Source organism: Calypte anna, chromosome 3, assembly GCF_003957555.1.
Source record: "Calypte anna isolate BGI_N300 chromosome 3, bCalAnn1_v1.p, whole genome shotgun sequence".
NCBI lineage: Eukaryota > Metazoa > Chordata > Aves > Apodiformes > Trochilidae > Calypte > Calypte anna.
Window position 1 is genome coordinate 70750037 of NC_044246.1, and position 144179 is coordinate 70894215.

The 144179-nt window shown below is 40.5% G+C and overlaps 3 protein-coding genes across 4 annotated transcripts; 1 reads left to right on the forward strand and 2 right to left on the reverse strand.

The window, feature by feature from the left end:
* Nucleotides 1-252: 252 nt before the first annotated feature.
* On the reverse strand, nucleotides 253-68937 carry AFG1L (AFG1 like ATPase). 2 transcript variants are annotated; one of them, XM_030448777.1, is made up of 13 exons: nucleotides 68810-68937; nucleotides 59796-60019; nucleotides 50794-50845; nucleotides 50179-50280; nucleotides 48732-48862; nucleotides 43213-43312; nucleotides 40274-40332; nucleotides 26157-26239; nucleotides 22893-22963; nucleotides 22536-22636; nucleotides 4980-5120; nucleotides 2016-2129; nucleotides 253-1292 (listed from the first exon to the last, which is right to left on the reverse strand). In XM_030448777.1, exons 1-13 carry the CDS (start codon nucleotides 68913-68915, stop codon nucleotides 1158-1160), a joined length of 1419 nt encoding a protein of 472 aa, XP_030304637.1. In that variant the 5' UTR covers nucleotides 68916-68937; the 3' UTR covers nucleotides 253-1157. The 2 variants fall into 2 exon arrangements, with proteins under 2 accessions (XP_030304637.1, XP_030304638.1); XM_030448778.1 differs by lacking the exons at nucleotides 22536-22636; nucleotides 22893-22963; nucleotides 26157-26239.
* Nucleotides 68938-75384: 6447 nt separating this feature from the next.
* SNX3 (sorting nexin 3) lies at nucleotides 75385-98250 on the forward strand. Its single transcript, XM_030448779.1, is given in 5 exon segments — nucleotides 75385-75687; nucleotides 93007-93102; nucleotides 93471-93595; nucleotides 97567-97638; nucleotides 97640-98250. Coding segments are annotated over 5 exon segments (477 nt in total). The 5' UTR covers nucleotides 75385-75525; the 3' UTR covers nucleotides 97662-98250.
* A 2789-nt stretch (nucleotides 98251-101039) lies between these two features.
* NR2E1 (nuclear receptor subfamily 2 group E member 1) lies at nucleotides 101040-117148 on the reverse strand. Its single transcript, XM_030448780.1, has 9 exons — nucleotides 117116-117148; nucleotides 111015-111160; nucleotides 110181-110268; nucleotides 109659-109894; nucleotides 108247-108393; nucleotides 104119-104215; nucleotides 103587-103736; nucleotides 103229-103334; nucleotides 101040-102441 (listed from the first exon to the last, which is right to left on the reverse strand). The coding sequence occupies exons 1-9, from the start codon at nucleotides 117138-117140 to the stop codon at nucleotides 102279-102281; spliced, it is 1158 nt and encodes a 385-aa protein (XP_030304640.1). The 5' UTR covers nucleotides 117141-117148; the 3' UTR covers nucleotides 101040-102278.
* Between the last annotated feature and the right edge of the window lie 27031 nt (nucleotides 117149-144179).

The following is a 144179-nucleotide window of genomic DNA, read 5'->3' on the forward strand; positions in this document are numbered from 1 at the left end:
GAAAAAGGACATGCAGGCTAAATATATAAACAGGTTTTTTAAATAATGCAAATAAACACCCAGATGCAAAATGCTTTTAGGATATCTACCAGCACCTCCCATTTCCCCATAACACATTCTGGTTAAGACAAGGCAGGAGGCACCTGAATGCTACCAGAAAAACAGTCAAGGCTGAAGCTCCAGTACAGTTATGAGCACTGGCCCAGGCTGATGAGTACAGACTGCCACATATAAATATAGAACCACACACCCTTAAATTATATATATTAGTTTTATCTGTATTTATATACACATATAAATTAAGTATACGTGTCTGTTTATAGAGACACACATGCATGATTCTCAGTAGTCCATCTGTTGAGAAAATTTATAAAAATCTCTGAAAATACACATCAATTATTTGGATATTCTTAAGTGTAAGCAATGTATTCTGATTGGGTTTTTCATAAATATGCAGCAAAATTTATGAAGAGTATTAACTTGCACTTACATGTTACAGTGTACCCTGTTCTATCATAGTTTCTTTTCCCAACCATGGTTACTTAGATCTTTACAAGCTCCTCCTCAAGATTCTCAGTTCAAACCACAAGTTTTCAATGAACCAGACTGAGCAACAATCTGAGTACAATAAAATCTTAGAGCCTGAAAATCAGCAGATGGCTGCACACAGAAAAAAAAAAAAGAAAAAAGAAAAAAGAAAAAAAAAAAGGCCAGAGTACACAACAAAAGAGTTTCAGGATTCTAGCAAGAACCTTTACAACATCAGGAGTTTCACAGAGCAAGCATTTTGATTTTCCTGTTGTGCAAACTGCCTGGTATGTGAAGGAAGCAGTGCATGAACCACAAAGTGCCCTCCTCATGTGACACTATAAATCTGCTGCTGAACTCTGCATGGGCCATTAACTTCGTCTCTAGACCAATTCTCCAGAAAAGTTCTAATCCTGTTAAACTTCCTTAGCATCAAAGTTAGGCTTTACAGAATATACAGAAAAATAACCGAGTCCTCATGTCTTAAGCACAAAAAACAACCAATGAAAGAAAGCATATGAAAAGAAAACATATATCCATCTGATAAAGTGCAATTGCTTCAGCTGTGCTAAAAACTTTCCAATTCATTGTTTTATTTCTTGGCTATTTTATTCAAGTTTTAACTACTTTTAATCAGTTTTTTTGCTTCTATCCCCATCTTGCCAGTACTGTTCAGTTTGCATTTCTGTGAGCCGTGAGACAGTACGCTGAAAGGCAAAGATTTCCTCTTCTCCTGTAAACATGGAGAGTCCTTCGGCAGAATCCTACATTAACACACAAAAACAGCACCACAAAAGTGTGAGAGACATAACTGAACTGAAGCAACATCCTATCTAACACCCAAGCCTGGAAGCTTGACAGGCTTGGACAATACAAGACAGCAGCATGGCAAGGAAAAATAGAATTAACCTCCAGAGATGAAAGAAAAGCCTATTTCATCTAGGTAATCCTCTGAAGGAACACAGCAAAGTAATAATTTGGATTTTAAACAACATGGTGACACATTACCTACTTCCACTTCTCTGTTGACTACTGTATGCTGATTTAGACAAATAATTTAAAAATTCATTAGCAACAGCTAAGTCAGAGGGAAAAGGAAAAACAGAATAAGCAACATGCAAAATAATACTGACTGTGAGGATTTGAGACAGCCCTGTATAGTCTACAAGAGATAGAGCAGACCATCTTTTAATTCTGTATTTTAAAGGTAGGAGCTTAAATAAGTATTTTTATATGTGACTGAGCAGATATAATGATTAACAATCAAAATGACCCTAAAGCTTACTCAAAATATATTTTGACATTTTCTTTGGCTATGAATAAACAGCATAACATGCAATTACAAGAGTGACAGATATACTGCAGAAAAAAAAAGCAGCAAATCACTAGTTAAATGTTTACTTGATTCCTCTTCTTCAAATGCTGCTGTAATTGTGAGACTAAAACCAATTTTGTTACAAAAGGGAGATGATGTTAATATCATGTACCTGGCTCAAGTCCAGATCATCCATCAACACCCTGTTGTCCTGTAGCTCACCACTGTCACGTTCCACCAGGAACAAGCTTTGGAGGGGACTGGCTGCAGAACAAATGATGCGCACCTGAGAGAAGGAAAACATCCAACAGTATCAGCACTTGGGCTTTACAGAAAAGGGATAAAATACAGGTTTTATGAAAATCAAACTTCAAATTACAACTTTGTTTTTTTTCCAGGTATTTTCCCTTTCCCTTATTAGCACTGCTGTTACAGATTTACCTGACTCAGTCATTTGGAATATTGCCTTACAGGATTTTTTTCTCAATAACTCCTGTAACTTTTACTCAGAGAACAGCATAACAGCTCTGTTAAATACTCAGAATATCTGCTCTACAGCCAATAAGTTCACAAACAAGTTTACTTTCTAAAAGAACAGCTACAAATCATAGAATCATAGAATTGGCTGGGTTGGAAGGAACCTCTGAGATCATCAAGTCCAACCCTTGATCCACTACTGCTGCAGTTACCAGACCATGGCACTGAGTGTCACATCCAGTCTCTTTTTAAATATCTCCAGGGATGGAGAATCCACTACTTCCCTGGGCAGCCCATTCCAATGTCTGATCACTCCATAAAGAAATTCTTTCTAATATCCAACCTAAGCTTCCTCTGGCACAACTTAAGACCGTGCCCTCTTGTCTTGTTGAAAGTCGTCTGGCAAAAGAGACCAACCCTCACCTGGCTACACCCTCCTTTCAGGTAGTTGTAGAGAGTGATGAGGTCTCCCCTGAGCCTCCTCTTCTCCAGCCTGAACACCCCCAGCTCCCTCAGCCTCTCCTCACAGGATCTGTGCTCGAGTCCCTTCACCAGCCTGGTTGCCCTCCTTTGGACCTGCTCCAGCACCTCAGTCTCCTTCCTGAACTGAGGGGCCCAGAACTGGACACAGGACTTGAGGTGTGGCCTCACCAGCACTGAGTACAGGGGCAGAATCCCTTCCTTGGACCTGCTGGCCACGCTGTTCCTGATACAGGCCAGGATGCCATTGGCCTTCTTGGCCACCTGGGCACACTGCTGGCTCATGTTCAGCTTCCTGTCAATCCAGACTCCCAGATCCCTCTCTGTCTGGCTGCTCTCAGCCACTCTGTGCCCATCCTGGAGCTCCCCATGGGGTTGTTGTGGCCAAAGTGCAGGACCCGGCACTTGGCCATGTTGAACCTCATCCCATTGGAATCAGCCCAACTCTCCAGTCTGTCCAGGTCCCTCTGCAGAGCCCTCCTGCCTTCCAGCTGATCCACACTCCCCCCCATCTTAGCGTCATCTGCGAATTTGCTGATGATGGACTCAATCCCCTCATCTAAATCATCAATAAAGATATTGAACAGAACTGGGCCCGACACTGATCCCTGGGGGACACCACTAGTGACCGGCTGCCAACTGGATGCAGCCCCGTTCAGCACCACTCTCTGGGCCCGGCCCTCCAGCCAGTTCCTAACCCAGCATAGGGTGCTCCATTTCTTTATTAGTTAGCAACGCTTTCTTTCCTCGCATGGATAGATTCCTCTCAGTAGGCAGGTGTACTGCACATGTATCTCCACCTAAGGACTCTTTAAATTCCAAATTTCCCAAAAGGCTGAGTTGAGCACTCTCGCTTTCACTTGTGCTACTCAAGTGCACATCATTTGCTAGTAACAATGATTATGCTGTTTTCATGTCTGCTGGGAGGAGACAGAATGTACAGGGAGACTTCAGGACATGGTATAGTTGGTATGGTGGTGTTTGGCCGATGGTTGGACTTGATCTTAGAGGGTTTTTTCCCAACCTTAATGATTCTATGAGATACAGAATTTCTGGGGGTCTGTGATGAAGTCAGAAATATTATCATAGGAGGAGATGCCTGTTCAGAGCTCACAAGCAAAATGTTTCCACTGTGGGCAAGTCTCCACCAATATGCTCTCTCAGGTAGTTTTTCCAAACAGCTACTTGTCTTGCTACATGTAGCACTTGTGTTTTTCCTATGGGAAAAGTAATAGAAAGTGGCTTTTTGTTTGTAATTCTTAATGACAGCACATAGAGCAGGTCACTTCCACCCCCCATTTCTAACACACTGTTATTAGTTTATAAATATTAGCATATTCTCTTATACTGTCCCATTCCAAAGCACAAAAATATGTCTGACTTAAATAAGACAACACATATGCTTAGTTCAATACCTTACTGAATCAGAGCTTTTCTGATCATCCAGGACATTCTTTAAAAAAACCTCAATTGATATTTCCTGATTGCATAAATCTAAGTGTATGCATACACCATTACATATAGGAAAGGGTTTTGTATCTTGTACTGCTTTTAAAAAATAATCTTTAAGATGAACTTTTGTTTTAGCAGTGTTTTTAGCAGTGTTTAGCATTTTGCTTCCATGATTGAAACCTCCATGAATCCAGCATTTATCATTACTATTCCATTAGCCATTCTGCAACCTAATGCAAAGCCTACAATGACTTCTTTCTTTCAACTTCATACTGTGACTATACTATAACTTCTCAGTACTCTGTTCAGGAATGCACCAATTCCCAACTGACTGCCCATACAGATTTAAAATTTACAAAATTTCAATTTACTCCAGCATAGCTGGCAATGCAATCTTTCATTATTAAAATGACAGCATGGGTTCTGTGGGTTTCCTTGGTTAGGAATAGAGTAATATCTCTATTCAAGACAGCCAGATAAGCTCAGGCTTAGATTTATGGCTATGTTTCAGAAATTAAAAACAAAATAAAAATATCTGCTTATTTTCCTTTAGTGCAATGGGGCCTTTTTTGCAAAGCTTGAATGCTGTTTCCTTACAGTGCTAGTTCATTCTGCTTATTATTCCAAGTTATTAATACAGAAAGCTTTACTTTAAACCAATTGTAAGAGTCAGGTTTTAGGGCTCCCAATATTATTCCTGTACATAAAGGAAAGGCTTGGTTCTCACCTTATGCTCATAAAAGGTGTCAATAAGAGTAATGAAACGACGAGCTTGTGTCCTTTTTGCCATTGTAAGAAGTGGTATGTCACGAACAAAGACTGTATCAAAATGCTTTGATACTTCCAAGTAGTCACTGGCCCCAAGAGGCTGAAACAAAACAATTAAAAAACCATGACAGAATGATAAATAAACACTGTATCTTGAAATACTACAATTACAGAAGTGAGCATGTGATGTTCTGATCATATTCTTATTTTTCTTGCTTCGTATCTTATTACATGAATGCTAATTTGCCCTTATTCACATAGATACATATGTGCTCATATGAGCACAGCAGTGCTCATTAACACTGCTGGCTTTACCTGCACAGTGTTAGTTAAATAAATAGTTAAAAATGTGGCTCTTCTGCATCCTGACAATGTTATGACCTCTCTGAAAACCACAAACAAAATTATCACTATAAACCAGAATCCATAGGAGAAAAGAAAAAACATGGTTAAGCTATGAAGTCAACATAGAGCAAAAATAATTCGAACAGCTACCAGGATGCTTTCCAGCAGCAAGATTTTCAAATGCAAATGCATAGGTTAGTTACTAAATCATAAGTAGACCTGCATTTAATTCACCCAGGACTAACCCTATAAACAAAAATCTGAATCAAAATCTTCCGTTCTAAATACTGAAAGCAACAGGAAACAGACAAAAATACAATTCTGTAACATTTCCTTTGTTCATGGTTTCACCTGCAATGATGAAATTAAAATCTGTATAAAGAACTTATTTGTTGCTATTTGTCTATCTAAACCATCAATAGAAGATATGCACAAATTGTAGTAGCTCATTCATAGAATCATAGAATTGGCTGGGTTGGAAGGGACCTCAGAGATCATCAAGTCCAACCCTTGATCCACTACTGCTGCAGTTACCAGACCATGGCACTGAGTGCCACATCCAGTCTCTTTTTAAATATCTCCAGAGATGGAGAATCCACCACTTCCCTGGGCAGCCCATTCCAATGCCTGATCACTCTCTCCGTAAAGAAATTCTTTCTAATGTCCAACCTAAACCTCCCCTGGCACAACTTAAGACCATGTCCTCTTGTCTTGTTGAAAGTCGTCTGGCAAAAGAGCCCAACATCCCCCTGGCTACACCCTCCTTTCAGGGAGTTGTAGAGAGTGATGAGGTCTCCCCTGAGCCGCCTCTTCTCCAGCCTGAACACCCCCAGCTCCCTTAGCCCTTCCTCACAGGACTTGTGCTGGATCCCTTCACAGCCTCCTTGCTCTTCTCTGGACCCGCTCCAGCACCTCAATCTCCTTCCTAAACTGGGGGGCCCAGAACTGGACACAGGACTCGAGGTGTGGCCTCACCAGAGCTGAGTACAGGGGCAGAATCCCTTCCCTGGACCTGTTGGCCACGCTGTTCCTGATCCAGGCCAGGATGCCATTGGCCTTCTTGGCTACCTGGGCACACTGCTGGCTCATGTTCAGCTTCCTGGCAATTCAAGTAGTCATTCAAATATAGTAATTTAAAATTACTTTTTCATCACATGGAAGGTCATTTTTTCTGCAGATCTACCCAATCAGTACCGGAGGCAGTACTTTATCTTGAGCTGTTAAGTCATCATATCTAGGAGAAAAACCTCATACCCCTGAAACTTGTCCCATCAGCTCTACTTATATGAGTACTTCAGCATCTTGGATGCAAGCACTTCACAGAGCAAGTTCAGCAGCATTTTGCATAATGTCAACTCCCTTCCCAGCTAATGAAATGTGCTGCACCAACAGTATAGCATGGTCATAAAGCACTGCAATATTGCTAAAATCTTAAAAACAGGAAATAAAAAATATTTTCTCTAACTGAAATAGCTGGACAAATTTGCTGTACTCTAAGTGTAACTGCTTAACCAGAACCCTTCTGCAAGAAATTGTTTTGAGCAATTATTAATGGCTTTTCATGACCACGACTTTCAGTTTTATGTAGATGCAAGAATGAAAAACCCATAGAAATAGTCTATACAAGAATACAGATGATATGCCCTGATGGTATTCCAAAAGCTCTTCTGAAAATTACTGGAAATAAGCTAGAGCTTTTTACCAGCTAAACCTCCAGGCAGGTATTTAAGTCTCTGACTCTAAGCCAGTTCCTCCATTTGCAGTCTGATGAATCGTCCTGCTTTCCCTTTCACAACCACACAACTTCTCTGTGGCAGTTATGGAAAAGAATTACTACACAAAACTTTCAAGTGTTTTTAGCAGTGTTTAAGAGCAGTATATCCTCTCCTCAAAGTCATATATATTGTTTATTTTCTCCCTCCTTTACAGCCACTATTACAGACTTCAGAAACCAAGAAACTAATCATCGTGATGGCCACCAGCAACAGCTTTATGCATCCTCTCTGAAAAACAATCTCATCTGGACAAAGAGTAGCTGAACTTGAAATGTTTTGATGTAATAAAAGATGAAAAGATTAAAGAAAGTGAAAGGAACTCTGCATGCCTCACCATCAGACACAAGTAACAGCCAGCTGGACAAGTCTTATCAAGTGCAAAAGAAAACAATGGAAGCACTAAAGGCAACACATACTACGACGCTGCTGGATATTTCTTCAGCAAGCTTTAGGTAATGGTAATTACCATGGCCACTGTTCATCACATTGGAAAAGTCATGGCAGTCTGGTGAAGTTCCTGATGACTGGAAAAGGGGAAACATAACCCCCAGTTTAAAAAAAGAAAAAAAAAGACAACCCAGAGAACCATAGGCCAGTGTGTGTCACCTCTGTGTCTGGCAAGATCATGGAGCATATCATCCTGAAGGCTCTGCTAAGACAAGCAGATAGCAAAGGGGTGATTGGTGACAGCCAACATGGCTTCACTAAGGGCAAGTCCTGCCTGGCTGATTTGGTGGCCTTTTATGATGGGGTCATGTAATGCCTCAGTGGACAAAGGCAGAGCATCAGATGTCATCTGCATGGACCTGTGCAAAGCATTCCACACTGTCCTGTGTGACATCCTGAGCTCTAAACAGGAATGATATGGATCTGATGGATGTACCCCTCACTGGATAAGGAACTGCCTGGATGGTTGCACCCAGAGAGTTGTGATCAGTGGCTCAGTGTCCAAATGGAGATGTGTGACAAGTGGTAATCCTCAAGGGTCAGTACTCACACCAGTGCTGTTTAACATCTTTGTCAGTGACACAGACAGTAGAATCAAATGCACCTTCAGCAAGTTTGCTGATGACACCAAACTGTGTGGGGAAGTCAACACACTGGAGGGAAGGGATTCCATCCAGAGGAACCTTGACAGGCTTGAGAAGTGGGCTTGTGCAAATTCCATGAAGTTCAGTAAGGCCAAGCGTAAGGTTCTGCACTTAGGTTGAGGTAATCCCATGCACAAACACAGGCTGGGAGGAGAACAGATTGAGGACAGGCCTGAGGAAAAATACTTGGGGGTGATGGTGGGCCAGAAGCTTAACATGAACTGTCAATGTGCACCTGCAGCCCAGAAAGTCAACTGTGTCCTGGGGTGCATCCAAAGAAGCACAGACAGCTGGTTGAGGGAAGTGATTCATCCCTCTACTCTGCTCTTGTGAGACCCCTCAAGGGAGTACCGTGTCCAACTTCGGAATCCCCAACATAAGAAGGACATAGAGCTCCTTGGGTGTGTCCAGAGGAGAGACACTAAAATGATCAGAGGGATGGAGCACCTCCCCTGTGAGGACAGGCTGAGAAAGTTGGGATTGTTCAGCCTGGAGAAGAGAAGGCTCTGAGGTGACCTTAGAGCAACCTCCCAATATCTGAAGGGGACTACAAGAAAGCTGGGGTAGGGATTTTTGCAGTGGTGTGTAGTGAGAGGACAAGGGGAAATTGTTTAAAACTTATAGAGTAGAGATTTAGGTTAGACATTAGGATAAAATTCTTTCCTGTGAGGGTGGTAGACACTGGCACAGGTTGCCCAGAGTTGCTGGCGCTGCCCCCTCCCTGGAAGTGTTCAAGGCCAGGCTGGATGGGGCTTTGAGCAGCCTGATCTAGTGGGAAGTGCCACTGCCCATGGCAGGAGGGTTGGAACTGGATGATCTTAAAGGTCTCTTCCCATCCAAACCATTCTATGACTCTGAGACTCTAATATTTATTCCATACTTAGAACTGAAATACTGTTAAGTACAGAGAAGATTAAGTACACCTCTGTGTTGAGTACCTGAAACGGACAACAGCAGTGATATCATTGCACATGAGAAAGGTAATGATTTATCATGTGTCTCTTTAGGCAAGAAACTAAAAGACATCACTACTGTTCAGGTTCATTCTTTTATCATACAAAGAGCCCAAGCACTCTTCTGCCAGAGCCCAAACCCTAACGAAATACCCTGTCTTGCCCCCATATGATACACTTTCTCATCCAAAACATATATATACACATTTTAAACACAAAGTGTCAAGTACTAAAAGCTGGTTCCTAAAATAAATAAATAGAATTCAAACTTCTGCAAAATCTGCAACTGAAGCATGCAACTGCTCAACTATACATCTCAGAACTTCCAGACATGAAAATGAAAACTCCAAGGAGCCAGAGGGAGGACAAAAATTAGGCTAATGATGAAATACTTCTTTTGCTTTTTTATATAGACATAAAACCCCACTTCATAGAGGCTTACGATATGCGTCTCCATCACAGCCAAACAAGAATTCAAACTACTTCAGCGATGCAAAGAGCAGGTGATTGAAAAATTTCTCTAATTAAGGATGTAGAAAGGCAGATCATTTTGATCTGTTTAACAAGAATTTCTTAAACACCTATCCCAGCACTAAGTGATAATATTCTATAAATGCTGGCAGAAACATACCTTTGGAGACACCAAAATCTTATGACCAGAAAAGATCTGAGCGTAGCAGCAATCAATATTTTAACAGAGTAAATTTGTAACTCCCTGCCAAGACTCCAGTCTGGTGAAACACAACTGAAAGTCCAAGTGAGCCAGCGTGCTGTTATATATGGCTCAGCTGGTTTTAACATGGAAAAGTTCTCAACTCCTCTTGTTTTACAGTTCAGAAAGATACAACACTGGAGATGAAAATCCTTGTTCTCAACATGACTTAGTCTCATGTTGGACAAATCCTTTAATTTCCTTCTGCCTTTCTCTACTTACTGTAAAAAGAAGGAACAACCAGCAAATTTGTAAATGCTCTGGAGACAGTTTAAAGCCCTGTTCGTATTCCTCTACCTTTAGGTACTGGCCCAATTTCCATGCTGCCTGCAAGTGTCTCAAAGCTTTTCCAACACCCCAGCTACATTCAAAATGCTCCTAATGCCAGAGAGCCTGATGCAGGGGCACCCTGGCTTCTCACATCACATTGGCACTGCTCTGTTGCCCTTGCAAGACTGGCACGAGACTGGCTCAAGCACCCACCCACCAACTCTGTGCCACACACAAAAGAAAGCAAGAGAAAATGGGCTCAAACCCAGATTACACCACTGCTAGAGATCCTATCTATACAGTCTGTATACAGAAACTCTACTGAGGAGCCACCACCACCACCACCTCCCTCACCCTGGTAGTACTGCCTACAAGCCCTTTTCTATCACTCTGCAGCAAGTACTGGCTTAGTCCTGCCTGCCAACAATATAGGCTTGGGACAAGATGACAAGTTTAGTGGCAAATGATCTTAGATACTCACTACTGTACCCTATGTAATCCTCCAGGGCTGAAAATCATTTTAGGAACTTCAACTAGTCACAGAAAGTATTCGTTTTGGTCAGCAGCACACATGAAGGTATTACTTCCTCTGTCGTTGCTAATGAAGCTCCAAATCCTCCTAATATTGACACATATATATGTAATCCTCTTATTAAAAGTTTAGCCTGATTAATCTGCTACTCTGAACAACTATTCTAAAAATAACAACTTGATTTAGTGTCTGTTTCTGGTACTCTCTGATCTTTTTCTGTCTCATCAATTACCAAAACTCAACTTCCACATAATAACACCTCTGTGAAACAATCGTCATTTACCATTTGTTACCAGCTCTATCACATGCTGCAATATATATATGTGTGTGTGTGTACATATATATAGCAAAAAGCATTAACAGATCAGAATCTTTCTTCCAATATTACTGTTCTCATGTGGGTATACAAGATGAAACTGCTGTAGGTTTTTGTCATTAACTCTGATGCCAGGAGTCAGTGTTTTATAGGCATCGTCCTAATGTAAAACGCATTAGCACTGACATGGGCCACACCACTGACAAAGTGTTTACTCCACTTTAGCCTGCTTGACTGAGTTCTCACCTTCATTTGTTTTTGTTTCTCTGTCTACTTAATGCATTTTCAGCTATCATCATCTCAGTTCAAGTAGGGTGTTTATTATCTGGAGCACTCTGTGGACTGTTTCAAGACTTAGTCATCTCCTGTTTCTATTATATATTCCATTTAATTAAAGTATAAAGCAGCCTTCTTCTTTGTTGACTCATCAATGACAAAGTAGCTCATCTGTTGGAGATTGTCTGAAGAATACAGAACGCTTTACATATCTTAGAAAAAGACATTTCATTTATATTTTGTTGATACTGAATGATATTCCAGGGCCAGTTCCAATAATATCCTGAAGAACTGTGATTCACAAAAACTACAATTTAGTGCAGACACAGCGCTCCAAAATTTCCTAAAATCAAAATACAGTTTAAGAGTAGATAATATTTACAGCTCAGACAGTAAGCAATAACAAAAAATTATAAAGCTCTTTCTGTTGTTTCCAAAGGAATCACACTCTAGCTAAGAGAGAGCACTGAGGTAATATTTCCAGATCATAATTCAAGAAAGGAACAGAAAAACCTGAGGCATGGTCTGTGATGCAGCTGCATGCTGAAGTTTAAATAAAAACATAAGATATTTAGGGCACAGATAACTTGAGTTAAAAAGTTAAAGAAATTGAGGGCAGTGCAAATCTACTGGAAAGCTTTTTAAGGCAAAGATGAGAAGTTCATTCGAAGCATTACTAAACGGAGAATTTAATTAAGAAGGCAATTTCTTATCAATTTTTACTGAAGGTTTCTGGTGACAGAAAAAAAAGTGGCATGTCACTGTGTAATTGAAGATCACATCAGGGGGCATATTGATTAAAGATTAAAATAATATGCAGTTGTGTTTTAGAGTTTCCTAACTAAAGTACTACGAGTTGGCCTGCAACTTTAAAACCATTATTTTAACTTGTTTGAACAACCTGTTTGTTAAAATATTCACTAATTAGTTATTTTTTCTTTTAAAATAGTCTTTATTTAAGTTACTAAGAGGGAAGACACCAAAAATAAACATCCCAGTGATGTTTCCTGCAGTAGTCACAGCAATGAAAGCTCCATTTCAAAAAAATTATTAAAGCTGAAAAGTCAGACACAGTTAAGACAGCAGCTGTCTGTGCATCCCCCGGGTCTTGGACATATACTACAGTCTTGACTTCAGTAACTGATGCTTCTGGGTCTCCCAGGACCCTTGACTTCCCAGAACAGTGATTCCCAAACAATGCACACTCAGCAATAAGTGTTTTGTCCTCACGTCTGGTATGTCACAAGATTTCAATTTTTCATTGGATTTTCAAATGCTTGTTTGGAAGAAGAATTAAACATTTCCTCTTTGACTTCTCTTACCACAACAGCTAGGTACTTCACCTGCAGTAATGAATTTATCTCCAAAACTACAGCTGTGACACAAGAAAATTACACTCTCCATTTATAAACGCCAGAGTGAGAAATTAAAGTTGAAAGCATATGAGAGCTCGATGCCATGTTAAGGACCTCAAAGTTGATTACAGTTGCCAACAGTGATAAGGCAAGCTTTTTTGTTGTTTGTGGGTGGTTTTCTTGGGTTTTTTTTGTTTTCTAAAAAAGAGTAGTGTCGCACATTAACTCTGGTGCAGACCATGACAGAAGTCAATTATACAAGGAATCATTCAGCTGCAGGTGATCAGGTAATTACAGTATCAAAGAGCAATGGTTATTTGTAGTGAAATGAGGCAACCAGGTGCCACTAATTGCCAGGGAGTGAGCATGAGCTTGTGTCAAGCCCACCTGTGCTTACCTTTTATTGGCCCCCTGCTCCTGCTCATGCGCAGTTGGGGCCCACCCTAATCAGGCACAGGTGGGCTTAACACAAGCTCATGCCCACTGCCTGGTAATTAGTGGCACTTGGCTGCCTCATTTCACTACAGTTATTAATGTAGAGTCTACCTGGAAGGGGGGAGGGAGGGCACAATCTCAGATAACACAATCAACAGTTATTCTGGAATTAACCTAACTGCATTTTGGTGTTGATAGCACCTTATCTTATACCTCCTGCACATCCTTTGTGTAAATTGTTTTCCAGCTTTGACACCCACATGATCGATCAGTATAGCAGGAATCTGAGGTCTATAAACCCTGGGGTAGAAGATATATTCTGGATCAAGTACAGCCCTGTGCTACCTCAGATTACCTCAACTCAGAATCTTGGAAAGAATGATTAAGAAGATGCTTGGAACTTCCAGGGCTTTTTATTTTACTCATAAACAATTTTATATTTGTGTACAACACTGCTATCTACAAATCAAAGCAGTGCTTATCCATTCTTGGTCTTCATTTGGGGTGACTGATGTAAATGAGTTTCATCTCTTTTTTTATTTTTTGTTTTATTTAGTTTGTGTTGACACCCGTGTCATTCTAGCCTAGTCTCTCCCAAACTCTCTCCAGTCTCTCTTTTCTGCACTTGCTCTGCTTGGGTTAATTTGCCCATTTCGTCCCGAGATAAAATGTTGGTCTCACTACAGCACGCTCCTGTGTTTATTATTCATCATTCAGCACAATCACTCCTGCCTCAGAAGAGCTTGTCTACTACATAGCAGCAGAAATCCATTCTGAAACTATAAGAAGTGAGATGTCTCAAAGACTTATCAGCCTTTCAAAGCTGCCTTAGAGTGGAGGAACAACACAAGGCATCCATCTGCTCCCAAAGCACTCACTGCCCAATTGCCAGTTCCAGCTCTAAAGTACAGCATTTGTCAACAAAAAGTTCTCCAAAAATAGTTCAGCCTTAAAAAAAAGAAAAAAAGAAAAAAAAAAAAAGAAAAAAAGGAAAAAGAGAAAAAAGATAAAAAAGAGAAAAAAAGAAAACAAGAAAGAAAGAAAAAGAAAAAAGGAAAAAAGGAAAAAAAGAAAAAGAAAAAAGTGAAAAAAGAGAAAACAAGAAAAAAGAAAGAAGAAAGAAAAAAGGGAAAAAGAAAAAGAAAAAGGGAAAAAGAAAAAGAAAAAAAGGGAAAAGAAAAAGAAAAAAAGAAAAAGAAAACAAGAAAACAAGGAAAAAAAAAGAAAAAAGAAAAAAAAGATAAAGAAAAAGAAAAAAAAGGAGAAAAGAAAAAGAAGAAAAAAGAAAAAGAAAAAAGAAAAAAGAAAAGCAAAGAAAAAAAAAAGAAAAAAGAAAAAGAAGAAAGAAAAGAAAAAGAAAAAAAAGAAGAAAAAAGAAAAAAAGAAAAAAGAAAAGTATTCTTTTGCTTTGTACAAGAAGCAAATAAGCCTACAATAATAAGCCTACAATTTCAACAGGCATAAGCAGTAAAACACAAGAGCACAAAGGGCCGTAAGAAAGGTAAGAAAGAAGGGTATACACAAAATTACATGTAAAATCTCCTTACATAAGCTACTAGATGACAATTTAAGTGATCTTTCGATTTTTATTTTTTTTTAAGTTTTCAAAAGAACCTAGAAAACATGGGAATTAGGTTTACAGGTTACTCTTTATAGGTCTATTTTAATATTAGCACTTACTATTAAGATTTCAAAATCACAGTCCAACAAAGTTATTTGAAAAAAGTATATTCAGGCATTTAAAAAACAAAAAATTGAATTAAAAAGGCAAACCCTTAGAACTATAATCAGCTTTAAAAAAATCTTGTCTTTGTGTATTCACTGGTGTAAAATGTATAGGATCTAAAGCCTCAAGGTTTATGCAGCTTTCAGGCAGGTGGCTGTTGAATATATATACAAAACAGTGTAAGACAGAAAGGCAGTTTGGTTTCCAATATTGCTGCATTACAATATTTCCACCTTCATTAAGTTTCTTAAGAGTATTTTATAAAATACATTAATGAGTTAGGTAAGGCAACTTTTCTGGGAGGTGTAGAAACTGATTAAATTCTTAAAGCAAATGTAGCTAATGAAAGACAGACTCTCAGTCCCAAGCTTAAATTGCAAAAACTAATCTGCTACTGGGAATAAAACTAAGATCAAAATAAACCTAAGGAAAACTATGATTTTAAAAGTTACTGAAAATAGTGCTGTATTATGAACCTCTCTCCATGGTATGTTTATTTACAACTACCCCTAAAAATGCTACAATCCTGAAGATAATATCAAGTTACACAGAAGATACATTTAGCAGTTTTTAATTAAGGTGATTCCCTCAAAATGATTCAGAATCATTCAATGGCAAATGCAGCTGAGCTGTGTCATCATGTAGGGGAGACATTCAATTGCATTCCTATTGTATTCCTAAACCATTTGTTGCCTTTGAAAATGATGATTTTTAAAATTTTCCTTAAAAAAAAAAAACAAACAAAAAAACACCAGGGAAAAAAGGAAAAAAAATTAATTACATCTCTTTGATGTATAAGCTATTCAAGTTAGGAAACACATCTTTCCCCTGGTCTGTAGAATTTACCTATTGCAACAGAACAATAACCTAATGGAACCTGTTTGCCACTTCTTTGTTGTGTTAATACACACAAATACTGTATTTTGACTATTACAGAAATGCTAAACAACCCCTAGAAGATAAATATCACAGTAAGATAACCTTTTACAACAGCTACTAAATTTATTTTCTTAACTTTTTTTTGCTGTAGTATGCTTGCTAATGCTTAGTAACCCAAATTCCCTTGCTGTTTTCCCAGCTCAAACTGGTACCATGAACTTATTTTAAATTACTTTAATAATAAATGCCACAGATTCATCTAGCCTCATATCCTCTAATAATGGCCAGAAGCAGTTGTCAGGGGTGAATATGAACATAGTACATGTATATGGTAATGCTTTGCTGATATACTTTCTCAGTGATTTGCTGTTCATAGACTTCTATTTCTGTTTCATATATATATATATATATATATATTGCATTTAACATGAACGTTTATTCTTCACCCATCCACAAAATCAGTGTTATAGATAAACATTCTTATCTTGTTAGGACACTATGATCATTGGTACTTGGCAATCGGATCAAAGGATATAGTTAATTAGCTAATGAAAATACTACAGGATCCAGGAAAGAAAAGTTATCCAGCCTTTGTAAGGAAAAGGCTAAAAATGTGTGAGTTTATCACAGTGTCAGCATTCCCAGCAGAGGGCAGCAGTTGCTGTGCACAAGTGAGAGGAAGACCTTAAAAAGGCAACACTGAGATGAAGAGTGCATCTCCTCACTCCCTTAGGACTTCAGAAGATAACATGCAAGATACACTGCCACTTATATTATTTATACCACGTCCAGATTCAAGCCAAACTGTCAAAACTACCAGTTTTTAAACAAAAATTTAAAAGAAGGACTAACAGAGGGTAAGTTTTCTAAGGCACAATGAAAACTTCCCTTTATGTGTAAATACAAAGAAATGAAACCACTCTGATGAAGTACTAAGACTTACATTTGCCTGACTGCTAGTGTAGGATATTGAGGTTTTTTAATCAAGTTCACATGTACATTTTATTTTTTAAAGTATTTTCAGCTGAACTTGGGATACACATACAACTGCTGAGAAGAGGAATAAGGGGGAAAAAGTTTTTAATAAATAAATGGAGTTCATACCATCCAAAACCCTTAGAATTTGTCAAGGACAAGTATAAACTGCATTTGCTTGTCAAGAACCAGCTCCTCAGAACCCACCATCGTGGCAATTTTTCATTCACACATTAAGTCAAAGAAAAAAAATTAACCAATTATGTTTTGCAACAGCCTAGCTCCACTGGTAAATGTATCCCTCCTGTGGATGGAGAAAGTGACAAGAAGAAATTAAAGGCCACAACAAATGGGGGAAGATAACATTAGTATTAAAATTCAGTAACCACATGTGGGTATGCTGCTTGATTCTTCTCCCAGCCTTCTCTGGTTACATCTGTTCATTTTATATCAGGCCTGACAAAGATGGTATCAAAACAATGTTTTGAGGAAAACCAATAATAGCTCCTCTGTCTAACTCCACTGGAGAAGCACATTTACAGAACTCCATCCTAGAGGGCAGGGAACTACTTTCAAGCCACAACAAACACCAGGTAAACCAGATGTTCCAAATGATAAAAAGTCACCAAGTGCCAACTGTTTTCATCTGTACTGCACTGGCTGCCATTTCTTGAAATCATGTGATACCAAAGTCTAAAATGTCTTATTGCTTCCCTTTAAAACAGAATTTTTATTTTATGTCAAAGGAAACGTCACTGAATTAGAAAGCTTTTCAGACTCTTCAGATAAATATCATATTACAGAAGTTACTGCCGAAGTAAGTAACCGTCTGAGAAGTTTCAAACACATCTCCTTAGTCCTACACTAACAAATGTAAATAAAGTTTTTAGGTCTAGATGTTTATCCCTCTGGACTGCACTGTAACAGTTATCTGAGACTGGACCAGAAGATACTGAGTCACAAGGATGCGAAAGCAGAGTCATCTGGGTCATAACCTATTTCTTCAATGTAATAAAAGCATCCATCGTTTCACACACTGGCTTTTGAAAAACTAAATTCTTTTTTTTGGAACCATTAAGGGTTATTGATAGCCAGAGGAATCAATTCATCAAGTTTTGAGCACAATGTTGTCTGCTCATGATGCAATTATTATCAAGATCTGCATGAGCACTGCTACACGGAAGTTTTAGAAAACTCAAAAAAACCTTCTAAGATAATATTGCAACAATTCAGTATAATAAAAAAATAACTTCCCAAACAAATGATTCCCTTCATTACACTCATCCCTCTACCTTAAATTAAATAATGTCTTTAGAATTAAGGACCAAATTTAACAGAGAAAATAAGTTTAACCAAAATGATTGCATTAACTAAATCAAATTATGTGATATTTTGAGTTGTTCTGTCAGAAGATATTAACAATGTCAACTTTTTCTCACAGCACAAAATTGTTACTCTCTTGTATTTACTGGCTGGGAAGGATGTATACAGAAGTTTAGACAGAGTTGATTTCCCCCTTCCATTATGCCCCTGTTTAAGGCTTAGAAGACACTTAATTGAAAAGTAAGATTACTAAAAAGAAAATTGCATCTGTTGTACCTCAAACCAAAACACATTATGAAACTGGTTTTCATCTTAAAACTTTCTGGCTCTGAATGGCTGCTTCACACTGACTTCACACGAAGAGGCACCTGTGTGTGTGAATGAATTAATATTTATTTGTCAATGTTTCAGTCAATTACTGTCTTTCTGAGAGTGAGGCTATTTACAGACCTTGCTCCTCAAGTCAGACATTTCTTTAGCACTGTCCCAGTAAGAAGTTGGAGTGCTTCCATGCTGTGGACCTGGAATGTTAAATTTGGAAGGTTGCTTGTTATGAGGGAAATCCCTTTCTTATATACATCATGTGAAACCCTGCTCAAATCCAATGAAGTTACATGCCTGGAAAACCTCGCTGGGCAACCTGTTCCAGTGTCTCACCACCCTCACAGTCTTAAGACAAAAAGAGATCATGAGACGCTCCAATTTCCTAAGACAGCTTAAGAACTACTACTTAGCTCAAACTAAAACACCTCTTCTTAAATTACTGATATCCAGATTTTACCCAAAACACAGTACCAGGAGGCTTTGCCATTTCCTTCCCCATTTCAGTTTTTTTTTCTTAATATGAATCTCTCTGTAGTCTCTGTCCTTCATTATGCCTTATTCTCCTAGCTTTAGGAGACCATTAATACTTTCTTTCCCTGGTAAAATAGCATGGCTGTACATTATAAAATAATCTTCCAGTCCTCTTTTTGATAAGCTGAACAAATTGAACTGCAAGGCTGTCATCTGAGGGCACAAAGTCTCCAGTTCACATTATCTGTGGCTTTTTCAACAGCCTCTTCAGGCTTTTCAATGTCTTTTCTAAGATTCTGGTGTCAAAACTACACCATCAGAGATGTCTTAAAAATTAATCTCTCTGTCCCCCTGTTTATTTCCACCGTAGCCATCCCAGAAGAAATTAGGTCTAAATGTTCAAGCACTGAACCAGAAACTCCTTTTGAGCTGCTTGTCCAAACACTTAAATCTATTTCCAAGTCACTATATCTAGGAAAGAGTCTCCTCCTCCTTTAGGTATGTATGACTTGTATTCCTGATTTCTAGAGGTAAAATGTTGTGTTTGCTTAAAAAAGCCAAAACAAAACATACCCTTCTGCCTTCTTCCCTAAAATTTCAGTTCTGCTGAGAAATAAATTGCATACAACACCCTTGCTTTCACTGCTCCCCCATACACAAGTAGTGCACTCTGGTTACAGCAAATCTGTGTTAGGATCTACACTACATTCAGAACTGTTAGGGAAAAACACTGTTGTACTGGGCTTAGTATAAAACTGTGCTCATTAGAAATCCTATACTCAACAGCAATCCTTCAGTAATAATTCTCTTTCTATGCTAGGCAACTATCTTAATGCATTTAGCAAATACTTCCTTGACACTGCACAACGCCTATTTCATAGTACAAATAGCATCTACAAAACTCAGCCTTTCCCACAAAATCAGAGAGACTGGAGCTCATTTCATTTCCATTCTTCAGCTATGCAGCTGTGTGAATCCAGAACCAGCTTCTCAATCACCCTTTCTGGACTAAACCTGACTGAGAGCCTGCAGTTTCACCAATCATTATGCTTGGGTGGATTTTGCTTGTTTATTTTTTAATATGGGCACATAGTAGCATTCTTCTAGTGCTTTAGAATTTCTCTTGCACTCCAAAACTTATCAAAAAATTAAGCTGTTCAGAGATCTCAACCTTGTTTTCCAAATAATTCAAAATGCATTTGCAGGCTATTTTTAAACATATGCCAACTACAATCAGTATGAAAGCTATTTTACTGTTCTTTAAATAATTTTCACTCTATTTCAAATAGAACAAATATTTTTTGCAAAACCTTTTCCTTTTTCCCACATCATTATTAAAAATTCAGCCATCACCATCTAAGAATAAGCCAATAACTTTCAGAGAATATAAACCATACTGAAACCCCCATTTTACTCAACAAGTCTTAGAGCTAGCTGAGCAGACATATTTGCCTATGATCTCTAGTATCTCTAATTTTTCCACACTTAATAACTAATTGCCATTCATTCTGTTTTATACTTATTTGATTTTGTCTTGACATTGACACAGGATGTATTTCTATATTTTTTGTCAGAAAGTCCTTCTCGTTCTTTTTTGTTGTTGATTACACTCACTCCATCCAGTTAACTTGTAAGCACTGATTTCACAACCTTATTTTATGAATTGTCCCACAAGGTTTCAACCTACCTTCCCATGGGACTTGGTCCCCATGTTCTGCACATAGAAACCTGCAGATCCACTCTTGCCAAATGCAACACATTCTCCTCCACTATTTTCTTCTATAGAGCTTTCTTGTCATCACATCCTTCTCAGCCTCCTAATTTCCTTTTTCTTAATAGTTGCACTTCTGATGCCTGTCAACTTATCTGTCATCTGGTACCACAAGCAGTACCAAATACCTTGCAGCTATGTCTTCTACAGTGTTCTGCTTTAGCCCTCCATGTACAGTGCCCCCTACTAACCACCATACTTGAATATATATGAATACTACTTCCTGTCCCCCTTACTTTAGGGGGAGGGAACTTGGCTACAAGCCATGAGTGCACTCTTCTACTTATTTTTCCTTTTCTTCTGTGGCATCAGTGGGAATGACTTCTCATTTTGACTTAAAAAAGGATACTGCATGTGTAAATTTTTCCATCATAGAGTTAAAAGATATCATGAAAAACAGTAACTTGGTTTCATGGTTTGAACTCTGAATTTTTGTTTTGCCTTTTAGCAATTTGAATTTATTGCTATTGCTATGAAGCCCTATGAGAGTTTACATTCATGAGAAAAATTATATTAGAGGCAACTCCAGCCATTCATCCCAATTCAGTGGACAATTCTGAAGTCTGTGACTATACTTCTCTACTTACGAAGTGAATAGAGTGGATACCACCTTACCAATACATTAATGTCATATGTATGAAGGTATGTCTGTGATCTGAAGAGAAAAATCTTGGCAAAAAAAAAATTGTATGTAACAATTATAGGTGAAATTAATGGAGGTAAACGCAAAGAAAATAAGTGATGACCAAAGAAGCTGTCAAAGAAAAACATTTGTTTCATTTCAAAACATTTCATTTTAAGTGTAAGATTATTCCATTAGAGGCTACCAAAACACAACTGGTATCTGAATTGATCCAGCATGACTTCCCAATTTCTGGGTGATCAATGATACTGTTAAAATGATGGTTTATGTCTGATAAGGATTCTCTTTACCTTGTTCTGAACAGAAAACAGGAACCTAAGCTCCACTGCAGCAAGATGGTCTGAACCCCACATAATTACTTAATATGATCAGAACCTGCAGACCCAAAGTAGTGGCCACTGCCACGTAAGCTACCAGAACACTTCTCATCAGAAGCAATTTATTATCCCTTTTAAGTAGATAAAGCATTTACTGGACTAAAGAATTTTACAAGGTTTTGCTGACAGCATACATTAAGAGGCACAGTGAAGACAAAGCCTCAAAAGTTTTACTGAAAATCAAGTTAATTTACCCATGACACAGCTCCATCCCCACAAATGGCTCACTGGTTTTGTCTGAAACATAACCAGAGAAATTCCTGTCCAAATAGTTATCAACCTGGTAGCTGCAAGGAAGTGAAAGCACAATGTTATAACTAAAGGACTGGTCAGCATCCTGAATTAAAGGTGCTATCAGCCCAGTTTAGAGTTGTGGCCATTTAACAGTAAGTTCAGGTGTCAGCAGAGAAACCACAGAAGTACAACACAACTTCTGGGGGGATGTCTTCCAACTCACTGGAGGTCATATACAAGGACAGCTTTTCAGGAATGACACCCCACATGTTTAGCAGAGAATCTGGAAGTATCTATCAAAATCTGGCAAATTTTGATAAGGCTTGGTATTAAATAGCCCTTGTACTACCAAGACACAAATATGGCATGCAACAACATCCTTACTCTAGTAGTACCAGGATTATTATTCCTTTGCATACACATCAAACTAAACCCCAGATTTAACCCAATGATATTAGCCCAGGCACAATATTGTATTAGGATTTTTGAAGACATGGGATACACTTAAGAGTTAATTGACTGCATCATTTAAATAAAAGTCATTATTGTTCTCTTGGGGAGTCTTTTTTTTTCATGCTAAATTAAAAATCTTGCCGTCCAGTTAACAGAAGGCCCTTTCAATTTAGTATGACTTGGGAAAAGAGTAAGTTTTTACATGTGGGTTTTTGGTTTTTTTTTCTTTAAACTGAAAAGTCTGAGCATCAACTGATCTAGATTTGACTGGGTACTCACTCTGTCGCACAGCTCTTCAAACGTGAAGTCTGCAATGGTTCCACAGGCTTTATTCAGCTTCAGCTCTCTGCCTTGCACTTTTAGAATCCTTGGTCTAGTTACTATGGGAACATGAACAAAGACTCAATCTTCTCTGGATAATTACTATAAAATTCATCTCTTACAGATAGGAAATGCATAGCTTGATGAATAATAGCACATGATTCAACACATAAATTAGACAAAATGCTGATACAATGACTGCCACTTGAGTGTGGCATCAACCCATATACAGCAATGGAACTTATTAATTGGTCAGTGGAGATTGGGCATTGTGTTCTAAATGTATTCTCTTTCAAGAGAAATTAACTTACGTACAATCATTTTGTTTCTGAGCCAGCTCATCAAACAACTTATCCATGACAGCCTCCACATCAGCTTCACTTGTGCTACAGTGAAAAGAATAATAGAATATGAAATTAATAACACTTGAAGCCAACATCAAACAGCTGCCTGAGCCTGCTTAGCTTTTTGCCCATAAAAAAGAGAACAGGATGTTTTGCTCTAAATACAAACATTAGATTTAGAATGCACTTAAAAGTAGAGAATATTAACTCTCAGGTAGATGATTCTGCTTGATTTGCATACACTGAAAGACTTCTGTGTTTTGAGCTGTTTCCAGTAATGAGGCAATACAGGCAGAGCAGATCCATTAACACTATGTATACACAATGAGAAAAAAGGCTTCTGGCTCTCTCTTGCATGCAAAATAAGAGCAAATAGACAAGGCAAGGCAGTCAAGCACCTAAAGAAGCATCCTTTGAAATTTCTGAGAGGGGACTTTGTGAAATAAAACACTGGAGCAGCTTTTGGGGGAGGGGGGAGGGAAATCAAGTCAACTGATTGTATTGATGAGACAATTTGCTAAATTAAACTATGAAATTCAAAATAATTTTATCTGTTTCTCCCCTTTGTCCCCAGTACTACAGCTACGGACTGTGAAAATAAAGTATCTGTGCTGAGAGTTCAAGGAAAGTTTGTATTAATCTTCTGGATGCCACAAGGATTACAGATTAGTCTGAACACTGAATATTTGTGTCACTGAGTGGGTTAGATGGGCAACTCCACTGTGTTCCATTCTTAAAGAAGACAGAAAATATTTCTAGTGGTTTGTTTTTTCTCAACTAGTTTGAAAACCAAGAATAGCAAATTAATGATATGGTAGACAATAAACTAGAACTAGCATATAGAATACCTCAGTAAAGTTCGTATAATCTCATTTGGTGTGAAAAGTCTACTTGTAAATACAAAGAATTTGGAAAAAAAACCCCACACAAAGTTCTGTAAGAGTAATTTCAAACACTTTAAAAAGCCTTTTCTGAATAGGAGGCTACAAAAAATTGTAACTTCAAAAAAAAAGGGAAGTTTTTCTCAACCTTGCTATTTATGTGCTGCTTGCCTCTTACAAAATGACAAATGAAAAGGAGCAGATGAAACCAGAAAAAAAAAAAACAGAAAAGAGGAGAAAGAAAGAGTGCATATATACCAGATTATGCAAATGTGCGTGATTGTTACTATGAAAAAGTTTGATATAAAGTCTACAAAATAGATATTTGCACTTAACTGCCAAGAATGTTTGTATTCAGAACAAACACCTGAGACTGAGATCAAGGAAGCTGCTTTTATCACAACTTGTGTAGTTCTGTTATATTGATTGCTTTCACATGAGTATGAACCAGCTTTAAGCAACCCATAGTTGCATATTTTAAATGAAGAAGACTACTGAAATTATGAAGCATCAAAAAGAGGATTTAAAAAAAAAAAAAGTTATGATGATACTATAGCCATTAATAGGGGAATATAAACATATTGGACAAGAATATTTTGGTTTTGGGGCAAGACTGCTGAATAAATTTCAAAAATCTGTAGCAAACTACTGGGCCAGTGCCTAGTTTTAAAAAAAAGCCAAACAAAAAAAAATCCCCACATATTATGCTAGTTCTGCAGGTTGAAAACTCCAATGAACAAGTTAAACACAAGACTGAATGAGATTCCCTCAGGAAAAAAAAAACAGGATGATGAAATAAGTACCTTAGAATCATAGAATTGGCTGGGTTGGAAGGGACCTCAGAGATCGAGTCCAACCCTTATTCCCATTGGCATCTACAGCTTCCCTTACAGCTTCCTAACAATTTACATGGTAAATTCCAGAGGAAACCAAAACCTTTCCCATGATAGAGACTTAGCACAACCCCTGCCACTTATGTGATCCCAAGCTTTACAGCAGAATACCATGAAAAACTTTGGGTGCTACTCCTGGGGCTTGTTAGTATTTTTTTTCTGGGAGCTGATGCCATGGGCACCCTGTTCAGCCCATTACCAATACGTGCTCATCGTTTCCTCAGTGTATGGACAGCCAGAAAAGAACATGCTGGGTGCTCTCCACAATTCTCAGACACAAAGCCAGTGCAACAGGCAGAATAAGAAGAGCTCATTGTAAGACAGCTGTATGAGACAGCTACACAGACACAGGAAAGGAGCCACAATCAGCAATGCTGAGGTAACAGGGGGGACTAAAAAAGTATTTCCAAGCAGACACTGCGAAGCTTAAAGAAAGTGGAGTCCGGCAAGAATACAGAACAAGAGTTTCTTTGCTTGAGATCACGAAGTCACATTTTGTTTGAAGATACAGAACCTGCATTTGACCTGGTTTTGTATGTAAAATTCTGTCATTTCCCTCCAGAAGCAAAAAAACAAAGTTACTTCTAACAATTCTACTAAGTGATACTTCTCCTGGACAGAAAACTACCATTTCTAACTTTATAATAAAATGATCCAGATATTTTGTTCCAGTTACCTGCCACACCAATGAAAATACTGCACAACGCTTAATGGAAACATGATTTTTAAATCTACATGGTATGTTGGCTTGAAAGATACAACGGCTATACATTGTATTTTAAGTTATTGTTCAGGTTTTAAGTTACTTAATAACACTATAAGAGCAAATACGGTATAAAAAAATGTCTACAATGCAAAGGTTTCAAAGAATTTTAAAAAGGGAGGATGTTTCTATTAGGCAGATACATGCTGCAACAACAAGCACAACTGTGAACATAATTTAAAATATATTGATTTGCAAATAGAGAATAAAGTGCTGAAGAAATGTCATGATAAACAGAAACAATCTGTCAAATAGGGGGTGTCATGGGTTTTTTTTTCATTCCAAAGTACTGGAAACACCCAACATTAAATGAATTCTTGTCATTGGATTTCTATAAATACTTAATTACTTAAATACAATAAGGATGTTCTTCTATTATAAGAGAATTGTGCAATCTTTTACAAGAGGATATTCATTACTTTCTAACCATCTGTCACTTCAGTTCTCCAAATACCACACCTCCCCAAAAATCTAATTAGTTTTTATTCAGTCACACATTATAAATGATGCTAGTGTGGATACTGAATATGTAGTTTAATGAAGTTAATACCAAGGCATAATGGAAGGCGGTTTGCTGAACAAAACGGACCAGAAGGCAAAGAAAGGAAAAGTCACACTCTGCTAATTCTACCAAACATTTTTCATTTCCCACTGACTAGGAAATTATTAGCTAATAAGAAGGCAAATTATAAACTCACAGGTAGTAAAGTTTTCCAGCAGCAGGAAGCACTTGTTTCCTGTAGTCTATTCCAGAATCAAGTTGGACTGTGCTGCAGTATTTCTACAGAAACAAACAAACAGAAGCTTTATTCAAGGCAAAGCTGTATTTGCTATTATCTCTGCTAGAGAGAAGACACTTTTGCAATAAAACATCAGCATGAGTAAGATCTGTGAAACTGAAAGTCAAGATCACAAAATTGATCACAAAAGGTCTCCTTTACAATTAACAAAACAAAGGAATAATCTGGAAATCATTCACATACTCAAAACAAATAAGTAACCATTTAAAAAAATCTATCAACTAGAAAATTAAAACAGATTGGAAGCATGAGGAGTGAAACGAGGATGGGTATTATTCAATCCCTCTGGGTACTGCTTTGTTGGCTGTGAAAAAATAATTATTTTCACATTAAGAAATTCAGAACTAGAAAATTAGGAGCAATAGAAGTTTAACAGACCCCAAGTTCTAGCAACAAAGACAAATGAAATTACTTCTACTTTATAAGCTAAAACCGAGTTTATCTTTTCCTGCTTCTAGGAAGATTAAAATTTTTATGAGTCAAACATCAAATGTATTAACAATATAAAGTCTTGCTGCAAAATGGACCAAAGCATAAAGGGGAATAAGCAAAGCTCTGTATCAATAAGATTTTGTTTCATTTTTGTAATATCTGAAATGACTTGGAAAAGGATCTTTTTTTTTTTCCCCTCTTTAAACAACCTTCAAGATTTCAAGTGTGATATAGATGTCCTTGAGTAGTCCAAACTCAAAACCAGCTGTACTAAAGAGTGGGGTTTTTTGATTCAAAGCCTGAGGCTGCGAGCAAAATTCTCAATAACTTCAGTGGGATCCAGATTTTACATCCTCTGGCAAATGCAATACCTGTGCTTATCTGCTATTACTACTGGCAACATGCACAGCTTCTGGTTGTTATACAGCTAGAAGCAAAAGAAGCTATAAAAAAGTTTTACTATTTTAGAAAATGTACTTCTATCAATAATTTAATTAAAGCAATAAAGCTTTCTTTGTAGGTAATTCAACACCATTAAAATTCTTTGGATTGCTAGAATCCACTAAATTATGCTGCTTCTTCACTGCACTATGAACTAGGAGTTTATCCTTAGTACTCTCATTAAGCATTTCATATTCTGTGTGTCAAATTTTCCAAAGCCTCCTTGAGGCCATTCTAATATCAGAATTGGAAATGTCAAATCTCATTTATAGCAACGACATTGCAGAGGGAAAAAAACCTGAAATTTTAGAACTATCATCAGTGATTTAAGGAGCAATGGCCTTTTGAACAAATGCCTTGCATAGGACATAGTTTAGAAATATCTGCAGGAGTGCCTGTGATGACTCACTGCACTATTTTTTTTTGCCCATAGCTATTACTGAAGGCTCTAAACATATTTTAAACTTCCAATCTCTCTGCAAAGATATAAAACTGAAGAAAAAAGGGGAGGGGGGAGGAAAAAAGTCATTCTGAAAACACAAAATCCCAGAAAAGTCCATGTGTCTTTAATTCTGCTAAGTGAAAAAGCCATGCTAATCAAATCATTATCTTGGACTAAGGCTACTGAAAACACAATAGCATTGGTGCTACAATATTATTATAATCTATTCCCTTTCTTTTCATGAAAGCTTACAAAGAAAGAGAACAACAGAGCCGAAGAAAAAAGTTCCAGAGACATGTAATAATATGCACAAGGGAGGGAGGATGTTTAAGCTTTTCTTCAGCATTAGTGTGGCAGTCAAAGCTAAAAAGAAGATTCCTGAAATTTCAGAGCAAAGCTGGCATACTTAGCTCTTCTCTGGCATGCACTGATGTTCAGCATCTTTCTGCCTAATGTTTTATTTTTCAAAAGTATTAGATTAGCTCAAGTATTGTTTTCTTCATGTTATAGTAGGGGGAAAAAAAATCACATTACTACAGTTATGCAGACTATGAGATTATTTAGATTAACTCTAGATACTCAAGATATTTAGCAACATGGCTTATTGTTTTGAGTTTGTTTCCTGGAAAAAAACAAAGATAGGAAATTTCACATTAGTTCAGCCTCATCTTTTTGGCCTTTGAGATGGGTTTATGAACTCTACCTCTCAGGGTGTTGTGTTCTTCCTTGAAGAAAGAACATAGAACTACATACACTTAAGTGTGTGGTATGGTCGTGGTAGTTAAGAGTTTGTGTGCTCCAAAGTTTATTTACAGTTTTGGGGCCTTCTTAAACTACAGCTGCCAAAATGAAAAATACTTCTTTTCCCTATAAACCTTGTCTTGTATGCCTACAGTAACATATTACTATTGATTTTAATATAACATTGCACTGGTTATTTCAAAAATATCTGTTAGGTCTTCTGGGCTACAGGACCCTTCAGCCAGAAAGGCAAGAGCAGTATCCTGTTCAGAGATACATAAAATACAGCTATTACAGTTCTACTGAGTTTTTGCTTCCTTATGATGTGAAAGTCAACTGCAAACACAAGCAAAATAGAAAAAGAGAATTCTGAGACATCAGTTTTCTGTAACACCTGATATAAGCATAGAAGTAGGGACCAGTTAACAGGAACAGAGATACTTAGTCCTTTGGAAAAACACTTGGCATTTTACTATCCTGCTCCTCAAACACTCCTAATTAATTTCTGAGTTTGGTTTTGTTTGCTTGCTTGGGCTTTTTGCCTTAATTCTGTACTATCTTTCCAATATAGCTTTGTTTCCTATTTTTCAAATCAGCATTCTCAGTCAAATTCTGGTTTATATGGAATCTCTAGCATATTTTGCATCCATTGCTGTCTCCAGAACCACTGGATTGGACCTTGAAGCCAGTTTCTTTCCTTCTTTTTTTATTCCTCTCCAGACTCTCTTCTTCAGCAAGGTAATCCAGCCATTTAGAGCCTGTGTTCTAAATAAAAATCAAACAGCCACAAGAATTTCCTAACCCTTCTATTCATGCAAATGAATACCTACCACTGCTTGCCATTAATTATTTTTACTGAAACACTTCAAAGCTGACTCACACCTGTTAGGCTCTGTATAAATATACATAAAATGGATGGGCCCCTAGCATTAAAACAAAACATTATCATCTCTGTAGCAACAGGCTCCCGGAAAACATTCTGTCAAAACATGACTGCTGTTGTTAAGCCTATAAGCTTTGTAAGGCATGAACAACTTCTCCTTATGTGAATATACAACATCTGAGTATAGATAGATCTATAGGCATACTGGAATATAACAACAAACAAACAAAAAAAATCAAAACATAACTGTGTGTAAAGAAACATATAATAAATTATAATGTGGAAGAAATTAATGCCAACAAAACAGCACACAAACATGCACTGGTGTGGGCAATGGTATTTACACAAACTGAACTCAACGCTGGAGAGAAGAGAAAGGGTGTGAGAGCAGCACCAGAGAACTGAAGGGCAGTGATGGAAGGAACACTTGTGCTGCCAGGCAGTAACAACAGTGCATCTCCTCCAAGTTAAGTACTTACAGATGGAGATTGTTCTAAAGGGGGATTCAGCACATGGACACCTTTACTCAAAGCCAGAGTCAGAAAGTCAGGCTCAGGTCACAGAAAAGCTATGTGCTGAGCAGACACCCAAAGTTTTTCCCTTTGGGGTTTACTTTATAAACAAGAGTACCCACCGTGGTTATTTGTTTCTGTACATGTTCACTTAGCTGCTTCACAGGAATGCAGGGGGCAAAATGTTAATATTTGTAAATAATTTTTCCAAGAGATATGCCTTAAATGGTAAAAAGACATTGTAGAATCAGAACATATAATAAAAGTAAAATTATGCACACTAAAATATTGTACACATCCAAACTAAACACTTAAAACACCAGTCTTACAAAAATGAAAACCAGACATACAGTTGCACGGTATGGAAAAAAAATACTGCTCACAACTCTAAGAGTGAAATACTGAACCTCAGAGAGAGTGCTTATGTGAGTACCACCACACATCTTCTCTTCCCTTCACAGGTGTCAATGACACCTGTGCATGATGGATTCAGAAAATCATACTGTGATTTACAAGCCATGAAAATCCTACCTCTTTTTGCAGCATGGGGAAAAACCCTACTAAGATGACACATAAAAGTTCTAGTTCCTCTCTCTGTCTCTGGACTAACTTCTCCAGCAGGGACTGATTAAACCCTACAGATATGATTGCATCCTCACTCACTAATAACCACCACAGAATTTTAATCAACAGACAGAGAACTTACTGGAGAGATCAGATTGTTCATACCTAATTGTCAAAGAAACAAGTTAACTATTGGTTTACCACCTTTTAAGATGGAGATTTAAACTTCCAAATTTCAACTACTTGCACTAAACTTCTACTTTTCTTTTGAAATACATACTTAAAATAGAAGCTATAGTCTGATCTTGTAGAACCATCTACAGTTTCAAGCAGATTTTCTATTCTATTGAGATATTTCAAGTCTGACTTACCCTATTCAATTCAAATGCATGAAATTAATTAGTCATGCAATTTATTTTGAAGTCATTTACGTATTTATGTATAGAAAGAACAAATACAATTAGAGAACTGAAAACACAATTAGTAAGTTAAAAATACAGCATGATCGTGCACTCATTTCCACTGAAGTGGCAGAAAAACTTCATTCCAGAGGGAAAAAAGACAAAACCTCAAGGCTCAACTGGAGACAGAACACCTAAAATGAGAATCTTCAGAATAGATAAAATTAGACTTTCAGTATAGTTACTGTAGAAAGTTATTAAATGCAGACTAACAGAAATGCATTTTTCTTCCTGTATGCACCTATAATATTCCTTTGTTGGTGCAATCAAGAATGGCAGTTATTAAAATGTATAGCTGATAAAAAAATTGAAGTATAATGTGATTGATTAAGTAGAAGAACAAAGGTTTAAAAAAATTCCAAAAGGCAGTCCAAGTTAAGTGGATTACCTGCAAGGTCTCAAGATGTGTGTGTCCTATGTATCATGAAACCCACTGAAATGCTACAAGGTGGCCTTGTGGTCCACAATAAAACACATACTAAATACCACGTCCCCCTATGAGCTCAAATATTGCCATCAGCTCATGACCCTTGATAATGCAGGTGAGCAGATATTTCTTAACCTTATTGCAGACCACCATAAGTCAACACAATGGTCATTCTCTGCTCTAAATTCTAATGGCATTACCAAAAAAAAAAAAACCCCAAACAAAACCAAACACACAAAACCCATAGAAAATTATACAAAACACCCTGTCAGCCAACAGGATCAGACAAACCCTATCTGAGGACTTGCAGAGAAGGTGTAAGGGGAGATGCAAGAGTTCTTCAGCTCTGGATCATCATTACCATAATTCCCACACCTGCTAAGTTTCCTCAGCTTTTCACACCCCGGTGAAACCAGACACCTGGAAATGCAACAGAAGTACTGCATCTGCTGTATCAAACACACTTCCCATATGAACAACAAAGATACCTATTCCTAGGTAACCAAAGCTGCACAATTAATACTCTTGGTTCCTGGTGTAGTTCAAAACAAACATATAAGAATACCTAATATTAATAACCTAGTCATGCCATAACTGGAAACTGCAACTTCTAACCACTCTCTCTGAGCAAAAGGTATCATACCTTCCACATAGGTATCATTTTCCCTTTTCAAATGCATCCTCAGTATCTAACCATTTCTTACGTTATTACCTTAGATCAAAAAAACCCTACCCCACTAAAAAACTCACCACACCCATCCTGTTGATTTGGTATCCATTAACAATACAGAGCATCACTAATACTCCTTCCCTCCAGAAAACAATGAGCTCCTTCATTGGGAAACATTCTTCTCATACATTTACAAGCAGCCTAAGAGAGAAAAACTCCTGCACCACACAACAGAGGGACACAATGAAAACATTCAGCCAGCAACAGAGGAAGGTTCCTCAGATAAATAGAGCTCACTAGACTTAACCATTTTTATTTTTCATTATTTGGCTTCATGTAATGTTAGATTATGACACAGAATATTGCTTCTTCTTTTTTTAAAATTTTTTCTTAAGTGGTTTCAAGAAGAGGCTTCTTCATCCAAAGGACACCATTACAATAGGCATTTTTCCAAATGAGCCATAACTGTTAGAACAAGAATCCTCTTCTCCAAAAATGGTGTTTCATGAAAAAGTTATTTCTGACCTACAAAGCAAACCTACAGGCTTTAACTTTGAGTTACTCTCACAGTCATCAGCAAGTGACAATCACAAGTTTGTTTCAGAGTGTGAAACTGTCCCGTCAGGGACTCATGAGCCAGGTCTGTCCATACTGCTGAGAGAAGCGTACAAAACTAAGTCATGAAAGATGAACCATACCCTTAGTCACGAGCAAGCATGCTACAGGTGCAGGACCTTCAAAAGGTGCTTTTCTCCAAAAAAAAAAAAAAACAAAAAACAAAACAAAACACCAAAACCCCACCAAAACAAAAAAAAAAACCCCAAACCAAACCAAAAAAAAAACAACCCAAGAGAGTGAACCTAGTTTGTAACACTCCTAACTTTCTGCTACACTGATCCATGGGAATGAGTTGCACTCACGGGGAGGCAGGAGAGGGAATCATCAGGTATTTGGTGGTGGATAAAAACTTGGTCCAAGCTTTGCTGGATGTGCACACAGTTTTCGTCTCCCTGTTCAGATATTGTTGAAACAGTAGACTTCAAAGAAAATGTCAATGAATCCTCATAAGCACTATACATGACCTCTGGGGTAATTAGCAATCATTCAAAAGCAACAAGACTAAAATGTTCTATTCTTTATTACTGTCAGCTCTTGTCTTGATCAGCATTTTAATAAAGATGGTTCATCGCTAAGACAGTTTCATGAATCAGTCATAATTACATTCTGACATGCAGTGAATAGTAAAGCAAAACTAAATATCACTTCATCAACCTTTCTAACCTTTATGCAAGTATTAACTGTAAATAATTTTTACACAATCTTACAACAGAATATCTGCATATTTCTTAGCTTTGTACATACTCCAACCTAACTGAATTTCCTGTGACCTATACCTGAAAAAAAACCCTTAAAATCAGGCATAATTACTTAGTTTTGCATGATATTCAGGTGTTGCCTTTCACAGATCAAATCAACTTCAAGTACAAAAGGCTATTTGTTCTACAAAATAGTGCTGTGCTTTAATGGGTTAACTAATTTATTTTAGTCTGTCTTTTCCCCCACATTCTTTGCTACTTGCAGCAACAAAATTGATAAAATAGCCTGAGATACTTCATGCTTGTTCTGATTTAAACCTACAGAAAAAAAACACAAACAGAAATAAACTTGCAAAATGTCATCCAAGTATACAGTACCATATCAGTGAAACTAATCATGCTCAGGTTGATTTTGGATGACAGACATTTTCTTTGTAAATTATTTTTAAAAGGAGCAGAGAAATCTGGGAAGTTAAGTACTGCCAAATATAATTTTCAAAATGGATCTGCCTCTTACACATGTGACAAGGACACTTTAAACTTTAAAATGAAGAGTCTGGCAAAGATAAATGCAGAGGTAAAATTAATTCAATGGAAGTTGTATAAGTTTACATTATAGTCTTCAAGCTTTAACAACTAAGAAACCCCACTATTCTTGCTGCCACAAGGACCACACGATCTATTGTACAACTTTTCAATAACTTATTTTAATGTCTAGCTACAAATCAGCCACCCCCTAAGAAGAGGAAAAATAGACAATTAACTTGTAAAATAATGGTGCATGAATAAAGACAGAGACTTCTAAAATGTACTGTTCTGTGAATAGTATTTCAGATATTCAGACAAAGGTGAAAGAATTCAGGAGGTACAGATGTGGCTGTGCTGGGTAACAGACAAGTAGCCTCGACTTTTCCCAGTCAGGGAGCAGAAGAATGGCAGGGTAAGCTTCTATGCAGTAAGAATTACACTGAATGGGTCTCACAGTTTTACATCATTTAAGCAAAAATCTTCCTTGTAGACTAAGGATAAATCCCTTAATAGAATAGGAATAAATAATTAAAAAAAACCAAACCAAAATCAACTAAACAGAAAACAAACACAAAACCCTACACCCAAAACAAATCTACAAACCACTGTGTAACATGCAGTTTTACTAAAGAACTGATAGTGACTGCAGCTTGTAATCTCCTAATAAACAGTGTTCTGTGAAAAACAAATGCCAAGAGTTCACTCCAAATTTATAACATGATGTTCCATAAGCTAAGGGTCAAATTCACCCCTAATACATGTATTTCATTGGAATTACACCCTAGACTAAGTTATTTGTCTAGATTGCTTTTTTGCTGTTGTTTTTCTTTTTAACATTTGATTTGTATTTCTTTTCCGAGTACTAGCCTTTGCTCCTGCCAGAACTGTTGGCAGGCAGGAGAAAAGGGAAAAAAAAACAAAAAAAAAAGTAGTATTGATTTACAAAACTGGATTTCCCAGAATAAAAAAAAAAAAAGCGATTAAGATCTAAACAAAGGCTAAAGATGGCTTACGCTTAGCTCTGATGAGGTCCACTACCTCATTACCAACAACTGAAAACTTCTGATGCATTTTTTTTTTCAAGGGAATCCAAAAGTCCTTGCTGTAAAGCAGGCTGGGGGGTGCAGGGTCCATTCACTCCTTCTGTATCACAACCATTATGTAAGAAGTATAAAACACTGCCTTTATGCTGACAAACCACAATGACTCTTCTTACATCAAAGCGTTTTCACCACTAGGGTTTTTTTTTCTCCAAAATTTATTCAAGCCAAGGGCAGGGAGACAACAATTCATACACGCTAATTACACCTAATTATCTATTCCCTTTTTTTTTTTTTTCTGCCAGTTTCGGCCAGTGTTATTTGCTATCTGGGTTTCTCACAACCTCCCCTTGCCCTGTCCATCCAGCTCAACAGTAAACTCTTTGAAGAAAACAGTTGTGGTTTCTTAGAATTTTAACAATATAAGTTCAACTCAAATGAAATTATTCTATTATTTTTTACACATTTATGTGTGAAATATGAAGGCCTCTTTGTTAATTTGGCAAATTCCTCACATCTCTTCATGGCTAGAATTGCTGGTAACACCCTCTCTTGTAGGAGCTTCTCCTCATGCTTTCTTTTCATGATCTAAATGAAATGTTTATTGGATTAAAGTTCTTCTCTGCAGACCTCCACGGTGGCCTGTGACAAAGAGCTTAAAAGCTTTATTAATTGGCTCGGGCTTTTTGGAGGGAGGCAGGACCTCATTTCACATTACATCACAAGCAAATAAAACTGCCACGTGTAATTAGACTAATTTACCCTGATACACCAGGAATTAACTATTCCATATCTATGATATGCTTTGATTTACTCATTTTGATCACAGAGTAAACAAACCAAGGAAGAACTCAGGAAATCCTAACAATTAAAGAAAGAAGGTAGGGAACCAAAGAGGGAGCTACAGTAGCAATTGTTTTATCCCTAGGTAAAGTTTTGATCTGCATCAAAACAAACTAAGTGCAAGTATGTGTGTAAGGCAGAAACTAAACAAACTGAACAGCTTGATATCTAGAAGACACACAAAAACAACAGTTATATTATAAAACATTAAAACAGTTAAGTGCTCTGAATTCAAATAATGCTTCTACTTGAATTTCACACACACAAAGGCTTAGAAAGCTAAACACTTTGGAAGTGTTTAGGAAAGGCTGTAACTTCTAATCTGACACTTTGCTGCCTAAATACAACATTTTATTAGTTACCGGTTCTCACAAGTCTGCCAAACTAAAATTACTCAGAAATGCTACTGTTGCTCAGCACATAAATACTTGCAACCAGGTTGTATTTTCTATTTTTAATTTTTTTTCTGTGTATAATTAGGTATGCTTCACAAAAGATGAGTACTTCTATTACTTGCAGAGAGAGAGAACAAGAACAAATGCTCCTTCTACTTAGGAGTTTGCTTGGTTACATGCTAAGAAGGGAAACAAAAGGCCCAACATCTTCAGTAATGAAAAAGTCAATTGATAGGCGAAGCCATCACAATATCAAAGGCCTAATCCCTGCAATTCTGACTCAGGTGACAGTTCACAGGGGTCAGAGTGGCTGACACTGACCTCAGAAGCAAGTTTTAACTATTCAACATACTGAAAGCTGCTGGGCTATCACACCATTAGACTGGAACAAACTGACAAATCAATTTCATCAAGGAGATGACTTCTGGGGGGGAGAGGAGGGGGAAGTGGCAGATCCGCCAATCAAGAAATCCCTGCATTTCTCACACAGGTGGTTGGACAAAAGCTGAGTGCACCATCAAAGACATTTTACATCTACCAAATGCCTTTGTACAAAACTAACTCCCACAATTTCCTCAGGGACAACTCAAAATGTTTTAAACAAATAGTTTTCACATATTCAAACGAAGATATTGAAAACTGAAAATACTTTTAAATTCCTCCATTTTTTATTTTGAACTAAAGGGCAAATTCTATTTTAAACAAATGAGAGTAGGCAACAATGTCAATAAATAATCATTAACCAATTCCAAGAAGGACAGTGAACATTACAGTGTATAAAAATACATTGTTTTTTATCTGATGAGTGTACAATGCTTACTATTGAGTAATTTGAACCAAAGAGTTTTAAAATAAGTAATTATTTTATCCCTAATACCAAGGGAAAAAAGTTAACTATATGAAGCTTACAGTAATTTCATGTCCTACGGTTAACAGGTTTCAGGTTGATTCTCTTTAGCTGAAGCAGAATGCAGGTAGTAAAAACCAAATATTTTCTTTTAAAACTGTATCTTTAAAAGGTATATTCAGGCTATGAACCTAAAGCCTCTTGAATTTCAGTTAGAATTTAGTGCAGTGCAGGTTGACCACATGATAAAAACTTGAGAAAAGTGCAGAAGTTACATACTTGGCGTTTTCATTTGGCTTTACTTTTTACAACTTCACAGTTCTAGGAAACCTTTGAAAACTCAAGAACTACTTATTTAAGTTATACATAATAAATTATTTGAGGACTTTCCCTTCCTGTTTGTCTGAAGCATTAAATTAGTAATTGGATCAGAAGTAGGATTCCAGTATAGTTAAGGGTTCATGTATGTGTCTTCACTAAATGTCTGCTAAAACTAAAATGTTTCTAAAATTATTGCAAAAGAACTAAAATAAAGCATACTTTCTTTCTTGTTTTTTTTTAAGAGCCTTACCTCACATCTTACATCAAGTTGTTAAAGATGCACAGCTTTATCTGTAAACCAGTTTTAAAATGTTTAGAAATTTTTATATTTCTTACAGGTTTAGGACAACAATTTTTGAAATATTTCCAATCTAAGCATTTGAATTTGAAAGTAACTGTGAGCAATGTTTTTCTTTTCAAGAAATGGCTTTGCAAAAAAGGAAAAAAATAAATCACAAGTTCATGCACTTTAAAATGCTCAGTAAAAGATGCTGCAAGATTAAAAGCTCAGTCACAAGGGTCTGAATCTAATTGCAATTACAGAATTAAAAGATTTTTCTTCCTAATACTTCTTATCTCTGTAAAGCTCTTTGTAAAATTTCATGCACTGAAGAAGCACTCAAGTCTGTTGCAGAAACTAAGCCTTCCATAAAGAATATTGTGTCACAAAGAATTCTAGCCACAGCCACAAACCAATCAATTGAGAGTTGTTCCCTGCTTATGAAAACTACTACTTTAAGTTACAAGGTTAGAGAATCCCTGAAAATTTAAATCTCAAACTATATAAGGTTTCAGAAGACCAAAATACAGGGACAGGTTCAGAATTGGGCAGGGGACACAGGGCAGGAAGAGCTCCTGACAGCCCAACTGGGCTGGGCCAGCTGCACAGACCTGGAAGCTTTTATGTGGCCCCAAGAAGTGGAATCCATCAATTGCACCTCCCATTACAGGTGTTCAGTATCCACTTGTTTCCAGTAATCTATCAACTAGAAAGGCACCAAACTTTAGATAACTGCATCTTCCCTAGAGCATTGTTTCACCTTTTTGCTTATTCCACAGGAATTGGTTTGTAGTTGTCTTTGTAAGAAATAGGAACCTAAATACAGATACTGGAATCATATCACCTGTAGAAAATAAAACCAGCAATGAAATCAAGGGTGAACATGAGTAATTCCAGACCCAAGAAAGAAACCATTTCTTTTGATCATCTGAAGACAGATTTTTGATTTATGGTTACCAGGGTATTGAAGAATTGTGTGTTCCATTCATGAGGAACAGAACAGCCTGAAATCTATTTCAAGTGAAGCATCTCTTCACTCAACAGAAATGTACTGTCAATACTTTCCATTCATCTCATCTTCCCAAGGATATTTAAAAGAATTTGAAGCTCCTGTGTTGAACTTGAACTGCTTTTAGTGTTAAAGCCTTATTTTTATAATTTATCATCATAAAAGTTAATTTCTGAAACAAACAGAAAAAAACAACACACCCAATCACTCCCTCTAAACCCCAAACAAAAGCCATGCAGGAGGCTCTGAGCCCAGAGAAAACAAAGACAGGAGCTGGTCCAAGTTGTCAAAGCCACCTTAAGGAAACAAGTTACATGACACTGATGCTACACAGAGACTCATGGCTTGGAGTGAGGTAAAGGTAGAGAAGACAGTAAATCAAACATCTGCAAGCATCAAATGTACTATTTTTCCTTTATATTTCCACACAGAACCCTGGAAGATATAATCCATTTCTTAAAGTCACACATGGAATTATAAACAGGTGAAGCAAAAGCTACTCCATCTGTTAAGACCATTGCCATGATTTATAAGCACATTTGGGAAGCCTAAATCTCCATTTCTCAAACAAACACAGACAGAATATCGATTTAGTTCTATACATTACTTTGTATTGTACTATTTTGTAATGTGTCATTTGCTAAAAGTCTTACTTTAAAATACATTGTAATGTGGCTTATTTAATGTCTGCTTCTCATGTATCAAACACAAAATGTAAATTTTAGTCTGATTACTCTGATCAGCAGTGACATCAAAGAGCCTCACATTTTTTAAACCAGGTTATCGCTCAAATATCAGCACAAGATGGGATTTTTCAAAGGTGCTTAAGCAATTAAACATTCTAACAGTTCCAAAATGCCCCACTGAAAACCCAAGGCACCATCAACTGCTTTACTGCTGACAACCTGAACAGAAACATCCAACCAATGCACCTATTCAGCATTTCCAAATTTCTTCTCATTAAGCCAAACCTACCTTAAACTCATACCTTCCTTTTATCTTAGATACTGATATAGTTAACAGTATTTACATATTTATGCTGGCAATACTGTTGTGAGGCAGGGAAGTGCTATTTCTGTTTTATATGCCATAATACAGGTGGAGCAGGGCAGAGGAGCTGTATGCGAAGCCTCAACAATGTAAGAATACAATCATAGCTTGTAAATTAAAAACACCTATGACTTGCTCAGAACTCAGAAATGTGAATTCAGCATATGTTCTTATTAATAGTAAAGTAAGTACTGATTGTATTATTCACACTGAGAAAGGATGCTCCATTTTTTTATCTAAATGAATTACTTGAAGGTTACAGCCTGCCACACCACTAAGTGCAGACTCTGGGAAGCTCATTCCAGAACTGCTGCATGTTGGATGTTATGAGAAGCCTCACAAATACTCATTTATACACAACAAAGACAACCCAGAAACAATGCAGCTGAGGGATATATCCCAAACACTACTTCCTTTACACCAAAGGAACACCAAGGTTTTGGCTCATAATAAATGTGAGATGTCTACAAATGCAACACAGAACAGTTAGAGGACTACTATATATACTACTATATATATATACTACTATACTACTATAGATAGCATTAAGAAAGTCCTATCCAAACAAACAAATTCTGCTACCTTATTCAAAAGTTAATTTTTTGTCATAATAAAAAAGTCCAACTTTCAAGACATGTTAATACTGGACAGGAAGATTTCTTTCTTGCCTTATCTTCAAGTACTTTTGCCCCAAACAGTTAAAGTATATACATCTTATCTGAAGACTGGTATCAAAGCAATCCTGTACAAATCTCCAATTTATTAATACATCAGACGAAAACTGAAAAGCATTGAACAAGTGACTCTCCTTACCTTCAGCACAGCAATGAATGGCACAAAATTAGCTCTCTGAAGACCATTTTTATAAAGATCTGAAAGAAAGGAAATCAGTATCATTTTGCTACTTAGTCTTAATAACAATATCAGCTTGTCTTTTAGTCTGGCAAATAAAACTTGTTGCAGAAAAAGGCAGAAAAGAAGAGATGAAATTTATTTCTCCTCTTTTGCTGTATGAAAACTGTATACATTCTTAAGGAAGAAAGGAACATCATGGAAAAGTGTGAAAAAGGCAGTGAGTGAAAGATGACTTAAATCTCCAATGGCATAGAACCAATTTTAGCAGAAGAAGTAAGACCAGCTTCTGTTTTAAGCTAAGGCTATAAAAAAGGATTTGTAATTCTGCATATGCATTGGTGTAATTATAAGACCAAAACTATGCAGCCAAGTCCCAAGTATTTGTCAGAAGAGAAAATAACATAATTCAATATAAACAAAAAAATACTCTATTTGGGTTTAGAAGGTTAGTATGATTCTTAGGCAGTGTACTATGGTACACTATTTTCTAGCAATTCTAACAGGTAAACCCCCCTTTCCAAAGCTAAAAAAAAAAAAAAAAAAAAGTAATCCCTAAGGAAAAAAAAATAAAATGCAAATTTGCAAAAAATAAAAAAATGCAAATCTGCACTCAAATAAAATACTAATTTAAAAGCAAATTGCATTTTGTATCTTATTTTGTATTTTATATAGCATACAGTTCTCTACAGAATATAGAGTTTTGGATGGAAACTATCCATCTCCCCAACATGTACATAACAGAATGACTTTTTCATTGAAAATGTTATCACTTAAACTGAAAGAGGGGCTGTTCTTCTTCATTAATATTAAGAAGACTTATCAAAAGGCAGTGGAGCATCTATGACTACCAGAAAGAATAAACAATAGACACCTGGTGAAGATGTCACCAAAATTCCCAACAAAGACTATGCCAGTTTATTAATATAATCTATATTCTCCATAATGCCATAATACCATGTTAAAGCTTTTATGGTCTGCCAGCACCTCATGGTGAAGACACAGCATGCATAAAAAACCAGCTGGTTTTCACAGAATTTGACATGCCCACAGAAACATGCAGGAAAATTATCAGTGAAGATGATTCCATACTCTAATTACCAACAAAGATATATGAAGCCATATATAGTTTTCATTCATAACTGCAAATCCTGGTAACTATACACTTACTAAAACATCAACCAATTGCATATTTACTTGTTAAAATTACTGAATGTGTAGCACTACTGTAAGATACTTCTGTTAGTCCTTCTAGTTAACAAGGCCGTGAGTTTTGTACTATGCCTCTGTTTTGTGAGAATAAGAAAAATAAACAGTAATTTTGGTTGAGAAATGAAGCCAGGATTCCTTGAACACTGCATCTGAATATTCCACCTTCACATTTCCCCAAGGCAGAAGTTTACCATGGTTAAGAGTAACACTAATGGTCAGCAGCTGGGTACAACTGCTCTCTAATGAAGAAGCCACTTTTCTCCTTTGTGTCCACAAGAAACTAATCTCTCAATTCAGTTTTTAACCTTGATGCAGCATGCTATGCTAACCCAACTCTTCCGTGTGGGAGGAATGCAGACACACACCATAAATACACGAGAGTAGTGAGTAGGAAAATAAAAATAGGCATTGATCAATGTCTGGACTCAACATAGTTCAGCTCTGGAGATGCCATTCTTGGCATTCTCATTGGGGTAGCTGGCACAAATGGATATCTTTCCAGTTGACACAGTGACTTAATATGTATATATATTAAAAAAAAAACCAACAAAAAAAAGACAACAAAAAAAACCCCAACCAACCAAAAAAACAACAACAAAAAAACCCCAGGGAAATAATGGTCCCAAACTGACAGCTCAGTTTAAATAGGATACAATCCTCAAGTTCCGATAAAAATCTCTCCTGAACTTTAAAGAATGGTGCTCCAAAAAAACAGAAGGATACTTCCTGAATAAAGCACTAGCTCCCAGTTTATCTGTTGTTAGCCCAACTACAGGAATTATGATTTCACCTTGTTTGCTCAAACAAGGAAAATAAACCAATGGGAAATTATTTCCTCTTCTAATTAAAACAAAGCACACTGTAAATCTTTAGTGATTCTCCCTTAGTCAGTTTGGGTAGAAAAATCACCTGGTCATTACAGTGAATACTGAATTCTTCGGGTTTTTTTGCAAACATTTGAAATTAATTAATCTACAAGTGTCATACAAGTTGCAGAGAAACCATGCATTATGTTAACTGCTAACAGCATATTATAGCAAACATTCTTTTCCTCTACAAAAAATTACAATTGCTGCTTGGTTAAAACCCATACCAATTTAAGGACTTCAGCAAGTCATGCTCTGCCTAAAAATATTGTTAGAAATTGAAATCTTCCACCTAAGTAAGTCCCAACCAGTGACCTCACACCAGGCTGTGAGAATGGTATCTTTATAAGGAGTTCTCCTTGGAGCTGGTGAATCAAGCTTGCAATTTTACATGTTAGAAACCAAGAAGGAATGTACTCTTTTTATTTCCCCACTTCTGCAGAATATAATCTTTCCTATACTGAAATACATCCAAAACACAGACAATATTTCACCCCTCCTCAACTTCCCTGTCTCCAAATACCCTTCCACTGAAGGTTTGGAGAGAGTAGAGGAGATGAGAAAACAAGGGGAGAGGTAGGGAGTGGTGGTAGTGGTAGTGGTGGTGGTGGGAGGAACACCTTGAGCTTGAGAGGAGTAAGACAGTGAAAAACCTTTCTTCCTTATGCACATGAGAAAAGAGGGGATAAATTGGAGTATCTTTTATTCTCCAAGACTACAGGGCTTATTAGTATTAAACACTATGTGATTTTAATACAATTCTTTTGTAAGATACTGAGATTAACTGTATTTGGGTAATACTGATAGCATGTTTGTTTTTACCTTCTGGCGGCCTGTTAGATGTTGCCACAACGACAACCCCATTTTGGAACAGATTTTCAAAAAGCTGCTTCAGAATCATGGCATCAGCAATGTCAGTGACCTAAAGAAGACAACACATTTGTTTTATGTTGCTTTCAGCTTCTGCTGCAATAGATTTGCAAGTGGCTTTATAGCTTGGAAAAATGCTTGTTAGTGAAAGCCATGGAGAAAGATTCTAATTATTGCTTGGTGAGGAAAAAAATAAAAGGGATAATTAATAAGCAGTGAATGTACCACAGTCTTTCAAAACTTGCCTACTCTTTATTGACGAACTACAGCATTTCTTTACCAATTGCTAAATGATTCCATGTTAACTTCTATTATAAAACTACAGGTGGGAGACAGAAAACAAACCCCAACATTTAAGAGGCCTAATTAATTAGAAACAATGTGAAAAAAAACAGAAGACAGAAAAAAAATATACACCAGCTGTTTTACATTTCTATTACCTTTGAGGCAAAGGTTTGCAGAGGTGAATTTAAATGGTCATGAGACTGCAGAAATAAAGACAAGTAGCCAACTATACATAATCAGCTGCTGTTGAAAATAGAATGATATGACATAGATACTATTGTGTGATTGTTGCAAAAAACAATTCAACAGATGGCCCATCACAAAAATAAGCAATTTCATTGTTCTTTTTAAGTGCCTTCTATTACTGTCCATGAATAATCAAAAGGCACGGCAGTCACTTCCAGCACAGTCAGCCTCTTCTAACCTTCAGGCACAAAACACTAACAAAAAATAAAAGTGGGTGGGATTAGTGATAATGGGGAAAAAAAAAAAGAAAAGAAAAAAAAAAAAAAGAAAAAAAAAAGACTAAAAATATAATATAACCCATGAAGTAAAATTTCTTTAAATATCTAACTTCAGATTAACTCACTAGCTTTACAGTACCAAGAAATAAAAGGAAATAAAAAAGAGAAGCAACTCTGCAGAAAAGAAAAAGATGTAATAATTTGTTCCAAACAAAAAGCCCCCATTGTTACAATAGCAATTTGTATTTCACAGCTCACCAGCCAAGATCAGCAACCCTAACAGTATACCAAATTTATTACCATTACATTTGTTTTTCCTGCATTCCCTTTGATTACTATATCACTTGTTGCATTCTGACTTACTGAAACAGTCCCCCATTCTGAAGAAATAAAAAAATGATGGCATGCTGAGTTACACACACTCATTACACAGGAGACTGACAGATTGCTACGCTTCACCATTTGAGATGTGTATGCTTTGACAGTAATACATCTACAGAAAGACTTTAACCAGTGTGATTTATTTTTCTCCCCTACTCCACCACCACCACATCCCTCCATTATTCTCCTCTTTCTAAATTACCTTTTTGGGCATTAAAAAACATTAATTCTACAGCAGAGACAGTAAAACACTTAGGTTACATTTCTGACAGCTACTTTGGAAGCAAAAATGTTCATAAAGAACCATATTAAAGACACCACTTTCCTTTCTCCAAAGAGTACTTCTAATTAGTTTTATGGAATGCATTAAAACAGAATTTTCTTCTGTTTTCAAAAACAAACTTTTACATAATTAGTAACACACTCCTTATATTTGCCCATTTCTGATCATGAAGGTCCAACATTTCAAAAACCATGTAGTAATTCACTATAGTACTGGATGTCTAAAACATCTGCTTATGCACCCACCTACCCATAATTTATTTCTTCTGAGCTTTTGCTGTTCCTAAAAGACAATACACACAAGGAATTGGTATTTTAGAAGTTACTGAATTTCTTGTATCACAAAGCAAACCTAACAGTCAAGTTTTAAAAAACATATATGCATATACACATTTTGATACAAGCTTGTTTGTTTAGAAATACTGCAAGGCAGGGGGGGAAAGAATGCTCACATAAAAAAAATACTAACATCCTCTTACTAACGAGAACAGTTATTTCATGCAGAATTCTGATGTTTTCAACTCCATCACAAAAAAAAAAAGTCTCAAAAGTTCTGCAAGAAAGAAACAGCCATTTTGAGAGCTGGGATGCAAATATAAACTCCTTATCTAGTGATATCCTTAGCTTGTGAAAGACAGAACAGTTCTACAAGGTAAAACAGGTAGAAGACAGTAACTAAAGCAATGTCATTTCTCATGTGTTTTTACTGTATCCACCATTCACTGCAAGAGGAAACAAAAGCGTAGGCTACAAATTACCAACAAGGAGAGCCTGCTGATGGAGAAAATGGATAAATTTCATTAGCATTTAAGAGAAAAGATTTTTATGACCTAGTGCTGCTTTCCATTATGACTCAAAAAAAAGAAAAAAAAAAAAAAAGTAAGATTAAAAAAAAGAAAACACTACACTAACAGTTAATTTACATGTGTAAGTGCCTGAGACTCAGTCATCCACTGATTGGTAGAGTTCTGTGTAATGAACAGCAAACACAAGCATGTATTACCAGTAATTAGTATTAGCACAAAAATGAGAGCCTAATTTTTATTAGAGGCTTTTAACAGCATGCAGGTTAGTAAAAACTCCCTAAACAGTAGTTGGCTTTAAGTCCAAGTGGTACCAATGGTATACATGAAAACTAACACTGTATCAACATCCAGTTTACCCAGAATTAGGGATTCTGTTTTCATTAACAACACTAACAGAGGTTTACCACTGCATGCCAAAATTAGAGTTTCTAATTACCTGTATGTATGTATTTGATCACTAAGCAACAACTATAATCTTTATTGACCAACCTCTGTGTTCTGAAACATCAGAATTCCAGTTATGAATCCCTTAATTCAAGGGTTTTTCTTCCAAATGAGGATGTTTTTTGAAAGGCTTATAATTTTTGCAATATAAAAAAAAAAACTAACTTTAACATTTATAGTAAACTGTGTAACAAAGATCAGCAAGATGTAGCAACTGTTTAATAACCTGAAAACCTGTGGTTCAGGGAAGTGCTGACCAAAAACTTGCTTCAGAATGGACAAACTCAGACACTAACACCATTGCTAGGGTCCTGGCTACCAGAAGGCATTTGCAATAAGAAACATTTTAGATAATTTGTGGTTTTTGTTTTAATACAACAATATTTTTGATCACACAAAACTACTTCTTCTAGTACTAAAATATTTTTTCTACATCAATTAGTCAACTCTTCACTTGTTCAACAATTCTTTGGGCTTTACATCAAGACTCACTTCAGGGTACTTCTGGTTTGCTTTAGCCCACTAACAGAGAGGAATGTGCAACCTCAGCAATGCTTTTGTCTTTGGAAGTTTTGCATTTGGTTTCCTCTGACATATGAGCATTAACAATATGTCTTGCCATCCCTGTTACAAGATCACTCATCTTCATGTCTGATCTTAATATAAATAAGTAGATAAATAAAATAAAATTAATAAGTAAAGCCAGCTTGTTCCTCCCCTTTTTTTCCCAACAGGTACTTGATGGCAAGCCAAAGTGTTTAAAGCAAATCTCAATAGTTTTCCAATGTTTCCTCCACACACAAGTATTTTGCCAAAGTAGTGTAGAGCCAACTTGACTTTGCATCTGTCAAAACAGACAGCAGCTTTGTCTGCAAGTCAGAGCAGTAATTGTTCCGAGCCTCCAGTTCTTTCCAGTTTCATTTTAATCCAGCAATTCTTTAAATAGGAGTGAATCAGACTGCAGTGAAATCTAGCCATTATCTCCACTGGGGAAATGGGCTGCAAACATCCTGAATTAGATATGGCTTCTTATTATCAATGTTAATTGTGTCACCATATAAGCACTTCTTCCAGTTGCTCCATTACTTTATTACTATTTAAGCAGAAGGTTTCTTATCCCAAATTCAGTGCCTTCTGCTAAATATAAGAAAGCTGCAACTCCTCTTCAATAGGCAAAGCTGCCACAGCAGTCCATGCTACAGAAAATCAGTCAAGAAATCCAGCTGTCCAGAGGTCTGTGAATTTAGAACATTAGTATAGCTAGAAAAAGTAGATTTTTAAAATTCACTTAAGAATGCAAAGTCTTAGACTCATTTTAAAGTATAGATCTTGTATGACTTTCCCAACTGTGACCCACCAACAAAACCAGGTGGTTTTTACAACTGAAGTGATTGATGCAGCTCAAACAGGTCAGCAGGGGGAGCAGGCAATCAATTTGAAACAAAAAATACCAGCTCTCCCCTTCAAATGTGGAAAGTCTGGAAACACAGTATCGCCAGGATTTTAAAGCAGCGGGCACGTATATAGAAAAGCAGCTGTTTTCACTAACACATGGAACAGCAGAGATGCCTCCTTCTGCCATTTCAGCACTTGATGTCGTGACAGTAAACACTCCTCCTTCCACTCTCCAAACCTTCCCATTTCTTCATGGTGTAAATGGCAGTGTATCTGTATTTAGTTTTTTATACTGTAAGTTTTGGAAGCCCAGCATTCAGATTCATTAGATAAAACAAAACTTAAATGAGTAAACAGCACCAGCTGAAATGACTCCGCACATTCTGAAACCAGAGACCAAAGAACTACCCCTTGCTGAAAAATGCAAGAGTAACTTTAAACAAGAACACCTACAAATTTATAGCTACAAAAACCCTCTTCATGGGAGCTGTTCATAAACCAGTTATTTTCTCAGGTGTGGGGGCTTGTAAAATAATAACTTGGAGATGTGAATTGCTGTCCATTCCAGTAATGTATTAATTTAAGACCATAACACAATTTACAATTTTTTTTCTACCGGTGATTTGAGAACTAATATCTGTTCTTATCTTGCTCTGCATTTTCCCTCTGAATTAAAAAAAAAAAAAAATCTCAGTTGATTAGAGCTGCCAAATACCTCTAGTCTTCTTCTAAAATTTTTTATAAAGCAATTATACACTTAGATTTGTGACTTGCCCTTAGAACAAAATTCACAAGGTGTGTAAAACAAATTAAACAACCCAGTTAGCTTGTCCAAAGATCATTTTATGAGGTTATTTTTAATTTTCACATATAATGCAATGTCAGATTTCTTAAAATGTTAATTATGTTGGTATAATATGGCGTTCCTATGCCAAAGGCTCCAATAACTCTAGGGAAGAATTTAGATTGAATTTGACATGTTATTTCCATGTCCTTACTTAACTTAAACAAACATTTTGTTGGATTGCATTAACTACAGCAAAGCCCAGGCATGCCAAGCAAATATCTGGCAGGGACTCTCATGGACACTGCGCAGACTCAGTACAAGATGCTGGTCCCTGCCCTGACGTACTCATGGACCTCTCACAAAACTCCAGCAGTCCCTTGTACAACCAGTAACCAACTGGTAAATGAAAGCACTATAAGGAGATGCACACCTTTTACTTGCATCTTATTTCCTGAGGGGAATAAAAACACAACAACAAAAAACAAACAAACAAACCCACCATCTCCATACTGGTGAAATCACTTCTGGTCTTCAGCTTCTACAGTTCACTGTAGAAGTGAACTGTAAGATCAAAAGTAATTTTATGAAGTTTCCTTTCAAGTGAAGGAGTAGTCTCTGTTTTCTTACCTGAAATTCATCAAAACATAAGAGAGCAGCCTCTTCACTTATTTCCTCTGCTACTGGTGCAATTGGATCATATGATTTAGACATAAATCCTGCCTTCCTTTTTGGCAAGTTCTGCTTAAGGCGATGTATTCCTGAGTTGAAAAAACAGAAAAGAACAAATATTTCAGATTTCTTTCTTGAAGACAGGAAGAATAGAATTATTTAACTACCAAATAAAAAGTAACCCACTCCACTAAAAATAAGAAAGCTTCAAATTTAGACCAACTTCAAGAGGGTAAAATAGTTTTCAACCACATCCAGGCAATTATTAAAAGCTAAAAGACTCTGTGATTCATGTTTTCTTGTTTAAAAACATCTTAAAAAAAAAAAAAACACAACAACAACCAAAACCTTGGATGCTATGAACCTAAAATTCATCTTTATTATAAACTTATTAAAATTACAGTTATATCTTGCTCACATTCATGAACTTAGTTTCAGTTTCACTTTTTAATTCGGTATATTCTGTCTCACCCTTGAGTATGAAAAACCCTTAGAGTGTTCACAAGTCACTGGCACACCTCTGTGCCTTGCATGCTCTGGAGGTACACTTAAAATGCATGCAGTTAAAAGAAGCCATACATAGTTAACACAGTTCTGTTTTAAAATGTAAAGATGATGATAGTGGCACAAAGTATGATTACTACATCCATACTTCACTGTCTCATGGACTGTATTCCACCTGACTATAAACAAACATTTGTAAAACAAAGATCCTGCAATAAGAAGATACCTTTGCTAAGATTAAGCACAACTGACAAGCAATGGAAACAGCAAATCTCAACAGTGACTCAATGATGACAAGAAGGACAGCACTAAGAGTGGCAGAAGTTGTTTCCAAGAAAAATGCAGCTGCCACAATACTTGTAAATTACAGCACTATTTAACAGTTTCACAGTATTTTAAGATCACAATTTTCTGAAATTAAGAATGAACTTCCTTCTATTATTTTTTCCTCTAAATTGCTAATAGTATGACTAAGGTTGACAGCCAGAACAGTTCTCATTCCTCTTGGTGATGATACCTAATTTAGTTACTGCTTGTTCAAAATGCAGATTGAATTTAACCTTTACTATTTCAGTTTTTGCAATTTTCTCCAGATTTAATGTAAGCTAGCTGGTAACTGGAAATAATTTAGTTAAGGATTTAATCCTAAATACACACCCAAGTTTTCTATACACTCAGGTATAGAGAATCTTTTGAGAAGAGATACTTGCAATATAATATGTAATTAATATCTACTCTGGTATGAAAGGCAATGCTCAAGTCTTTAAACTTCTAATATTTTACTTTGTCGGTTTTTTTCTTAATTAGTTATGCCAATTAGTATGAATATGAGAATGAGACAGACTTTTTATAGATACCATATTTCACAAAAATTATTGTAAATACCTGTGTCTGCACTTACTCTGGTGTACATCTAGCATGAAGCCATGAAAATGGACTCTCTTTTTCCTTTCTACTTGTAAGTGAGAAAAGAACATGTCCATCACCATTGTCTTTCCTGTGCCTTAAAATAAAAGAAAATAAAATTTAAAAACCAAAAAAACCACCAAATAGGTTATCAATTTAAAACAGTATGTACTGATTACAATAATGATTGTTCATTATAAACTAATGAAACCATACTCTTCCACAGCATAAGACTAACACAATTAGCTCCATATGCATCCAGAAAACACCCATAGTATCTCCTCTTAGAAAGCAGGTATGTTTTCATGAGGCATTATTGCAATTAAGAAATATGAATTCTCTCTGTGGAGCTCTCAATTACTTCCCAGGTTCTTAAATTGCATTCTTAAATATCAGCAAGTCAGTAATGTTGAAAAAAAAAATGCATACATGGTAATGTAGATCAATCCAACAGCTTCCAGAATTCACAGTGTTAAATAACATCATAATATGCTAGAAAATTCATTAGAACAATGATGGAACAGAAACATAAAACTTTTAGACACTCCAGAATTTAAATAACCATGCATTTAGAGGAAATGCCATTGAAACTGGTGCAACTGAAACTTACCAACATCTCCGTATACATAAAGACCTTTTGGGGGTTTGTTTTTGGCAAAGAGCTGCAAATAAAGTGAAAAAGAATAAATAAGAATATGAGGCAAAGCAAAAGCAAACACATTGCTGTGGTAAAGGAAGAAAATAGCTACCAAAGTAGGACGATCTAGCCAAGTGCAACCCTGAATAAACTGTTAGTCTAGAATTGGTAAGCAATCCATATTATATTTGTGTGAACTCTATAAAAGAGGCCAAACACACGTGCAGTGTTTGCTTGATTTCTTTTTTTTAGATTTCTGTGAAAATATCCCCAGCCTTAGCACACAGAACACATATAAAATAATCAAACATTTCTCAACCCATCATCATAAAAAGAAATCCTTTTCCTCATTAAATCATTTGAACAGTCCTAGGGAAAAGGATACAAAGTTAAGCAGTATTGTGGTCTTTCTACATATATGCATTATATACCTATTACAGCAGCTCTAGTTAAGATATAAGCCATTAGGATTTGGAAAAGAAGTACTGCAAAGCCACTGAGCATTGTATGTCCCATTTCACTTTCAATCTTAAATGCAGAATCATCTCTGGTTTAAACAGGATTAAAATCAATGCAGTCACAATAAAAATATGTGCCTATACAAATGTGATTATAGAAAGGTTCTTTTCAAAGTATACCTTTTTGTTAACTATTTTCTCAAGTGAGTCATGTTTATCTTGAATGAATACTACTTAAGAATTTTTAATTTCTTAGTATTATTACTCAGTAAATATGTTATTACACCTGACAGTTCATTCTGTTTCACTGAAATATATTAATTTATGGAAATCCTGCAATAACATCAAGACTTTCAATTTGAAACAGTCCCCTACCCAACCAGTATTGTGTAAAGCCACTTCCAATTGTAACTCTAAAAAGAAACAGGGTTTAGAAAACTGGAAATCTTACTAAAATTCTCATCAAATCCATGAAACTGAACACTTAGAAGAGTATTAGGTTATTTAAAATTGCCCCACTTTCAGAATTCTATGAGCTGAGCCAGAATAAAAGAAAATCAACATTGCAAGCCCGTGGTCTCATTTTGATCCGGGTAACTGATAAACAGCTTGTATCTAAAGCCCTTTTCAGTGCCATGTTAAAGAAATGGAGGAGTCAGTAGCAAAATACTAATTAAATATGAAAGAAAATATATGACCAAAAGGTAGAAAGATAATGTCTCAGGGCTATAGAGTTTACTCAAAAAACATGCAAGCATACCTCTTATATAAAAGACCCACTTATAGATTTAATTTAGAGTTATATTAACAGGATAATAAAAATCTGTGGCTGAGCAGGGTTTCAGATGTTCAGAAACCATTCCATTAGCAGACAAGGCTGCAACTATTTGCTGGGGCTTTGAGAGCATTGCAAGAGAATTTAATTGACAAACATTTTTCAGTGTTCACTTTTTAAGAGCTTGCACTCATTAAAACTACTGATGCTCAGAGTTACACAGCAAAGAAAGGGGAAACAAAAAAATCCAAATGAGAGACACTCGCAAGAATTTCTTCCTTTTTAACTTAACAAGTCATTTAAGCAAGATAGAAGACTATGACATTAAGTTTATTCTATAAAAAGGCTACATTAATGTGATTTGCAGTTTCACAAGGAATGATGCAAAGCTAGAAAAACAAAACAATGTTTACACTGCTGCTTTACCTGTATTCATAAAGCCTATACACACAAAAAAAGTAGTAATGTTCACATTTCTATACATTTTCTTTTCATTGTGAAGTGGTTATTAATTACATTTAACCATCTTGAAGTTTGTCTTAGGCATATTTTATACTCACTTCAGTACTTGCCATTTCTAGCAAACTTGTTAGAGAAAAAAGGTTTTTTGTTTGGGTTTTTTTTCCCTAGGGGAAAAAAAATGGTTTCTATGGTTTGGGCTCCACAGAAATCTAAATCAACTTCTGGTTGATTTAAAAAATAGAATTTAGGGGTTTTTTTGTGAAGACAGCAATTTTTGAGTGATACCTAATTACTAAAAAATTAATGGATGGATAATGTGGCCGATGAAACACATTCATGGAAGCTGATCATCCCTAAAAGCAAACTGGCTGACAGAAAAACTCTTCTTTAAGCAATTAAAGAATTTTGTTCCAAATATTTTATGTATACTTCCGCCAGAGGTGACACTACTGAAACTTTTAGTATACTCACTACCTAAATCCTGTCTAAAGGATGAAGAACTTACTTTTATATTCTTGGGCTGTTTCTGTAAACATGTATTCCATCTTTAAAAGGTAAACTCTACCAATAGACTTTTAGTAATGAAACTCAGACATCTTTTCAGTCCCAAACTATTCTGCATGATGATAAAATGGATTTCTTGTTGTGTTTTTTTTTTAATTATTCTCATGCAGAATGAAGCCTGAACGTTGTGTATGAAGAAGGGCAACTTCCACAAGGATTTCTGACAAAATCCAATTAATGCTGTTAGTTCAACTTAAAGCACAGAAAGCAGTCAAGAAAGTCAGTGGTATGGGAGGGCAAAGAAAGTAGACGACTGATGTTGGTTCTATTGAAACACAATCTCTAAAACAAGGAGGGAGGAAATCTCATACAGTGGATACTCCAGTTACCCTAAAATATGGGTAGTCTTGTTTATTTCAGGGAGGAAAAGGAGAAAAATGGGACATGGAGGAGATCAAATTAAACAAACAAGCTTCTCCTTGCTCCTCACTTCTGTATTATCCTGATGTATATTTGGGGTCCCAATATAATATTACTCAACTGGTTGACAATGAATTTGCTGTTGTAACAGTGGTAAGACTGTAGGATGTTAAAGCTGTTATTTACAATGTACAAAATCAAAGATATTAAGGATGCACAAAATTTGAGTCTGAAGGGGAGAATTTTGAAACCCTTAGACATATGTTTTAAGTGCTCACCATATCCTTTCAAACAAGGGCATGACCACAAATTTGTCAATCCCTTGAATTCTCCAAGTTTCTTAATTTCCGAAACGTTCTTAACAATAGCTTAAGAAAGCACAACTTCAGTGCTTCACCAAGTTTCATTATCATGATGACACAGTACAGAAGGAAACTTTTTTTCCTTTTACAGATCAGTTTAATTATAGACCTTTTGCTGAAAATCATTCACATGGTAAAATACTCACAATTCCACAAGATAACACACACATTAATGACCGCAGATTTACAGAATTCTCCATTATCATAATGTTTCACACATTTGTTTCAAATGCATGGCTTTCTGTGATTCCATTACACCTGATTTTTCACTTTTTTTAAGCTTCACTTTAATCCCTCATTTAAGAAATAATATTGTTCACAACATCTCCTTCATTATTACAACTTCCTATTCTTTCTTAAATATCTTTAGTAAGGTGCTATGTCTACTAACTTTCTCCCTACCTCAGACATAAGAAGCAAGCAGCTCATTTCCTGGGAATATTTACACACTGATCTGAAAAACGTGTAAGTGAAAATGTATGTCAGTACTAAGATGGTTAATTAAAATATGCAAAAATCAAGAGACAGGCCTCCAAACCACAGATTCCTTTTTTAAACACTAACAAAAGTGCTTCTTTCTCCCACTCTTTCAACTCTCCTTTTTTTTGTTGCTGTTGTAGCTGAAGACATTTTCAAGGTTTTGAATGGTGTTTACTATTGTTCATACCTCTTTTCAAAACATGACCTCACCTATAATTGAGCTTATTTCAAGTCATTAGTACAGCAACTCAACAACTCTTAAGATGTCCCAATTGGTATTATTTTGGAAAGCTACAGATCTGAAACATCTATGCAAACTCTTACAGCCTTGAACTTCAATTCAGAGGATCTCAAAATATCTCAACATACAAGGCCATGCTGAGTTGAAGATCAAAGCCATTGTTCAGATCTGAGTAATCATTCTGAAAAACAGCAAGACTAACTCTTTTTACCCCTCAAATCCATTCTAAGATGATTCTAGAAAAAAAACCCTACATCACTGTAGAGTCCCAAAAATAATATTTGTCTCAAAAGACCCACCCTGACAAAATGGACATTGTGCTGAGGTGGAGTCTTCATTCATAAGCCGCCTGGACTCCCTTCTCTCAAGGAGAGACCCTCATTTGGGGAACCACCCTGATAAATGGGGTCCTTTTCTCACAAGAGCAGCCCCTCCTTTAGTGGCCATCCCAATCAGCTCAACACTGTCCTTGCAAGTGGAGCTCTGTTTGATGAACACCCTGACAGGCAGGACACTGTCCTTATTCCATAAGGCACAGGCAAGCTGTACCCCGCAGAGGCAGTGACATCTTTTGTGTGCCCCCTGTGAAGTCACTGGAGAGGGCACATGCACAGAAATAGGGGTTATTGCTGTGTCACCCCATCTGGAGGGGCCCAAGTGAACACCTGGCTTTGCAAGATATGCCAAAGCCCCCCCAAAAAAGTTGGGGTCAGGAGGCATAAAAGAGGCACACTCAAAATGCTGAATGTGTGGCCACCATCCAAGGATCACAATTTCCTACCAGGATCATCACTGGATCTAAGGGGGGTGGTATCTTTCCTATATCTCCTTTATCTCTCTCTGTCTATGTTTCTAACCTTATCGTGGCACATAATGGTGACATAGTTTCTAACTTTGTTAAGTTTTACAACCTGTTGCTTTGTTAATTTTTGTTAGTTGTAGCCTGTTGTTTTGACAACTCCCTTAAGTTTTGCTAAATTGTAACCCATTGCTTTGAAACTACAATAATTTCTCATTCTGCTGGTTGTAATCTGACGTGCTTTATAATCTTAAAAATGAGTAAATAAAGTTGTGTTTTTATACAAACCTCCAGGATAATAATCTTACTCCTAGAGTACCTCACAGAGAATTCCCTTAATCTCACTGAATGGGTTGTTAAAAAAGATTAATTAAAGGAGGAGGAGGATTTGGCCCAGCCACACCTGGACTCCTCTAAACTCTGAAGGAGTTTAGAAAGTAAGGAGGTCCAATTTGAATCTCCCTGGGTTGACCCCCTCTCTGGGGAACTCTACCCATGCCCACTGTGTGGGACATAACACTGTACCTGCCCTGTGGGATGTGGTATTTGGTTTGGCCCCCACATCTGGGGAGTCCTTCTTACCTTGTGGGGCGTGACAATTATAAAAAAACCCAACCAACCAAGTTCTATCAACATAAAAAAAATGGTTTGTGCTATGCAGTCTTCCCCTGGACTACAGATTTCAGAAAGGTTGGGCCTGTGCGGTAACACAAGTCTCTTGGATAAACACTGAAATGTTTCCATTACATTTAATTTTTTCTTTTCCCTCTAGTCCTACTTTTAACATATTTTTAGTGGATAAAACTTCAGATAAAAAGTGACAAATTAAGGACAGAACTAAAAATGAAGCAGACCACTCCTGTAATGGTTCAAAAGTCCAAGAATTTTTTATTTCTGGAATAACCTAGTTTAGAAGAGGCATCTGCAATTCTATCACCAAAGACAGTAAGAAATATAAGACAACAGAAAAGGCTGACAGCGAGAGGCCTCTCTCTCTCTTCCCCCTTCTCTTCACTGCAGTCTCTCAATCACATTCTCTTCAACGACAGAGCCAAGAAAAACAGGCATGCTTGAAATGCTGAGGACTACTATTTTTTTGCTTCTAAAAGCTGCCAGTAGATTATTATCACACACAAGATTTCATACTAATAGTAGGTTAGTAAAGCTTCTAGAAACCTCCTGAAAAAGCAGAAAGTCAATTTACAAACTACCATGTGTAACTGACAAAGGCATTTGACCTACTTCCAAAACATCCTTAAGGAATTTGAAACACATCAGTGTTTCATTTATATCAATTAGAACCTATCAAAGTACAAAACATTGAGCAAAATCAATGCCAATTGTTTTATCATTAAAATAGCTGAACATCTATAGTGTAAGATTTATCTTTTACTTCTTAGTGTATTCAAAGTTACAAAGTACCAGACCTCCAGGGGAGGAGAGTGCCAATGAGCTATGCAGCAATACGGGCTGTATCATTAGTACTTCCTGGAGACATCATCCACCAGTTATGTGACCTATTCCCACTCATACACCTACACAAATCCTATTAAACCAAGGCCAATCCCAGAGAGCAGTACTCACCACCTCATCTTGGCACAAAAAGCCTTAGTTCTACTATCAAAAACTGAAGCAAGTTCACAACAGCATCCCTACCCTGAAAGTCCATCAAAGAAAACCATACATTTTGCTTACTTAGACAACTCCTTGACAGATGCAGACATAAGACATATGATGCCAGTTTCTACAGCTGGTACAGTGCTCAGCAGCCCTGATTTTACCAACTACCTATTTGCAGATGTGACTTATTTGGGGGAAAACCTTCATTAAGGATGTTGACTGCAACTTTGCTGAAGCAACACCTGACCTGCACTGGAATTTACACTGTACTTTATGTAACTTCAATTTGACCTTAAAAGGAGCTCTGAACTGGCAAATAACTTCCTGAAAGAGCAGAGGAGAAAGTTGTTGTGACTTCTTCCTCTCCATCATGAATAATTATTTGATTACACAAACTAGCAGGCTTTAATAATCTACACAAAACATTGCTCTCCTCTTCTTTGGGAGTTTTGATGTATGGCACAGCACTACAGTGCTCAGCCTGGTTATCAGACTTCTTAAGAATTCCACAGATATCAGGCCCTAGAAGAAAAACCTCAAACTACAACACCACTTACCCCAACAGCTCATTCTGTAGCTCTACAGCTGGATTGCACTGACTGTAGCATTACTTCAAAGGTTATCAGCAAGCCTTGCAACAATTTTTAAACTGTTTTAAACTAAGCATGAAATTGAAGCAATGTTAAAGGGATGAGTGCTTAAAAAGGAACTAGTGAAAATCACACTCTCAACCTAGAAAATGGCCCCTTTTTAAAGCTGGCTCATGGAGTATCTTGAGTTGGTAGGGGAAGGGACCCATAAGGATGATTAGCTGCTTCCAAAACATAACTTCCAAAAACACACTTCTTGATCTTTAGGAGAAGCCTTGCCTTAGCACTTCACTTACTGTACACTTACTGTATTTCACCACTTTCCTTTTTCTTACAGAGTACCTGCCTTCTGCTCCATGGAATTATTTCCCATTCAGCCTTCTTTTCTCTATATCTCAATTAAAAGAGCTCCTTTCTAGGTATTTAGTCTGCTTCCTTTCATCGAGAGGCAGGAAGACATTCATAGCATTTCCAGTCAGGCATACAATTAGCAAATACATGATCTCCAGCTACATATTTAAGCTGAAAGCATTCCAAGGATGTTGGAGGTAGTTTGATGGGCAAGCACATGTCCCTGCTGTACACTTCTATTTGGAACAGGCACACCTACAGGTAAAATAGAGGCCATTTACAGGTATAATACTTGTTCTCCTACCAGTGTTCCCTTCTCTTATTTTTTTCATGCCTTGAAGCTAATATACATCTCAAGAGTCTTAGAGTGGTAACTAGTCATTTGGTGCCTAAAAGGCAGAGGACAGCATGTCATTAGAGATACTTGAGCCTTGTACACTTTGGCTCCCCTGATTTCATGGTACATCATTTAGACTTGCCATGTAAAAAAAAATATATAGTAGTTTGTGCCAGGTAATAGGAGAATTTGGGGTTGTAATGGGAAGTATATGGTTAGGTAGTAAGTGCAACAGAGCTATTTTTAGATTTATGCCCATGAGATGAGGTGTGCTGTGTAACAGATACTGAAAAAGGATGACGAGGCAATTTACTAGCCTCGTCATTGACTGTAAGTGTGGAAGTTACTTTTGATGAAAAATAAAACTAAAAATGGTGCAAAAGAAAGAGAGAAAGAAACCTTCTCAGTGGCTGGCTGGGAAAAGCACTGGCAGCTTCCAGACATCCTCTGCTTAGTTGTAGGGAGGTATCTCTCCAGTGCAGGCAGGAAAAGTGATCACAATGAACATCTTGTCATGCTTTCTTCCCAGCAATATAATTTTATGATGAGACTCATTGAAATGCCCCAATCTTATTGTTTCCCCCCACCTGTTTATGACAATTTGTGTTGACTGGAGTATGTTAATAAGGTGTAAATGAAGGATATTCACTCATTCAGCTTCTGTGCATATCTTTGATTGCCTAATATTTACCAAGTAATTAAATGTCTTATCTACTTTGCTGGGGCTATATTTTGTTTTCTGAGATACAAACACAAATCTATACAACAACAGATAAGGAAGCTGAGTTCTAGTTACTTCCCGTAAGAACCTGCCACAGCAATGCAATCAAGATCTGCAGGTGCAAGGCCACAAAAGCAACAATCTGAGAATAACAGCATGAGAACAAGATATGAAAAATACTGCCACAGAGGCTCTAGAAAACACTGTATTGACAGCTTCAAGCAAAAGTTACAGAGCTGCAGCAGCAGCCTATTAGCATTACAAATGCTAAAGGGGTATGGTTGCTAAGGCACTGTGCAAGAGGGATATGGTTGAATTTTTGTTAATACGTTGGTAAGAAGCTGTGATGCCTCCCAAAATGCAACTGGGATGCAGATCACATCTCTGCCTTCTTTTCTTACCTCACCTGGAGAGTAACAATGCTGGAAAGAATGGGTATTTTTTAAACTCGTGTCTGATCTATACTATCGTGTCTTGTGAAGATAAACTATTTAGACTCTGATCACTCATTTCACTTACATTTATGAAGATCTGTTAGAACACAAAACATCAGTGTTCAAAATGCGTGACCCAAATACACATTACACCAGTGCCTGAATATTAAAACCTAGTCTAGGACCCTCTCTGCTGCAGCCAAATGACATTTTTGGGAAAGCAGACAGTAGACATAATTAAAATTATATCGGAATTTCTTAAAGAATGATTGCAATATTGGTTACTCCTGAAGAGCCACAATGATCTATTTGTAAAGATGCAAAAATAAAAGTCACTTTAATGACAGAAATTTGTGTTTTAAGCACATTCTTATAAGCAAATAAAAATTTTAAAAAATATTTTTATCATAATAAGCCTCACCTTTGAGAAAAGATTTTTTGAACCAATGCTGTAGCCTTTAAGGCTCTCATGTAACTTCTGCAGGTGCTGCACAACTCTTCTTTGTTGCTCATCATTCTTCAACTCTTCTTGCTTGATCAGAAAGTTATAGTGTTCTAAAGGTCCATTGCACACCAGTAAGGCCCTGGCATGGGCATCTGTAGAGGTACCAGGCACTGTCTTCTCATCTGCCTGAGCTGTGTATGCTGTTAAAATGAAAACCAGATTATTAATAGAGAATTTGTGTAAAGCCTCCTCTTATAAACAACATACATTCTGAATAGTTTACACAAAGACATCAGTACATTACTTACCTGTACAACCCCTAGAGTATGCTACCCCTTCGTTTTTCATTGAATCAACTTCTAACTTCAGTAGTAAACACCTCTAGTAGTGTGGTATAACATTTATTTTAATTATTGACAAGCACACATAGTAAAAAGTTCATTTGGAGAGTTGGTAAGATTTGGATGAGCTGTTACAAGGGAAGTTTTTTTGGTTGGTTTTGTTTTGTTTTCTCCTCCTGGGCAAATAGGGGCAAAACCAGTTAAAAATTCCAATGTACATTTGTACATTTCTCTGAACAGATTCATCCTTTACAGAATGGTGGACAATAGAAATTCTGTAATCAAGCTTAAAGAAAGACCACTCCAAGCAGCAACTGTGAAGCCCTGCACTGCCATAACCTGCTCTGCTGGCATATACGACTAGTACAGAGGAAAGAACATACACAATTACAAGGTTTGCTAAGTCAGCAAGATCAGAAATTTAAGAATGGAATACACTGAAAAGGTGGTTAATATCTTCTTTGCTTTGAAATAGACTGGAATAGGAAAATCTCTATCAAAGACTACATAGTTATCTTGAGCACTGCAGATCTGAAGGAATTAATCCCTAAATGCTTTAGATGAGTTTCCTAAGCAACACAATGGCCTCTACCAGCTTTCTTTTAAGCCTCACTGAAAGCAGGTGAGGTACCAAAACACTAGGGAAATTAAACATTTTTCTCTTCAAAAATGAGAGAAAGGCAAATCTAGAAATTCACAGATCAATCAAAACAACTTCAAAACAGAAATATCCAAACATGTAAAAGCAGATTTTTATCTTTTTTTTTTAATAAAGTACTTAACAAGAGTACAACATAAATAAAAACCAATGCTAGCTCTGAAGGAACAGTGCAAAATCAAAAAGCTCTCTCTGATCAGGTAGCATGCTTAGTGGGTAGAGAAAAAACAACTGTAGTAACACATCTGTCATTGGGTCACATAATGCTCTCACATATAAATTTGGAAAGAGAACCTTTCCAATAGTTTGAGAAAGGGCTCAGAATCTCTGCTTGGTGCAACCCAGAGTCTCCATTCATGACTGGTATCTGGCAAAACAAAGTACACAGACCAGGAACAGAGATCAGGAGGGAGCTACAAACACCCTGGAAGACAAGAAACTGGACTTGAGAAGGCAATTGACAAATTGGACAAAGACTTTAACACATAGGATGCAATTAAGCAGGGAAGAAGTATGGTGCCCAGGGAAAATAAATTGAAAAGACGGGAATGACGAGCTAAATAGCAGCTCTTCAGAATCATAGGAAGTTAGGGGTTAGAAGGGACCTCAAAAGATCATTGAGTCCAACCCCCCTGCCAGAGCAAGGTCATCTACAGGAGGTCACAGGAACACGTCCAGGTGGGCTTTGAATGTCTCCAGGGAAGGAGACTCCACACCCTCCCTGGGCAGCCTGTGCCAGTGCTCTGTCACCCTCACAGTGAAAAATTTCTTCCTAATATTTATCTGAAACTGCCTATGCTCCTGTTTATAATTGTTGCCCCTTGCCCTGTTGTTAGTGACCCGAGAAAAGCTTCACTCTGTCCTCCTGGCACTCACCCCTTACATATTTATAAACATTGATGAGGTCACCCCTCAGACTCCTCTTCTCCAAGCTGAAGAGACCCAGCTCCCTCAGCCTTTCCTCATAAGGGAGATGCTCCACTCCCTTCATCATCTTAGTCTCTCTGCACTGGACTCTTTCAAGCAGTTCCCTGTCCTTCTGGAACTGAGAGGCCCAGAACTGGGCACAATATTCCAGATGTGGCCTCACCAGGGCAGAACAGGGAGAACCTCTCTCAACCTACTAACCACCCCCCTTCTAATGCACCCCAGGATGCCATTGGCCTTCTTGGCCACAAGGGCACATTGTTGGCTCAGGGTCATCCTTCCATCCACCAGCACCCCCAGGTCCCTTTCCCCTTTGCTGCTCTCCAACAGCTCAGTCCCCACCCTGTACTGGTACCTGGGGTTGTTCTTTCCCAGATGTAAGACTTAAATTTACGCTTGCCCTTGTAGTAATAGATTAAATTTCTCCCTGCCCAACTCTCCAGTCTGTCACTGTCCCTCTGAATGGCAGCACAGCCTCCTGGGGTGTCAGCCACTCCTCCCAGTTTTGTGTCATCAGTAGACTTGCTGATAGTGCACTCTGCTCCCTCATCCAGGTCATCAGTAAATACACTGAATAGTACTGGTCCCAGTACTGACCCTTGAGGGACTCCACTAGAAAGAAAGGATTGGAAGTTATCCATCCCAATAACTACAACTCTCTGACAGAAAGGATTCAGGGGCTACACTGGATCACAAACTGACAGTGAGACACCATCATAACACTATTACAGGAATAAAATAGAATAAAATTAAATGAAAAACCGCAAGTACTCTGATGGATACATATAAGAGGCAATGTAAGAACACATGAAAAAAAAAAAACAAAACCTCTTCTATTTTATATTGGTATAATCTACCCTGGAACACACTTCTGAATTTTCACGCTGTATTTCATGAGATATATTAAATGAATGGGAGAGTAGAAGTTAAAGCATTTTTTGTTAAACTGTGGGTCACAACCCATGGAGAAGTTGTCAGGGGCACACGAAGAGTTTTGAATTCTTATAAATGAATATAGCTATGAGAGAAGGATGAAGCTGAACAATTAGATCACATTATGTTAATTTATTGCAAGAGACACCTTAGTTTCTCCATAGCAAGACAGTTACTGTTTATATCTGGAGTCAAATTGCACCTAATGCACCTGTCCTGAAGGAACAGTTACTGCTATGAATTAAAAGTGACTAGCTCAACCCTAGCTAAAGAGACCAAAGTTGAGTTCCAACTCTGTTATTGACAAATTTTGAGTAAAACCTTTAGCTTAGAACAGTACAGAAAAGGACACAGCTATCTCCAGATATAGGAAATAAACTATACAGTCACCTCAATAACCATAATTAAACCAATTAAATCAATTAATAGTCTAGAAGCTGTGAGACATTGATGGGGAGAGAATTTTAAAAATATGCTTGACAAAAAATCTGTCAGGAATGGGTCAGCAATACCTGACCTACCTCCAAAGGGAAGGGGAAAAGGCACAGATGATCTCTAGAATTATCTATCACAGGTGATCCAAGTTTGTTTTGTTTTGTTTTTTTGCAACTTGTTTTCAACCATTCCACATAAAGCCAACCTCAGTCCTGTGATCTGTACCTATGAACTATCGATGCCTTTGCTAGGTGCAGAGCTTGATGGCTCTGAAAGGGCCACTGTGAGGAACAGTCAGTGCCCCATTACATCTATAAAGCCAGCAGTTCCTACGGCTTACCACAAGTTTGGAGAAAAACAATAAAAGCTGATTTGGGGATAAGAAAGGGTTTGTGGCTCATGACCTCCCTGGCCATGGAAATAACACACCAGCAGAACTCCTCAGAAAGGTTCTTTGTGGCTCAGAGTCCATGTATTTACAGCAAACCATTCTGGGAATGGAAGAAAATACTTTGTCATTAATAGATGACAGAGATGGAGAGTGTGAGCAAGTGAAGACAGAGGGTGTCATGGGACAAATTACTCACTGTTATCCTGAAATAATACTGAATACCAGGGTTTAAATATTATGGGGGTATACCACAGTACACTATGAGGAGGCACACAGTAACTGGTAAGTGATCATCTCAAACTTGTAGCTGCAAAAGGCATATGCTCTTAAAAAGTGTGTAGGGGCTTCAGAAGTAAGTCAACAGAAGACAGCTATTGAAGTGATAAATTACCCCAAGAGAGAGAGAAAAAAAAAATTGTTTCTTTCCTTCTAACCCTTGTTTTGTGGAAATCATTCACACAACCATACTTCTATAGTAATCTATTCCCCAACTTAAAAGAAAAGGAAACCTTAGAAATGTTAATACACAGTAGAGGAATACCAGGAAACTACCTTCCATAAATTTATATAAAGGAAACTACTATTAAAATAGGAATCACCTATGATTCAGCACATTAATTGTAGTCCTACAGCCTTCTTCTTCATGCAAAACATGACCATTTATCTCTTCTTCATAATTTAATATTTGTATTACATAAACTGTTACTGGATTTTTATTAGCTTCTTTCTGAAATCTTCAAGTCTCACACAAAGAAAAAGCATCTTCCCTTGTAGTGAAATGAGGCAACCAGGTGCCACTAATTACCAGGCAGTGAGCATGAGCTTGTGTTAAGCCCACCTGTGCCTGATTAGGGCGGGCCCCAACTGCGCATGAGCAGGATTAGGGGGCCAATATTAACACAAGCTCATGCCCACTCCCTGGTAATTAGTGGCACCTGGTTGCCTCATTTCACTACATTCCCTCTCTATGCAGTGTTCTAGATATGACTACAGAAGATCACAGCATCATTTCATTTATTCACCTAGTTTTACATAAAACAGTGTGTAACCACAGACATGTACTTATACATAATATACCCTTCCCACCTTCACAGTGTTGGGCATTATCACATTAGGCTGATTTTCTCTGCTTCTTTATGAGTTGCCACCAGGTTGCAACTTTTTATTAACTTCTGTTTCTAAAACATACATATTTAACTGTAATCTCACTTTACTTTAAGACAGAAAATTAGCTGCTTGTATTTGCCTTTCTGCTTGCTTATCCAAAGGTCACAGTCCAAGCTGCAATGAAGACCTATTGTGATACAAATAAAAAGCCCTGCCTTGGAGAAATGTGATGGAAAAAACTCACCAAAGCCAAAACTTCTAAATGGACAAATGCCTAATGAAAATTACAACCTATTAAATTATTAAACCAATTATTAAAACCAATTATTAAAATTTCCTTTGAAATGAGAAATTTAAGACACTTCAGTAAACTGGCATTAATTTACTACTGCATAGGTAAGTGCCTACATAAAAATATAAAAAGCAGTCTTAACTCTGGAAAAGAGCAGCAAATTGAAAAACTGATCAGTATGTTGTCAAGTTTTCCCTACTGCCACTTAGAGCTGATGTCTGAGATGACCCAGGAAAAGGCATGAGAGTTTCAATGACACTGCTTATGAAAGCAACAGTCACGGCTGAGGCAAGCACTGGAGTTATTTATGCAAGAATACAATCTGAAATGGAAGCTAAGTTGTGGTGTATCAAAAACTGATCTTGATGGCAGCCAGGACGTTAAAAGCACGAAAGGGTAACAGATCTACACTATTTACTGGCAATCCTTATTTTTTCCCCTAAAAGTTATATTTCATTATGTAATTACGACAGTGTGATGTCTAAAATCTGTCAGAAGAGAATTCTCGTGACAAAAAATCTAGCAGGTCTTTGTTGCCCCATAATTCAGGGCCTAGAAAAAGAATATGGGCTTCTTTGACTTGAATTTCATCTTTGCTATCTTTCCATGACTTTTTGATTTATTAATCTGTTAGTTTTCAAGTAATACAAAGAGATTTCATATAAATTTAAGATTACTAGTCACTTTTGTAAGAGACAGAGTATTGCACACATTAATAAAGTTTGGTCTGCAAGATCTCTTGCTACTCTCAAACTAAATATCTTTTAAAGACTTAGATATTTAGACCTTTGATAGGATGAAAAAGCATAACGGACAGGTGATAGCCAGCAAAAGAAGCAAAATCAAACAATGGAACCAAACTCCTTTTATTGCAAAAGTAAGTCATGCTTTAGATGACAATATTCATCTCAATAGAGGGTCATTCACAGTACACAAGAAAATGTGTATTATTAATTCTGTAAACAGCTGAAACAAGCACTTCATGGGACTGATGATTAAGAAAAAAAAAATCACCTTTAAGCCTTGTGCTCTACGTATGACGCATGCAAATGATCAGGAATAGTTTTTGTTCATAAAGATTAAGGCTAGAAGACAACATTGACTTTATGAAGTAAAAGGGAAGTTAAATTTTTCTAATTATCCTTGAATTGCATTCAATAATTGTGCTTGATTACAGCACATTTTGAAGAAAATATATTCTGAAGACATAAGAGATGATGAATTAACCATTTCCTATGACACTTACTGTAATGATTAATAAAAATGAAAAAAACATTACCAACCAATAGCTGTTTGAGACCTGTATCTGAACCAAACTCACGGAGCTTACAACTGCAGTAAAGTTCATGACCCCAGAATCACCCACTGTCACCTTTGCTGACAGTCAAAGTCAAGAAGCTGGAACTGTTTCTGCTATTCCAGTGCTAAGGCAATGTAAAAGTGTTTCAGTGCTGCTCTGCAGACAGAATTCTGCCTTGAGAGCTTTTCAGAAACACTGGAATTTGGAAAGGGGGGTGTGGTGGGGAGGGAAAGGTGGTAACAGCATCTTTTAAAAGCTGCACTGTTTTTGGCTGAAGTTCAAAATATTAATTTGGGTCACACTGCTTCAAATCCCCAAAACCTTAATGTAAAACTGCTAAAACTGCCTGTGAATCACAGCTGCCACGACAGAAGAGGACTTTGAAGTCAGAGGACACTTTTAGCAACAGGACATTGATGGTATCAGACCTCACTAAATGGGTGATTAAGCTGACAACAGAACTGCTGCAAAATCTTTCCTTCATACAAGGTATTTCAGTGATGGGGAAGGGAAAAGGTACAGCTTTGCAGCTCCAAAGGTCATTTTCCTGCAAAGGAATGGGAGAGAAGGCAGCAAAATATCTGAATTTTTTTTTTTTTTGCTGGTACTGTGTACATAATAATGTTCTCTTGCCTAATCTTCTCTTAAATGCAATTCTGCAGAATCAGTCTCAAACAGGTAAACTGTGTACATGGATTTGTAGGAGTTAAGTACATGCACTGAAGTTAAGAACAGGTGTAAACCTGCAGAAGAACAAAGACTTGTCATGTAAGCTTCTCAGGAAAGAGATCATCTGTTGGTTACAAAGCAGGAAATACATTTACAGTCCTACAGTAACACCAAACAATTGCTCCTTTCAAAATATTTTACAGTGCTTAATGAGAAGAATAGGAGAAGAAGTCATCTGAATAAAGTTTTTACTTTCCAAAGCTTAAGAGAATGCTTAGAAAAGTGAAGTCCAATCAATCAAGCATACTGAGAAGCTAAGCTGTCTGTATAAATTGAAAATTTATGCCAATTTCATATATGCCAATATGCCAATACCATATAAAACAAACAAGAAAAATATAGGCCTGTTGAAGTGAGCAATTCAAATAAGAAGAGGTAGGTTGCAGCTCAGATACAAGAAAAAGGACTCGGACTATTGTCTTTGCTTCATTATGTTACATGAATCACTGAACCCCTATTTATTATTCTTGCAGTTCATTCACTGGGCAGTACATGTAGCAGTATTTAAGCTTCTAGAAAAACATATGAGTTGGAACTATAATTCTGCTTTAATGCATACAAGCCTGTGGTATTATTCTGAAATAAGATTATTTGTATTATTTCTATGCACACCCTATTCAATAATCTGACCTACAGCTAAAAATAGAAGAGCTAGAAAAGTTTATCAGCCAAACTGCAACTTAACACAAATACTACTCGTTAAGTCTTTTAATTAAGGAAAAGGTATAAAAATGTGGAAAACAAATCACAAAAACAGATAAAAGACTATAAATCATTGATTGTAAAAACAAGATTACAGATCAGTTCGATGGCTGCCCACTCCTGCAGATGTTCTCAAATAAAATATCTAAGGACTGCCTTCCCTTTAACATGGAAGCTGCAGAAATGGAGAACCTAAAGCCCTTGATTTGCTCTGACAACATTTTAAAACTGTTATACATTGGTTATAAAAATAATCTATTTAGATGTAAAAGTGTTAGACCAATACCAAATAAAACTATAGCAGTAACTGTAGCGGTTGCCGATTTTCCTCAGGATGTATTAATATTGTATAATTAATATTGTATATATTAATATTGTACAATCACAATATAATGTGTATATGAACATCTAACAATCCTCCTAGATCTGCTGACTGACTTTCAGACCTCTGGGACCCACCTGTACTCTAACCAAATCCCCACACACTTTTGTCAGACCGGCAGAAGACAAACAACTCTCACTAAAGAAAAAAACCTCTGCTTCTAGCCTAAGCCTCGACAGCCTTAACCTAAATCCCCGTAGATTTGTGTATTACCCCGCCTTTTTCAGTAAAACTGCCCCAAGAGCTCGCTGAAGGATCTTTATGGGGATCAAAGAACCCCAGACAGCCTGAAGCACAACAAAACCTCTGGCGGCCACCACCGCACTCTCCCGCCGAGCCCCCGACGCAGCCGCAGCGCTGAAGCCCGAGTCGCTACGGGAAAGCGGCACCGTCAGCTCGGGAACCCGCGGGGCCAACCACGGATACCCCGCCGCTCCCGGGGTAGTACCGGCTGAGTACCGGCGACAGCCTCCGGCCACGCCACCCGGGGACGCGGGGTCCCTATGGGGTTAAATCGGCGGCCTGGCCACCCCGGCCTCCATGACGAGGGTACATGAGGACACGGGCAGGGCACGCCAGGGCGGCAGGGCTGGTGCACGTCCCGACGGCTGCTGCCCGGCAGGGCCGGCCCCAGCAAGCTCCCTCCGGGGAGCCCAGCGCCCCATCCGCCGGAGGGCGACGAGGAACGAAGGGGCTTCCCGCCTCCGGTGCGCGGCACCTTGCCTCCCTCCCGCCCTTGGCGGTGCCCAGCAGCCTGCCGCTCGCCCTCCGCCCGGCAAGGTGCGGTACTGACCTCTCCGCAGGGCGGCGGCCCGCGTCGGTAGCAAGCGGGCACCGCGCCGCGCCACAGCCCGCAGCAGGCAGCGCGCAGTAACCAAGGGCGACATGGGCGCCGCCATCTTCCCGGCCCGGCCTCTGCGGCGGGGGCGCGGGGCGCGCTGGGAAATGGAGTCCCGCCGCCTCCTGGAGCAACTGCCGCGGCTCCTTGGAGGAGCCGGGCCGGGCCAGCCATGTCAGCGGCGGGCCCCGGCTCCTCTCCCTCCCCTTGCACACCCGCAACGGAGCCTCAGGCAGGCCTGAGAGGCAGGCCCTGGGCAGCTGGTCGCGCCCGCCCCAGGCCCGCAGGGAGCGCATCCGCTTCGGTCACTTGGCACAAATGACACTTCACGCCAAGTGTCACGCTATGTGTCATTTATGTCACCTTTCTGCTGGTACACACGGAGTCAGTTTTTCCAAACAACTGTGATTGTCACCTGTGATTTCAACCGGGGCTGTATCCAATGCTTTCCTGCCAGCCTGGCTGTCACTGAGGAGTTTTTGCAACTGAAACTGCATTTATCAATGATTTCTAGCTTGTGTGGTTTACCTCTAAAAGCATGGGCCATAAAATATTAAGGGCAAATACATGTAACATATTAAAGTCAAATATTCCTGGCCACAGTTACAGTCTATCTACATTATTAGCAGTACAACTGCTTTAATGCCTATGAATGTATATTTAAAATACAACAGCAAGATGCGTTAGCGTCAAAGCAATTTCCCTGAAGATAAAGCAAAACCTAGAGGTTGATTCAGCCCCGTATGGCCGTATGAGCCCACAGTAAACCATGTCCTTGGGATTATTTCTGATACCCCACAATACCAACAGCCTCCCTTGCTTGGTAGGTGCCTGGACTATCCGAGACAACCACCACCAGTGTGACTACAAAACTCTTTTAACAGAAAGGCATAGGGCCAAGAAAAAGCTGACACTCCAAGGGACAGGTGCTGGCACTTGGGAATTGCTAACCACAGTACTTGCTGTTTCACTGGCTGGGCCCCCTTTCCCATCAGAACTGCACCCAAAGGTCAGGATGGGGCTTCAAAAGATGTTGCCCAACGAGTGCATCCTGCAAGAAAGAGATAACAATGCATCTGCTCATGGTGAAAGTGCAGAGGAAATGCTTTAACTGACTTTCAGTTTGGCAGCATCAGAATTCCTATGTAATATTCCAGCATTAAGTTCCCATGCAACATGAGAAAGTGAGCAAGACCATTTCATAGACTACAAGTCAATTTTTAAAAAAATAAGATTACAGGAAAAAAAATTGCAACAGGGCACTATGGAATGGCTTGCGAACAGGAGCTGATTACGTCCTAAATAGGATTGCTAATTTTAAAAATATTGTTTATGATCTTGGAAATATTAGGAGACTGAAGTTCTGTTCTAAGATGTTCAGTTGTTTTAAAATACATAGTTGCTCTAGATACATCTTCAATCCCATGTAACTTATAAAGTAGTGAAATAAAGTGCCAGCTAGAAGAGATGTTTTTTTGCGCATTTCCTTTCATTTTTACTTTTTTTTAGCATTTATTAGTTTTGACTCATTCTAGCATGTTACAGCTATCAACACCTGTGCCCATTTAGGAATGAATTCCAGTACAAATCATAGTGAGTTGAACAGACGTCTCAAAGATGCATCACAATTGTTGCAATATTTTTAGAAACTCAAACAAGGAAACAAACAACTTCAGTAAAAGTGATTTAAATAACAAATAACTTATCTTTATAAACAGCTTATCTCCTTGAGAACAAAGAATAAACAAGGCAACAAGAGCCGTTTTTTCTTCCATTATTAACTCAGATCACAATATGAATGGGTGAAATGTCAAGAATAATTGGAGAAAATGACAGCATAATCTTCAGCAAAAACATCTGATTTATTTAAATTGCCACTGTTTTTTTCTTAACCTGGTTATCTAAGGCAGCACAGAAAAACTTCCCACGTGGGCCTATTCTGACATCTTCTACAGAAGTGATTAAATCCTCTGCAAAGCTTCAGGTCTTCAATACACTGGCAAATTCTGAAATGCCACCACACACTGCACTGCACACCCTAGAAACCAATCTGCACTGGCTATCAGCACATGGCAAAACTGCATTTTGGTGCCAATCTAAACAAACAGGACTTTCAAGAATACCTCTGTAGATTAGCATGGATAGAGTCCTGTAGTAGATACAGATCCATTCCACGGTATATTCATTCTCTGTACCTGTTCCTTCTCTGGATTCCCAAAATGTGACACTGCAACTTCATAGCAATTAACGTGACATTTCTTCAACCCAGCTACACTATTATTACCAGTCTACCAGCTAGCCAAAAGTATACGAATAAAAGTAAGGGGTATAATAAAACCTCTCTGGCCTCTAGTGGTGTCAGCTCCACTAGTTTTAGAAATGCTGATGTGCTCAGCCCTATGGAGATGTGTCCGTGGGTCTTTGGGTCTCTACTGGACCCTCTCTGATTTCTGCAGAAAGAGGGCAGGGTTTAACTGCCTGCAGCTCTCCAAGATTATTCCCACCATGGAAAACAACTTTGGCTTCCAAACATGCACATACTTGTGATACAGAACTCACCAGCCAGCCAGCTCTACACAAATGGATTCTGTGGCTAGTTTTCATCAACACAACTTCCACCAAATGCCATTTTCCTGGGATTATGTCAAAATATTCTGCAGTAAACTTGATAATAACATCATAATTTCAAGACAATCAAATATGCTACTAATACTATAACTTGTTTATCAAGCCTTAGATTAATAAAGCTGCACAAATGTTCCCAAACTTAATGACTTACAGCCATTTTCACTTCCATTTTACAGCTTGCATTCCAGTCAGCTGAAACAGCTCAATGTTTTAGGAATTCACTGCACAGTTTTGCAGCTACACGGACACTACTCAGAACATCATCTCTCAGAACAAGAAGTTCACAGTAGAAATGAATGCCATGAGGTGGTGGATGATATTTTAAACATAAGAATCTAGGATTCTGTATGAGAATCATGCCTTGTTGAAAGGGATGCTATTGTGTAAACAGGGAGAAGACGAACTGAATACAATAGTTAAATTTGAATATGTATAAAAAGTTGATATTGCAAATTATATTTATAAGCTTAGTATTTTAGCTAGTAGACAAGTACACAATATAGACATTTGAACACCATGTTTCAAAGCACTGGAGGCTAATGCAGGGATCAGGAAATAATTTTTCACATAAAGCATTGCTCAATTAGTTCAATGCCTTGTGGGTTTTGACTTATCCTGAGTCAGCATTGCCCAGAAGCTTTGAATATCACTATGTCAAGTTGACTAAAATGTGTTAACCTGAGCGCTTGTCAGAAGGCAGGAAAGTCCTGACTAGATAATGGAGAGATTTTGTTTCCTTTACAGTTATATGTGACTTTTTCTTTTTTTAAAAAAAGAAACAGACAAAAAACTGCTTGAGAGGTATTACTATACCAATTTTGAGAATTAATCTTCCATTAATACCTGTTTCTGTGGGTTCACGCTATGAGAGCTGCTATTCATATTATCAAAGTTATGCTAGAAAATCCTGGGCGTCATAGTTAAATAAATAACGTATAGTAAGAAATCTATGAGTATCTAATCTCTTGGTTGTTACTCTAAATGCCTGATTTCTTGCATCTAATCTTTGGACCTACAAACACAGCTGACCTCTCTCCCACCAGGTTTGAAATTTGGCTCAAAGTTTGTTTCAAAAACAGAACTGAAACTTTTGTTTCTGGATTTATGCTCACCTTCCCCCTGAGAGAAAAACCCTTCTAGCAGGCAGAAACAACTACAGATAGCTAACTTCTCTTATGGATTGCAAAAGAAACCCAACAAAACAAAACAAAAGCCCAACCAAAAAAAAAATCCATCTGAAACATAATTTAAAATTTAAAAAATGCCTTTTCTGAGAGTTGAAGAGAAATAAGAAGGCTCAAAGGAGGACTGTGATTTTCCCCCACCTCTGATCCTTCTCTTTGCCTCATTAGCCAAGTGTGACATGCATGCTTTCACATGATGTAAGGAGGGTTAGTCATGAAGCCTGGTATCTTCTCCTTTGTCTCCCAGGTCAGAGGATTTGTATTTGACCCCAATGAAAAAAAAACATAACAACAAACAACAGATGGGAGACCTCACCAAATCCCTGTAACCTCCATACTTGCCACTGACAGGCAAATCATACTTTTGACATACAGGCACCAAAATTCACTGCCTGTAGCTTGCCTCCATACAGCTCTCTACCACCAGTTACCTCTGTTAGGAAAAGCAGACAGGACAGTGGTGCTAAGATCATATGCCACAAGAAAAGCAATCAGCTTAAGCCTCACTCTTAGTATTTACCCAGCGTAGAAGAAATTATATTCTTGATTCATTATAAGCTCACCAGCTTCCCAAAGGTATAGTATTTGGCAATTCTTGTTTCTTTGGAATAATGATGAAACGAGGCTTAGCCAGGAGGCAAAAAATAAATGTTATACCTAACATTATACAAGTACTTTGCTGTATTTCCACATTTGCAGTCAGATGTGGTAGTATACGTTGTGTAACATACAAAAGATTATCCAGATGCATGCATACGTAATCTCAGTGCAATTAATGAGGTTTTTCCTGACTTGCTGCAAGAAAAATTTCATAACTAGTATATTTCAGGTAAGGCTCCCTTTCACTCCCACTGTGTAAAACTGTCAGCTTAATTTCTGTTTATAATTAAAAAGTGAGTAATTGGCAGCTATTAGCAGAAACAAAGGAAATAAGGAAGGTGCACTAATAAGGAGGAGAAATAATACTGGAGAAGTGATAAGCAGGAAATTCACAGAAAAGCTACCAACCAAATCACCTACAACACAGCAGTTATGTGGATGGGCTATTTTTGTTCCTTGGGTTCATCTCTGCTTTCTGATTATCTTTTTTATTAACAAAGACAGCTACTGGCCAAACTTGTCTATAATAACTTTGAATTGCTCAAACACGATCTGTGGGAAACCTGCCATTTTGCCTACTGCCTAGACAAAGAATTTAGAAAAAATGTAACTGGTTTTCCTACAGTCTCATTCTACCTGTATAGTAATGGAGTGCTACCATTACTAAGTGCTCCTTCTTAAGGCAGGAAGGAAAAAGCTCTGTGCCTTGGAGGGATACTGTTAACAGATATTAAATGAGTAAATCTGGAAGATGATAGAGTAATTCAGAAACATTATCAAAGGATTAATAAAATTTCTGTTCACTGATGTCCTGGATGCATCAAGAAGGTAAACATTCCACTTCTTTTGGCAACCCATCTACTTGAATCAGATACTGAAGAATCAATGAGCTCGTATCTGAGAAGGGAAAAACCATCAAGACCCTTTCTCCCTTTTGTTATTTTTTTCTCTCTCTCTCTCTCTCTCTCTCTTCAAGTTACTAAAATACTTTTTAAAGAAAATATTCTGTAAACACAATTTCCCTTTACTGTTCTTTATGAATAAAATGTGACCAAACTTTTTTGTAAGCTATAAGGATATAAAATATGGGCCAGCTGGCTGAACTGCCCTGCAGTACATTTTTGAAAAATTCAAGAATCTGTAAAAGCTTTAATGCTAGTACAGCCAACACTGCTACCTGGCTTACATCCTGGCTCAATAACCAAGACTTTGTTTCCAATGTAGGACCTTTGATGGGTATATCCTTCAGCTTACTTTTGGCCAATCCCCCTTGCACATACAGCATTTCCTATGCGGCCTCTTCAGCTTGGTTCTCACCACTTATCTTGATTACAGCATTACCTTTTTCCCTGAGCTTGATATGTAGCTTTCTTCATGGCGACTGGCAATGCTGTTGCAAAAATCATCTCTTATTCTCCAAGACCTAGGTTGTTCCTGCCCAATACACCAACCTAACCTGGGGTTGGTGTCTTTCCTACCTGTATTGAACAGCAACCATTCCTTTCTGCATTCTTTAAGGGCCACAAGTGAAAACCTGCACCCGAGCCTAACGAATTATTATCATCTGTTGTTAAAACTTTCTTCGGTTTAAAAAATAAAAGCGGGTTAGATCGCTGACTGAACCGCATCGCCACTGCCTGTCCCTGCTCCAGATCGGTCCTACCGCATTAACAGCGGCCCCCGCACCGGCCTCACCACGGTCCGGGCCCAGCCATGGCGCTCTGGGGTCGCCTCATGGAGCGGCCTCCGGCAACACCGGGGGACGCCAACACCCATCTGACCCGACCCCGCACAGCAGCTCTTTCCCTCGATGGGAGAAGGGGATTTACTGCGAGCGCCAAGAGAGAGGAATAAACTGCAGGGAGACCCGAACCGCAGCCCCGCGAAGCCACCGAACGAAGCTCCACCAAACCCCACAACTTGCGCGCTCTCTGCCTGGCGAGCGGGCGGGCCCGAGACACAAGCTCACACTGCCTACGCACCGCGCCTCCCGCGCACGCCGGGATATGTAGTTCGGGAGGCAAGAAACCGCTGCGGGCTTAGCGAGCGGGGCGAAGGCTGAGAACTACGATTCCCAGCGTGCTTTGTGCGCGGGCGGAGGGCGCATCCGCTGGCGGCGGCTGCGGCGTGGGTGCGCGTTGCCGGGCAGTCAGCTGGCCGCGGGGCGATAAGAGGGCGGGCGGCGCAGGTTGGCGGCGGTCGGTGCTCGCTGGTTCACCTGCCGCGCTCCGCAGCGGGAGGGAAGGCGACCGCTCTGCTATGGCCGAGACGATTGCGGACACCCGACGGCTGATCAGCAAGCCGCAGAATCTGAACGACGCCTACGGGCCGCCCAGCAACTTCCTGGAGATCGACGTGGGCAACCCGCAGACGGTGGGGGTGGGTCGCGGCCGCTTCACGACCTATGAGATCCGCGTTAAGGTGAGGGTCTGGCCCGGCGGCGGGGGGAGGGAGGCGGCCTAGAGCTCAGTCAGGGGTCCCCACCGGCCCAGGTAGGAGGACCTGGGGCTCCCAGCGGGCAGCTCCGCCGGGTCTGCGGCGGCACCTCCCTCGGCGGGGCCCGGCCCGGCCCCTCGGCAGCAAATATAACGTGAGGAAAAAGGAATGCGGTGCCTGTGTGTCGGTGATGGGCTCCGGACGGCTCTTGTGTGACCGGGGGGGGTGTCCCCGGCACTGTCCGGGGTGGCGGGCTGCCGCCCTCTTGTCCTTCAGGGCCCCGTTCCGTAGCTGGCGCTGTGAGTATCGCGGGGAGGAGGTGATGGCTGAGCAGCCGTGGGCTTCATCCGCCTCCCCAGAGCAGGGCCCAGCTTCTGCAAGCGTCTGGAGCCGAGAATTCTGGCGGGCTGGCGGTATCCGAGACGAGGCACCTCGCTTCAGATAACGTGAGGACAAATCGGTCCTTTGGCACTGCTGTGCGCAGCTGCCGTCGGACGGGAACGTTGCTGTGCTGTGTGTGAGCAGCTGCTTTGCTGGCCTGTCTCGAAGGGGGCAAGCTCTCAGCAGGCTGAGGTGGAGCAATAGGGGTGGGTCTGCCCTAAAGGAAGGAGGTCAGGTTCATGATTCCAGCAGCCTCCAAAATCCTCCAGAATTATGTGTAAATAAGTCAAGTGGACACACGTGGTAGATCAAAGCTTGCTGAAGTGGTAAGGTGGCTGTATATGAGGGAGAACTTACTGTTTTCTTCTGTACCTGAAATATAAATTGAGTGCCTTCTAAATTGGGCTGTTTCTCACCATGTGCTCTTAGATATTTTTTTCTTAGTAATACTAGGCTCCTTCCTATCTGACAGGGCTGTATTCACAGACTTTCCCCAAAAGCTAGTAGTCTTGAGCTTTAGAAAAGCTCTGAGGAGGTCACTCTTACGTTCCTTCTAGTTTCATAGATACTGGAAGAGTGGGTAGAAAAATGCAATATCTATGGCATGATCTATGCCTGTGGCTGGTAGGGACTTGAAGCAGGTCACCCTTTTAGTGTACACTGCCAGGGACAAGTTGAACTGGGAAAGTTGATCTCTCATAGTCTTACTTTTTTTTTTTTTTTTTTTTTTTTTTTTTGTAGCTTGTGGTTGAGTCTACTATCTCTAGTATAGCTTTACTCTGTTCTAGCTGATTGAAGTTGGTTAGTTATTACAGGCACTAATAGAGAAAAAGCCTTGTTGATAGCCTGCACGCCTTCTCTGCAAAGTGTGATCTTCTCTTCTCTCCCTGGATACCTTCATGGCAGGAAAGATTTCAGCTGAGGGCTGCTGCCTTGGTGACAAAAGTTCTTTGGACAAGACCAAAACCCTGTGTGGATCTTGTGGTATTAAAGGTCTAAGCTCTTGGCTTAGTGTAACTTCATTTAAAACAACAAAATTAACTGAAATCTAAAGCTGCTAGGGATGATACTACTTTAATTATGATACCTTTAAATTGTCATGTCCAGTAGCTATTCTCGTGTTTCAAGATGTGTCCATAGGGCAGGAAGGATAAATTAAAACAATTGAACAATGTTAGGCCTCTGTGCAAGGACAGACTAGACCTTGCCAGCTTGTGTTGCATTACTCTGCCCTTATCAGGATCCTAGTTGTCCACACTTAGCAGAAAGATGTAACTCTATCTTGCTGGGAAGTATTTGTGTCTTAAGTTCCTGATGACATTTCTTTCCATGAGGCTGAGCATTTGGGATTGATGGAGCCAGGGAAGATGATACAAGAGGAATTTTGCCATGATGCAGCATTGGGAACAAGTCCAAAGTTGCTGGGATGAAAAAAAAAATGTTAAAAATAATTCTTTTAATACCTGACTGAAGTCTTTCAGCAGAAAGGAAAGCAGAAAAGTGGGTTTTGAGATAGGTTACTCCTAGTGCATGTGCTATATGGGATAGAGAATTCTGGATTTCTGTTGTAATGAAGACCTAGAAGTGACCTGAACAAGCATACACTGATAGAACTTCCTCCATTCTTCTAGTCTGACTACTACATAACCATTGTTTCCTTCAACCTCCTTGCTTGCATCTGTGTATACAGAACTACCTCTTATACATGCTCGTTCCCTTTCCGGTTGTGTACTTCTGTACACATAGTGCATCTGTGCTGCATACATTCATAGCTCTCATGAACTAAAAAATTGAGTTTTAGGTCTCTGTATGCTAGGAGGCTACAGAGCAGGTAATACAAGTCGTGCAGAGTTACGTTCACTGTCTAAACTTGTATCAATTAATTGCTTCTCAGCAGAACCCAGACCACGTTGCTAATATGCAAGTTTCAGCATGGGAGAAGAGTTGGAACTTGAATTGCTCTACTATTGTATTTGTAAAAGGTAGGCCTTGTACTATAAGCTGCTCATCAGAGTGTGGCAGAGAATAGCCACAAGCTTGTCTCTGTGGTCTGACCACTGCTTGTGGTCACAGAAAGTAGTTGCTGAAATTCGCAGTTTTTCCCAGTAGTGCTAATAGTGGCAGCAGAACAAACTCTGAGAAGATAGTGATTTACCTGTGCTGTGTCAGGAAAACTGTGCCTTCAGCTAACACCAACAATACAGTGTTAAGTTGTGTGGAAATGGATGACTTTACTGCCACGTTCTGCTAAGAGATAATGTGATCTTCAGCCATAATATAAATCTAGGACAGAAATGTTGTTGGAGAGGACACCAAGATTCAAGTTAGCATTGAAGCAATTAGTCTTGCACCTCTGCCATGGTGTTTACAAATTTTTTCCAAAGGTAATTCTATATTAGTCACTTTGAATCTTAAAACTTAACTTTTTTGGGGGGGAAGACTGAGCTTGCTAGCAGACACTTGAACTGATGTTTGATAACTAATATCTTTCAAAATGTACTTGTGTGAAATGCTGCAGGGTTCTCCCAAGCTGTTATTGGCAAGGTTTTTACTGGTGTTGCTGCTGAAGCTTATTTGTTGCTTGGTAAGCAATGTGTGCAACACCTTTGTGCTTCAGTTCTTGTATTTCTGGCAGAAGCTGGAAAGCCTCATGGGGAACTCCAAAGTTTTGGGTAGACTGCTCAGCAGTAAACTACTGGAGAAGCAAGTTGCTTGTACTTCAGCTTGTACTTCAGACTTTCACAGCATGTCTGTGTGGGCTAGTAGGATGGCTGAGCATTGTGGTAAATGCTTGGTATTTTCACAAGCCATTAAGCTATCTGGGGTAGAATCTTCCCACAGCCCTTCCAGTGGAGCAGCATAATTCACAGGTAGTCAGTTGACCGAAATACTGACTTTCTGAGCCCAAACTTGCATTGAATAACATTCTGTTAGTGGAAAACTGGACAAGGTGATGACAGAAAGCTTCCACTGTAGCAACCTGTATGAGGTGTACTATGTGGCAGTGTGCTACTACTGTGCAGCTTAGCAATTAAATTCAAATGTTTTGTTCAGTGATGGTAAATGATAGAAAATGCCATCCTGCAGTGCTAAAATAGCAAATTTGAGTAGTTCATGTTCTTGACAGCATACTTGAGAATTTGCTTTCCATCAGCAGCATTGGGCAGTGAGTTTGCACCATTCTAAGGTATTCTTTGGGGTGAGCTAAAAAGGAGGACAGTGCAGGAGGGTATAAAGCTCCAAATGCTTTTTCTAGTGAAATAAAGCCTGATAAAGTCATTGCATCTAAAAGGATCTAAATGATCACAATGTAGTGTCTGTGCAGTGGTTAAAACTTGCGTAATCAACTAGACTGCTAAACTAAGACAACAAAATGCTGCCTTTATGTCTTGCAGAGAAGTGTGAGTTGAGTTCTCAGTGTAAATACCTTTGTATTGCCATATGCTGTGTCTTGTGACTCTTTACTAGTTGCTGACTCAGGAGTCACCATCAGTGGGGCAGTGGTCCCCTTCTACTTGTTACACCTTTTCAGGGTGGGTTTGTGCAATCAACGCTCTTTGACAAGGGCATGCAAATACGTGTTACTACTTACAGGCTGCAAGCCAGTCCTCTCTCTGAATTTCAGGAAGCATAATCACAGAAAGTTAAGAGCTGGAAGGGATCAAAACATCATCAAGTCCAACTCCCCTTTACCAGAGCAGGGCCACTTACAGGAGTTCACACAGGAACACATCCAGGTGGGTTTTGAATGTCTCTGGGGAAGGAGACTCCACAACCTCCCTGGGCAGCCTGTGCCAGTGCTCTGGCACCCTCACAGGAAAAAAATTTCTCCTTGTGTTTTTATGGAACCTCCTGTGCTCAAGCTCATGTTGCCTGTTATCCTATTATTGGGCATAATGGAGAAGAGCCTGGAACCATCCTCCTGGCTCTCTTCCTTCATGTATTTATAAACATTGATGAGATCACTTCTCGTTCTCCTTCAAGTTGAAGAGACCCAGCTCCCCACTTCAGCCTTTCCTCGTAAGAGATTTTTTCACTCCCTTAATCATCTTGGAGGCTCTGCATTGGACTCTTTCAAGCAAATGTAGAACAAATGACAGCTGTCATATCCTACAGCATGTCTGCAGTGCTTAATCCAGTACTAGCTATCACTGAAATTCTGCTGTAGTTCAGACAAATAGTTTTCCTAGTTAGTGGGTCAACAGGCACATCTTTGCTCAAACAGATTCAGTGCAACTTCAGGTGCTAAATCCTTCTAGGAGAAAAGACTTAAGCTTTACAAGCTAACTCTGATCCCAGCATCTGGTGACACACTTCAGGGCTGTACACCCACTCTGAAGCAGTACTGCAGAATGTAAGTACATAGATTACAATACTGTCAACAAAGCATATGGATAACCATGAAATTAATTTGGGAAAAATAGTTAGCACTCTTTCTTCTGTTACTGTTTCTGTTAAAGTAAAAGCAACTTCTGTGCTGCTTGTGTTGGTTGAATTTGTAACCTAGACAACTTAGGTGTTAGCCTGGAAGGCTAAGTTACTTGTTTATAGTTAGTAAGAACTTACAGATAAGTCAGTAATATTCAAACTGACAGATCTGAAGGAAAATACCTGTTACATGAGCTGCTAGTCCAAGTACATCAAGAATTCTTTAGTCAAACCTAGCTTAAACAAAAAGCCCTTGCTGTCTTAATTCTGTTCTTTAATGTTGAATGGTCTGTTGCCTCCAATCAGTAAGATTTAACTCAGCACTGAGGCACATCTTAGCTTCTTGATGTTCCACAGCTCAGAGGCTTGTCTTGAAAAGCTATTGCCTTGCTGCTGTGTTTCCAGATGCTGAGAAGTACTTTGCTTCGGTGGCACCGATGCTCTTAAACGCAGCAGTCACCTTTCATGTATCTTCTGCAGAAAACTTCCTCTGGATCTGTTGAGGTACTCAACTGCACAGCCCCAGTGACGGGAAGGAAATGAGCACGCATGTTGTTAAGTGCCTGCAATGTTAAGAATAGTATTGTTCCCAAAGGTTTGGGGAAGTATATCAAAGTAGTGCTAAATGAAAGCTTCTTTTGAAAGTCTGTTCTCATCTTAACCCATTTTTCAAGACCTAGCTTGGACACAATATTTGCATTTCAACATATTTTTAGTGGTCTAAATTGAGTGAATTACTGATTTGTCTGACTTCTGTGATGCATTCCGAGTAAGTTAGTAAACAAAGTGGAAGTGTAGCTTGCTCAGGAGGCACTTGTGTGCCATGGTTTTGCAAAGCAGCACTCTTAATCTGTCCAGTGTGTCCTTGAAATGTTCTGTTCCTTGAACAGTGCCGAATTTGCTGTCCTTCATGTGTTTCGCAGGGTTTGAAGTTGCAGACTCTTCTCCCACTGTAAGAAGAATAAAATCTGTTGATACACCTAGTTTACTCCAGTATCGTTCAGTTTCCTGTTCAGTGAAGCCTGTGGTGGAGTAATGACTAAACACTGACTCAGTGTGGATGTGTTTAGGGATGCATAATCAGCACTAATTCTGTTTCTCTACTTCTGCAAATCTTTCAGCACACTGCAAGTCTGCTCTAACTGTAGTCAATTACTCTTAAGATCCTCTTCTAAACACTGCTAACATTTTTAAACTCCTCTTCAAAGAATAAAAATGCACCGATTCAGGTGACTTTTTCTCTTCTACAGCCTAAGTACTGCACCTTTACAAACATTCTTTTCTGTGGAGAAATAATTCAGAAAAGTATAGCTGGAAGGCTAAGAAATTCTTTGCCTTCTAACCAGGGGGCAGAAGTGGAATGGCTTGGATGATAAACTCCTGAAGCAAGGAGAGTGGATTTATCAGCCTATTGCATGTATTTGCTCTGAGCAGCTGATTTTTCTGTAGAGGTTTTTGAACTAGATTCAAGAACCTATTCCAAAAGTACTGAACTACTTTGGTGTTGATGTCTGTGTAAATAAAATAAACAAATCTCTCAATAGGGCTTCTTATTAGTATATTAGCTTAACTGGTAACATGGACTCTTTATTTTTGCACACACAATATGGGCCTTGATTGTCATATATTAAGAATGCACTCTAGTACAGTGCTGAACAAACCAAATCAAACAGAACAATGACTAATCTTTGTAGGACTGATGGCTGTGATCCAGGTGGGCACATGGGTAATGCTGGAGTGTTTTGAAACATCTTTATTTTTAGACAGCTTGCCAAAAAAGTGTGAGCTTGAACTTCAGAGCAATCAGGTCTCTTCTGTTTATCGTCTGGTGAAATCAGTAATGCAGGGTAGATGTATAAGCTTCTGACTGTAGGGGAAGTATTTTCTCTAAAGGTTTTTCACTTGGCAATACAATGCCAGTTGCACTGCTGGAGGCTGTTTTAAGTAGATAATCCAAATGTTCTATGAAGCTGTAGCACTGAGTGCTGAAGGGTCCGAAACTGCTGTTACTGCTGTAATGGCTTTGATGCGAGAAGGGTAGAGAAGCCCCAACGTTCTGGTCAAAGTACAAAACCAAGTATTATACCAAATGAAGATGGGTTCATGGACATATTCCTTCTCTGGCTATTTCTTGAGAATCCAGCTCTAAATTTTTGTCATGGGAGGATCTTCTAGGGCGTGTAACAGGTATCAGCCAGGAAGATGACCTTGAAAGTATAGCTAAAAGCTGATGTATAGCAGCTTTACTTTGAAACCCAGAAGAAAGCGAGGCTGTGTCTTAAGCAGTTTAAAGCCATCTCTATACCAGGAAATAAGTCTTCAGAGACTACTTCTATAGGCCTAAGCTGCAGCACCCTGTAAGTCTTTAAAAATGCTACAAATTAAAGAACGGAAGCTTTTGTCATTTTTGTTGCTGTTAAGTACTTCCTTACTAATGTGAACACTTCTGCTTCAACAAAACTGGAAATATGAAGATTTTTTGCTGTTAGGTAACTAGTAATAGACATATACGAATCTTTTGTTTCCTGTGTGCTTGTGAAGTGTAGGGATACTGGGCTACCTCTAGCTTGCAAAGCAAGCTAAAACTTTTGATCTTGCTAACACTATCAATTGCATCAATTAAGTACAATTTTTGTTGGCCCTATTTCATCATAGCTGGTAGGTGGCAGATAATGACACTAAAGCATCAAAGTAATGTGATCCCTCTTTGGTCATTCTCAATGAGGAATGAATGGTAGCATCACAGTAGGTCAAACAAGAGCATATGGAAGTTATACCTTGCAATTATATAAAGAAGTGATCCCTTCTTTTTGAAAGGAATATTTGGTGTTTCAAAGGAGGGTTTGGCTTGCTGACACTGAAATAGTTATTGAGAGTTGGTAATTTGGTCTGGGTGTTGTGCCTTTGCCTGATTGTGTCCTCCTTTAAATGGGCTTCAGTTTTACCTTTGGCTTCTGAGCATGGAACCTGAATAATTAGGACCCACTATTTGGGTCTTAATTTGTATTTCTAGACTTATCCCCTGGATTGAGCCTTTTGACCATGGCACACCTTAATTCAATTCTTCATTATGCTGGTGCACTTCATCAGGTGATGGTAAATGCAAAAACTCAGGTGCCCCCATTCTAATTTACATAGAGTGACTCTGCATTAAAGTTTGAAGAGGTTAACTCTTGTCTAAAGACTGATAGTCTCTGTTGTTGTGTTGTTACGTTTTCCTGTCTTGGTCTTTAAGATGACATCCTAACTCCATGTCTCAGTACTGTGAAGTGGGAAACTATACTTCTTGATAGGGCTTAAGTCAGTATTGCTTAAAACTTGAGTGTAAATGTGTGATCAGGTTTTCCAGTGCTCGATTAACTGCAAATTTTTTTGCATGCCATGTGCTTTCAGTACCACTGGACACCAAGTGAATAAAAGGGGAGGGCAGAACTCTGCTTTGATCAAGAGGACTGAAACTTGGAAAAATACCAGCCCCTTATCTGACCTTTTGCAGTGGGGAAAGGTTTTCTTTCAGTAAAGCACACAGCAAAAATGTAAGCTTCTAATAACTGAAGTCTAGAGCATGCTTGCTATCTTTATTGCTTTTAATAATTGTAGGAAACGGGGAGGTAGTTGCTTATGTCAAGTTGGGAAGGAAGCAAACCACTGACAAGGCTTCTGCAGTTAACAGTGAACTGCTGAAGCCACTTTCTTGTACTAAAGGCCAGCAGGCTTTTGCCTTTAAGCTGTAATACTTTTTTTTTTTTTTTTTTATCCGCCCTGAATGATGCTTACTGTAATAACCCAGAGCTCTCATTGGCTGACTGTAAATGTAGCCAGAGGGTATCATCACCTGACAAAGGTCTTGTCTGAAGATAGTAAGAAGCTTGAATTTGGCTTCTGAGTTTCAAGGCCACAAACTTCAATCAAAAGTGAACTGGGTTCTTTCTTGCACTCTATTTTAATGGAAATAGTTGTGTCGAGGCTACCATAACCTCCTCGAAAAAGCCACATCAAAGGGGGTGCTATGGCAACAGTACAGCTTTATTTTCAGTTGGTTAGGAGTGGGAGATGTTGGTAATGCTGTGCTGTTGATGAGCGTTAAATTGGCAGATGAAGAAATGGTTCGAATTTACCTCAAACTAGCCTAGATGGCCGCAGCTGTGGAGTTTCTGCAGTTCTGTGGGGGTGGGCTGGGCTGCGGTGACATTCAGAATCAATCCTGTGGTGTGTCAGCATGCTCTTTGAAGGAACCTAGTGCTATTTGCATTCAGTTTATGCCTGGAAACAGGTTGGTAGGAGCAAGTCTAGCTGTTTGCAAGGCTTTTTCCACTCAATAGATAAATTACACTACTCTTGATAACTGAACACTTAAAATTAGAATTATAATCTAATGTATTAGAAATGAAATACTCTAGTTTTCCTCTGACCTTTAAAGTAACTTGTATACCAGAACGGCTGCACTGGAGAGTTGTGTATCTGAATCTGAACAGAACAGTATGACTGGTACTCAAATTGTTTATATTCTTCTTTTGAAAGCCTCCCCACTTGTATGCATAAACAGTTTTTGGACTTCTAACTGGGCATAGCATGGGGATTGACTGTAATAACAGCTAGAAAAGTGCTATCTGGTTAAACAAGCTACTGTCTATGCACTGTCATTTACTTCTGAGGTGAATTGAGAATCTTCTGAGCTTGAAGGTAGGTTTGTAGTTTGAACATTTTATAGTAAAATAAATGTAGCTAAAGAAATATGCTTCCTGTGAATACAGGTTTTGCCCTGAGATCTATTAGCAGGCAATGACTTGTTCCCCATTACCAGTTTGTTGAACACTAGCCAAGTGACCATAGAAACTTGTTTGGCATCTGAGTAGAAGAATGCAGGAGTGACTAAGGGGTCTAGGTTTGTCATCTGCTCTTTAACTTGGCACCAGCTTTGACAACGTTTATTTCAGTGTAGTTTCTTGGCCCTTAACTCACCCTGGAGAATACAGACTTAGATTTTTTGACTACTGTCACACTAATAGGTGTGTTTCTATAGTCTGATACAAAAACAGTGCTGGACAGAATCTGGCATGTCTTAGCATCTTCCTATGCTTAGGATTTTGGGATAAGTGGGACTTGCTCAGAGCTGGTTAAATGCTTCCTCCTGGAATAATGCTTTAGCTGCAATTCTGACCAGTGACTTTGTTGCCCAATGCATAATCCTTTTGGATTGAGGACCTGCATTCAAACTGCTTGGAGGCAGGATTTCAGACTGACTAGGAAGTTGTTGAAAATGCTTTTGTTAAAAATGAGACTAGTTATTACACTGGAGAAGAAACAATTGCTGCTGTAATTATGGTGTATTTATCAGAGGAAAGAGCTATGCTTCAGGGGGTGTGCCAAAATGGATCAAACAGTAGATTTAGCAGATCAGCAAGCCAGAAAACTGACACTATAACACTGAATATGTGTGGGGAGAAGTGTTGTTAAACACGAAAGTATCCTGGCCTCAAGTTTTGTGCCTTGGTCTCATCTCTGTTCTAGCAGGCATACAAAGCATTAACAGTGTTCAGAATACAGCTACTGGCACTTCAGTGACTAAATAAGTGTAACTCAACATAAACTGTGAAGCAAAGAATAACTTTAATATGCGGTGTATGTAATCTTGAAGTGACAATTAATAGAAATCAAAAGTTTCTGTTAACACCGTAGTGTTGTCTCTTTCTACCAAATTCTTGCCCTGTGATAGTCCATGCTTCAGCATCTGTCTGGTTTGCTTAATTAAAACCATCTATACATGATAAATGGAGGCCCTAGGACATGCAGAAATACTTCTTACTGAAGGAAGAAGTGGTTTGCTCAAGCAGGGTAATAATCCTTAATGAGACGCATACAGTAACTTCAGGTGTGAAAATATCCAGAGGTAAAAATAGACACCTAAGATGTAAATAAGTTAAGCAGTATAAAACAAGACTCCCAAACTGTGTTTCTAAAGTAGATCCTACGAGCTGTGTTTTTGAAGAACATGGCTCTATCAGTACTAGTTTGTGGATGACAAGAATTGCTGCAGTTTCTGGGTTTTAAAGAACAGGAAGGAAGTTTAGAAGTTGATCTCAACATATAGTTCTGGTTCATATCCAGACCAAAGGATAGGGGACACACGCTTTCCTTTAGCATGTTGTTGTGACTTGTAAGCCACTCTAATGGGAACCTTCTAGCATACACTTCAATTTGAACATTTCCAGTGCTTGTGATCAAAATTGGATGAGATTTTTCAACTGAAAGGGAAAAGAAATATTCTGTCTGTCCTTTCCTCCAACCTGCTAGCTGGATAGCATGTCAAAAGTTCAAAAGGGATGTAGATGGTATAATGAGCTCAATTGGCACTTCTGCCTCTGCATTGTACCTGTAAGCCTGATATGTTGTTTAGAGATTAACTTTATAGACTTCATGCCCAGAAGTATGAAAGGAGTTCCTGAGGACCTGGTAAGTCATTGTGTTTTAGCTGCTGCTTACTAAGTTCTAATCCCTCTTGTAAGTAATTTGAGGGGAGAATGGAATATTTTCTGCAGGTGAGAGCCTATATGTTAAATACTGTAAAGAACTTTCTATCCAAGACATTGACAAAGAGTTGATGTTGTAATGCGGAAGGCTGAACTTGCTTAAAAAGCCAATAGCTGAAATCTGAGTAAAATAATCTAGTGCTTCACTTCTGGGAATCTCCATGAACTCTGGGGGACCTTGCTTTATCCACTCTTAGAGTGGAGCATTCTTATCCTCAACATGAGTGTGTTTATAAAGCCTGACTTCTGGCATAATAGTCTTAAGTGCAATTTTATTAGTCACTAGTACAGTCAAGAATGCTTTACCTGGGAAGGAGGGCTTGAATACTTTCAGATGTTGATCACTAAGATTTCATAACAAAATACTGCTTTATACTTTATCACCTGTAAATTGTGGACTAAATAGCATCATATGAAAGTAGGCAACTAATTTCTCAAGTACTTTTGAACTGTGACAGTCAAAGAGTTGCTGTTGGCTGGCAATGATCCAATGGCCTTTAGTCATAAGCCTGTATAATGCAGTAAGTATCTCTGCAGTTAAGCCTGTTTTGAGCAGCCTTTGAGCATCACTCAGTGCCAGCTTAAGCTTAACAGCCTACAGATTATATCCTACAGGTATATCTACTCAAACAGGGACCAGAAGCTGATTAAGATGGCTAACAACTTGTGAAATAAACCAATAAGAAACAGAAGCCACTGTGCTTCTGCCAAGGCGAAAAGTTGGGGATAAGTCCCATGTGAACATCAGCTTTGTAGGGTACTTTTCAAAGCCTCTTTCAAGATGTTCGAGATGGTGAATATGCAGACTGACACCATTAAGCTTTATTCTGTTCCTGATGTTTATGTACGGCAGTTACAGACTCTTGTCCTTGCTTTTAGTAGGTTGTAACTCCTACAAACATTTCTGTAGCGCTCTAGCCAGTTTGTCACCTCAGTGGCATTTAAGCTTAAGATTATCATCTTGGGGCTTTCCTTTCTGGGGATGGCATTAGGAGGAGTTGGATGACAGCAGTGGGATAACCCTGCACCCCAAGAATTAATAGAAGTAAAATAGGCTCTTAAACAAGTTAGTGTAAGGACACCTGTGAAAATGCTCATGTGTTTATTAACATGGTCTTCTGCAGCATTACATCTTGGCTCCCATTTAATATATCTTCAAGGGGAGAATTGTGTGCCCACTCCTAGCCATGTTTAGGGAAGTTTTGCCTTATCAGTCTCTGCCTGATTGAATTGTAGCAGAACAATCTGACCTCATCAGTCCTGAATTGTGTTGCATTTCAGTCTCTTTGGTTTCTTTGAAGTTATCCAGGCTCGTCAGCTTGTACTTGCAAATCCTCAGCTTCATCTGTCCTCAATAGATTCACTGTAGGACTTATTTAAAGGTATTATAGAGCATGCTGTATCACGTAGCAGAAAAGTAAAGGAAGCTTGATTGATGTCCTGTGCTGGTACCTGAAACACTCCCTTGAATGCAAGTAACAGGAGCCTTCTTGGATTAAAGACTTTCTTTGCATGCATGTACACATCCCCTTCCCCCTTTTTTTTTTTTTTTTTTTAACATCTCTTAACACTGGGCATCCAGACTTGGAGACAGTAAGAGTACCAGATGCTTGTGCAACCTTAGGAACATCTCCTTAAATAACCAGCAAATCTGCTATTCAGCTCAGTGGTACAGTGGCAAAGTATCAGTGATTAGGATGTCATATAAATGAGGCCCACACCTAAGCAGTATGAGGCACATCTTACTCATGTAGATTACAGAAATACAGATGAAGCTCTGTATCTTGAGTGTTTCTCAGTGCTGCGGTTGTTGCTGAAGTGAAACTAATTTGTAATTTACCAGCTTGTTTCTTGCTTCTGCTTATCAAAATTAATATGTTGTTGTGGGAAGAGTGATGTTATTCACCCTCGAGAAGCCACAACTTCTAAGCTCAGTTTTTACAAAGAATTTACAGGGCTTCCAGTAGGCTTGTATTGGTTATTTAATTGAAGTAACTTGCAAAGTTGTGCATTCTACTGAGCCTCATGTGCTTTGAGGTTCCTTTTCAATAAGCCATTAGTTCTTCCTACTGCCCCATTTGATTGATAGTAGTATGGGGTGTGAAATACCATTTAATTCCCTCTTGTTTTGCCCCAGCTTGCCTTTCTTTACAGAAAGAAATGTGAGGCACTGTGTGGAAAATAGCAGGAGCAGGTCAATTTGAGAACCACAAAGATAGCCCTGGCACTGAGTTTCACATCAGCTTTACAACACTTAGTTGCATCAGGCAAGCCAAGAGACTCCTTGAACTGGGGATGTATCAATATCCTGCAGAGGATTTGAGTAATCTGCTGTAATCCATTTCCCCTGCAGATCGTAATATTTTCCCTTCATTGGTGTGTGGAGGTGGTAATTTTAAATTTACTTAGAATCCTTTTATTTAGTTTATTTCATCTACCATTGGATTGCACTTTGGCTAATAGATTGTTCTTAGCATGAGCTTTTACCCACCCCATCTTGAAAGGTGCTTTCCTAGCTAAATCTAGTAATACTTGCCAGCCTTTGTTTCTCCAAACTGGGGATCTATTTGCTTCCCATTTCAAGGTTTCCTGTTTAAAGAGCCACTGTGTGCTATCAGCCCACACAGTGTAGGAGTCTACATAGGTGATTTTTGCTCCATTCTGTGCTGCCAAAACAACTGGTCTTGCTTATCCTATTTGTTTGTTGCTTTCACCTTCTGTTACTTGTTTTCCAATGGTAATATGTAATACAGCAGCCTTATGTTGCCACTTACCCTATTTGCTGAAGCATCCATAAACCAAATGTGTTCTGTTGGTGGACTCTTAATGAGAGGTGGCTCATTCAGAATGGGTAAAGGTTTAAGAAGCTGTAATGCTAAAGAGCCTGTGTTTTATGGGGATCTGCAATTTGAAAGCCTTACTGTGTCCTTCATTTTCTGCAAATGTCCTGCATTTTTTCTGCAACTTCTCTTAGGTAGGCATATCACTTTCTCCAAGTGGGTTTTTGTGCAACTCCTTCTGGAGCACTTCCCTTTATAACACTTCCACTTCAAGTAAATTACACAGTCCTCTAGTTTGCACAGATTGTCCCTTATGTGTTTTCTCAACTTCTTTAACCACTTGGACTAAAGACAGAGGTCTCTTTTTCCATCCAGAGTACTGTTGTTCTATTTCTTTAGCTGTAGTTCAGCTAAACAATGAAGATCCTCCTAGTCCATCGAGGCCAGTTTGGAACAGATTGCATTAAGCAGAGTTTGACCAAAGAGTGTTTGACCAAACCCTTGTGGCTATAATAAGATCACAGGGTTGTACTAGTCCCAGTGACCAGTATATTTTTAATTCTTCAGTTAGGGTTTTGACTGCCTCTTTGTATGTTAATTTCTATTCCTTCTGTAAGAGTATAATAGATGGGAAATTATAGAAAATCCAGGTATATGCTTCTTACAGTTCCTATTAATGTTGTAGCTCCTTCCTTCAATGGGGCATTTGCAACTTTTTTTCTGAATGTATCGAGAGAAATTGTTGACCTGCCCCCTATATACCAAGTATCTGAAACTTACTTCTTCACCTTACGTTTTCAGGATGGTATCTCAATTTCTGCTTTATTTAGTGCTTGCCATGCCACTGCTGCCACTTCCTTCACCTTCTCAGGGGAAGTTCCTCCAATCAGAATATTGTCTAGATATTGGTATAGTTTCACATCTTGTGGGGGCAAGACTCTAAAAAACTTATGTGCAGCATGAGCAGTTGTGGGCAAATGTTTGTACCCCATATACTGTTATAAGTATATTGCTTCCCAAGTGAAAGCAATTCTCTTAATGGTTCCCTTGAAGGAGGAAGATGAGTATTTCTTTCACAACCATGGGTGTACAGCTGCTTGCAAGGTAACTGTTAAGTTTGCAATATTTGGTACAGCAGCTGTTAGCAGGGCTGTAGTAGGATTTGGGCACCAATAATCAGTTGTTAATTGCCACTTCCTGTCTTGTTTCCAAACTGGATGGACAGGTTATAGATAATTTGTTTTTCCAAATCAGCCATGACTTCAGAAACTTCATTTTGTGCTGTAGTAGTAGAAATTGGGTATTGTGGTGTGTTTAGAAATTTTTGAATCATGGGAGTGCAGTGGGTGCATTAAGTACACACACTGCAACCTCCTGGTTTCTATTGGGATTGTAAGATACCTTTGAGGTGAAGGGTAAACAACTCAAAATATTTTTCATGGTGAATTTTAATGTTTTGATTGCAAAGCAAGTAGTCAACATGTTCTTCTTGCCTGGAAGTCATGAATTGGCCTTGGCAGACTGGCACAATATACTTTCTCTGCTTGCACTGGTAATCTTAATTCTGTTTCCCGGATCACATCTTCTCTGCATCTTGTTCTGTTAGTACTGAGATTTGTGCTTCTTTATCTTTTACAAACTTCACTGATTGTCCTTGAAAATCAATTGGAATTAGAATGTATAGGCCAGCATCGTTTACCCACTGAGAAACCTCTGCTTTCTAGACAGGCAGGTCCAGTTGCCTTCAAGACACAACACTAGTAATTTTTTTACTTCATGCCCTGCACCACGCCACGAAGTTCCTCCCTAAGGAGGAGAAAGGGATTGTCCCCCTTTCTGGGGAGTGGTGCTGTAGGAGTAGAAGTATTCCTTCCTTTCACTGTTATCTTGTTTCTGGAATACTTCAGTCAGAGTCAAGATAATGCCAATAGGCTGACCTTGAGTTGTGTCTCAGGGAGTGCCCATGGCTACTTGCATTCCTCTGTTCTTGAGATACTATTTTGGAGATGTAAAATTTGTTTCCCTTTACTCTGGTTTCTGTTCCCTATTTCACTAGTCTCACTTTGATCTCCTCCCTGGGGCTTTTGGTTTTTAGCTGGTGCATTGTCCCAGTCCATTTATTGTCCTAGTCCATTTCACAGCTATAGGTAAGGATGCTGTGTATTAATTCTGCCCATGTGAAGTGTTGCATCCATGCATTTTGAGTATTATCACTTTGTCCCTTACTGTATTCTGTGTTGGTCTTGATCTCATCTTGTTTGGCAGCTAGATAGGGTTCAGGAATTGCTGAGGCTCCTCTAACCAATAAAAAAATCTATTGTAGGAGGTAGTAGAATGTTATGGGGCTCTGATTTGTGCCTGGCTTGTATGCAAGGAGCTTTTGTGACTGCTTTAGGGAGCTCACTTGGAGATTGGATCAGCACCATGTAGAGGGGTTCACTTTGTTCCTTGGTGTTTTAAGAAAACTCTTAGATCCCAGTAGCCATTTTCTTCATTCTCAGTCAACATTATTTGTTTCTGCCACTTGGGCATACATACCACAAATACTCAAGTTTCAGTTCTGGATTTCTTCTATATCTCTTGCAAATGCAGCAATTACAAGGGATCCCAGGGAATGGTTTGTTTAGGGTGTTGCAGATCACTATCCAGTTCTTTCTGTTTTGACAACAGGCCTGACTTCATATTCAGGAGGATTTCTGGAGAAGAGGTGATTGTATTCTGGCTCCCTGTCACTGGGATCACCCCAGATGTCTCCATCCCAGCCTACAAGGGTTACTACTACTTTTGTCATCTGTACAATGTCAGGGGGACAGGGAGGCTGCATGAAGATTGTATTGACCTCCCAACTTCTGTCACTTTTCCTTTTTCTTCTGTAACTGTTTCTGTAGTTTTTAAACTTTTAAAGACAGTAACAGCTCAGCTTCCTTCCTACTTTCTATTTTTTAGGTCCTGTTCTTTTATATTTCTATTTTCCCTTTTCTGGTATGCAGCTTCTAGATGGGTATCTAGCATCATGCATATAATGCCTGTTCCTTCTCCATCCTTTTTATGGCCCCTTGTTACTTTTAGGTGTTCTTCAACAGCTTCCCAATTATGCCAATTATCATGAGCCCGTTCTTCCCAGATGTTGGGACTTGGATACACTGCCACATTTGTCTAATCAATAGCTTGTATTCTTGTTTCAGACAAATCTACCTATCTTCAAATTGAAAGAATCTACAGTCAGAAGAAGATACAGTGACTTTGAATGGCTAAGGAATGAACTAGAAAGAGAAAGCAAGGTGGGTAAAATGAAAGGTAGATACAAGCCTTCATAGATACACTGAGTACTAGTGCAGAAATATTATGTTTCAAACTTTATACATCATATAGACCAGATGTTGTGGTTGAAAATGTCCACAAAAAAGCCAAAACTTTCAACATACTTTAGCTGAACAATGCTAGAGGCTGTTTCATGAATTTGAGTTAATTCATAGTTGTGCTGCTTGAATTCAACTTACCTCTGTGACAGATACTGTTTTTCCCTGGTCATGTTTTATTACTTCACTAGGGATGTGATTGAGTTTGGTCCTTCAGGAGGAAGAGGCAGCACAGGAGGTGTATAAAGTTGCTCACAGGATGCACTTATGGACACTTCTGAATCTTTCAGGTTGTGGTACCCCCTCTACCAGGAAAAGCCCTTCTCCGCCAACTCCCTTTCCGAGGAGATGATGGCATATTTGATGACTCCTTTATAGAAGAGAGGAAGCAGGCTCTTGAGCAATTCATAAACAAGTAAGTATTTGGGCAAGTTATCTGGAGACAAACCCAGAACTCCTCTCTGGAAAACTGAATTAAAGCTGCTGATCCTCTAGCTATGGTAGATCCACAAGGTTCAGAACAATAACTTACACATAATCTTGCAGTAGGCCATACTAACGCTGCTCATCCAGTGTTTAGTTTTATATCTTGCTGCTTAGCTGAACAGCTGACATTAATGGTAGTGTTGTTAATTTATGCAAATTACTTCTAAAATTATAATGTTCAAAATAGTTCTACTTTTCCATTTCTGAAAAGGTATCCTTTGGCTGAACAATGGAGCTTACAATAGGCTTACAGCAGTTTACTTTGCTTGCAGATGTGAGGTATTATCAGCTTGTGTAACAATGTGTATTTTCTCTAATCATCCTAAGAATCTTTCTGAAATGTAAAAACACTACCTGAGGCATGCACACATGTAGCTTGAGATAGATACTTTGGGTTTTGTCATTGCCTTTCAAAGGGTGAGCAGAAATTATAGTAACAAAGCCTTACAATTCTTTTTCTACCATCAGCCCTTACTAACTGTTCTCTACATTGTGACCCAGAGAGCTACTTCAGATTCTTTAACAATGTAAATCCAAACGTGGGTAAGAAGGAATGCTGCCAGTTAACAAGCTTTACTGGTCTTTAGAGCCAACACTAGTCAGGCAACTGGATTTGGAGCTGCTTCATTTAGGAGTCCAAGCCTGTCAGTTCCATTAGCATTTTAATCTTGGTCTGTTTAAAAGGAACAGAAGATATCCGAGTTAAGCCAGAACTTCATGTTACTCAGTTCAGGCATGTGGCTTGGAGATGGAAGTCACAAGTTCACTTAAACTGTCTTGTGCAAGGAAGCCAAGTGTGAGTGTATGAAACATCTGAAGTTTTTCTTCATATAATTGCTTGTTAGCTCAATTTAGAGGTATTGCTAATGGTTCTGATCAGGTAAATGCTTCAGAATGCACTTCTTTTTGTTCAAAGACAAGTGGAATGAATTTTCCAGGCATCTAGAGTCATAGAATCATAGAGTGTTAGGGGTTGGAAGGAACCTCTAGAGATCATCTTGTCCAGACTCTCTGCCAAAGCAGGATAAGCTAGAGGAGACCATGCAGGAACACATCCAGGTGGGTTTTGAAAGACTCCAGAGAAGTCTGGGAGAGGCTTCTCAGAGAGAAGGAGACTCCTCACCCTCTCTGGGCAGCCTGTTCTAGTGTTCCATCACTGTCTCAATAAAGAAGTTTCCCCTCATGTTGAGGTGGAACTTCCTATGTTCTAGCTCAAAGCCATTATTCCTTGCCCTATTACTGGGCACCTCTGAAAAGAGATTGACCTTTTCATCTTGACACTCACCCTTCAGGTATTTATAAACATAAATAAGATCATCTCTTGGCCTTCTTTTTTCAAGGCTAAACAGCCTCAGTTTGCATTTATACTACATGAAGGCAAATGGGCTTATAGTGAGACAGAATGTGTTTGGGCTTTTAATGCTATATGCTCAAGGAAGTCATAACAGTAAAGTACAATCTTTATCCATGGAGGCTTGGGACTCTATATTGCAACACGTGAGGGAAGGTGACTGGCTGTGTTCTGAAGCAGCTGATAGCAAAAGTCATCTTAACCTGGAGTCTCTGAAACTCAACATTGCTCACAAAAATGGAGTGACCAGTTTACTGTTATCACTTGCTCAGTCCTACAGCAAGTAGTAGATTGATCTGGTAGAGATGTAAAACATCTTGATCTATTTTTCCTCCTGCAGAAGATGAAAGCAGGCTGTTAGTGTAGATATTGATGTAGTTGCAGACTTGAGTCCAGCTGGAACAACATTCTTGAAGCTGAACTCCTGGTTATTCAGTCTCATCTATTTATTCTAATGGCATGACAAACTCACCCAAGTAAATATTCTTAATTAAAGTTTTGAACCACATAGAAGCTTTGAGATGTCTACTAAGTACTCTGGATACCAGTGAAATTAGTCCTGAAGTTAATTTGTGTAATGCATTCACATTACTGCACTCTCAAAGTTGGTCTTTGCTCCTGTAGCTAGAGTCCTTCAGATCTGTATCAAAAAAAAAAAAATCTTGATGCACTGGTGCTGAAAGCTTTGTCTTTCTAAATGGATAATCTAGAGTGACTAAATAGCAGCAGTGCATTTTGAGTCATCACTTCAGGGCCAGCTTGCTGGTACCACTATCAGAACTACCTGCAGTGATATGCATGAGGATAGGTAGTGATGCACTCCTCTGCCTGAACTTCACTTTTACATAAAATCTTTCCACAGCTGCTTTGTGTAAGGGTAAGGAAAAGTCAATGCAGAGTATTCATGTGAAGCCAAGAGCTGAATTTGGGAGACCAGGTCTAGTCTTGCTAATCACCCACTATTTTGCCAGCCTTCCTAAAAGGGTGAAGGAATATGCTGCTGCCTCCTCTGCTCCTGTATGCCTTTCTTTTGAAATTCAAGGCTGGCAAATTCAGTCTGGGAGTAAGAAACAAGTTATTCCTTGTGAACTAACGCTTGCAACTGCTGCCCATTTACTAAACCTCAGTGCTTTGACTGCACTTGAAATAATCTGTCAATGCTCAATAGGAGAGCTCAGCTTCCTCATTAAAGGATGCCTTCAATGATGAGTAAATAGTGGCAAGTAAGTACTAAGATACCTTTAGAGGAGAAATACAAAAGTGTTTGGAAGTACTGATGCTGACCCTGGGCAGTTAACTATGTATTACATGTGCTCAAGTAGATGACTTCCATGTAGAGTAAAAATGTTCTGACTGATATGGAGGCCATAAGGGTGACACAAGTTGTCCTAGCGAGGATGGGAGGCTTTCTCTCAAAGGGAGAAGTCTGATGTAAACTAGATGTAAATTTTCTCAAACCAAACTCCTTTAGGTCACCATAGGTGACCAACTTCCAAGGATTCTGATTCTTTGGGATTTTTTTACCTGCCCAGAAGGCTGCATGGTGTTTTAAGCGTTTCAATGCAGTATCTTGTGGGTTTATTCCAAGCTTTGGAGTGTTTTCTAATGAAATTTCAGCTCCTTTACTGTTAAAAAGATGATGGCTCAGTCTTGTATGTGAAATGAAACTAAATTCTCAGAGGTGCTAGTCTATCCTAAGAGACTATTAGGATGACTAATAATAGGACAAGGGGCAATGGTTGTCAACTGGAGCATAGGTGGTTCCTATATAAGGAAAAATTTTTTTCGCTGTGAGGGTGCCAGAGCACTGGCACAGGCTGCCCAGGGAGGTTGTGGAGTCTCCTTCCCTGGAGGCATTCAAAGCCCACCTGGATGTGTTCCTCTGTGACCTCTTGTAGGTGACCCTGCTCTGGTAGGAGGGGTTGGACTCACCTTTTGAGGTCCCTTCCAGCTCTTAACTTTCTATGATTCTAGGGCAGAAAATCTTGTCTCTTATGTTTCATATCAAAAGACTTCAATTAGCAGAAGGGCCAGTACCATCAGTGCTGCCTGTGCGTGCTAGGAATAGTGACCATGGTAAGTCACTGTTCTAAGCAGTTCCAGAGCCTTCAAAAGATCTTCACACCCTCTGGTGGACTAAGTCTTTAACTCTGCCTGGGCTAACTGCTGTTGAATTCGACTTAGGGCTGAGGGCTTAAGATGCCTTTAAAAAGTTGTCCTGTGTCTAAGATACCAAGACCTGTAAAATCTACTTGGCTTGCCAGATTTCCTAATGCTAGAATGGGTACTTTGATAGCTCCCTGGTTTGCAGGTGAGACCTGCTGATGTAACATGCTTCCAAATGATCAGAGGCAGCTCAGGGTTCCTTTGGACTACTTTAATGTGGGGGAGAATGACAAATCTTGCTGCCTGGTATCATTCTAGTCACCATCAGTGAACTGGAAGTGAAATCTTCCCTAAGTGCAGAGCAATAGATTACTTTACTCTGATGGCTCTTTGCAAGTAGATTCAATTTCTTAGCAATAATGCTTGTTTTTTTTCCTCTCTAGGGTTGCAGGCCACCCACTGGCACAGAATGAGCGCTGTCTTCACATGTTCTTACAAGATGAAGTAATAGACAAAAACTACACACCATCCAAAATAAGGCATACTTGAATTCTGAAACCCATCTTCTCAAACACTAGTGGTTCTTATGCTTGGTTTTAAGAGGTTGTAGTTTGTCTTAGCATGCTGAGGATAAACGGGCACGAAGTCTTCACCAACATGAGTACACTGCTTGGTCTTTGCATATGCTTTATAACATTAAGGAACTCACTTGTCTTCTAGCTAAATCCCTCCAAATTATTGATTTAAGAGTATTATACTATGAGACCATCTACCCCTTGCAATGTCTCACAAACTTTTCCACTCTTATTTGCAACGACTTAATAATGTTTACTGACTTGGCCTTACTTGAACTTGCACAGTTGTAATGTCACATAATCACTTGTATTTGACTAAACTGCTCTGCTGTTTCTGAGGTAGTCATCTGTCTGAACTTCTGTAGAAAGATTGCTTTATTTCTGATACCCTGTGTGAGAAACACTTATGCAATTGTCTTGAAGCTTGTAAAACACTTTATACTGAAGTAATGAGGGAATTATCTTTATATTCTGTAAGAGGAAAAAAAATCAAATTTATATACTAAATAACTTGTCTAAAGTTTTGAAATAAAAGTGAAAATGCACTTCAAATGTTTTGTCACTCTTGACCTTGAATGTGGGCTTCCTTAGCCTTTCTGAGGAGCAGGGACTTGACCATACTAAGTGACCTGGTGCTTCAGCCTTGCTGTGCTGCTCTTCTGCAATGTGGTCTTGAGTTACTAACAACTAGCACTTAAATAAATATCCTTAGATGCTGGCAGTCACTGCTCAAGTGTTAGAAAACATAAGGTTTTGAAGGCTGTTGTGTTGTGGAGCCAAAGCTGGAGACCCATTTGTGGTAGACAGTCAACAGATCTGTGGCTTCTGTAAGTCTGGGGAAAAAAACTATCTTTCTACTTGGTGTGAGATGCTTCAATTAGCAAGTGAAAATTGTACCATCCTACAGAGGAAGGAATGTTGACAGAAACTGCTGGTAGGTTAGAACTTCAGTCCTAGATTAAAGTAGCTCTGCTCTACAGTTACCAGCAGGGGCATGAAGACATACAAGCCTGCTAGCCCTAAACATTAAGGGGAGGGGAACTTTAGTGTTATGCTTCTGTGACCATGGATGCAATGCAGGTTGTTGATGCCTGAACTGCAGTTTATAAACAACACTGCTGGAGTCTTCATTCTCACTATATGCTTAGCTTCTTCAGTGCTTCCAAACATGACATGAGAGTTACCTATTCAGGTACTCTTGAATCTGTTTTCAAGAACACTGTAGTAGTAATCAGATCCAGATTTTTGTGCTAATTGGGATATGTTGGCTTAGACTTGACTCTGCAGCTTTTTCATGCTCATAATACATCTCATCTTTTTTGAGAACATCCTACAGCCTTACTGGCAAAGTTATTAGTTTCTTTTAAATAAGACCATTAACCTAATTCATGGAAATCTGGGTGTAAAAGATTGAACTGACAAGGCAGTGGTGGCTGACTGGATTATAGCTAGTAGTAGCAACTAGCTACACTGAGTAGTTGGGTGCTCAAGTAATTCCTCTTTCCTCCTCATTCTGAAAGACACAATCTCCAGCAGTCCTATTGAAACCAGGGACCAAAACTGACAGTCTGCTTGCAGCCTAGAGCTGTCCAGCTTTTCAAGAAATTTGTTTATGTAATACCAACTCTAAAACTGCCTGTCCTTGTTGAATCACTCTTAAAGTTGAGTTACTCTTGGAAATGGGGGAAGACAGGCTAAATGTTGAAGTTGTATTATTTAGGCTTAGATACATAAAACTATCTAGTTCTTTTTTCTGAGAAGCTTTTTTCCAGAAATCTAAGTAAATGCCCCATCTTTTGAAAGATGATGACACAATCTGTATAATGTGCTGTGGGAAAAAAATAATTGGGCCAAAGAAGAAAAAGCTGCATGCTTGATGTAGAAGTATTCCTATTTCCAAAACAAAGACTTTGGAGTGTTAGCCACTGAGGCTGACAGGATATTTGCACTGAACTGTGGAATTTCATCTGGGCATTGTCCTTCAAGGCTTACTGGAGACCCTAATTCTAGTGCAGTGTAATTGATTCTGCTTCTGTGCCATCTGCAGTACTGAAAAGATGTGTCTTGAGATTAGCCATGCCTAAACCACAGGGATCTGGGCACTGTTCCCAGCTCATGAGTCTGTTTTTCAGCTGGGCTAGGTCCTGCAGGATAAGGTATGGATGTGCACCATTGCCCTACCTGCTTTGCAACTGAGAGGATTTCTGTAGTACTCTTGTTGCATCCTCTAGCCTGGGTGTTCTAGGGACAGACTACAGCACACTGCAGAGTTCAGTTGTTCATAGAATCATAGAATTGGCTGGGTTGGAAGGGACCTCAGAGATCATCAAGTCCAACCCTTCAACCACCTTTGCGGTTACCAGCCCATGGCACTGAGTGCCACATCCAGTCTCTTTTTAAATATCTCCAGGGACGGAGAATCCACTACTTCCCTGGGCAGCCCATTCCAATGCCTAATCACCCTCTCAGTAAAGAAATTCTTTCTAATTGTTGTTGCAGTGTAGATGCAGTTCAGGTTTATCACTGCTCAGGGACAGTGCCTGGATCTTTCTGAAACAAGTGTTCTGTCATGGGTTCTGCACAATACTGAACTTATTTAGCTCATAAACTGAATTGGCACAGAGTGGAGAGCCATGATTTTCTGACCTGCCTGGTTATTTTTAGAGTGGAGAGGAGAAAATGGCTGAAGCTGCACTGATAGACAGAGTACATTTCCACCTGTCATTTTGGTGTGCATGGCTCTTCAGTCACTCATTGCCATTTGAACAATGTTATATTTCCCTTCTCCTGTTGCCAACTTGTTCCTGTGCACTGGGAGTTGCTTACCTCTTTCTTTGGTGTTATTGAACACCTTAATAAAACCTCAATCTTTTATTTGAAGCATTGTTTTTGTTTTCATCACTCTTTCTTAGCTGCACAATTCACCAATATTAAATATTGTAATGGCACAAAATGGAAAACTTCTAGGTTGGATCTCTTATCCATGCAGAATTATGTTGCAGAAAAAAAAATTCTGTATCAGCTTCTTGAGAAGGAAACCTGCAGCAGGTGTATATTTGATAGAAAATGCCTCTCTGCAGGATCTCAAAGTCCCTTTGCCCCAAGGCAGGATCACCAAAGATAACCTTTTAATGTCTAACTTGTTTTTGAAATCCTCTGATAGTGCAGACTTCTAGGCATCCATTCTAGGCAATTCATTCTAGTTCAGAATATTTCTGGTCTCTAGTAAGGTGGGTACAATAGAAGAAACAAATCCAGAAACAGAAGGGCAAGTGTTAAAAGAACAATGGAAAGTAATTTAAATTCAATATATTTTTATTCTTTGTAAATACAATGAGTACAACTTTTTAACTTCACAAATCAGTTAATCCACTTTGTACAAGAAAAGTTTTACTCATTCTATGATAGTCCAAGTGCTGATTTTTCTCAGTGCTAGTTCCTAATAACAAATCAAAATTTGAAAAGTACAGCAGCTATCTTTAAATGGTTTTTTTCTACATTTTTCATACATCAAATAAGCAGCTTATAACATTTTTGTGTGTGAGAGGGTGTAGGTGAACAAGGCTTCAAAATTAAAACCTGGAGTTTTCTAAAAAGGCATTGGAGACTTTTGGAAATTGTTAGCATTGTATCAGTCAAGAACCTTTATTTCTTTGAAATAAAAGTCCTTCATTTTATTTTTTTTTAATAGTCATTTTGCTTCTCTGCACATCTCATTGACAAAGAGTTTGGCCACCATTGCCTTTGGTTTCAGCACTGTGCCAAGAGGCCAGCCAGCAGGTCACTGAAGCAGTATTCTCCATTGTATTTGGTTTTGCTGTTTTAGTCTTCCTTTCTTGTCTTAATGTCTCTTCAGGCATGTGTGTGAACATGTGTCTGCGTGTGTGGAAGAAGAAGGAAGGAAGGTCAGGGAGGGAGTATATAAAGCTCTTCTGTCTCTGAGATGTTAACCAAATCGTGGGGACATCCGCATCAAAGATCACCAGTTCATTTTGCAGGAAGAATGGAGCTGCCGTCATAAGCTACTTTTTTAATCAGTTCTGAAGGCCACTTCATGATGTATTATAGCAGAAGCAATGTTTTGGTAACCTGGTCTTAAATGTTGCCTACCATATTAAAAACATTTTCCCAATATAGGCTACTTTTAAAAGAGTTCTGAAGGCCACCGCATCTCATGTTACATTAGAAGCCAAGTTTGGTCACCCAGTTCCAAATACTGAACAAACTAAAGTACCTTCTTTCACATTTTGTCTCAGATCTGCCAGTTAAATGAGAGAATAGCAGAGTCTTTGTTAACTATGACTGGCATCTGAATTGCCTCCATCCTGTAGTAACAGGAATAGCAGCCAAATTCCAACCACTTTCACTTTTTCTGTAGAACAAAGCATTCTCTCCATGATCTAAATCACTCTGTTCAGAGCAGCAGAATCATATCTACTGGGGTATTTTTTGTCAATGGGTTTAAAGGCTAAACATTCCCAGGCTTATGCTTCCTGTAGATTTTGTTAGTTGAGGCTTATTCTCCATAGATAAAAGTTCTTCTCAAACTGTTCATCCTGATTTTTTTATTTTAAGGGAGTTTATATGTCACTGGATTTGTACATATCTGAAAGCAGTCTTGTAATTGGTACATTCCCAATGGTCTTTTTGAAAAACACTTCTTCTATTGTAGATGGACTAATTGAACGTAAAGCTGGTAAAAGCAATAAAAGTTTTCCAAAACGGCAGGGTTGTGTGGGGTACCTGGGAGACAGAGAGAAACATGGTGTTGAAGTTCTTAAATATTTCTCTAAAGAAAGCCTTTTACTTGACAGAAAGGAGCAATATTAGGTAGATTGTACAGGTGGGCATGCCAACAAGATGTTGCTGTGCAGCAGTTACTATTTTTGCTCTGAACTCACCATAATGGGATGCAATTTTGCTCCCATCCCCAGGACAGGTCAGTTCCCTTTAGACTAAACAAGTGCTCTAGGGACTGCTGCCATCTGATCTACACCGAGTTGGCATCCTCTAGACAGAGCTATTATGACAGCAGATCAAAGTTTAAAAGGGTAAAAACTGCATAAAAGTTCCCCTTCTGTTGCTCCATCTCCCACTGCAGCTAAAGAAGTGAGACACGGACTTTACAAGACCCGTCACAGCTCTCCCCAGAAGTCCTGAGCCAGCTGTTAGGAAAGATGTTTGGAACACTCTTCTGGCTTTCCCCATCTCACCACTCAGAAGTGGTCCATAGGAGGAGACTACTGATCTGCTCACAGCCAGCTGTTCTAGAGTGTGGGGTTGTATTTGGGACGGTACATTTCATATCACTCTCTATACCTGCAGTTGGATTTGATGATCTTGAGGGACTTTTCCAACCTTCTCTGTGATTCTGTTTCATCAGGAAATGCCAAATCCCAGCAGGCTGACAGCCAGCAAATACTTGCTGTAACAGCCTGGTCCCCATTTCAGTCAGTGAAAATGTCACCTTTGCTACAGTCAGAGCAGGGTTTTACACCTGCATGAAGTATTGAGAGAAGACACCTCTCACCTGGTATGAATGTAGCTGTTCAGAGTGAGCTGGGCTTCGTCTTGGAGGGCTGCTATAGCAGCAGCGTTCCGGAAACTCCTCAGTTCGGAACCACTGTGTGTAGGCACTGGAAAGGAGATCAGGTACTTGTTCAGCTTGACTCTTGATGGATCAAAACAATTTAGCTATCAGTGCTACCAGTGGGAATTTAAATGTTCCCATTAGTTCCCCAGCACTCCACTGTCAGACTTCCAATAAGCAGCACTGACTATTGGTGTTCAATATCAGGGAACCAGTCTGGTTTAAAACATAATTTTTGCTTTAAAGTAGCAACTTCATAGTTATAAAGCCAGATAAGCAAGAGATGCTTTCTGCTTACCAGCTTTAAAAGTGACAATGCATTTGAGACAGGCAAATTCAGTAGCATCAAGCCGAAGTTGTCTAAATCTAGCCACAACCTCCTGTAAAGCCTGTATTTCTGAAATAATTTTGTTCAGTTTCTGAGAATCTGTATTGTCACCATTCATGCCTAAAACAGAAAGAGATGAAATAAATATTAAAGGCATTTGCTTTATTTTATATTGATTTCTGACAAAATTCTCTGTATCAATATCCACTCTATTGTCACATTTGGCTATCTGGTTCCATGTAAACTGACTATATTGTATGAAAGTTAATATAAAATCTTCTCTTGGATGATAACAAACACAGTAATTTGCATTTAAATGACAATGCAAGCAGTCATGAATACAACAAAACAACATTATTTGCATTTAAATATAGATTTATAAATGACAGGTATGCTCCATTGTTCAGTAGGAATTTGTTATTCTTTACATGTTGTTCTTTTTTCAGTAATGTATTTTTATGGTAATTTTTGTAACAAAGTCATTAAATTGTGCAATTCTTACCAGATACAGCCAGTAGAGTGTTAGCATCAACTGGAATGGCCCATTGTGCTATTCCTAGAACAAACAGTTCTCTCCAAGCATCTTCCAAAAGCATCAGCTGTCATACAATAGATGTACAATATAACATAGTGTATAATTTATAGATTTATAAACAATTTAAATATGTAAATTTCTGTTATTTTAAAAACTACTTTAAATGCCTGTCATGGTATTTTCCCCACAGCACTCGTTAGCTCTTAGCTCTTTGAGAAGGTGTCTAGAAATAAGTCTATGTCTTGGAGAAAAACACTGAGGGTTGGCTCACCGTGCATCATGCTGTGGACCAAGAGGGTGGGGAAAGAGAAAGAAGTGAAGCTCCCACCTCAGAGAGCTTGCTCACAACATGAGCTGTGTGTCTCAGCACGGCATGGGCTCTCCCCTCCCCTCCCTACAGCACCATGTGGCTGTCTCAGGGCAAGTGGGACAAGTGCTCTCTAGGGATTACCCACCTTTCCCTCTGGAAGGTAGGGTTTGTGAAGAAAAGCGTGGACAATGTCCTGAATTTACATCACTTGGTAGGGAGCACTTTGGAGCACCTATGAATCTCCAACCCCTTCCTTACTAAGCAACTCTTTAGCTCTTTCAAGCACACATATGGTTTCTCATTGTCACCTATTTCCTTGCTTTTTCCTTAAAATCACTCAGAAATCCAGGCACTAAGAGCTGTTTCCTTTCAGAGAACTGAACATCCAAGCACCTACGCTGACAGCCTTTTGTTCTCTTCAATTTTTTGTACATTGCCTGGTTGTATCATGGTTATGTTCTCTGTCTGGAAGCAATGCCTTTGATTTCCATGGAGAGGCAGTGGTACATCTGAAGAGGATGCACATGACTCTTGGTAATGCAGACTGACAAAGCTAGAACAGACATGTTTAGTCTTGAGGGCATCTTTGGATTCTTGGCCCAGACCAGCTCTTAAGAGTAGTTTGGAGGGTCTCTAGTTCAGCTGCAGCCCGTGGCCTAATGGAGAGGCTGTGGTGCCCACACATTGCAGGGACCTCGTGTTTCAAGAGGGTGCAAGAGATTTGGAAGGATGAGAATTGTAGTAGACTCAGGAAGAATCATCTGGTGGCTCCATGCAGTGGAAGCAGATTGCCCAAAACACATACAGAAAGGGAAAAAAACAGATGACAGGTAGTGGTATTGTGATGGTTCCTGAAAATATCAGCAGCTCAACTTAAGAAAATTCAAAGGAGGGTATTTTTAGGTGTATAAAGACTCTGTAAAAGGAACAATGAGGTAAAAGAATGTTTTACCAAATTAATTATTAATTCCTTGGGATCAGATATGTGAAAGTAATCGATGATACAGGAAGCATGCAGCAAGAGTGAGTCTTTTATCTGTGTACTAACTCTTATCAGTGTTCTAAGTTTTAAACCACCCTGTTCCACTCAGAATGGGAGGGAGGACTCTCAAGTTCTCAGCTTGTCACTGCAGGTTCAGGCCCATTTTTTGCTTTTTTTGCTACATGCTTTGCAGAAGTTCTGTATAACTTGACTAAGAAAATAGTGATGGGAAAGTATTTCTGTCTCTGTTTGCATAGACTTGGTGTTTGAAATAATTACTTTGGATTTTACAGGACTGAAAGCTGCCCAGATCATTGTATGAAATATGGAAGGGGAAGGGGGCCTGGGGTGCAGTGCCCATCTCAGCTCTGTTCTGAGAGCAGCCGAAGCTGCTTGTAAGCCTCCTAACTTCTGCTGCCTGTGAACTCAGCCCCTCCTCTGGATAATCCTGCCTGATGGCTGTGCACATTTCTATATGACATAGGAAATGATTCGCCAGCCTTTCATTGCTTTTGTGAAACCTTTTTTGTCATTCATTCATGCAGATACAATGGTGATGAATGGTGGTTCCTGGAAGATATCGATTTCATATGTTCTTTCCCACTAAGTCTTTAAAGTCAGAAGACTTTAGAAATAAGAGACTATTCCAATAGCTGAAGCTTTCTTCATGCCTATGCATAAGTCTGTAAAACCACTAATTAAAATAATTCATGCTGAAGTCATACTCAGCCTTCTTTTTTCAAAGAAACAAGAAATACCAGGCTTTCTGAAGGACTGTTTTTTGCTTCTTAATCAGCCCCATCCTATTAGTACAACCTTTTGTTGGTGACCTGCATGAGGCCAACCTGTCTTATGGACAAGCCAGGCAGGTGTGCAGGGCAGCAGAACTTGGAGCATGGCATTTTTGTTGTGTGATTTCCAGTCCACGATGGAATTAGCTCTGTGGAACTGGGGAAGGAATGCAGCCTGTTTCACCAAAGGGTTTTATCAGCAAATCAGTTTCTGGTTATTTCCTTGCTTTTGACATGAAATTGTCACAGAGCTGTGATCATTGAGATCACAATGTGTTTGCCTTTTTGGAAAAGCACAGCAGAAAATACAGGAGAAGGTTGTAGGCTCTCCTCAGGCAGGTGTCAGGGGTACAAAAGAGAAATGTAGGCATTCACAGCTGGGCCATTGTCAAATTAAACAATGCAATGGCACTCTTCTAAAAATCAACTGTCCAATTATTCATAAATAAGGTGATTAAAATCAGAATTATTTCTTCTCCAGGTCTCCAGAATGTGACAAGGGCATCATGTAGAAAGGTCAGAGCTTTTGAGCTGAACAGCTCTGAGTTTTAAGGAATGTGACTTGCTCCAAGGTACAGCAAGTCAAGGTGATGTTAAGGAAAGGCTAGGATTTTAACATATAAATCACTAATATTGTGAAAGTGAAAAGAAGCAGTGGGTTATTTAAAGATAATGGAAACACTCTGGTATCTCTGCTTCTCAGGCATGCTTGCTCATGTTCAATGGAGGCTTCCCTTGCTCACAAATCCTGCTACCCCTTCCTTTGCACATGAACAGAAATGACCCTGTGGGAAATGCATCTGTTTTATGTCAAAGCCTTCACCTAAGGACCCTCCTGTGGACCTCACTGGCCTAGGGAAGGACCCAACCTCTTCCCACATGCCCAAGTGGCACACTTGCTGTTGTGTCTGATACTTGGGTCTGTTTCCTTGGTTGCTGAGCATGACAGAGACAGTGCTCTGCTGGAGTAGTGGTAGCAGAACACAACAAGCAAAGAAAGTAGCATGTTGCTCTGGGACTGCTGTGTCCCTAACCACACAACCTCCTGAGCCTCCCAGGCTCTCAGGGCTCCTCTCATGCTCTCTCCCTAGCAGTACTACAGCCAGAGCTGAGCAGTAACCCCCTTACATCTAATTTCACAACAGGGAATTAAAAATGTGGATCTGGTGCTAGAATTGGAACATTTCAATGTGCCTTAGCTTTATATCACATTGTGACCATCGTGATTTATCCTTTCCTAAGAAACTCTTTTGGTTCAAACTACCTATTTTTGTATCAACTGCAAAACTGGCAACATACTCCCAGGGAAGGGAGCCGGCTCCCTTGCTGACTGCTATGTAAAATCTAAGGCACAATGTTTCTAGCTACCATTTTGGGATATTAGCTCAATCATATCAAAGTAATAGATGTTTTTTATGACTGGAGCTTTGTGTAGATTTCTGTCCTTCCATTTTATAATTGTATGATTACTTTAAAAAAAAAAAAAAATTAATGCATTATACAAAGCACGGTGAGTCCTCATCAAGAATCAAATAATTAGTAAATTGCTTTAGCTCATGTGGTTCACGTGATTTACCTGAGGCAAAGGCAAATTGTCACAGAGGAAAACAAGACAAATTAAGGAAGATTTTAATTAATGGTAAAAAATATTGAGAGCTAGGCAAATTCTGCTTCCACAGTATCTGTCTAATGATATGTAAGTTCACTGAAGCCAATGTGAATAAGAAAACATGTTGATTGTGTAATGAGAGGAGAGGGGAAGTGAGGAGAGGACAGGACTTTTTTTTTTTTTTTCCTTAATTTTCATTTGCTTCATCAAATAACAGTTGCAGGGAAGTAGTTTCTAAAACTGTTTTTTAGGGACAGACCACAACTCTGCCCTGAACTTCAGAACTGCTGAAGTCCATTACCAATATAAGATCTAAGGCTGAAGGTTCAGAACCTAATCTGATCTCTGAGCCTTCTTGAACTGGCAGCCCAGGCTGATGCCACTGCCACCACAGGTGCCTTACCTGGTCTTGTAAGGACAAGGTGGAGAAGGCTGGGACACTCTTGGCCCACTTGATGCTCATGAACAGAAGTCTGGCTGCTGACTCACAGACAGATTCGGTGGCCACTTCATAGAGATACATGGGGGTACCGTTGACTTCATGTGGGTACTAATGTCAAAAAGAAAATAAAGCAGCTTCATAAAGTGTCATCAAAGGCAGCCTCTCCCCTGCAGCTGACACTCAGTGAACCACACTCATGCCCAGGACAGAGTGCACACTCTCTTATTCTGCAAGCAGAGGGCATCACTTTCAGTGGGCCCACTCCAAATTGCTCCCTGCTGCTCATCCATGTGGATGAACTGCACTGCAGAAACAGTTCTCTGGAGGAGCTTGAAGAGAGCATGAAATTATTACATCAAGGGAAAACAATTACCAAAATGCAGTGTCATCTTTTACCCTCCTGCACAATAGCCCACAATAGCTAGCGGAATACAAATTTGATTAAGAATTTTGATTAAGAATTTGATTAAGAATTTGGTGGTTTGTAACCTGTGCTTCAGCATCTGATTTTGCACTCCAGCCTTGCTCAGCAAAGCAGAAAGTAGTCACTTAGCCTTTACCTTCATTTATTTCACTGGCTGCAAGAGGCTGTAAGCAGATGCATAGAGCTAAGTATCTGTCTAAAGGGCACGCTTCTTGCTAAATGATTTCTGATTCAGTATTTTCCAAAATTATAAAATAAAACTATAAGTTGTGATCATGTTTGTGATGGACTCTCCCAAGCTACCAACTCTGGAAATGGATAACTACTTAAATTGTCTCTTCTTTGATTTTCTTGGTGCTGTAAGAATGCAAAATGCCATTGAAAATGGTTTAATCAAAAGCATCACCTTATGGCTAATTCTTGTGCAGCTGAGGCCACAGCACTGCTTCCACTGAATTGCTTAGAAAATGTCACAGCCAAGAAGTGCAGAGCCAGCTTGGACATGTTTGTGTCAGTGTGGATGAGCTGCAGGCTTTTGTCAGCACAAATAGAACTTTCTGGACTACACTGCTATGGGGACAGACATTTTGCTAAAGACAGCTCATTGGTTGAAGCTCATCCTCATGAAACAAGGTTTAAAATTGACTTGTGGATGCACTATAAGCAAGAGGAGCACTTCTGCCATCAGTGAAAGGACAAAGGAGAGACTGGGTTTCTATGGACTAGTTTATCAGTCGGTCATCCCACATACCCTTTTTGTAGAGGGCCCCTTGCACCTCCTTTCTTCAGAGCTTTTAGGCACACAACTGAAGAGTTCCCACCACAACCCACAAGGCCTCGAGACTGTCTTTTTGCCATGTCTACCCCAGAGTCAGGAAGGAGCCATCAGGCTGCAGACATCCTAGCAGCAGGGTCTGCAGTCCCACCAGGGGTTGGGGCAGTGGCTGACCTTTGGGGTGGGCTGTGCTAGGCCCACCAGAGCCTGTCTCTCAGGGGTACCAGCAACAGCAGCCAGCTCCAGGCTGTGGGGCTCCAGCTGGGAGACAGCGGTGAAGAAGGCAGGCGCCGGCAAGGCAGCAGTGGGGAAGTGTTGGGTGCTGCCACTCTCTTCCTTGTGCCCACGGAAGTAGAGGGCCACTTGCTTCCGTATCGTCGATGTCCGGGGTCCCCGCTCGTGCTGCACTGCTGTGGGGCACCAAGCAGAGGCGAGGAGGGTCACACACTGGGTTCCCTGCAGCACTTGGCTCATCTTCCCTCCTCCCTGCAATGTTTTGGGGCTGGCCCCACACCCAGGGGGTGTCTGGTGGGAGTTGGGTGAAGCTGTCATGGTACGGGGCAGGGTCATTAAGGCTCCTGGCACAGGATAGGGCTGGGGGAGTGGGAGATCCCACAGTGACAGGCTGCTCCCCACTTCAGAGCAACACCCAGCTCCCTCCCGCCAACCCCACCGCGGGAAAGGGGGAGTAGGTACCATCTTTGTTCATGTTGACCTCCAAGCACTTCTTCAGCCGGCAGGCCCGGCACTGGTTCCTGTGCGTCTTGTCCACCGGGCAGCCTCCCTGCAACACAGACAGACGTCGGGCCGGGGCAGCGGTGCCACCACCCCGACAGACCCCGGCGCCCTCCCCGAGGTGGCAGGAGGCACGGAGGGGCCACCCCTGAGTACGCGGTGGGCCCGGGCCCGGCCATGCTGTGCAGAGGAGAACCGTGGCGGGTGTTCGGCCCCGCGGAGTGGCGGGCCGGGCCGGGTCGCCTTCAGCACCCGAGACAGCGACGGCGGCACCGCCCCCTCCAGGGAGTCCCGGGCCCCCATTCCCCGGTCACCCCTCCTCGTCCCCGCGGGGACGGTCCGGGATGGAAACGAACGGGAAGAGTAAAAAAGCGGAGCTGCCTCCGTCTGCGTGAGGGAGCGAGCTGCCGGGGTGGAAATCATTTCGAGTGTTCCCCGGCCGGCCGCGGACCGTGGCTTTACCCAGAGGCGGCCCTTCTCTTTCCTCTTGTAATTAATTACCTGGGGAACGGGCTGCACGCTTCCCCAGCCGTTCTCCTCGCTCCCTGCTTGCGCATCCTCCCCGGTGGGGTTCGGGAGTGTGCCGGGGAGAGGCAGGCTGGGGCACCCAGCGCCCTGACTTGGACTGGGACACCCCCTGGGACGGATACGGGGGAAGGATGAGGGAGGTGCTGAGTGTCAGCTGGATCCTACTGTTGTGGGTGTTTCTGCTGGCGGGGGACGACAAGGGGCACTGGGAAAATGCAGGGAAAGAAGAGGTGCAGGCGGTAAAGCGAAGTGTGCTGCGTCTGGTACCTGATTTCCCGATTTGCAAACATAGGTCCTATTCCTCCTGATGCTCCGTTTGAAAAATCCCGAGCACCCATCGCAGGCGTAAACCCCATAGTGTTTCCCGGAGCTACGGTCACCACACACTTTGCAAGGGATGTCTAAAATGCGACCTGAAAGCAGAGAAGGGAGAGAGAGAGAGAGTGAGCGTTCAGCAATCTGACCTCCGGAGGGATTAGCCGCAGAGCCGCAGTACAAGCAAATAATGAAGTGATTTTATAGCCAACTTTCTTTTCCTTGAGCAAGTGTCAGTTTTCTACAATGAGCATTATTCATGCCCCGCTACGTTTATTTGGATCTTCTATAATCGCCAAGACCCATTTTGGAAGAGAAGATTACAGCAGCGGGAGCAGCAGACTTGCCTGCTAGAAGTGGGGATGGGGGGGATGGGGGGGAACGGCAGGGAAGGGGGGGGCGACGGGGGCGTTTCCCTTTCTTTCTGGCTCTCGGCAAACAGAGGACGGCACTTTCCATGGGCAGCGGAGCAGTCAGGAGACCGAGTCACAGAATAAACCAAAACAAAATAAAATGACTGAGGAGCCAAATGACCTTCTACCCCCCCGACCCACCCCAGGGAAAGGCGGCTGGCTCCTGCCACAGTCGAGATGTGACATTTTCTTCATCCCAAAACCTGCAGCAAAACTTTCCGCCTCGCCTTTGTGCGCGGCTGCGGGAGGGCTGGGGAGCGGGTCTGGCGGGCGGGCAGAGCCGCTCCGCTCTCCCCAGCTCCCCCCAGCTGCCCCCAGCTCCCCCCAGCTCCTCTCTCCTCCGTTATCCCCGCTTCACGGGGCGCTCCTTTCGCACCCACTTTGACCAGAACTGCAAATGCTCTGAGGGTGGTATAAAAACTTGAACAAAGATTACTGCAGCCCTGTTCAAGAAACCCGCCAAAACCCCGCTAGCTTCTGCTTTTTCTCTGGTGTTTGTTTGTTTGTTTGTTTTTTATCCTCTTTTTCTCTTTCCTTTTCTTTTTCTCTTCCTTTTTATCTTTCTTTTTCTTTCCTTTTCTCTTTCACTTTCTTTTTCTCTTTCTGTTTCTTTTTATTTTTCTTTTTCTCTTTCATATTCCTTTTCTCCTTCTTTTTCTTTTTCTCTTTCTTTCTTTTTTCTTTTTCTTTTTTCTTTTTCTTTTTCTTTTTCTTTTTCTTTTTCTTTTTCTTTTTCTTTTTCTTTTTCTTTTTCTTTTTCTTTTTCTTTTCTTTTTCTTTTTCTTTTTTCTTTCTTCTTTTCTTTTTCTTTTTCTTTTTCTTTCTCTTTCTCTTTCTCTTTTTCTTTTTCTTTTCTTTTCTTTTTCTTTTTCTTTTTCTTTTTCTTTTCTTTTTCTTTTCTTTTTCTTTTTCTTTTTCTTTTTCTTTTTCTTTTCTTTTTCTTTTTCTTTCTCTTTTCTTTTCTTTCTCTTTCTCTTTCTCTTTCTCTTTTTCTTTTTTTTTCTTTTCTTTTCTTTCTCTTTTCTTTTTTTTCTTTTTCTTTTTCTTTTTCTTTTCTTTTTCTTTTCTTTTTCTTTTCTTTTTCTTTTTCTTTCTTTTTCTTTTTCTTTTCTTTTCTTTTTCTTTTTCTTTTCTTTTATTTTTCTTTTTCTTTTCTTTTCTTTTTCTTTTCTTTTTCTTTTTCTTTTTCTTTTCTTTTTCTTTTTCTTTTTCTTTTTCTTTTTCTCTTTTCCTTCTTCTTTTTCTTTTCTTTTCCTCTTTTCCTTCTTCTTTTTCTTTTTCTTCTTCTTTTTCCTTTCCTTTTCTTTTTCTTTTCCTCTTTCTTTTCCTATTTCTTTTTCTCTTTCTTTGTATCTTCCTTTTTATCTTTCTTTTTATCTTTCTTTTTTTCTTCCTTTTTATCTTTCTTTTTATCTTTCTTTTTCTTTTTATCTTTCTTTTTATCTTCCTTTTTATCTTCCTTTTTATCTTTCTTTTTATCTTCCTTTTTATCTTTCTTTTTCTTTTTCTCTTTCTTTTTGTTTTTCTTTTTCTCTTTCTCTTTCTTTTTCTTTTTCTTTTTCTTTTCTCTCTTTATTTTCCTCTTTCTTTATCTTTTTCTTTTCCTCTTCCTTTTCCTATTTCTTTTTCTCTTTCTCTTTCTTTTTCTTTTTATTTTCTTTTTCTCTCTTTATTTTCCTCTTTCTTTATCTTTTTCTTTTCCTCTTCCTTTTCCTATTTCTTTTTCTTTTTCTTTTTCTCTTTCTTTTTCTTTTTCTTTTTCTTTTCTTTTTCTTTTCTTTTTCTTTTCTTTTTCTTTCTTTTCTTGTTCTTTTTCTTTTTCTTGTTCTTTTTCTCTTTCCTTTTCTTTTTCTTTTTCTTTTTCTTTTTCTTTTTCTTTTTCTTTTTCTCTTCTCTTCTCTTCTCTTCTCTTCTCTTCTCTTCTCTTCTCTTCTCTTCTCTTCTCTTCTCTTCTCTTCTCTTCTCTTCCTTTCCTCTACCTCAAACAGCTTTTTTTCCTTCTACCACACCTTACACTGGATATTCAGTCCTTCTCCGGGTGGGGGGAAGGCGGCAGCGTGCGGTGCAGAGCGCTGCTGGGGGGTTTGGAGAAGGAATGGAAACAGACTGCAGGGGATCCTCTCGCTCCCTAGAGAAATTAGGAGTCCGAGATACTTTCAGACATGTCTGCGCTAAGGCTCTAAGACAATGCCTGCTGGCAGACAATAGGGACATTAGATAAAGTGTTAACTTAATGATTTTGCCCATTGAAACTCGTTTGACTGCCTCCAATGAGCACAAGCTGCCAGCTTCTCCCCTAAATGAAACCCGACAGCTGCTATACACAACACGGCGAGAGGGACGGGGATTAGGTTAGAGACTGTGAGAGGGAGGGGTGGAGGAGGGAGGGTGGGAGGGAGAGAGGCTAAATAATAGAAAACTTTTATGCAATCAATAAGGAGCGCAGCTCAAGGAAGGCCCCCCCCCGCCCCACTGCCTGCGAGCAAGCCGCGGCTTTGGAGCTGCAGGTAGGCGCCCGTGAGGAGGGCTGAGGCCAAGGCACGGTTTCTGGGAGTGTGTAATTACAAGCCCTCCTTGCCACCTGCCTATTGGGGCACCAGTGACCCGTCAAAAAGTGTAGCATGGGAATTCGGATATCGCACAATGCCAACGGGGGAAAGCGCTCGACTTCCCTCTCCAGCCCTTAGCATCCACGGGGAGAGAGAAGGTCCACACGCACGCACACAAAGGAGGAGGGGGAGGAGGGGCAGGCTGGGGGTGGGGGGAAAGACACTGGAGCGGTACGTGCAGCGGCGGTGCATCCTCCTGCAGAGCCCGGCACCTCCGACCCGCACCCGCTCACCCAGGCCCGCACCCGTTCCCGGCGCCGGAGACCCCGCTCCGCTTCCCCTTCGGCCCCTCGGTGGTGGACCCCATCCGGAGGGCCATCGCCCGGGCCACCGGGCAGCCGCCAGTGCCCCCGCTTCCCCGGCCGGCCTGCGGTACGGGGCAGCTGGCTGCGCTTCGTCGGCGCGAAAAGCAGGCGGCGGGGAGGGAAGAAACTTGGTTTGGTTTTACGGAACAGTTTTCCCCAGGCGGATTTTAAATTTGGGAGCACCTTAAAAAAATCATACGCAATACAGATATGTAAATACATATCTACATTATGCATGCAAACATGCGTTCCATGTGTTCTTTACACGTCCACATATTCCACCTACAAAACCTGAGCACCTGGAGCATTTCGCCAAACCCACATAACCACGTTTACAGCCCCAGGAGCGATGCGGCCCATCCGATCAGATCCGCTGGCCCGACGAGACGAGGCATGGAAAGGGGGGAAATAGCAGAGGGAGCGGCTGGAGCCCCTTGCCCCAACCCACCGCCGGCCTGCAGTCACGGCAGCCGCCTTGCGCACCCCCTACCCTACCCTTACCTCCGGGCTGTCCCCCTCCCCCGCCCCCCTTCCTCCCCGCCCCGCGGAGCCTGTTATTAGAAAACTTTCGCGCAGGACAAAATATGAAATAAGTAGAGGGGGAAGAGGCAGGGCGGGGGGTGGGAAGAGAAAAATGTAAGCTTGACACGGGGTCATGAGATAACTGATTAACTTTGTTTAAAAGCGCTCCGGTTCCCCGAGGTACCGCTTCGTCTCAGAAGTTTAGCGCTAAGAAAATGGGATTTCTGTTCAGCTGGGAAACCGTTTTGAACATCCCACGACAGGGGGTCCTTGGGGGCTTTTTTTGTGTGTCATAATTGCTTAAAGGATATATGGCAGCCCCGATTACTGTAATTACCATCAGAGGCTGTTGAAAGAAGTTAGTCTGGGCTCGGGGGACGGCGGGATGGGGTCTTGTTACCACCCAGGCAGACATCGCAGCTGACATCGCTAGACGCCCACCGGCGGGCAGAAAAGCCAGGCCGGGAACCCCCTTGCCGAGGAGCCCTCCGGGATCCCCGAGACAGAGGATCGGACTTTTGCCTGCGCTGCGGAGACCGGTGGGGTTCGGGTGCAGGCCGGGGCAAACCCCGAGTGCCCCCGTCCCCTCGGGGCCTGGCCTAATGGAGTCTGGGGGTCTCCTTCTGGCCGTTCCCAAGGGATTAGAGGGGGTCAGAGTCAGCAGAGAAAGTGACGACCGTGGCCGGTGGTCGCCCACAGCCGTGTGCTGGAGACGCGAGCCAACCTTGTAGGTTTTCTCCTCCGCAAAATATCTCTGACAGAAGTTCCAGTGTCCTTTGAGGAAGAGGCTCCCCGGCCCTTCCTACCCCTTCATTTACACTAAGAAATCTGCCAGGCGCCCCAACAACTTCCCAGCGCGGCTGCTCGGGGGCCCGATCCCGCTCCAGCTCGTATCGCACTTACGGGGCAGTCTGGGCAGTGCAGCCGGCGGGCAGAAGCCCTGGCCCAGCAGCTGTATTTTTGCCACTGCCCCTTTCCCCTCCGCGGTTTAACTCGACCGCGGCCCTGATATTATTTCCCCCACCCCTCCTCAGGCGGGGCTGGTGCTGAAAAAACGCCGTTCTCAGACCTCCAAGGGAAGTCGGCAAGCCAACCCACGCCGCAGCGGCGGCAGCTCGGCCGCAGCCCAGGGCCCTCGCCGGCTCCTCGCTGCCCACCGCCGCCTCCACGCGTGACTCCCACCACGCCGCGGCCACCGCCTGCCCCCCGGCCCTTCTGCCTCCACCCGGTTTCCCGGCTCTGGAGGACAAAAGGCGGACCTGGGTCAAAATAATGAAGAAGAGTAGCGAGAAGGCCGCAGGGCTGGAGGGGAGCGGCCGGTGGCAGGTACCGCTGAAGAGTCCCTCCTGGATCTGCCTCTGGAACCTCGGGAGCCCTCCCGAGCGCAGAGGAAATAACTGTCCGTCCCATCACTTGTCAGATATTAAATTGGATTGAGTATTTTCCCCCTCCTTTGTTACTGACTCCATCCATATTACAAACTCCGAAAGTCCCATTGGGATAATACGGATTGAGCCATTCTGTAAGAGCGGTTAGTCATGCTTTAAATTCCCCAGTTATGAGGTGCATGGATTTAGGATTAATGAAAATGTGACTTTTAAGTTGTTTCTGCTTTCCTCTTTGCAGGATTATTTGTTATAACTGGAAATGCTGTACAAAGTATTGCATTTAAATCCTTTCAATAGAGTTGCTTACGCGATTCCGTGTAGTTGAGTGACCGAAGTTTCAAACTCTTAAAAAGAAATTATGTCGCAGAAGTTTGCATAAAGCCCATGAGAAAAATAAACTCCCTAATGCCCTTTAAACCCAAACTTCCCTCCGTTCTCCCCAGTACCCGCGGACAACGGCCCGCACGCCTGCGGGACGAACCCCCTCCCCGCCGCCGCCACCGGAGCTGCCTTTTCCAGGGCTCACTGCCTCCGGGCTCCTGTCCCGGTTCCTGCTGCGAAAAGCTGGGACGGGCATCTGGAAAGCGGCGTTTCGTAAAGCCCCGGGCCCAAACTCCACCGGAGCGACTCCGAGCCTCTATATTCGTTGCCACTCCGGATGAATATATACACTTCTTTTTTAAATCGGGGAAGGGGGTCCAAGCCCAAACCACAACCCCCCCTCCCCTTTCCCTCCCCTCCGCCTCCCGCCCCCGAGTCCAGGTTGCAGCCTGTCTCAGGAAGGCTGCTCGAAGCCTCCACCGCGTTATTACCCACTTGTTGATCCCGCCGGCTTGCTCATGCTCGAAGCCCCCGTCAGTCTTTAAACTCGGGGTGAAGTGTCGGCGCTGGGGTGGGGTAAGGCTGTGACCCCTTCCCCCGCCTCCCCCCCCGCCGGCGCGGCGGCTCCGCGGGGCAGGTGCCTCCCTTGGGCGCTCACTGCTGGCACCGCCGCGGGGGCCGGCACATCCTCGCCGCTAACCCGCTCACCAGCGATGTCCTCCCGAGGGACGGGGACACGCGGCAGGGGCGCGGCAAGGGAAAAAAAGGAAAAAAAAAAAAGCAAAAAGAAGAAGAAAAAAGCAAAAAGAAAGAAAAAAAGGGAAAAAACAGAAAAAAAGAAAAAAAAGAAAAAAGAAACGAAATGGTCCAAAGTCGGCGACTGCTCTCTGTCCTCCTGTGAGCAGATGCTCTTGGGACCCCGGGAGAGTGCAGGGGGTTGCAAGTAGGCTCGCCACCGCGCTCCTGGAAGGCAAGCGAGAGCCACAGCAGCCAGGACAACAATGAGGCGAAGAAGGTAGGATGGGGAGCGCGGCTCTGCGCCGGGCGCCTCGGTGCAGCGAGCAGGGAGATCAGAGCCTGGAAAAATAATGGAAGGGGGGAAAAGGCGTCAGAGGAGGCTGTCTCTGCCTCTCAGAAACTGAATGGTTTAAAAAGGGAAAGGTTTCCAGAAGTTCATTACACTGGCTGACTTTCCGCTTTGAGCTCCAGGCTTCGGCCCCTATAATATCGGCAGAGAGGCTGTGACAGGCAGCGGCGGGGAGGGGAGAGGGACGCCCCTTGCCCACTGAGCTTCCCTTGCTTTCCCCCCAACTCCTGCCGCCGCGTGACGTCACCCTGCGCTGGGAAGGGGAGGGGGCAGGGAGGGGGTTAAATGCTAATGATATTAATGAACCCCCGAGCGGCTTCCACACAAAATGCAGCGGCTGCCGAGATGATTCCGCCTCCTCACTCGCCTTGAGCCCTCGCTGTCACAGAAAGGGACCCCACTCAAAAAATATAAGAAGGGAAAAATAATAAAATAATTTAAAAGATAAGGCAAAGCAGAAAGAATTGATCAAGATCCCATTTCTTTTGCATTTTTTCGTAGCAAGGTGGGGCTCTCCTACACTTTCGCCTCTGCCCTTGCCTTTGCCCCGGCCGGGGCAGCGGCTGTGCCGGCGGGCGGCGGGGCCGGGCAGGAACTGGATCGGGGCCCAGGGCCGGGCCGTGTCAAGCCGGGCCAGGCCGACATCCTCTTCTAAGGCGACGGGACCTCGGTTCCGCTGCGGGAACCGGGGAATAGCATGGGGGGGAGCAGGGGCGGGCTGGCTCCTGGAGGCGCACGGCGGGAGCAGGGTGGGAGAGGTTGCCCTGTCCCAGCCTGGAAAACCTTCCCGTATCCCCCTACCCGAAGCCGGAACCGCTTCCAGACGGGTGACCCGGACCCACCGGGCAGGGTGTATCTTCCAAAAAGACGCTGGCAGCTCCCGGCTGCCCTGTCCCCGGCGCCGGGACCTGTTGCACAGCGGCCGCGTAGGGAGCCCTCTCGCAGCTGGGGGGGGTCACTCCTCCTGCTCTCGACGCCTCCTTCTCTGACCCTAGGGCACCGTGGACCTCGCCGCGCTACGGCAGCCTGTCCCGAGTGTCCAGAGAGCTGGGATGCAGGTGGTGAGGGGGCACAGGTGACTTCACCGAGAGGCTGCTGAGCCTCCCACTCCTGTTGGAAACCTTCAGTGGGGTGGGAACTGGTAGAGCAGCCCAAGGATGGGAAGAGGTGATGCCAGCTGAGGTGAGCAACAGCACCAGAGAGCAGGACCAGAAGTTGCTGAGAAGTTTTTGAAGCCTTGCATATCCCTTGGTCACTGCTTTCCTGTCCCTGACGTGAGTGCAAGGTGTTAATGCACCTCAACTGACTTTCCTCTTGCTGGTTGTGACCCCAAGGTAATGTAGTGCTCAGCCAAGCCCAGCTCAGCAACAGATATAATGTCTCTGTCTTTCTGGATTTCATCTTTTATCCTTCTGCCCCAGCTCACAGGTGATCCCTCTTGTGCCTGTACCATGCATGTGTCACAGGGCTGCATGACTCTGGACTGCACAGAGATCCTAGTGACTTTCTGCTCTTTGCTCCCCATGGGACTAAGTGCCTCCATGCCACAGGGGGAAAGCCTTCAATCCAGACAAGCCTGGTCCTGTCTAACTCTGAGATACACTCTCTGTGCTGGGAAGTTGCTCTGGAGATCCCCAAAAGCAAAGAAACTGATGGATCGGGGAATGCAGACAGACTGTAACTCCCATTCTGCTCCCAGGGACACGGTGAAAGGCTCCTCTCTTTGGGAAACATCCAAAGCAACAGGGAAGATGACCAGATGCATTAGCAAGGCCTGGAGCCAAAACATAGGATTAACCCGGCCCTGGGCATTACCTGTGCTAGAGAGGCAGATCTGCAATCCTACAGCCATAGTCCTTTGCCCCTGTAAACTCAAAGCCACCTGAAAAACATCACAAATACTTTTCAAACTGTCCACACCTGAGACAGGTTGCTCTGAATGCGAGCAGGGCTTTCCCTCCCCTGCACAGCATCAGGCTCTGCCAAGAGAGAGAAAAATGTGTTCAAATCACTCACCTCTCCACCCAAAACTCCACTAATATGACCCAGACACCCAAAGCTGTCTCTGCATGTGGGCTGGGGGTTGCCAAGGAGAGAGCAAACCATCAGCTTGTCTCTGTCCCCCAGTCTGTGCCTGGTATTGCTTTGCAGTCCTGCATCAGTTGAAATTTGTTCTCTGTCTCTTGAGAGACTTTCCCATGGTTTCTGTGAGGGACAGAGATATCTCAGCCCTGAATGTGAAGGCAGGGTGCATCCTCCAAAAATACAGAGATCTCTCTCCCCCCTCCACTTTTTTATTGCAACTTCTGTCAAAACTGTTTCCATAGTCATTTGATGGAAAAGTACAGCTTCAGCAAGGCAGGTAATTATAGTTAACATTTTGTAGTTATCATTATTACTATGTATGTATGTTATTACAATTTAGTATTTCTTATTATATTTAACATTTTGTTTATTAGGTACTCCTACGTAGAAGATGCTAATAGAGTAAAGAAATTTATTGTCTCCTTTATAATACCTTGGATGTATAAATAGTTATACATGACCACAGCAGCTGTCATGTATTCCAGTTCTGGGGTTGGCTGGAATAAAGTTAATTTTCTCTATAGTAGCCAATACGGGGATATGTCTTGGATTTGTGCTGAAAACAGTGTCGACAATGGAGAGATGTTTTTGTTATTGTTGAGTATTGAGTGAGTGCCTACACAGAGTCAAGGATAAGACACCAGAAGAAAGTCAAGGCCTCTTTCACTCCACCAGCAAGCAAGCTGGTTCATAGAATCATGGAATGGTTTGGGTTGAAAAGGACCTTAAAGTTCATCTAGTTCCAGCCCCTCTGCCATGGGCAGGTCAGGATTGCTCAAGGCCCAATCTCACCTGGCCTTCAATACCTCCAGGGAGGTGGCAGCCGCAAATTCTCTGGGCAACCTGTTATAGTGTTTCACCACCATTACAGGAGAGGATTTATTCATAATATTTAATTTAAATCTACATCTACCCTCTTTCAGTTTAAAACTGTTACCTCTTGTCCTATCACTACATGCTCTGATACAACTCTCTCCTCAGCTTTCTTGTAGCCCCCCCTCCCCGCCCAGATACTGGAAGGCTGCACTGAGTTTTTCCCTGAGCCTTCTTTTCTCTAGGGTGAAGGACCCCTACTCTCTCAGCCTGTCTTCAGAGGTGAGGTGCTCCTGCACCCTGATCATCTTCGTGTCACTCCCCTGGACTTGTTCCAACAGGTGAGGGGGGAACATACACAGCTGAGGCAACTGCCCCCAGTTCAACAAAGGGATATTCTGTCATGCTCAGAATATAGAGCTGAGTGAAGAAGAAGGAAAGCAGGACATTTGGAATCATGACATTTGTCTTCCCAAGTAACTGTTACTTGTGATGGAGCTCAGCTTTCCTGGAGATGATGGAACACCTACCTGCTGAAATAGTGAAATAATTCCTTATTTTACTTTGCTTGTGTGAGAGGCTTTTGCTTTACCTATTCAACTGTCTTTATCTCAACCCGCATATTTTCTCATTTTTATTCTGATTCTCTTCCCCATCCGAACGAGGGGTGTGAGCAAGCAGCTGTGTGGGGAATAGTTTCTGGATGGGGTTAAACCACAACAGTTCCATTTTCATTGTACCTCCTTTTGGGACTCTGGATTATGACTGCACGGTGACATTTCTCAGAATTGTGCCTTCGCCTCTTGCCAGGTATCCTATCTTCTGTTAGAGTCTATCTATTAGAGTCTTGGCAGGAAGACAAATCCAGCTTGTGACCAGTCTTAAAGTATACCATTCCCTCTGAAAGCCTGATGGTCTTTGGATAGGTAGCTGAAAGATCTTCAGGGAGTAAAAAAAAAAAAAAGGGGGTCAGGCTAAGGAAATATTTAAGCTGCCTGAGAATGTGGATGTGCTGTTTTCATCCATCTCTCTCAATGGGAAAGAGGTGAGTAAGGTCAGGAAAACCTGAAATAATCCTTTTCAGTGCAAGGAGACAAGGAAGGGAAGGAGATAGTTTCTCCCGTGAGGACAAGCTGCTGTTTCTTTGGGGTGTACAGGAAGCTTTCTCCACTGCCCTCCCTTTGTATGAGTCAGGGAAGAGCCAGGGGCATCCTTTGGCACCAGCCAGCCCTGTGCATAGAGGGGAGCACAGTTTTTAGAAGGCTGACAAGATGAGGCCTTAAGAGGAGATAATGGTACATTATTGGTACCTTAAAAAAAATATACGAGCAGTCTTGCTAAAGGAAGAGATAACATAAGAATTCCTAAAATGGTACAGTTTAACTAGCTAATTACAGTGTGAATACCCTATGGCTCTGGACAGACCGGTTGTATTGTCAAAAAGAAATAGGTTAAGAAAGGTTCCAGATCTCACAACAAGGGGTGGAGAATGGGAGGCAGCATCACACCTGGTAGTGCCAGAACCTCAATATAAGGGAATGGTATGTTTCTGTCTTCATATATTAAGTTAGGAGTGATGAAATGACTCACCAATCATTTTTCTTTACTGTAGTATCTTCTTTGTTGCTATTTTGTCTGCAAGACTCACTTTTGTGTCAAAAAGTGTGCTATCTTTGTGGATTTACCACCCAGCACTCTTTTCCATGCAGAACTGGAATAAAGCAAGCATCTCCACTCTGTGTGTGGACCTTGGTACCGCACCTTGGGTAAACAGACCCTGCTTTGGGACAACAATGGCAGTACCCTCACAGCATGTGATACACATCGGGTTTAGCAACTTCCAAGTTGCTAAATCTCCCCCCTGAAGTCTCAGGTACCTTCCCTTTGCAGGTCACACTCTGTGCTTCAGTGCTGCAAACCTGTTTGCACACCTACCTGCGGGCAGGCAGAAAAGAAGCAGCAGCAGCAGCAGCAGAGCAAGGGCCGTGAACAGGATTGTGCTGCTCCTTGGCTGCCCTGCCATGCTCTTGGCCTGTGACATGGCTGCGCCTGACGCTCAGCTCAGGCAGCTCCCACCATGGGTGGTGGAAATGCAGCTATCGAGCTTTTTTTGTGGTACTGAGTCTTCCTTGTGAAGACCCTGCCCTGCAGACACCTTCCTGGAGGACCCTGCAGCCAGTGATGGCAGTGTTGGCCTTCCCTCTGCCTTGCCGGGGCTGCTGCACCCAACATGGTGACCCTGGAGGGCTGAGGATGCTGCCTGGCAACCCCCCGGCAGCCATCTTGGTGGTGCCCTGGGGTCGTCACCTTCAGAGACTGCAGGGCTGTGCTGAGAGCCCGATATAATTAGAACAAAAATATGAAAACCAGCTTCAATTTGGGAGTTTTCTCTAGGTGGTTCAAGAAAAGGATTTTTTTCCCAAAATATGAAGATGCAAGGCACAGAAAACTGAAAACACTGTCCGGTGAATGCTCCCTCTCTACTGTGACAAGAGGTATGGCCTGTGTTTAGGTATGGCCTTGTGTGTGAGGCCGCATCTTGAGGACTGTGTTCAGTTCTGGGCACCTCACTATAGGAGGCTCGTAGAAGTGCTGGAGAGTATCCACAGAAGGGCAACAAAGTTCATGAAGGGCCTGGAGCACAAGTCCTGTGAGGAGTGGCTGAGGGAGCTGGGGGTGTTTAGTCTGGAGAAGAGGAGGCTGAGAGGAGACCATATTGGTTTCTTCAACGATCTCAAGGGAGGCTGGAGAGAGGAGGGAACAAGCCTCTTCTCCTTAGTGAACTGTGAAAGGACGAGAGGAAATGGATGGAAGCTGCACCAGGGGAGGTTTAGGCTAGATATTAGCAAATATTTTTTCACTGAGAGGGTTGTCAGATATTGGAATGGCCTTCCCAGGGCTGTGGTGGAGTCAGCATCCCTGGAGGTATTTAAAAGGCTTTTGGACCTGGTCCTTAAGGACATGGTTTAGTAATTGACTGTGGTGTTAATCAAAGGTTGGACTGGATAATCTTGGACGTCTCTTCCAACCTAAACATTCCGTGATTCTGTGACCTTCCCTGAGCTGGTAGCAGCATGTGTTCAACCTGTGTGTTCTGAGGTGTCCCGGCAAAGGTACCAGTTACTTCTGGTGGCTTTTGGACTCGAGTTGCTCCCAGCCCATTCTCCATCTTGAGCAATTCATCCAGGAAAAATCTGGGGAAGACCTGTGTTCACCACAGATGCCAGTGAAAATGTGTTGAGTTTCTCCCTTTTTGCTGTGCGTGCATGCTTGGTTAAATAAGTTAATGACTGCATGAAACAGTGACCATATTGCTCTGTTTCCACATGTGTATCTCATGGGAAAAGCCACCTTGCACAGAATGGCAGGGAAAATTATACCTAAGGGAATATAGCTGAGAAAAGAGTATCTCCCTAAGTCATGGCACTTCTTCTCAATGCTTGTATTCAGGGTTGGAACAAGCCTGAGTTCACTTGCAGCAATGAAATGCCCCATTAATCACATATGCCTTTGAAAGGGATATGTCAGGCTTGGCTTATACGCCTACATTGGTACCTGATCCCATCTAGACAATGCGAGACAAGTGCTTAACAAAGCAGCTCTAGTTAGTAACTTGACTTATTTGTTAGTTTGCTAGTTAGATATAAATCAAAGTGTCGTAATAAGCCAATGAAGTAGCAGCAGCTGCAATCTAATTTAGAGAAAAACAGCCTCATTTTAGTTTTCCTGACATGAACACAAAAGACAGTATCAATACTGAAGTCAGTAGAGACACAGCTGTATAAAACTAGTGAGAGGTCCTAATACCAGGGCAAATTTATTATTATCTCAATAAAAGAAACCTTAAAAAAAGATTGAGTTTATATTTTAACAGTTTTAAATTACCAACAAAAGAATGCTGACTACAAAGAAGAAAAACATCTTGGAGCTATGCTGTAACACTTAAAAATAATTTTACCAGTCTGCTAAATTAATAGCTTTTGTTACATCCTAAGCACTTCTGTGTGTGCAGGAAAGGGTTGCTTCAGCTATGACCCTGCTTAATCACACTTTGAGTGTAATCATTTCTATGGTAGAATGTCCTCCCAAATTTTGCTGTAGAAGCCTATTAGCAAGCTGACCTTTAAGGCAATTGCACAAAGTCCTGTTTAGTGGCAGCAAAGAATGCTCTTAGGAAGGGATGTATTTCTGGCTGGCAGTGCAATGGTTCAGCTCCACTGACTTCAATTCAGCTATATCTCTTGATATTGGCTGGAGACCAGATATGTGGTATCTATTTTGGGAAATGAATTTAATACAAACAAAAATAACTACTTCCAGATGCAGCATTGAGTCAGCGTGTTGCATTCAGTGCTGCTTGAAAGTATGGAGTCAGTGCAGTTAGGTTTTTAAGCAGAGGGGAATAGTTTTATGATGTTCTATGACATTATAGATAGAATCATAGAATTGGCTGGGTTGGAAGGGACCTCAGAGATCATCAAGTCCAACCCTTGATCCACTACCGCTGCAATTACCAGACCATGGCACTGAGTGCCACATCCAGTCTCTTTTTAAATATCTCCAGAGATGGAGAATCCACTACTTCCCTGGGCAGCCCATTCCAATGCCTGATCACTCTCTCGGTAAAGAAATTCTTTCTAATATCCAACCTAAACCTCCCCTGGCACAACTTAAGACCGTGCCCTCTTGTCTTGCTGAGAGTTGCCTGGGAAAAGAGACCAACCCCCCCCTTGCTGCACCCTCCTTTCATGTAGTTGTAGAGAGTGATGAGGTCTCCTCTGAACCTCCTCTTCTCCAGGCTGAACAGCCCCGATATCCTTGCTTTATCTCTAGCTTCATATAATAAGGGTCACAGAAAATCAGCAACCATCTGATGAGCAACCAGCATAATGTACTTTGAGGTCAGCTGGGGTTTTATGCCTTTTCGGACACCGATGAGGCCAGGATGGTGAACTGTGAGAAACCAGTGTCCTGAGCCTGTGTGAGGCAACATAGCGCTCCTACCTCTAAGAAAAGAGGAAAGCAAAGGCCTGCTGTGCTCCTCCATAAAATGATATAACTCCTGCAGCATTTTGCTCTTGCTCTATTTGAATGGAAAATGCAGTCCAATGAAAACATACCTGCAGCAGATTCTGATCCTGCAGCCTTCCACTGTAAATATAAAATAAGTATTAGTTTAATGGGCTTCAATGGGATTGCTGGTGCACACACGATCTGAAAAACTTGGCATGAAAAATAAAAGTTTTAGGTAGCCTATCTGACCTGAGGAGTCCTGTCAGTCCTTAAGTAAGATTTCACCATTCAGATACATTGCACTTCCTTGAATTTGAAAGATGTGATTCAGTAGCTGTATGCCCCTCTTTTCCATGAGGAATGACTCTTATAAAAAAAATATAAGACAAGAGGATGTGTGATGGGAATTCTAGGACAGGACTTTAACTTGTGACTTAGTTCTTTGTGCTGCAATACAGAGCACCAGACACTGAAGTAAAGAATCTGAAACTCTGAGGACTGGCATGGATTTCATTCACCTTGGAACAGTGCATGGGGAGTAACAACTAGCACTGCTTATGTTAACAGCTTTCCATAATTACTCTGTTTTATGAAGAGCTGGTAAGCCAAGATGTGTGGCCACTTAGTTAAAATAGTAGAATTGCAGTGCACAGATTATTGCTTGGCAATGCTTTTATTCCAATTACAAATGCAGAGACCATACTGCATATTAAATCATGATGTTTAGAAAAACCCAGGAGTGATGCTGATACTGTAGTTTGTATATAGGAGTTTTTTTTAATTTATTTTATTCTATGTCTAATTAACAAGTTCTATACTGTCAGGAGCATTTACTTTATTATTATTGACATCTTCTATATATTGCAGTCAGTACTGGCTGATGCTGCCTAAATCCTCCTAGCACTTTTGCTGATATGAGGCTGACATGATTCAGCACCTGACATACAAAAAGAAGACTTGGGTTCTTCTTCTGTACATTTTTCTGTCCACATGGTAAACTGTAGCTGGCAGAATATTTTTTGTCATATTCAGTAGCTGTTTTTTTTTCTTCTATTGGACATTATAAGCAAAATCACTGCTTGAAGGGGAAGAAGAGTTTTGGTCTTGAGTAACCTTGTTGATTTGATTGATGGCCAGGGACAGCTGTGCTAAGGGAATAAAGAGTGGGATAGCTAAGGGAATACCATTTTCCCTGATACCAATGTTTTTCCCATGCTAGGAACAAACAGTGTTTATGTGTGCATTTTCAGGAGAGTTGAACAAGTGAGGTCTCCACAGGAGAGACGCCACATGGGTCTCCCTCTGCACTTGAACATACTTGCAACAGTACTGCTTGGCTTTTAACCAATCTCAGTGTCTTGCATTATTGCAAGGTGTGTCCATCCTTACTTACCTACCCTTACAGTTTCCTTTGGAGATGGGAAGTTTTAGGCCTTTCACCTGCTTGCTGCAACCCAGGACACTCCGGCTCTGTAACTGTTGAGGTCTCTATCCCCTGTGCTGAAGACTACCCAGAACATGTGACATCCATTGGTGTCCTCAAGCACTTAAACCAATGTTTCAGTTTTAGCTCAATGTGTTCTAGTAGTGCTGTAAAACAATTTGCTTGGGGTAGCCCTAACCTAATTGTAAATGACCCCTCCTTTTGTCTGGTTTATAATTAGATTGCAACCACTTGTACTCTTTTCCCTTTCCAAGGACAGGCATAAGCAGTCTTAGAGAAACTTGGTGAGTATAAAGCAGGCTGATGACATGTTTTATGTCAGTTTGAACTTGGCCTTCATTTTTCTTGTGCCTTTCAGGAAATGCCTCAGGAAGGCCATCTAATAAACACCAGTGGGCTGGGCGATACTCAAACAATGAGGTTCTTTGAGCAATGTTGATCAACTCCATTTAAGATACAGCGAGACAGAGTAGTATGACAGAAGAGCTGGGCTGGCTGTCTCCCAGCAATGGATTTTCCAGAGCTCATTGGAAAGGTTTAGGTCTGTATAGCTGCCTTGCATCCATTTCTTATGCCCCTCCTTGTGGTCAGGTAGCTGCAGCAGATCTTCTTCAGCAAAGTGTGTTTCTTCAGCTTTGTTTGGTAAGCCACACTGCCTGAATAGTGATAGATAAGCACCATGACTGCAGCAGAACTACTTGTTCTCCTGTGAAATTAGCTTCTTTGCTGTGCAAAGGCCTCTGGGGTAGGGCTGGTGGTACTTGCTGTCTAGGTGATGAAATAATAGTTTCTTGTATGCAAAGGACAACCTGTGTTGAACTGACCAACCTCTCTCATCCTTTCCTAGGAGAAAGTGGGGCTCTAGTTTTCAGCGTCATGGTGCTCACAGAAACCTGCTAGCCACCTGCTTGTCACTTGCCCATCAAGTCTAACAGGTGGAATCACACATGAGATTAGGCCTATTTTTTCCATTTTCCCCAAAATTTGTCCTGTGAGAGATTAATTCAACAGGTTTGGGGACTTCCAGTTGCTACCCTCCAGTGTGAGAGTAGGGCTCTCTCCATGCTGTCAGCAGAGGCTGTATATGCATGGACCTGGACCTGCTGGAGGCCAAGCTGGGTGACAATTTCCTGTGATTTCTCCCTTTCTGGTTTTGTGGCAGCAGGGAGGAAGGGCAGATCTCATGTGTGAGCCAGGGATGTTGGGCAGGGCTACGAATCTGAGGGTGGGAGCAGAGGCAGTACGTGTGAGTAGCGGCAGTTTGCAACAGAGCAGGTTCAGCCCTGTGTTGATGCAAACAATCCTTGAAGTCCAAAGGGCAGCATGCCCCTAAGGAGCACAGCAGTACTGGTGTGGGAGCAGGAATTACCTGTGGCCTTGTTTCACCTTTTGCTGCCTGGGATATGGGCCTAGTCTACTTGGTGGAAAGCTACACCAGTCTGTTTTAAAAAGCAAATAAAATATTGCTTGTGTTGGTTTAAATGTAGATTTTTGGTGGCAAGGCCACAGAGAATGAGGTCTGCTTCTCTCAGAGTTCAGCTGCTGGTGGAATGTTTGTGGTTGGGAAACCCTGGCCAACCTAGCATAGTGCTGTGTAGCAGGCATGACAATACCATGTAAAAGAAGTTCCCTGAAAGGCTTTCAGAAGTCAGAGCAGCTATACAACAGCCTGGGAGCTTGTTAGCTCCTTTGCTACATCTGCCTTGAGATGAACAAGAGCCCCCATCATTGCCATTTTGCCCTTCTGTACCACGGGCCCTGCGCCCACCCCACCTGCTCAGGACGAACCCCCAGACAGACAGACAGATGGACAAGGATGCACTTGCTCTTCCCCCCCACACTTCTTTTTCTCCCCTTTTCCCTCCATGGCTTTTTGCTTTTAAAGGTTGCTGCTGACAAATCTATCTATTTGGGGCAAATTGTCAGTGAGAAACTTCCGCTCGAACTCTTTGGGACAAAACTGCCTCTTTGAAAGGGTAAATCCCGTTGCATGAAGGTCTGAACAATGGCCAAATGTGTTGCTGCTACTGCTGCCGCTGCTGCTGAGGCCGGGGCTGTGACAAAGAGCGGATTAATTGGTGCCGCGGCTGACTGGTTCGAGATGGCTCCACTCAGCCCGCGCTGCGGGGAGCCCCATTGACTGGGCCCCGAGTCCCACTTTTCACAAACTCCAAACAAAAGTCAATTTCTTTTTTATAAGGCGAGGGAAGAAAAAAAAAAATCAGTTCATGTTTGAGCTCGGGAAGTTGACTTGTTGGATTATAGGGCGTCATGCTCTCTCTGCCTGTCTCTCCCATGCTTTAAAGTTGCTTCTCCCCCTAAGAGAAGAGTGAGGGGGGGAAATGGAAGGAAAAGTGAGCTGTCCTCACCAGCATGAACGTGAGAGTGGGCTCTGGGGATAGAATGCTACCAAGCAGCCTGGACCCTGTGACTGTGTTGGGAACTCACAAAGAGCTCTTCTTTTGTGGAGATAAACTTCTCCAGCCATCTGATGGTGTTCTCAAGGGTGTCTGCATCACATTCAGTCCTTAGGTAGGTAGACAGTGCTGTCAGGAATGAGACTGAATTAGTGTGACTGAAGTCAACATGTCCATACAGGACTTAGTGGCTAGCAAGGTCTTCTGCCCTCTTCTAACAGGGATGGTTTTCTTATGTGCTACTGAGCAGCACAACTAGATGTCTTGTGTCCTTCTTGAATACCCTTTACTTTTCCTGACTTTAAGCAAGTCCCACCAGGGAATGCAGAACAAGGCTCCCAAGTGCGTACATCGTGTGCACTCAGAGAAACAATAAAATATACAGTTAGAAGATCTATCAGAGACAGAGAGAGGAAAAAATAAACAAAATCAGGGGATCACTCTTGTGAATATAGATGATAGTAGCCATTACCAAGTTGGCATAGATTCTGCCACTGGAGCATTTTGGGAAATAAATCCCTGTAATTGCTTTGATCATCTTACGGAATTTCAGGTATCACTTAATTAATATTTAGCTTTTATTTTGGAAAAATAGTGATTCCCAAATAGAGAGAGAGGCTTTTATCGGATGTAACTGCTGACCCTCTCCTCCTGGAGGTAGTATAGTATCAGATCTCCTAGTTACCTGCAATTTATTTGCATATATTTTGTCTTTACAGGAGACCATTTCACATGCAGTTCTATTTCCCCCTTTTCTGCAGAGTGGATCCTTTGATCTGACTCTCACTAATTACTTTGACATACTGGGGGGGAAGTAAGGCATGTAGCAGTTAAAGTTAATTCCTCTCATTTTTTAAACATAATTTTCTGCAACATATTCTAACTTTATCAGGAAACACAGCATGTTTTAACGTCCACAGCTTTGTTGCAGACTATATGGCAGGCAAATAGAGCTTGAAACTGGAGTAGAAGGGAACAGAGTGCAGCAGTTTCAATTTCCCGGTTTCATTTGAAGCTCATGATAATCCTTACGTGTTGCTTCTCTCTGCACTCTGAACATGAACTTCAGATTTTTTAAGATCCACATAAAGTGAACACAGATTTATTTTATCTGCTTTTCAAGTGGAACTAACTTTGTAAAAATTGATACAGTGAGAGCTAAACAGTAGGAATAGAAGTTCACTTTAGTGATCTAACTCTCTACAAGTATAGTCGAACTTGAAAAGAGCCTCCTGCTTCATTGCTGAGCTATAGGATTTAACCCCCCCCTGCCCTCAAGCCTTTGACTGTGACCTTCTCTATGCCACAGTATTTGCTTTTACCATGTATGATGCTCTTTGGCATTCGGCTAACCCGACACTGGAAAGCCTCTGCTATTTTCCCAGCCTGATCCTCTTTCTGTCTTTATTGTATATCTATATGTAACTCAGAATTAATCCATCTCCAGTTTTATCAGTAAACAGAGCCATGCATGAAACAACATTTATGTAGAAAGGTGAAATTAAATCTTCTGTTAATCTCCCTTTTCTTCATCTGCACAAGAATCCATCAAGGAATCTATGAAGACTTGAAAGGTGAAATTTCTACAATTATACACTATACACTGTCTGGCAAAGAACACTATAGGAAGCAGAGAGAACCTCTGCTGGGATTTTCTATACTGTTTGCCCTTAATGTCTTCATGGCTTCCTAAGAGAAGCTTCATTAGCGTGCAAAAGACAATGCAAAGAATTATCCTTTTCATTATGCCCCTATGCTTACCCTTCTGGCTGTGGGCTACCAGGCTCTCCTAAAACTAAAGATGGCAATTTTTAGCAGAGCAGCTGAGTTGTGGGGAACTCCAAGGGAAGGAATGGTCTGATATGTCAAAGGTGTTGGAAAAATCAAAGGGAAAGAGGCTGGAGAAGAGGCAGTTAGAATTGACTAGAAGGACATCATTAGTGATTTTAGAGAAAGCAATTCCTGCAGAGTGAAGTGGCTGAAAACCAGACTGCTGAGTGTCAGAGAGGTGAGTTCAAGAGAATGAGAGTAAACTAGTCATTTGAAAGGATAAGAGGTAAAGGAGATGAGAAAGGCATAATAGTATGTAGAGGAGGGTTGTTTTTACAGAGACTTCAGAGGCTTATTTGAAAACAGATGAAGAGGGTGATACATAGAAAGATTATGCTGATGTGTCTGGAGAAGCAAAGTGCTAATCAAAGAATGAGAAGGGATGGGAGGAGGCTAAAGGGACCTTAGCAGGGAGGGCATAAAGAAGTTATTTTTCTCAAAGAGTAAATGTAAAGATGCAGAGGATGAACACAGGGGTTCAGAGACATTCACCAAACCATGTGCATGGGTGAAATAAGGCAGTGTAGAGGATGGCTAAGTTAGTAGTTAGTGGGTGTAGAAGAGCAAAAAGAGAAGCTGAGAGGAGAGTTATGGGGAACTATCAGCAGATTGATAGGCTAAAGAGATGACAAAGCAAGACAAAGAAATCAGATCAGCCAAAAGATAACTGGAGAGTGCACAAGGTGTAAAAGTCAGAAACAGCTATGCAGTGAGGTCAGTGACTCTGTTGAGCTGGCAGCTGAAACCTGAAGCTCTTAGAACAGGACTTGAGCTGCAAAAATCAGCGAGAGAAACCTAATCAGCAACATTGAGGAGAAGAATAAATGGTTACCAGGAATACAGTATAAAGCAGCAGATAGGAATATAGGGGAGAAATGGATTGACACCAGAGCTGGCAGACAAAAAGGAGTTCAAATGAGGTAAAGAAAGTTGAGGAGACAGCAGTGCCATTATGCACAAGGGATTTTGACATATTAATAAAGTTCAGATGAGGCCAAAAGGGTTTCTAAAGCCGGTAGTCCTGCCTCTGTTGGTGTAGTTGGGAAATTTAAGACAAAATTTTCAAATAAAACAACAACAGACAGGGAAGAATATATGGATTCTCTTGTTTTCTTTTTAATAAAAAAAAATACTCCCTTGGAATTCTCCGAATTTCTCTGATATCAGAATTTGCATCTTGAACAGATGGATCTTCCTTACGAACCTGTTGTTGTTGCTCCCTGCCTAGAGAGTCTAGTGTTCAGCAATGAGGTCTCCAAGGGCTGAGGAAAGTTCCTTCCCTTTGCTCCTGGTTTTCTCTTCAGTGCCCAAAATCATCATATAGGTGCCTATATCAACCTGGAGGCACATAAAGTACCTGATTTTGGTGACAAAGCCTTTGCTTTCCCTACATCTCTGGTACTGGGCAATGCTGGGCAGCTTAGTAACCGTTCCTGTGTATAAGATTGCTTTGGAAGTCTAATCCAGATCATCCACAAAGCTTTGACAATCCACAGGGGGGGGCCTTTAGAGAAATAAGAACGAGAGTTCTGCTTTTTTATATCACAAGAACTGGCTCGTGGATTCCAAGAGAAACAGGTCTACTGCATTGGAACTTTTTTACAGCAACCTTTGCAACAGGCACTGTGTTTGCTGGCACAAGTTAGGCAACAAGGTGGAGTTGACTTTTCATGTCTAAAGGATATTCAGATATTATAGTACACACCAGAATGCCAGTTACATGGGGCTGCACTGTGCTCAGTCCAAGCAGGTCCATCTTCTCAACCCCACTGAGTAAGCACATGGAACATCAGTGTGGGGTTAACTGACTGTAAAGACAAGAGTGCTACAAAGCATCAGTGGTGATCAAGTCTCCTGCTCCTCAGAGCCCAGGCTGCCCCTCCCTAAGACCTGAGCAGGGTAAGAGACACTGTCTTGCAAATTAAGCACATTTCATATGGAAACCACCAAGAGGCAACAAATGTGCAGCCTTGCTCTACTTCATATGAGGATGGAATTTGCATTAGGAAGAAATTAGTCACTGTGAAGGTGGTGAGACACTGGAATAGGTTGCACAGAGAAGTTGTAGCTGCTTCCTCTCTGGAAGTGTTCAAGGCCAGATTGGATAGGGCTTTGAGCAACCTGGTCTAGTGAGAGGAGTCCCTGCCTATGGTAGGGGGTTTGAAACTAGATGATCTTTAAGGTCCCTTCCAGCCCAAACTATTCTGTGAATGTAACTTTTGAGAGTTGAGCTGACTCAAAAGTTGCAAAGGACAAGGACTGACAACTCTGTTTCTGTTGAGTCCATGGGCTTCTCCTCCACAGGAAAGTTCAGAGATGGAGAAAGCCTGTATGACCTTCCTGGGCTGGGAAGCCAACTCATCCCACCCCTCAGAGCTGAGGAGGTGTCAAGGTAGACTTTCTAGTCTAGGTGATGATACTGGAACTGGAACATCTTCAGTTTCAGAGGTCTAACCCCAGTCCTGCTGAGGCTGTTGGATACAATGAACTATGTGCCCAGTGCTTTCCTACCAGTTTGACCTAAAAATTATAATTTTAGTGTTGTCAGAAGGCAAATTAAACACATTTCAGGAGCCCTGGTTTACACTCTCTGCCTGTAACTTCTGTTTATGGAAATTTGTTTGAAATTGTTGGTGTTTCTGGATTATTTAATTTCACTACATAATACCACGTTCTGCTGGGCTGTCTAGTAAAAGTAATTATTTCCTTTGGAAAAGGATAGGCTAAGCTGAAGAGAGGCATCAGTCTGTATCTGCTACCTCTTTCACAGACTGTGAAATATGACTTCTTCTCAGATGCAGAAAGTTAAGTTCAGTTCTAGGCACACGTAACCCTGTGAGTAGTGTCAAGAAGAGAGATGAATGCCCCAGTCCTGTGGAATATTTTCACAGACCTTTTATTTATTTTGAAACAGCAAAATTTATTTTCTGTTGAGTGTTAACCAGGTATTCCAAATTAGTTAATCATTGGATTATGTAAAATACAAAGCCAGTTAGAACAGAATTATACGATATCTAATCTCTTTTCATGAGTGCCCTCTGTTGTGCTTGGTAGCATATAAACAAGTAGAGATGAATTTGAATTAAATTCAGAAATCTGAATTGCTGAACTCATTATCTTCATCTCCCTTTATGGTTAAAAAAAGCATTTTTATAGTGCATTCCTCAGATCTATTTTAAATTCCTACTTTTGGATGAGATTAAATTAATCTCATTACATTGCAAAAGTACCAGTTTAGTGGATACCCTAAAAGTAGCTGTCTGCTTCCTGACAGGTGAACCCCGGTCAGGGTCTTTAAGGACCTCACAGTTTAAGAGAGCAAAAAGGGCAAAAGGTAGAGGAATGGAAATGTCATTATCTCCGTCTCACAAATGGGAAACAGAGGTACAGAGGGACTGAAAACAGTATTCCTCTGACCTCAAGAGACATTTGCAGTATTAGCTGCATATACTCAAGTTTGGGATGTGGAGTCGTCATAGTCGATCAGTAGAAAATTCTTCTGTGCCACAGCTCATCCTTCCAGTCTCACAAGGCTCAGATGCAGTTATCTTCACATGGATATTTAGAGTCAAATAAGATGAATCACCCTAGCTGCATGTCACATGGAAAGTTTGTGTTGGTGTCTGAGAATGAATCCAGGTTTCTTGAATGCCTTCTCAACTTCTCTGCAGACCTCTTGCTTTTGTACAGACATTCCTTCCAAGGCAGAGCCTGACACTGGGGACCCAGAAATCTTTCATCAGGCAATAAAGAGCAATACTTAACCACTGATGTGGAATCACTTGTCTACCAAAAGGCCTGTCCCTTAGTGGTATGGAAAAAAAAAATTGCCCAGTTGGGGTGGTCATTAGGAGCAGGGTAGAGCCCTGGGCCTCCATGTCCTGCACCTGTCTGGTGACAGTGACTTCCAGAGTGAAGATGTGCTCCTTCTTATCTGTGTTCTGGTCCTGTACATGTCATCTGATTGTCTTTTCTCAGCAGTCAGGCTCATAAGCTGCCAAATCTCCATCAGCACCTTGCAGGCAGAAAATGTAGAAGATGTGTTTAACTGAATATACTTTTTGAAAGATGGCACAGTTTAAATTTGCTCAGTTATGTATCCACCACTAGGCTGTTCCTAGGATGTACAGGGACACTTGAGGGAATTATTAATATACTTTGAACCAGTTGGATGGAGAATACAGTAAAGAAGCAATAGACACCACCTTGCCTGCCATTTATCCTGTTAGAAAATATGTAAATACTGGCAGAATCAAAACATGAAAAAGGGAATTTGCCTGTTTTAAAACTCAGACTTCTGGTCTGATGTGTTGCATTTTTCATGTCTATAGCTTTCATACCCAGTTCAAGGCCTTTTTAAAAAATGCTACTTTATTCAAATATAGGTCCTGTAAAGATGGAGAAATAGAATCAAAGTGACCACTTTCCACTGCAAACCAATGGCAGCAAGGGAAAAGATTAGAGATAGCTTCATCTTCAGGCTTCTTTTAATCATTGTACCCTGCTTCCTCCTCAGTCAGTCCAAAAAAAACAACCTACAAACTGTTCTGTTCCACATTTTTTCCCTTTTTATTTGCAATGTAGATTGTAAACTTGATACATCCTGTCCAAGTATATGGGTTGCACAGTCAGATATTTGTGTAGGGATGTACATCTGTATGTTTATAGTGGGAAGCAATTATTACTCTCTTCTGTTCCTGCTCTGTTGTTCTCTGCTGAGCAGAGAAAACTAGGAACAATTAATTTCATGTCTCTTCCATAAGCCAAAGAAGCACTCTCAATCTTTACTTTCAAGAAGCAATTAACTTCAGGTTTATTAGTCAAGTTGTGTTATGAAGTTTCAGTCTTTCATTGTACGCTGTGAATTTTAATTACAATTTATTAAAATAATTTAATTGACTTCAGTCAATGGGCGTGAATGAGGGCAGAATTTCCCTGAGAAAGCTGTAGACAGAAGAAAAGGCCACCCATCCTAAATGCCTTCTGCCTGCCCTTTTTTGGGTTGCATCAGACTGTTTGAAAGAGGGCTGCATTTATCATCTTTGATGCCTCCAGCTCAATGGTCAATTCATATTAGATTCCACAAAAGGCAGTGAACCAAATTCATCTCTGATACAATTCCACTGACTTCAATGGTCTTACCACAGGGATTAATCTGGCCTAATATTATAGTATTAGAATGTGTGTGTGTATAATATTAGCTTGGACTCTTTGCTGGAGATCATGCCGTGTAAAAGCTGATAGCTGCTGCAGTTGCAATTTGCTCAAGAAATCCAATTCCTTTTGTTGACCCACTGAAGTTCACATTCAAAAAAAAAAAAAAAAAAAAAAAAGAGACCAAAACCCAACCCCTCCAAATCCCTAACCAATTTGAAACCGCAGCTGAATTTAGATGCATATTTGCTAATTTGGTTTATTATGCATGCAAATATTGGTATAAAAGGTGTTTCAATTATTTTCTAAGGCAGGGACCTATGCATTCTCTGCAGTCACAAAGAGTTTAAATGGAGTTATTTTTCCCTGACTATAATCGTTCTCCCTTTTAAGTACCCAGGCAGAAAAAGTAAGTTTACTGCTTCTGGCACAATGGCTCTCTTCACTTTTAGGTTTGGGAGACCTGGGTGACCTACGAAAGTTAATTAGAAGGTTAACAAAGACTAAGGCAGAGTAGAATACAGCGCCTCTCCTCCAGCCAAAGATGTCATCCATTAATTAGGGAAATCGTTAAGGTGGCCTTTATTGAAGCCATAGAAAATCGGCAGTTGGCTGTCGACAGTTTTGATCAGATTTTCCTCTCCCCAATAATACTGCCCTTAATCATAGGAGACATGGAGGGTTCGGGGTGGGATGGGAGGGGTGAGGGGGAAAAGTGTGTGTGCGGATAGGGGGAGTGTGTGTTTCAGGGACATTACAGTTAAACAGCCGCCAATTGTGACGGCTTTGATTCTCAGGCTTACATGGCATACTTTTTCCATGATGTAATCTTTATTGAACCTGGAAGCTTGGGGGTGGGGGGCAGGGGGCAAGTGAAACTCGCTGCTGCTGCTTCTGCTGCTGCCTCTCAGCCTCAGGAAGCCCTGGGAGTTAATATTGCAGTCATCATAGGCAGAGCTCGCTGCTTTTGCATGGTAATACACTATCTGACTCCCCTTCCCTCCTAACCGAAGCCTGTCTACTTCCAGCAATGAGACCAAACAGCCATCTGCACAACAGGCCCTTCATTTCTCCATGAATACATTTGCTTTAAAGTTGAAGGGCCTTTTAGAAGACTTTAGATTTTATTTTATTTATTTATTTATTTTAATACTCTTTTTTTTCCCACTGCAGTACCAACGCGGTGTCACTATGGAGAATTTCAAGGGAAATGTTAGACAGTCCTGGCATTTTAACATGTATATTCTTTAACATACTCGGAGAATTTTCTGGGTGGAGGTCTTTACCCATGTAGTTTTCACATTTTTCCCTACATGTTGAATAAGCCACATCAAGGACCGTAAGCTACAGCAGGTCCAGCCTGTTCAGTGTTGTAACCAAGTGATCTAGCATCCAACTTGGGTTGGGTTTGAGCATGGGAAGCCATCACCTTACAGGGAAGGAAGGCAAAGACAAGGACTATTGGAATGTAGGTTATTTACAGTAAAGCAATGCTTCCTGAGCTCTGATGTCCTGGAACATACTGTCTTGAAACCATTGGCCTGAGAACTTTAAGAAATGATGAATTGAGAGCTGTTAGCATATCTGGAGGACTGTGTCCTATGCACCACGTAGTGTGAAACGTGTTAGATTAAAAATAAAACAAAAACCAAACAGGTGGATTAATAATACTTTAATTGATGGATCTTCTTCAAGTCTAACTATACATGGTTTTGGAACATTAAATAAAAATCTTGAACTTATCCTTGCTCCTCATGGTCTTGTAAAATGCTTCTTCATGCTAGCATAAATTTCTTTACAAAAATGATTAAACTATGAAATGCCAAAAAAAATTGCTACATTTTAGATACAAGTTTTAATAAGCACTAGGCACACAGTTTCCTTATTGCCTATATCTTTCTGTATGTTGTGGTAGGCATTAATTTTTTTATATATATAGGCTATAATTCAAGTTGCCCCATAAAATATTTAAAGTTCTGCTTATTATTTTCAATCTGCAAAATATGTTATATGTTTCAGCACAGAAACTGTAGCCAAGAAATGCCAAGCTGTTTCTTATATGCTCCACACAACTCTTTGTTTTTCAGCATCCTTCTTTTTGTGGCAAAAGGGAGATGGAGCAAGGTGTACTCCAGGAGTAAGCCTTTCTCCGTGCTTTGAATTGCTCCCAGAGAATTGTGATTTGACCTGGAGAGGCGTTGTGTTCCCACAGCTCTGTTTTGGACCTTTTTCTCTTTTAGGCTAAGAGACAAACTAACTCACCCATTGTGTAGTTACTGAGATCCCCAGATAAAGTGCTATAAGAGGGCCACACACTATTATTCTTTTATTATGGAGCAGACGTGGCTGTTCAAGAGTTACTGTGGATTTTTATGTGTTTTCCTACTGCCTTTTGTCTTCTAGTAGCAGTCCTGTGGCTTTGAGAGCTTTGCTCTCTGACTAGAGGAGGGTTCCTAAATTTAAGGTGGCATTTTTTTTGGAAGCTTTAGAAATCATTGTAAGGTAGGGTAGGGGAACACAAGGTCCCTGTTGCTTGAACATATTTTTGTGTCTCTGTAGCTTCCATATTAAAATGCATGTGGGGGTGGCAAGCTGGTGTCTGTTAACTTCAGCACTCCTGCAAAGAGCTTCCTGGTAATACTTGAACAGCATTTCTACAAAGTCCCTGGTAAGCAGTTCATTACTAACAGAGGGATCATCATGTGGACAAGATGAAATCTCAAGGGTAGGAGAAGATTCTTGTAGCTAAAGCAATAAGAAGTATACAATGAATGAGAAAGTGACTTCCTGATGATTTTTTCTTAGCTGATGCTCCTGAAGTTGCAGCCTAAATTTTTATCCTTAGTATGAAGCTTTATTACATTTTTCATGAGATTTCCCCCCCCCCTTGGTGGCTGTGGTTGAGAGAAAAGCAAACACAAATCATTGCAAACACAATTTTTACAGTGATTTTACAGTTGATAAAGCTCTGAAAAGTCTGGTAAAAGGTAATATTACTTTTTAACTATGTTCAATATAGCAGCACTTTTAAGGGACAAAGAAGAGGAAAAGCAGTTTTTTTTTCAATCCATTTAATTTACATTTCATAAAATGGCACAAGTACAAGAGACAAGGCAAAAGAAGTCCACTAAAAAATGACAGAAGTTCTCTGGATGTCCAAGAGTCTGGTTTGGGCTGCCTGTACAGTTTTTTTCCCTTCTCATCTCCTCTAAAATCATAATGGAAAAGATTTCTGAGGAAGTCCAGGTATAAAGAAAGTAGATATAGTGCCTAGAAAGTGCCTAGCTTCAGGCATCTGCTCCTGTTCTAGTGTCCTGAGTGTCTTTTTCTATTCAAGAGGAGCAGAGGAACACTTTTAAAGCTTATTCTTCTGACTTGTTTCAGACTCATGTCAAGATGAGACGTGTCATGCCTACTCCCCTCCTTGAATTACAAGGGGAATCTGGACAACAGCTTTATCTGAGTTAGGCTCAACCTGGCTAAACCAGAAGCATTTTCTAGTGAAGGGACTCCAGCAGATAAAACCTTGTGGAAGAAATGCAGGACCACTGAAGAGCTATGAGGTGTAAAACAGTGGGCTAGAAAAGAGGACACAGTTGGCTATGCTGAAGGAGAAGCTGTCAGATCAAGGAAAATCACTCTTGGATCTTCTGAAAAAGATGCTCAATTTATATTTTAATAAACATCTGTGTACAAAACAGTGTCAGCTATACAGAGAAGGACAAGAATATCCAACAGGAAGAGCTGATGACCTTTACTGTTATAAATGAGATGCTTTACAGTCATGTAAAATACCTTTATCATAGAATCACAGAATGGTTCAGGTTGGAAGGGACCTTGAAGATCATCTAATTCCATATTCCTTATTATGGGCAGGGACACCTCCCACTAGACCAGGCTTCTCAAAGCCCCATCCAAGCTGGTCTTGAACACTTCCAAGGAGCTCTTCTGGGCAACCTGTTCCAGTGTCTCACCACCACCACAGAAAAGGATTTCTTCCTAATATCTAATTCTTTCAGCTTATTCCCTCTTGTCTTATCATCACATGTCCTTGTATAAAGTCCCTCCCCAGCTTTTCTGTCTCAGTCTGTCTTCATAGGAGAGGTTCCCCATCCCTCTGGTCATCTTCATGGCCCTTCTCTGGACTTGCTCATGCATGAAATAGAAGTTCATTACATCAAAGTGCAAAAGGGAAAAAAAGACCTCCTATTACTGTCCACACTCTAACCATGAGACACTAAAGTTACTGGGTTACTAAGTAGGCAAATGCAATTCTGGGTTATATCAAATGAACTGTTTCCAGTAGAAAAAGAAAAACAGGAATGCTGTGCTCTGCCATGCACTGAGACTTCCTGTGGAATTCTGTGAATAAAACCTGCAGAAATGGAGGATATCACAAAAAACTAAAATAAGGTCTAAAGACTTGACAAAAGACCATGAGACTTTGTACAAGGGATTAAAGCAACATCTGAAGGCTTTGCTGAAAGGCCTGGGAGATGGCCTGAGACTGAAGGTAAAATTTTTTGGGGGCAGCAGAAGCTGGAACAAGTTCAGACTAGATGAATAAGGAACCAGCAACCAGATGGCTGAGGACCAGCAGCTTTTCCGGGGACAGGGGAGGCCAAGGAATCTTTGGCAAGCTTGGAGGTTACTAACTGAGCGGGATGGCAGTGAGGATTAAAAAAGCTAAAAATACCAACAGCACAAGGAAATCAGAAAGTTGCAAAACTTTCTGTTGTGGTTTAACCCGGCAGGCAGCTAAACACCACGCAGCCATTAGCTCACTGCCTGACCCCCACTCCATGGGATGGGGGAGAGAATAAAATAAATTAGAAAAAAAAAATTAAAACTCATGGGTTGAGATAAAGACAGTTTAACAGGCAGAAAAGGAGGGTAAAATAATAATAATTATAAAAGAATATACAAAACAAGTGCCCAGGCAGCCCCTAAACAGCAGCTATCATCCCCTGGCCAATTGCCCCCATTTTGATTGTTCAGCCTGATCAGGAAGACATCATATGGCATGGAACATCCCTTTGGGCAGCTGGAGTCAGCTGTCCTGGCTGTGTCCTCTCTCAGCTTCTTGTGCACCCCCAGCCTCCTCACTGCCAGGGCCGTATGAGAAGCTGAAAAGTCCTTGACTTGGTGTAAGTCAAGGCAACAACTGAAACATCGGTATGTTATCAACATTCTTCTCATCCTAAATCCAAACCACAGTGTTATACTGGTTGTTAGGAAGAAAATTAACCCAGACAAAGTCAAAAACTTGATGTGAAATTAAGGCTGTCAGAGGACTTTTGTTGCCTAGCCTCACCTCCCACTGTCACAACTGCAGAAACCAGAAGGAAAGAAGACAAACTGTCCCAATATATAAGAAACTGCACACAAATTTCAATGAATGATGTGAAGAGGTAAACCTGGAACCTTTATGTCAGCATTTAATGTATAGCCCAAATGAATGGCAGAGAAGATGGACAGCAACAGGAACCACATAGGTCTGAGGTCTTATCTTAAAAAGAAAAAAAAAGACTCAGTTGTCCATTTCCAAATGGAGGCACATGATCCAAAGATCAGCTCAGTAGGCTGAGGCTCAGAGGGGATATTGGAGAAGGGGAAAATCTACCTAGGCTGGGGGGCAACCTGAGGAGTCTTTCTTCCTTGCAACTCTCTTGCAAGGACTGCCGAGATGCTTTAGCAACAGACTAGTTTAGAGGGACTCATCTGGTCTTGGCCTGACCTGCAAAGACCAGCAAAAGGAGGCCAGAAATAATTTGAGAGGTGCTGGAATTGGCTACAGGGATTGTTTGTGCTGTGTGCTGGGAGAGGACAGAGCTGAAGGAAAGAGACAGGACCCCAGTGCTGTGGACATGGTGAGCATGGGTGAGAATGTGATATGCAGGATAAGAATCCCTCTTGATGACACCACTGAGTGATTTGAAGAAAAGATACAATTGATTTGTGTGATGGGGAAAACAGTTATCAAGGGAAGCAGCTCTGTTAAATGCGAATTTAATGGGGCAGGTAAGGAAATAACACAATAAAGATAGCCTAGAGTGTGACCAAAATGGAGTAACTGGTGGTACTCATTGAAAACCCTTGCCTGGCTTTGAAGGGGAAAAGGTACAGCTCATAATTTTAAAGTCCAAGTGTGGAAGGGTCAGAGCTGCTGACCCACCATCTCAGGCAGGTGGTTTGGCTGTAGCCAAATGTGTGAGGAGTCACCACCTCTGGGGAGTAAAGTGGGCACCAGCTCAGCATAGGGGTCATTGAGTGGGCATAGGCTGAAGTCAGGAGAGACCACAGTGGGGACTGTGTAGCCTGCTCTGCAACTTGTTGTAAAAGGTCAGTCTTCAAATAGTGGGGTCTTGCTCCTCTGAGAGTGGACTGATGCCCTTGCAGATACTGTGTGGTTGAAATTGATGAGCTGAAAGCATCTGATCTGTTGGGCGTGAGTGACCTTGCTTATAAGAGAAGAAGGTGTCATAACACAGTCTGTATTCTGCTGGTAAAAGAAAGATGGGGGTGATCCAAGATGTGCCTCAAGATCAGGGACATCTTTTCAGTGAATTATCCCATGCACCAAGGGTGGCACCTGCATAAGCAGGTTGGTTTGGAGCAGTTGTGCAGCTTTGAAATAATCTCATTTGCTGCAGGTTGGCTCAGGGACAGAGCAGCTGTAGCATGTTTGAGCTCATCCTCTGATGGAGAAGACCACTTAGGAAGCTTAGATGCTCACCAAATATGCTCCATGTATCCTAGTCAGTCCTGTGGTGGGGTGTTTGGTCAAGAGAAGCTGATTTAGTGTGAGATGAAGGAAGCCCCTCAGGCTTCATGCAGTATAGATTTAGAGGCTGATCATTGTTTCATCCCTCCGTTAAGCCAAGATGCTTGCTAACATGGTCACAGAGGATATGGCAATTGTGCAGTTGTGAGAAACATAGAATGTCATGTTGGAAAGGACCTCAAGGATCATCTGGTCCAGCCCTTGAAATGTTATTATTTATATGATATGTCTCAGCATCCTGTTGAGCTGAAACTTAAAACTTTCCAAAATGGGGGAATCCACCACTTCCCCTGGGAGGCCATTCCAACATCTGACTGTCCTCACAATGAAAGATGTTCCTGTTGTGTTCACTCAGAACCTATGAGCTATGAGCAGCAGAGAAAGGGTGGGCACTGGATCAGGATATCTTTTAATGGTTTTAGTTAATGAAAAAGACTGTGATGCTGTACCTCTGGTAATGGTTTAAGAGTGGTTCCCCTGAATCCTGAAGTTTCCAGTTCTGCTTCATAACAAAGACTTAAGGCTCATCTTTAGAGGCACTGACCCATTAAACTGCCCCACACTGCCTGGAGAGAAGACATTGTGCTGAGACCTAAAGGTGCCTTCAGCAGTAACTCGAGTGTCACCCAAGGTCTGTATAAAGGAGACCATAGCGTGTGCCTCAGCACAGAGCAGAACCTGCTGAAAGAAGTAATGCCTTAGTAGGTGCAGCTGTGAGCGGGTAACACCTTTTTCTTTTTTGCAGCATTTCAGTCAGGTTTCCATGCTGGGTTTTAAGGAGAATTGGCAAGCGGCAGGGGAAGCAAAGAGCAGGGGTGAAGGGCAGGAGACGGCATTTCTACTGCGTCAGTAGGCAGCACTTGAAAGTGCCGGCTTCTGGCTGACACTGAGTGATCTTGGAACCAGTCACTGCAAAATAGGTCCCTCTCAGC

What these genes read in the sequence shown, in the direction of transcription:
- AFG1L (XM_030448777.1), bottom strand. Translation starts at nt 68,915, where the DNA reads ATGGCGGCGCCCATGTCGCCCTTGGTTACTGCGCGCTGCCTGCTGCGG. An exon ending in GCTGGAAAACTTTACTACCT is followed by an intron (nt 22,964 to 26,156) that starts GTGAGTTTATAA and finishes TTTTCACTGTAG; the next exon opens with CACAAGTGAAGCTGATGTGG. An exon ending in ACACCTTTTATGAGCATAAG is followed by an intron (nt 2,130 to 4,979) that starts GTGAGAACCAAG and finishes TCCTTCTCTCAG; the next exon opens with GTGCGCATCATTTGTTCTGC.
- NR2E1 (XM_030448780.1), bottom strand. Translation starts at nt 117,140, where the DNA reads ATGAGCAAGCCGGCGGGATCAACAA. An exon ending in CAAGCCGGCGGGATCAACAA is followed by an intron (nt 111,161 to 117,115) that starts GTGGGTAATAAC and finishes CTCTGCTTTCAG; the next exon opens with GTCGCATTTTAGACATCCCT. An exon ending in CCTTGTCCTTACAAGACCAG is followed by an intron (nt 104,216 to 108,246) that starts GTAAGGCACCTG and finishes ATTGTATGACAG; the next exon opens with CTGATGCTTTTGGAAGATGC.